The sequence below is a fragment of the Entelurus aequoreus genome, linkage group LG03, assembly GCF_033978785.1.
Source record: "Entelurus aequoreus isolate RoL-2023_Sb linkage group LG03, RoL_Eaeq_v1.1, whole genome shotgun sequence".
NCBI lineage: Eukaryota > Metazoa > Chordata > Actinopteri > Syngnathiformes > Syngnathidae > Entelurus > Entelurus aequoreus.
The window spans coordinates 76,649,205-76,793,383 of record NC_084733.1 but is presented as its reverse complement, the minus strand read 5'-3'; the positions used below and the strand labels follow the sequence as shown (position 1 = coordinate 76,793,383).

Here is a 144,179-nt window from a genome sequence, read left to right as displayed (position 1 = left end):
TTTATTTATGTTACCTTAAAAGGAAATTGCATTCTCTCCAAGCTATGGCCAAAAGTATGTTAACTCATGCATTGTTTCGTATATCTTATGATATTTCTTATGACTATGAGGGGCTACAATTTCAACACAGTCCTGCAACACAATTGTACATATTTTTTTACGTTATTCGTTTATTTCTTTAATATATATTTTTTGTTACATAACTGTAATGCAATTAGTGTCAACATGCACAGCAGAAATGGCATGTGGTTATGTTGCATGTTTTTGCTAATTCTATGCTAAAAACTCACTCCTGTTACTTTCAGTCCTGTTACTCAAATGAGTTGTATTCGGTTTAGGAACTGTTCAATGTGTATTGTCAGATTGAGAGTTGAAAAAAATAACAACAAAATGAAGAACAAATTGTACCGATTCAGTGGAATGGCCCTTATACAAAAGTTCATAACACTATATAGTATTTTGGGAAAGGGTAGATAGGATGAATGCACTATTTGAAACACTGCTAAACTTTTGGTTTGCTCTGATTTGCAAGCAATTATTTTCCATAAACAGTAAAGCAAATTGAAAATAATCCGTTCCAGGCCAAACCGTTGCCTTCATAAAAAAATGCTATTTATGCAAGCAATGTCTTAAGGAACATGTTCATATAAGTGTAAAAAAGAATAATTTATTTGTTAAGTCTTTAAAAATGAGAGAAATGCAGATTTTTTTTGTCCTACTTAAGGTCTTAAGCGAAATGCTGACAATTTGTGATATTAGACATGATAGAAACTTACATTTTTTGTGGCTACAAAGACATACTTGGCCTGTCAAATTCTGAAATGTATGACCTCAACTGCATTTGTTAATGTTGTTTTTTGTTTTTAACACAGCTGCAATTGCAGATGATCTCTTTTGGCTTCCACCTTCACCGAGCTGTTGTTATTCACGTAAAAACAGATTAAACGGATGCTGCTTTGATGTGCTAAAATACATTTTCTGTTATTTTGTTGTGTCTGTGTGAAGATGATTTGACGGGGTTAGCTTGCGCGTTATTGCGCCTATTGTGGGCGGCGGCGACGAGTCACGCTCTTTGGACAGGCACAGCTACACACGGCTTGTGGCGCCCTGACCTACAACTCCCCCCTCGCTTGTTTGTCAGCGGTTGTTTGGCCTACTTTCATAAAGGAAAAAAACACTGCCAATTGTTTTGTTGTGCATTTCCATGAAAATGGAATAAACAACTGGCAGCAAGTGGCGGGTCTCTAAGGGGGTGCAGGGGTGGGGGTGTCTTTCCAGGCACAGACATACTTGATTGGACACAAAGTCATAACATTTTCTGACAAATTAAAAGGAAAAATGGACAACAAATGTGACAAACTAATTAAAATTGTATCCTTTACTAAGTGCAACCTGACTTCTCTTAGCTGTGGATGCTACAATTCATTAATGAGTATGCTCCTAGCACGTTAAGAGTGTTTAATTAGTGGCCCACTGCTCTGTACAAGGGAGGGTACTGTCACGTACCCGAGGGGAGGGATGTCCAGTCCACTAGCCCACTATTGTGTGGGCCTTAGCTTTGTAATATACACATAAAAAGGTCAAAGAGAAAGGAAGTGATTCAGGAGAAGATGTGTTTTCTTTGAGTTGAGGAGTGCTGTCAAACACAATTGATTGTTTCTTTGATGCGTGAGGGAAGACATGGACAGCCCCTCAAGGCTGGACTGTATCAAATGTGATTGAAAAGCTTTAAACGGGTGTCAAACAAGCGTGGACATAATGTTTGACTTAAATTATCAGCAGTCCCACAGGAGGTGTCTGCAGCCGCCCATTCTCCCCACCCCCAGAGGAGAGGGTGTGTGCGGAATACAAACACAGGATTCACCAGTGACCACCACACAGGGACTCCTTGCTCCTGTGGGACTTCATTGCTACATTCCTACGGCAGCGTTTTTAATTTGCTGGACAGCCACTCCCACCTTGGAGCACCATAGTCGTTCCCCCACCCCGCCCTTTGGAGATACTAACGGGACAGACAGCACTTCTGACATGCAGTCAGGGAGGCTTTAAGTGTGTGTTTGTGTGTGTGGCAGGTGGCGGTGATGGGCGGGTGGGTGTATATTTGGTAAAAGGGAGGGGTTGTTGTCTGTTGTAGGGTCCCAGATGGGTTAATGGGGAGTTTAGCATCAGGATTACAATGCAACAGTGTGGCTTCAGATTTAGTGATGATTACCCCCAAGCCTCCTGCCACACACTCACCAGCTCCACCACTTGGCCAATAACACACAACCAAACACTACAGTACATCTTGTCACGATTACGTTAGGATCATCAGCTAAAGCAAAAAAAACAAAAAGCTTTTCAAAGCTATTTCTGTTGCGTTACTTGATGTATTTTGGAGAAAAATACTGCATGTAGTCAACCAAACTATACAATAAGACAAATAGCAGATGATATGTATTAATTTAACCTAAAGGGGTTGTTTGCAACTTCCTCACAGTTACATTTTTCAAAGCAAAAAATATAACAAGAACAACGGCTAGCTTATGTGACCTTTAGTTGTTTAACAAAACACATTTGTTTTAAAACTGTCTATATTTTTCAGAATTACTAACAATGTTTACCGGCACGTAAAAACATTATTTGTGTCACGGTTGGTAAAACTGGTGGACCCAAATGCAGAAAAGACAAGCAGAATTAAAGTTCAAGGGTTATAATTAATAAAACCAGAGGAAAATGAGGGAGCTCGTAGTCCTTGGCTTGGCAGCCCAGGAGAGCACACTGAGGCTAGCAGGCTGTGGCAAGCAGGCTGAGGCTAGCAGGCTGTGGCTAGCAGGCTGTGGCTAGCAGGCTGTGGCTAGCAGGCTGAGCAGGCACACACGGCAGGTAGGGAACTGAAGGCAGAGGGAAAAAACGGGTAGAATGAGGAGCCAAAAAACACAAAAATGGCAGATTCGCAAGATATCCAAAAGTGCTAGACTTCAAGAACAAACGGGCGAGAAGCGTTACCACATGTAGAAAGGTGAACGATCTGACGATCGCGCCGAGTGAAGTCCAAACATTTGAAGGCTGCAGGTGATGAGTTGATGGCAGGCAGGTGAGTGATTAGGTTGCTGGAATCAGCTGTGCCAGGCTGAGAGCTGGAGCCACGCCTACGCCCAAAACACGCCCACTCTCCCAAAGACAAACACAGAGACAAACAGACACAGACAGAGACTGCGACAGTGCCCCCCCCTCAAGGAACGCCTCCAGGCGATCCCCCAGGCTTGCCCGGGTGACTGCGGTGAAAGGCCAAGATGAGGGAAGGGTCCAGGATGAAGCTGCGCGGCACCCGGCAACGCTCCTCAGGTCCATACCCCTCCCAGTCCACCAGGTACTGCAGACCTGGGGGGGGTGGGGGGGGGGGGGCGTATCAGGGGGAGACAGTAGGCTGGTCGAAACAGGCTTCAGTTGGGAGACATGGAAGGTGGGATGGACCCTCCAGCGTGCAGGTACTTTGAGCTTAACTACTGTTGGATTGATGATGGAAATTATTTCATAAGGGCCAACATACAGTGGTGCAAGTTTCTTCGAGTCCACCTTCAAGGGAAGGTCTCTAGAGGAAAGCCACACCTGCTGACCTGGCTGGTATACAGGTGCCGGACTTCGGTGTTGGTCAGCATACCGACGATTTCGGTCCACAGAGCTGAGGAGGGCAGCACGAGCATCTTTCCACACCTTGCGGTAACGCCGCATCTGAGCCTGGACTGAAGGTACGGAGATGTCATCCTCCTCAGCAGGAAACAACGGAGGTAGGTAACCTAAAGATACCTCAAATGGTGACACTCCCGTGGCCGCACAGGGTAATGAGTTGTGGGCATACTCAACCCATACCAGGTGGGTGCTCCAGGAGGAGGGGTTCTTAGCAACGACACATCGGAGGGCCGCTTCTAGGTCTTGATTTGCCCGTTCCGTTTGCCCATTTGACTGAGGGTGATAACCCGAAGTCAGACTCACAGTGGCTCCAATGGCCCGACAGAAAGACTTCCAAACCTCCGAAATAAACTGAGGCCCTCTATCCGAGACCACATCTGAAGGAATTCCATGAAGACGGAACACATGCTGGACCATGAGGTTGGCTGTTTCCAGGGACGTGGGGAGTTTGGGTAGAGCCACGAAATGCACTGATTTGGAAAATCTGTCCACTATAGTGAGGATAACAGAATTTCCCTGAGAAGGCGGGAGACCAGTGACAAAGTCCAGTGAAATATGAAACCAGGGGCGGCTTGGGACTGGCAAGGGATGGAGTAGGCCAGCAGGTGGTCAATTGGAGGATTTTCCACGGGCACACACAGTACAGGCAGACACGAAGGCACGGGTATCAGCATTCATGGTAGGCCACCAAAAGTGTCGCTTGAGGAGAGTCATGGTGCGGCCAACTCCTGGGTGGCAGGCAAACAGGGAAGTGTGTGCCCACAGAAGAACTTGTGAACGTACAGCGTCAGGCACAAAGAGGTTGTTATCAGGACCATTACCCGGGTCTGGTTGGTCTTGCTGAGCCCTTCGGTCCACCGACTCAATCTCCCAAGTCACTGCGGCCACCACACAAGACCGGAAGGATAGGCTCAGGACTGGTGGGACCCTCCGAAGTGAACTGACGTGACAGGGCGTCCGGCTTGACGTTGTGGGATCCTGGACGGTAGGTCAGTGTGAAGCGGAATCGACCAAAAAACAAAGCCCACCGGGCCTCACGGGAATTGAGACGCTTGGCAGACTGAATGTAGGTCAGGTTTTTATGGTCTGTCCAGATGATGAATGGGTGTTCTGCTCCCTCAAGCCAGTGCCTCCATTCTTCCAGAGCGAGTTTGACAGCCACCAGCTCCCTGTTACCTACATCATAATTGCGCTCAGCAGATTCTAGCCGATATGAGAAGAATGCGCAAGGATGGAGCTTCTGGTCCTTGGCAGAACGCTGGGATAGTACAGCCCCCACTCCAGACTCTGAGGCATCAACTTCCAAGATGAACTGGCGTGAGGAGTCAGGATGAATCAGGACAGGGGCTGTGGTAAAACGTCTCTTAAGCTCCTTGAAAGCCACGTCAGCCTCTGCTGTCCAAGTGAATGGGACCGACGGAGATGTGAGTCTTGTGAGGGGTGCGACCACTTGACTGTAGTTCCGGATGAACCGGCGATAAAAGTTTGCAAAGCCAAGAAAGCACTGGAGACGTTTAACTGAGGTTGGTTGAGGCCAGTCTACCACAGCTCGCACCTTTTCGGGGTCTACCTTCCCTTGACCACTCTCAACGATGAACCAGAGGAACCTTGTGGACTGAACATGGAACTCACATTTTTCTGCTTTAATGTAGAGCTTGTTCTCAAGAAGGCGCTGGAGCACTTGTCTGACATGAACCACATGTTCCTCCGAGTTGCGGGAGAAAATCAGGATATCATCCAGGTACACAAAGACGGAGCGGTTAATCAGGTCTCGAAGGACATCGTTCACCAGAGCTTGAAAAACTGATGGGGCATTAGTCAAGCCAAAAGGCATAACCAAGTATTCGAAATGACCAAGGGGAGTCTTAAAGGCTGTTTTCCATTCATCACCAGCTCGGATTCGAATCAAATGGTAGGCATTGCGAAGGTCTAACTTGGAAAACACAGTCGCTCCTTGGAGGGGTTCAAAGGCAGATGCCAGCAAAGGCAGTGGGTATTTGTTTTTAATGGTGAGGTGGCGACTTGTCCAGGGTGTACCCCGCCTTCCGCCCGATTGTAGCTGAGATAGGCTCCAGCGCCCCCCGCGACCCCGAAGGGAATAAGCGGTAGAAAATGGATGGATGGATGGATGGATGGGTGATATTATTCAACCCTCTAAAATCTATACAGGGACGTAGAGTGCCATCTTTCTTTCCCACGAAGAAAAAACCTGCACCGAGTGGGGAAGATGAGGGTCGAATAATGCCTGCAGCCAATGAGTCATGGATGTACTTTTCCATCGCCTCTCTCTCAGGTTGTATAACCGACTGGAAGGCAGGGGAGCTCCTGAAAGCAGGTCAATGGCACAGTCATAAGGGCGGTGCTGAGGGAGGGACAGTGCGTGTCGCTTGCTGAAGGCCTCTTCTAAGTCATGGTAGACAGAGGGAATCTTGGACAAATCTGGGGGCTCTGCGACAACTGGAGAGACTGTGTCCTCAGCAGGGGAGCGGGCAGACCGCAGGCAGGTGGAGAAACAGTAGGAGCTCCAGCTCACCACTTTGGCTGCAGCCCAGTCAATGTGAGGATTGTGAAGCCTTAACCAGGGCTGACCAAGGACTACAGGAGCATGAGGAGAAGAGATTATGTGGAATTGGATTTGTTCAAGATGATTACCGGAGACAAGGAGGTGCACAGGTTCGGATCGGTGAGTGACACGAGCAAGGAGTCGACCAGTTAGGGAATTGGCTTGCAAGGGTGAGGGAAGTGGCTCGATGGTAATGCCCACTTGGGAAGCAACGTCGGCGTCCAAAAAGTTCTCATCCGCCCCCGAGTCCACCAGAGCAAGGAGAGACAAGGACTGGGATTGCCAACGGAGAGTAGCAGAAAACTGCATTCGGCATAGGGACTTAGGGGAGGAGACAGCTTGGCTCACCAGAACCCCCACTGTTAATGGTGAGCCTACTCTTTTGGGTCGCATAGAACAAGTGTCAAGGAAATGGCCAGGTTGACCACAATAGTGACACACTCCTGCCCTCCTTCTGCGGAGGCGCTCTTCAGGTGTAAGGTGAGCCCGGCCCACCTGCATGGGCTCCTCAACAGGGGAACTGGAGGTTGAGGCTGTGCACATTGGCAAGTTGGGCTCGGCCGGCCTGGGTCTAAAGCTGGGGGGTTCCGATGACCTGCAAGGAACGGGGTCAGCTTGCCACTGGGCCATCGGGTCAGAGATGTTGATAGCTGCAGTAATAGCTTTGTCTAGGGACAGCTGCTCATTCCTCAGAGCAATCTCCCTTCCAATGACCCGACTAAGCCCATTCTGGAAAGCAGTGAGAAGGGCCTTGTCATTCCAGCCAGACTCCACCGCTAGGGACCGGAATTCACAGGCAAATTCTCTTACTGAGCTTTTCCCTTGACGAAGTCGCAACAACTGCTGACCTGCTTGCTGCCCTCGTATGGGGTGGTCGTAGACCCGCTTCAGTTCTGCAGATAGAGCAGCAAAGGACTGGACTGCAGGGGATCCTTGCTCACGAAGGGCATTGAAATAGCTCAAAGGGGGCCCCTGTAGCAGGTTGGCCACGTAAGCGATTTTGGCTGCCTCACGGCCAAAGCGAGAGGGCTGAGCATCAAAAGCAAGCTGGATCTGAGTTAAAAATTCACGACAAGTGCTAGGATTGCCAGAGTACTTATCAGGCGGGGGGGATGTGTGGCTCTGCAGCAGGGACAGCAGGGGGTGCAGGTGGTGCAGGTGGTTCGGGTTGTGGTTGAGCTTGTTGATTGATGAGAGTGGTGATCTGGGTGGAATCGCGTGACATCTGGTCAATAAGTTTCTGCATTAGTTGGTCATGGTTTCCCAAACGCTGTCCTTGATTGGCAAGGGCCTCTCTCACACGGTTAAAATCTGCTGGGTCCATTGAAAAGGGCCAGATCGTTCTGTCACGGTTGGTAAAACTGGTGGACCCAAATGCAGAAAAGACAAGCAGAATTAAAGTTCAAGGGTTATAATTATTAAAACCAGAGGGAAAGGAGGGAGCTTGTAGTCCTTGGCTTGGCAGTCCAGGAGAGCACACTGAGGCTAGCAGGCTCTGGCAAGCAGGCTGAGGCTAGCAGGCTGTGGCTAGCAGGCTGTGGCTAGCAGGCTGAGGCTAGCAGGCTGTGGCTAGCAGGCTGAGGCTAGGAGGCTGAGCAGGCACACACGGCAGGTAGGGAACTGAAGGCAGAGGGAAAAAACAGGGGTAGAATGAGGAGCCAAAAAACACAAAAATGGCAGATTCGCAAGATATCCAAAAGTGCTAGACTTCAAGAACAAACGGGCGAGAAGCGTTACCACATGTAGAAAGGTGAACGATCTGGCGATCGCGCCGAGTGAAGTCCAAACATTTGAAGGCTGCAGGTGATGAGTTGATGGCAGGCAGGTGAGTGATTAGGTTGCTGGGATCAGCTGTGCCAGGCTGAGAGCTGGAGCCACGCCTGCGCCCAAAACACGCCCACTCTCCCAAAGACAAACACAGAGACAAACAGACACAGACAGAGACTGCGACATTTTGGTGTTTACAGGTGTCACTCCAGTCCAAGAGAAGCAACGAACAATTTGCAGTTATGTTGTTGTTATGATAGAATATACATTCACTGACAGCTAACGCTAACTATACAAATCGCTATCATTAGCTAACAACACCCATAGCCAGTGATGGGCAGTAACAAGCTACATGTGGCTAAGCTACGTAGCTTAACTACCTTTTCCAGTAGTTTGGCGGTAGCTTAGCTACTTTTTTAACGAGCAGCTTTTCCTGTAGCTTAGCTACTTTTAGAGCCGTGTAGCGAGGTAGCTTACATCAAAGCTACAAGCTTCAAAGAGAAAAAATGGACTGCGAATCCAGGCCCCAAAAAATATGGAGAAAACACAATGACCGGGATAAATGAGAACATCCATGATGTTGATTGGTGATCGTATGATGAGTCACAATTGGCTAAGGTTAGGGCGAAACAATTTTGACTGGGCAATTAAAAGCAAGATAAGGCGGGTCATCGAAACTAGGAAGCAAAAACATAACAGTCACGTACTCATGTCACATGACGACGAGGGAGTCAGAGACAGAGGGACGCTTCAAGCTGACCACTCAAAAAAACAAAAAAACTTACTTGAAAATAACAGAGGGATTCTCTCCTGCAGATTAGATTTTTCCTTTAGTGATGAAGATGACGTGCAGGAAACCCACAATAATGTGTGTCATTGGCCATATTTAGACAAATGTTTGTGTTTAGTGAAAACAATGCCTCAAACTTTAGTTTTAAGTTGTTTACTCTGTAAACCAAACTCATAACAGCTGTCTTCATCTAAGATGTGGAACACACATTAAGGAACACATTAAGGTGAGTTGAGTTCATGAAAAGTTTTACTGCACATAACCATTACCAACTGTTCCCAAACAACACACAAGTCATTGTTTTTTTGTGAAGATATAAATAGATACTTTTTTTGTACTGTAGGTAGAGAAAATGAATAACATTATAGGGGTGGGCCAAAGAACAGGCAAACTAAATAGATACATACAGTGGGATGTGGGGACCCCTACAGGTAGTTGTAGAGTGTCCCCAGCTGAATGACAGATAGTTAATAGTATTGGACCCAAGGGTCCATTTGTACACTCTCAGTTACATTAACATTGATATCATACATGTGGGCCCATAAGATATGAATGCTGTTAGATGTAGCTTTGATGTGGCAAGCTACTTTTGCCGTGTAGCTTGTAGTGTAGCTAGTTACAATTCTTTCCCCTTGCTTAGCTACATTTAATTGAGAGTAACTTGTAGCTTAGCTTACTACATTTTCCAAGTAACTTGCCCGTCGCTGCCCATAGCTAATGCGCGTGTATGAGTGACATACTTACGTAGTAACATAATTACAGGATATACTGTTTAAAATACATTGGAAAGTTAGCGCCCTCAAGACATCTGCGTAAGTGTTGCAAACAGCCCCTTTAAAGTTGATTTTTATATGATTATCTTTTTGTGTGTTCATGTACAGTCATCCCTCGCCACATCACACTTCAATATACAGTATATATATTGTATATATATACTATATATATATATATATATATATATATATATATATATATATATATATATATATATATATATATATATATATATATATATATATAATTATTATTATTATTATTATTTACATAAAAAGGTTGCGAACAGGTTTTTTTTAATGCACTAGTAATGAAAATATTTGATTTACAATATAATAATTTCTACGTCGCGGAGAAAATTTACCACAATCCGACTGGGAACCAAATATCAACGCTATGTAGCGGTTTACTGTATTTTGTTTTGTTGTTTGGAATATAATTCTGTAAAGCCCTAGTGGGTACTCAGAAAATACAATTATTATATTAGTATTTTATGATCGCCACTATAGCTATTAAAAATGTTGATGTTTAAATGAAATCACTGAGGATGATGTGTACTAAAGTTTTATAAAAATTAAACGTATACATTATTTTATTCAAATAAATGTAAACAAATACATATAGTGTATAAATTTATGTGCAAAATAAAGCACATTTAATTAGGGGTGAGATGCTCCAAAAATGTTGATTTCAAGTGGAGTTGTAATTTGTAAAAACTATAAAATAGATAGATATTAACGTAGCGATAAATATTTAATATTTTTTTCTTTTTTCTCTAAAAAGAATAGTGCTACGATACAGGAGAAAACATTCCACAATTGAACAGATGAGGCGATATATTTCCCATAAATACTTCCAATAAATACTTTACAGTGAATCTAAGCTACCGGTAACTATTTTGAACATGTTTCTTTTTTGGGATGAATAAGACTGAGCTTGTAACAGGGCGAAAAAGAATACACGTTTAGTTCGGCAATCACAACAATGCTTCCAGAGAACAAACGGCTAATACTGATTGTGCAACATTGAAACATTATTATTATTATCATCATTATAAACACCAAGGTGTGGTTTAAGTGTGGTCTGTCTCCCAACTCCTTGCCTCAAACTATAAAAGTTAATAACCCAAGATCTATTATAGTTGGACTAAAACTTGGCTGGTTATGAATAATAACATGTTAATACCATACAAACCATAAAACCTTAACTTAAGAACCATAATGGAACAGACACATTTTTTTGCAGCACAAACGATTGGGACTGGTTTGGGGATATTGGAAAAGAGCGGGGCGGCTTGTTATGAATCATAATTCATTAATAAATTAAAAACCATAATAGTTGGACCAAAACTTTTTGCAGCACAAATGAAGCACAAACAATTGTGACTACTTTGGGGTGATTTTGAGATGGTTGGAGTGCTGGTTATAAATCATAATTCATTATAAACTTCAAAACTATAATTGTTACAACAAAAAGTTTAGCAGTAAAACCTAGCACAAACAAATAAGTCAAGTTTGAGGTTATTTTTACATAGTTGGGGGCTGTAAAATGAATAATAGATAGATGGGTCTTTATTGTCATTGCACAAGTACAACGAAACATTGTAACATGTTAATAACATGTTAACTACATGTTAATAACATTACAAACCACAAAACGTTAATAGTTAGACCAAAAATGTTGCAGCACACGCATAGCCCAAAGGAATGAGAATATGTTGGCTTAATTTGGAGCAAGCAAGGGCTTGCTGACCCTTGATCGACCTATAAAATAATCTTTAATTACTCTGAAACAAAATCAGCACAAACAACTATTTCAACAGCACAAACGAGTGAGACTATTTCAGGTTTTTACGAGGCGTGATGGGCCAACTTCACGCAGGTCCACACCTCCACAGGGTGTCAGACTAATCTGTTTGTCAAAAGCGTGTCTTACCTCTGCACGCTTCCACCCTCTCGCCGCCCTCCGCAGCTGCTGGCCATCAAGGTCCTGTTCCAGCACGGGAGATTGAAATGTTATGGAAAAGGAGAACTAATTAAATTCCTCAGGTTAATCCCTGCCGATCTCCTCAATGCACTCTCCAAGCTCTCTGAGCGAAAGAGAGAGGAGGGGTTAGTGACTACAAACAAACATTCAGGACTAAAAACAATTCAAAAGGAGGCCCAATGCGAAAACGTCTGTGGATTAAACAATTTGTAGACAAACATCATCTTGGTTCAGAGGCGAGATGCACAAATATGGGAAAAGGAACGTGAACATGCAACAAAAGCGCGATAATTATACTCACACTTTAGCTTCCTTGCTTAAAGTTCTAATTATGTCCTCGTTTTTTCACATCATTGTATGTATTTATGAACATTTGTCAACACATGCACCACTACTTTGCTATTTGTTCAGTTTGTGTTAAAAACCCTCTGGGAACATTTAATTTGTAATTATCTTCAAAGCCAAACAGTACATAAAAGTCATTATGTTGTAAACTATTATTTTTTGTTTTACTTTTTTTTTTGCTTGAATCTCTCAGTAAACTTCAGTCCTAAACAAAAAATTCAAACATGTGTTTTTCCTTTCATTTCGACCCTTCTGAATAGAGGTGGGAATCTTTGGCCAACTCACGATTCGATTACGATTACGATTCAGGAGCTACGATTCGATTAAAAATCGATTATTGATGCATCTATAATTTATGTATATTGAGGCAGTTTTACATTTGTTTACATTTACTGCTAAATAAGCGTTTATCATTTGCAACTTTTAAAAACAGTGCATTTGTAATGAAATACAGTTACATTAATTCCTGTTACATTTATTACATTCATAGAAATGTGTGCATAACTGGAACATAAGTGCCCTAAAGTAAAGGAGCTGGTTGGATCTCTCGGTGAGGTGGCTCGCTGCAGTCAGACGCATGACTTTATTTACAGTAAATAAATCGATTATCGATTATTGACGTTAACTAATTGATATTATAATCGTCCATGTTTGAATTGCGAGGCATCTAAAAATCGATTATTGCCCCCACCTCTACTTCTGAAGGCTTTTTGATCAGATAATGTCAGATGTTTGAATAAGTAAAATAACTCATGTTAAGCAAATGTATACGAATTGAAAAGAATGACATCATTTGATCCAAAGACCTATAATAGGTTTAAATAAAAAAATAAAAACTTTACATGTTTGGAATTTATGCTATGTTGACTTGATCCGGTGGTACAGGGGTTAGTGCATGTGCCTCACAATACGAAGGTCTTGAGAAGTCCTGAGTTCAAACCCATGCTCGGGATCCTTCTGTGTGGAGTTTGCATGTTCTCCCCGTGACTGCGTGGGTTCCCTCCGGCTTCATCCCACCGCCAAAAAAATGCACCTGGGATTGATTGACAACACTAAATTGGCCCTAGTGTGTGAATGTGAGTGTGAATGTTGTCTGTCTATCTGTGTTGGCCCTGTTATGAGGTGGCGACTTGTCCAGGGTGTACCCCATCTTCCGCCCGAATGCAGCTGAGATGGGCACCAGCACCCCCCGTGACCCCAAAAAGGGACAAGCGGTAGACAATGGATGGATGGATGAGTTGATTAAGCAATTTGAGCAAAAAAGTAAACCAAAATAGTTTTATGCACTTTTGTGTCCTGTTTGACTTTGGAGTATTGCAAAATAACTGTCAGTGTATCGCACAACTGTAAAAGAATTGGGCATTTACATTTTTTTATTTAACATGAAAAAAAACATGTTAGGCAAAATCATGTATAATGGAGTAACACAACAAGAATGATGGCCAAAATACTAAAGGACGAAAAAGTCAGCCTTTGTCCCCTAAGGGTTAATAAACCAGAAATTGCATTCCATATAGAACCTTTATTTAACCAGATAAGAAAACCCATTGAGATCAAGATCTCTTTCACAAGGGTGACCTGGCCAAGAGGTCAACAGCACATGTCACAGAGCAGCTTGGATAGGCTTCAGCCCCCCGCGACACTGAAAGGGACAAAGGGACAAGCGGTAGAAAATGGATGGATGGATGTTAGATTGACTTGAAATTTCCGAAACAGCTCAATACGTTTCACGAAGTGTTTTGCGCCTGAAAGTTAAAATCAGCAAAGCATTTTGTACAAACGGACAACAACTTGCCCGTACAACTTCAGCAAGATTGTTTAAAAACATGGCCGCTATCAACCAAATCATCTTGGCAGGGACATTAGGCGGGACTTTGAACAGACCATACCTAAGTCATTGACCATCTAATGATTATAACATTTTAAGGATATTTGGATGACATGTATGCTAACATGTCTTGCGAAGCATTATGAGCAAAATGTTATTTACTGTAAAGATGTCACAACCAGAACAGGACTCTGAACACAGATGCAGGGTTTGAGAAACAGTTGTTTTTTCTCAAAGGGGAGGGGTCCAAAAACGGGAGAAACAAAACAGGCTATCAAAACAGATCTGACCTGACTACTAAACTAACAAAAATATAAACAACTCAAAACGCTCCGGCTATGGAGGGAAAAAGGGGCTAAGAACAAAAACTACCAAATACAACAAAATGCGCTCCAACGGAGGTGATGCTAGGAAACTAATCTTACCTGAGAAAACTTACAAACCAAAATACTCCCGTGGATCCAAAAGGTACACAAAACGTGGCTATGGCTGAAGACAAGACTGTGGCAAAGGAACGCTGGAGGTACGCACATGAAGATACGAAACACTCTGGCACAGGACAAGAGGAGGACGAGACATTTATACACATGAGGGAGGGTGACACAGGTGGACACAATCAGGCAATCAGGAGAGACATCAGACCAGTGAAACAGGAGGAAGGGCAAGTGACCTGAAATGAGAGGGAGAGTTAACCTTTCAAAATAAAACAGGAAATGACAAAACAACATGAAACCAGACGAAACCCAGACAAGACTTTACCCATGTGTGACAGAACCCCCCCTTCTAGGGCCATCTCCTGACGGCCCAGGGACCTCAGGGTGGAGTCTATAGAAGTCCCGTATCAGGGAGGGGTCATCAATGTTCCGTTGGGGGATCCACTGTCTCTCTTCAGGACTGTACCCCTCCCAATCCACCAAGAACTGTCTACCTCGACCTCTGTAGCGTACCGCTAAGAGTTTCTTGACCCGGTACAGAAGTCCTCCATCAGCCGCTTCCAGCGGCGCGGAGGGGCGGGGGGGGTTGGTGGCTGGGACCATGGGGCTTTCTTTGGCAGGCTTGACTTGGCTGACATGGAAAGTAGGGTGGACGCGGAGCGACCTGGGTAGGCATAGGCGTACAGCTGCAGGACCGATGACCTTGGCGATGTGGAAGGGACCCACAAATCTGGGCGCTAATTTCTTGGAGGGGACCTTGAGGTGCAGGTCTTTGGCGGATAGCCATACTCTCTGTCCCGGCCGGTAATCAGGTGCTGGGTGGCGCTTCCGGCCGGCTGCTTTCTTGACCCGATCTCCTTGGCGAGTGAGCACTTGTCGGGCCGCGAGCCAAATACGACGGCATCGACGCACCAGGGCGTGGGCGGAGGGCACGGAAACTTCTGGCTCTGAGTCTGGGAACACTGGCGGTTGGTAGCCGTAGACACACTTGAAGGGGGAGAAACCAGTGGCAGAGGTAGGCAAGGAGTTATGGGCATATTCCACCCAGACCAGGTGGGAACTCCACGTTGTTGGGTTCTGGGACACGAGGCATCGGAGGCCGGTTTCCAGTTGTTGGTTGAGGCGCTCGGTCTGGCCGTTTGCCTCCGGGTGGTATCCTGATGTCAGGCTGGCTGTAGCCCCGATGAGCTTGCAGAACTCCCTCCAGAACCGTGAGATGAATTGGGGCCCCCGGTCTGATACAATGTCTGTTGGAAATCCATGAATTCTAAAAACATGTTGCATCAATATCTGAGCAGTCTCCTTGGCTGAGGGTAACTTTGGCAAGGCAATAAAATGTGTCATCTTTGAAAATCGATCGACCACGGTGAGCACCGTGGTGTTACCTCTTGAGACCGGGAGGCCAGTGACGAAGTCCATAGAGATGTTAGACCACGGTCTGGAGGGGATAGGCAGAGGCTGTAGAAGTCCAACACGTGACCCGGAGGATATTTTGTTACGAGCGCAGACCGGACACGCCTCGATGTACTCCCGGACCCCCGCCTCCATAGATGGCCACCAGAACCGCTGTGAAATAGCAAACATACTTCTCCGGATGCCCGGATGGCAGGTAAGCAGCAAGGTGTGAGCCCAATGGATCACCTGTGGGCACAGACTGGGGGGTCCCCACATCTGCTGTTCCCTCCAAGGTTTCTCATTGTATCCCATTGGGTTGAGTTTTTTCTTGCCCTGATGTGGGATCTGAGCTGAGGATGTCGTTGTGGCTTGTGCAGCCCTTTGAGACACTTGTGATTAAAGGCTAAATAAATGAACTTTGATTGATTGAATGAAATACTATTCTTCAAAAATGTTGGTGTACAGCAGCCATCATCAAATGGTGGACCTCGGAGACCAATTAAAGTCAATGGAAAATATAATATTAAAGTATCATAATGTGATTGCAGCAACAAATTGTATACACAGTTACAACAGTTAGACTTAGACTTAGACAAACTTTAATGATCCACAAGGGAAATTGTTCCACACAGTAGCTCAATTACAAAGGATGGAAAGTGTAAGGATGGAAAGGACAATGCAGGTATAAAATAGACCAGTGGTTCTTAACCTGAGTTCGATCGAAACCTAGGGGGTCGGTGACCTATGCGGAGCTTGCGCCGCATAGGTCAAGACACACCCGACTCATCGTGTAAATAAAAACTTCTCCCTATCGGCGTATAATGGATACCCTCAAACAATGTTCCCTCTAATTTTTCATCTGATTTGCAGGTGTGTAATTTGTTGTGAGTTCATGCACTGTGTTGGTTTTGTTCTTTGAACAAGGTGATGTTAATGCATGGTTCATTTTGTGCACCAGTAAAAAAAAAACATATAACTTTGTCTTGAATTTGAAAAAAAAGAAAAGAAAAAGGGTTCGGGGAATGCGCGTAAGAAAGTGGTGGGGTTCGGTACCTCCAACAAGGTTAAGAACCACTGAAATAGACAAAAAATGTACCGCAGTAGCAATATAAAATATAACATATGTAATATTTACATAATATACGTACAGTATATGATATATACTGATATATTATATTATATTATATGTTTATATCATAAATACATTATATAACAATTACCATGTACAATATTACAGTATATGTAACAGCTGCAGCATAAAATAGAGAGTAGATCCAGCAGAAAATAGACATTATAAACAAAGAGAGGTAGCTAACATAGAAGGTGTCAGTTAATAGACAGATATAATCTATTACTGTATGGCGAGTGATTATACAGCTGGATGGAGTGCGGAATGAAGGAGTCCTTGAATCGAACACTGTGAGAACGTTATTACAGGTACATTGAGGTAAGCGCGGTGACGTCACTCAAAATGAGCCACTAAAATAGTTTGTTTACATACGGAGAATTAAATGGACAGTGAATAGGAGGACCGCTTCCTCGAAAGCAAGAAAAGTTGATGCAGCCAACAGAACATTTAAAAGTGAATGAACAAATCGAGTTTCCAAACCGCTGTCTCATATGATGGGATTCCTTGGAAAGAGTGACTCTCTTTCAAAAGACTCAAAACCACCCTCCAAAGCATGCACTAGTGCCTCATATCATATCGCAGTTATAAAACTTGACAGAAGATGATCAAAGTTATTGCTTTCCAACAGCACTGACTGTGCGGTCTGAAGAAAGACTCTTGGTTAAGGAGAGGATGATGGCGAGGAAGCGAGCAGGTGTTTTTGAGCCACTCGGGGGCGTCGTACCGGCAGACACCGACGTATTAAACTCTGTGGGCGTGCTGCGTCACGCACACCACGCGCCTGCGTTGTGGCTTCGCTCAGAGGTGTAATGCCTGATTAGGGGATTACAGGAAAGTGCTTCTTTGCACTTCTGTGAGAAACAATTATTAACATGCTGGTGTCTCTAATCCTGGATAAACACAGCTTTTCAAGAACAACAGCAAAGTCTTTCTTCCCTTCCTGAATAAAAAAAAAGGCCCGTAGTCACTTGAAGTCCAAAGTAATAGAGGAGGCCAGAGTGTGGATTGTGGAATGGGAATTAGTCTAAATAGGACACGTAGTCTTCTATTTGTTGGTGCACTTGTCTCTCTGAGAGCCAAAGTGCCTCCATTCAGGTGGGACTAACACATACTGTACAGTTACAACATGTTATGCTAGCTGGCAGAAATGCAGGTTTCAAAAAGTTCAGCTACATTTCCGTTATAAGCAGTTGCTAAATGAGTCTTATATCAGCAGGTGGCAAGAGTTTACAAACCGAAAGATAAGAACTGTATCACATTCAGAATCGGACCAGTTTTTATATCCTATTGCAGCTCAGTGTGCAAGTGCAAACCATTACACAAATATGTTTTTTTTGCAATTTTACAATGACAATGTAGAGAAAAATTTCATTTGGACATAATTTAATGAATTGCTTAAATCAGGGCCGGTGTTCTGTCAAAATGAGCTGCTTTGTCAAAAAAAGCTAGTTGCTATTCCTGTTTAAACTACAGTGATGAAAAGGAAAATGTCGGCTATACCATTATTTATGTAAATGTCAATCAATCATCAATCAATGTTTATTTATATAGCCCTAAATCACAAGTGTCTCAAAGGGCTGCACAAGCCACAACGACATCCTCGGTTCAGAGCCCACATCAGGGCAAGGAAAAACTCAACCCAGTGGGATGACAATGAGAAACCTTGGAGAGGACCGCAGATGTGGGTGACCCCCCTCCCCCCTCTAGGGGAGACCGGTGCAATGGACGTCGAGTGGGTCTAGCATAATATTGTGAGAGTCCAGTCCATAGTGGATCTAACATAATAGTGAGAGTCCAGTCCATAGTGGGGCCAGCAGGAGACCATCCCGAGCGGAGAGAGGTCAGCAACGAAGAGATGTCCCCAACCGCTGCACAGGCGAGCGGTCCACCCCGGGTCCCGACTCTGGACAGCCAGCACTTCATCCATGGCCAAATGTGAACGTCCTCATACTGTAATTGTCTACATGCTTTGCTTACTGTCCGTTAATTTAAAATGTCAACTTCCTCACGCTGTGTCTACTGTACATGCTCACTGCTCAGACGACACAATACCACAAATACAATTTAAAATTATTACTTACTTATAACAAAGTGTATATGAGGTAAGTCTGCACAAAGTAGTTTGTTTTGATTGTAATTTATTTCCAGGGAACTTTAGCGTAGGGTAACTTTTTTGACCAAGCAGCTGCCTGGGACACAGTCTGCCAGATGGGGCGCCAAATTGCTTGTATTCCGTCAAAGGACTTCTTCGCAGAAGTGAAAAACAGCGGTGGTCAACCAAGCCAAGATGGCTGTTGTGCAGTTAGCAGCACGCGAACACTCTGAGTACACAAGAGGACTAGATCTTCCTGCAAAAAGCAGACACGAGCAAAAAAAATCAAACTATGCAATGGAATAGATCCCTATACTACTGTATATACGAGTGATATCAATTATTATATGTCGGTGGAGTTCCTACACAAAACAGATGACAACTTGGAAAAGCATGGAGGTCTACATCTTCTTTGTATGGCTGGGTCAAAGAAATTGGTATCAAGACTCTCACTAAAAAATATGCATCGTTTTCATGATTCAACGTTGCGTACATATATTGCAAGGCCGCAGTGTATGTAAACAAACTACAGTACTAGCACCCGACAGCTGCCACCCGTGACTACATATCCATTCAACAAACTAACAACTACTGAATCATCGCCATATTTGTTTTTCATATGCGCTCTGACACACTTGTGTACAAAATAAACAAGAGGGGAGACATTGAACCTTTTCTGAGAAAGTATCCGTTTGTTAAAAATGTAAATACAAATAAAATCAAGATAATACTTCAATGGGAAATACTAAATGAGTAAAGTATATTAAAAGTATATCAAACAAACCTTTAACGAAGTAATCACTTGGACTGGAGTGCTTGCCACTTTTCTTGTCGTCTTTTATAAAATCTTTTACTCTTCCGCCCTTCTTGATTACCTCTCGAAGAACTCTGAAGAAACGTTCATCCTTTTTGCGATTTGAATGGTTCGCACAGCCGAAAACAACGCAAGCATGGGGCATTTTTCTTCGAAAAAGTCTAAATGGCGCCTAGTGCCCATTGAGAACAGACAAGACTAGCATGACAACCACGCATATTTATTGAGCCGTGATCGCATCTGAATCCAAGCAATTGCAGAATCTACAAAATAAAACAATTTGATAAAATGGAAAAAATACGTTAAAAAAAATAAATGTAAAAAGAAACACTCTGCACACTTATTAGGAACTTTTATTTTTAAATAATAACAACAAACCTTTAATATTGTAGTCTTTAAATCAGGTGAGTATAGTTCTTTGCAAAAGACTGTAGTCAGGGACAAACATTAGGCAAACACAGGCAGTTACTTTGGGCCCCCAAAGGTCTTCTAAATACCCATCCACTAAATACGATTAATAAATATGCATTATATTTTAAACACGTACTGTATTATTTTAAACACGTACTGTATTTATTTTTGTCTTATTTGTGGGCTTAAAATTATACCAAATCACAATTGTTTCGACAGCTCCCTCTCCCTTCTCACACTATGGACTATTTCATGTTACTCTACGCATGTGCAGGATTGATTGTGGAAGATGTTCCAAAAATGTATATGCGCAATTTTGAGAGTTTCATATAAAATAAAGCACAGTAGACAAAAAAAAGCAAATTAAACAGTTCTACTAAAACAAACCAAGGTGTCAACTGTCAAGCTTTTTCTAAGTGACAGCGATTTAGCCGTTGTTCATGCAGCTTGCGTGGTAGTTTCTTGCAACCAATAGTAAATTGCATGACATTTAGAAGTTTTAGTTATTATTTTCTTAGGACAGGTGTTTGAGCAGCTTATATTTTTTCTTCCGATTGTTTGGTTGCAAATGTATTGTCTTTACATTTTAAATTATATGGGGGCAGGGGAGCATTGGGAGGGTACAAAGTCCACTACTGCCTGGGGTGTCAAATGACCGCTAGGTTATGTGTTATTCTTAGGCCATATTTAATTCAATTAAAGAAAACAATCATACAGTACTATTATCCTATATGTACAGCAACTACATGCACACACATATAAATAGCCTTAGGTCCCTGTATACATATTTGTTATTACTATATTATTAAACCCAAAAATATGTTTTCTACTAATTACAGTACATTGATTTGTACAAGTGCAGTTAGTTACCAGCAGCAACATTAAGCCCACTTTCATATTACAACAAAAAGTCAGTCAAAAAGGGCTTTGATTATGAGCCTTATTATTGTTGCTGTGTCCCCCCGCCCCCTAATATTACAGTTACCAATTTGGCTCTGAGAGGGTCCAAATAGTAAAAACAGCTCTCTGTTGTACATTTAAGCAAATACCATAATAAACATATTGGTAAATTAATCCATTGGTGACAGTGTCAATCTGAAGTCACGACTGCATGTATTATCTTTGGAGGATGAGTTAATACAAGTATAATTGTACTTTCTCTCATTACAGTATTTCTCAAAGCACTTCAATTATTTGCGGCATGTGACATAATAGTCTAATTTACATAATTGGCCGTGGCTCTGTTAGTATCAACATTTCAGCTTTCTTCTCATTATATTATGACATTGCTACTTGCATGTAATGATTATATTCAAGTGTACTGTAATATTGTGGGTACTACTAGTAATGGATAAATGACAGTGAGTGAGCGGCACACTCGTAGCTGTATTTACACTGCACTGTTACTGTTTCATAATGGTGCCAACTGCTGGGTTAAAAAAAATCATTGCATATTACCTGCAAATAAAATGAATAGAGAGCAAATAACTCAAATGTTTAAAATGAAAAGCGCTGCAAAAGAAGATATTTTTTTAATCAGATTAATAACACTTTTAAAATGGATTAATCGTGATCAATCACAGGTTGTTACTTGCACAATCTAAATTAACTTAAAAAATACCCCAGTACTATTTTATTGTAAGAATGTAATTCAGCACATGTGTCAAACCTAAGGCACGGAGGCCAGATCTGGCCTGCCACGTCATGTTATGTGGCTTGCGAATGCCTGGAAATGATATGCCTCAATAAACTAATTGACATAAAAAAGTACATGTACTGCATACAATTGCATATATTTTCAACTTGAATATTACATAATAATGTCAATATTATATTATCATGCATTGAAAACTTTTCTGTTACAATAAAAATAAATACTCAAATATCTGCTAGCATTATGACTTTAAAGCAAGTTATCCATCCAATTGTACACTGTAAAAATAATAGATTTTACAGTAAAAAAAAAACTCACTCAAAATAATTTTACCTTAAAAAACTGATATGCGTTTCCATTTACAGTAAATGCTATAAAAAAAACATTGTAAAATTTACGATACAATTCCAGGGACTGAGCTGCCAGCAAAATCTACAGGTTTATTTTCACAGCACGGCCATCCACAATATGTGTAAAACAGTAATCAAACGCATAGGCCATTGTGTATTATTATCATGAAGGGAATCCATACATGTAAATTCATATATTATTCACTGTTACCAACGGCCCTTTAAAGACAGCCATAACTGCGACGTGGGCCCTCAAGGAAAAGGAGTTTGACACCTTTTGTCATACAGAAACATTTTGAAAATGTTTTACTTGAATGTACTTAATTTATTGGCTCAAAACTTGGTAACAGTTTTATCTAGAATCCAGTCATGGTGTATTTTGAAGTGGAAATGTGCCACCGAGTCTCCTCACTCATCTTTGTACTTATTTATGTATTGACCTGATCACAAACCATAGCAACCCGGGCCGCATTTCAGGTAACCATCCGTGGTTGTAGTAAAGGAGCATGTAGCGTCAAAATAAATTGTGTGATTAATCTACGTACATACATGATTAATGTGATAAGGTTTTGTGATTAATCACAAGGGCGAACTTGTTATTTTTGACAGCTCTAATAATAACACATGGTGTTGCCTTTAAATATATATCACATTTTTAAAACTTTTTTGTTTTTTGTATTTTTTTTTACAAAATTGAAGAAATATATAAAAATATGAAAGTGGACCCCTCACCAACCTTTGATTTTTTTAAGCGGCCGTCTGTTAAAAGGTTTGGACACCTCCAACATAGGTGGGACTTGACCCTATAAGGAATGTGAGTCCTGAATGCAAGTGTGTAAACACGTGTGCCCTCACAATGTCGCGATAAAGCACACAGAATGTGGTTTGTGTTGCCTGTGGCTCTAAAATATAGCACATCAAAACAAGCTGCACCTTTCCATTTCTGATGTGCTGCCTGTTTAATGAGACACATTTACTCACTTGACACTTAATAAAGAGTTCCTCATGTCGCTTTTCCAGTCAACTAGTGTGGGTTCTGTCAAGATACAAATGCGAATTGAAGTTTTATTTTTGAAAAACTCCTCATTTAGAATGACTTCAGAGTCAGAAACATTGGGATTATGATCACCTCAGAGGGGTGAGTGCGGTCCAAAGGGTGCTGGTGCTGATGTTGAGGATGCACTGTGCCCATCTGGCGGGTGAGGGTTTATCCTTAATCTCAGAGGCCCTCGGCAGGGAATCCCCAGTCTGTTGATGACAACCCCCCCGCTGGCTCCTAGAAAGATTTGACCTCAGCACATAAACCCACAAAAATGGCTGCCATGAGACAACAAGTCCACACACAGACCTCTGACATTGACAAAGAATGGCACATTGACGCACAGCGACCATACAATTTTACAGATTGCACCATTATCTTGATGGGTTCTGCATGTCCTACCTTTTATAGAAGTCATTCTCCTTTAATCCTGCTAACAAACAAATGAAAATGTAAACATAACCATCTTTGTGGCAGTAAAAATGCAAACACAGGGAAAAAAAAGCAGGGGGGAAAAAACACAATCATCATATAGGAATAACACATTACCGATCACACACGTGACCAAATAAATATACACATGTATAATTACAAAAATATAGACAGATCGGTAAACACACAGAAGCATCTACACAGCACACACCTAACCGGCGATAATCCCCCAGACGCACACACTCACACAGGGCATCATTGTTTATCACTGTGAAACAGCCCACTGACACCCATCACTCTAATTCCATTTGTCTGTTTAGATTCGTTTTGCTTTAATCCTCCCTTGTTTGTGCACATCTGCAAGCAGCGCCACGGCGAGGCCGGCAAAGAGAAAGAGAGAGAGAGAGAGAGAGAGAGAGAAAGAGAGTATCCGTCCCCCTCGTTCTGACACTGTGCTCCCCGGAGCTCCAGCAGCGGGGACGCACAGCCCTATCTTCTTGCCCAGGGAGAAGCGCCCCGTCCCAGCCATGGAGTCGCCGCCAGGCCCACGAGCCCCTGTAATCACAGCAAACAGTCAAACACGGGCTCTTACACCAACACGTTAAAGGCTTTTTACACAGTATTACAGCACATCTTATTATCCTATTCAAGTCCCTCTATTAGCTCAATTGGATGGTGGGATTTTCATTTGTAAATTGGGGGATTTTAGATTAGCTTGTCTGTCAGCAATGAAATGCCCCCTGAGACTGTGAATTATGTGACCAATCACATAAGAATCATTGCCACCGCATGCTGGAAAGCATGAATGGAGGCTGTGGCAAAAGGAAATGTAACCTACTGTAATTTTTCGTACTATAAAGCACACTTAGTCTTTTCATTTTCCCCAAAAATCGACAGTGCGCCTAATAACCCAAATGCGCCTTGTGTATGTATTAATTCTGGTTGTGCTTACTAACTAATTGTATGTGATACACTGTGTAATGATAAGTGTGACCAGTAAATGGGAGTAACACATTCAATAAATGACAATAGCAAGTACCGATAAGCAAGCAAAACCCAAACTTTGATGTTTCATTGAGAATACAGAACATTACACACAGCGTTTAAAAATCTGTCAAAATCTTTTAGTACGACTTTGGTAAGCTACGAATTTGCACCGCTTGAAGGATTGTTCGAACATCACGGCTACCGTAGTCAGACGTACTGTGCTTAGACATACGGGTATCATCATGCTGTGTGTATAAGGGCCCCAAAATGACACAGATTAGGAGACATATTATCTGTTTTGTTTCGACATATTATGAAAAAAACACTTTACTTACCTATTTGTACCTGCTGTTGTATATTTGGGATCTGCATGAGTCCCGAAAATTTGCACGCGTCCGGCATTCATCCTCCACAGTTGCCGTTTTTAATACAAAGTAGCATACAGTTCTAACTACGCCACGGCAATATATCGATTTTAACAATATATTGGAGTTTATTGTTGCAGATAATTTAAAACACAAAATATAATTTTTTTTCTTCTCCTCTTGCATACCTTTTGCCCCTCAGAAGCTTCCCCTTACATCCTTAGCGGCAAACCTAGCAAAACATGGCTAATGCTAATGCTAACGAGAGTTCTAAAGAAAAGTGTTGTCTGTACTTTGGTTTTGCGGTAAAAGGCGTGGAACAAATGACTGCGCACTGCAAAGTTTGTTTTAAATAAGGCAGAAGCACAACAAACTTATTCCAGCATCTGAAACCAAAGCCTCCAGTCGAGGGCAGGAACTGCAACTCTTTACGAGGAGAACAAGGCAGCAACAACAAAAACTAAGGGCTAAAAATCCGCCTACTGTGGTGGAATCATTTAAATAAGATATGTATGATGATGCCATGTATGATGAGAAAGAAGCACAGTGGAGAACGATCACTCAAGCAGTTGCTTTGCACACCAAGATGTGTGACGGAAAATCCTGCCTATATCCGCTTATTAAAACTATAGTCATTACAATGTTTTACTTGATTATTCATTCGCATACAATGTATAATACTACATTTTTATTTACAGAATTATTTTATTCGAGACAGAAGCTTTAAGTTTGCACTTTATTAATCTCAACGCTAGAGAATATTATATACAGTATTTGCACCCAATGTGCAATGCTACATTTTTGTTAACAGAAGTTTTTTTTTATTGAAGACTGAAGTATTGCTTCCCAGAGGAAACTCTTAATTTAGTCATATAAAAAAATGATTCCATAAAAAGTGACATGTTTATCTGGTCTAAAAAAACAACAGAATCCACATTTGAATTTTGCTAAGAGTAAGATGCAGTGTTATTTCAATCTACTAGTTTTTGTTCAAATAAACAAACAACTTGTTTTGAACTATCACTGTCATTTGTATTCAATGGTTTCTTTACATAGTAGGGAAAAAAATTGTAAATTAAATTTTTTGTGAAACAATCGGAGATTTTATTTTTAGGCCATATCGCTCAGGCATCTGTCAGTGGACTCGCTATACACCAGTGTTTTCCAACCACTGTGCCCCGACACACTAGTGTACCGTGAGATATTGTTTGGTGTGCCGTGGGAGATTATGTAATTTCACCTAATTGGGTTAAAAATATGTTTTGCAAACCAGTAATTATAATCCGCAAATGTGCCGTTGTTGAGTGTCTGTACTGTCTAGAGCTCGGCAGAGTAACCATGTTATACTCTTCCATATCAGTAGGTAGCAGCAGGTAGCTAATTGCTTTGTAGATGACAATGATGGTTTGCAGGTGAAAAGGTATCCAATGCTTAAACCAAAAATAAACAAAAGGAGAGTGCCGCTAAGAAAAGGCATTGAAGCTTAGGGATGGCTATGCAAAACTAAAACTGAACTGGCTGCAAAGTAAACAAAAACAGAATGCTGGACGACAGGAAAGACTTACAGCGCGTGGAGCAGACTGCGTCCACAAAGTACATCCGTAAATGACATGACAATCAACAACAAAATGGAAGCGCAAGACAAGAAGTAAAACACTACACACGGGAAAACAGCAAAAAACTCAAAATAAGTCACAGCGTGATGTCATGACAGTACACCTACTTTGAGACAAGAGCTATATAGTGATGCATGGTTGGTTATGGTTTGAATTCATATCAAACAATTGCGAGAACGACTTTTTATTGTCAATATCGGCTGCTGAGTTTCATTTTTTAATGTTTTCTGCTAGTGGTGTGCCTCAGAATTTTTTCAATGAAAAAAAATGTGCCTCGGCTCAGAAAAGGTTGAAAAACACTGCTATAAGCTACCGGTACAACAAAGATGACGGGGATTAGACGCTGTCGAAGTGGAGTCATGTAAATAAGACCGCCACATAACGGCACATTCTGAAAAGGCAGTAAGAAATCGGCTTGTAGATAGTCTGTAAAACAAGCTATGCAAATTGTTAACCGAAGAACAACCATTACATGGTATGTAGACCACAAGGAAGTGTTTTAAATGTAGACAAAAAATGTAATATGACCCATTTAATGTGTCTTATAATCGTGTGCCTGGTGTATAAAAACAGACCCGTTCATTGACGTTGAAATCAGGTGCGCCTTATAGTGCGAAAAATATGGCAGTTGGATCTCAGATCATAGCCGTTGAACAGGAGAGGATGAGATAATGCAAAATGCACGGGGTTTGTACATACCTGACATACACCCATGTCAGCTTCTATAAAGACTATCATAGTCGGGCCTAATAGAGCACCAATAAATAGATCAATATTAGCTGCACAGGAGGAATATTATGCAGAAAAGGAGCAGCTTGGTTGAAAGGAAGCGAATCATTTACCCCTTTTCCTCCTCGGGCCTTCCATTCAGACGCGAGAGCGAGAGAGGGGCTGTGTGTGTGTTTGAAGGCACCCACGGCTAGTCGGGAGACCCGGCAAATTATGAAAATGCTTTTCTGTCCTAAATGGAGGCCGAGCTCTTTAATGTGGCACAAAATTAGAACCGGGGGGAGGAAGTGTGGCCTGCTTGATTGGCGAAACCCCTCCTGGCCCACTACCATCCTCCATTCACACATGCACACTCCAAGCGTACAGAGATATTATCCTGTGCACAGTGGATTGGGGAAAGAGAAGTACCCCAGAGAGCGCCCACGGGCATCCATAAAGGTGCCTAATTTGTCAGTTTACTCCTCATTTATTTAAATAGATCTAAAACGGCAGTGGAGAGTTTTTTCCCCCTCTTCACAGTCAAGCACAGAGAGACCTTTCGCCACGGTAGCCACATTCAATTATGCTGCGCACCGCCCGTCTTTGATATACACAAGTGCTGCAGTGGAGAGGCGCCACATCAAATAAACAAATGTGTGTACACAAGATAACGACAACTTGGGGATAATATTCTCGGAAGAACCGAAAAGTTATCCCGCACGGGCAGATTAGAACTTTATGAAAATGCGCACAAAGCAGACTGACAAACATTGCGTGTGAAGTGCTATCACGCGTGCAAATAAACACATGCGCTGAGCATTACAGTGAGGTTTAGATATAGCAAGCAAGCATACTTTGTTGACACTAAAATCCCATCACTTTGTTAAGTGGACCAATGGAGGCGTGTTGGGCCTCAAGTCTGGCATTACCAGAGAATTTTTTTAGATTAACGCTTTAAATAGGAGACCTCTAATTGTTAAATGTGATGATGCTTTTGTTGTGTTTGTAATCCGTACCTTCCAGTAGGCAAGTCAAAGGTCCCTGCGGTGAACGACACTGGTGGCAGCAATAGCAACTGGGGCGGGTCCGTAAAAAAAAAAATATGTGCAAAAGTACAATGCTTGCCACCCAAATACAAACATGGCCGCAATGGAGGGCACAGCAAACACTTGTACAAATAAATCATTAAGCTTACAAACATAATGTACTTGCACTGAAGTCAGACAGTGGCTGCCACACACCGAGAAACGCGATGGTAAATAAACTCCTGAGAATCAATCAAGGCATGTCAACAAAGATGTTAATGGGCATAATTCTACTCAATACACATCGATGGGATCAATCTGCTCAAAACAGTTAATGTCAACCATATGTATGAAAGCTTAGCAAACAGTTATTTTGGACAACGATAATAAAGGAACTGTATGGGAGGACCATAAAGGGAATGCTCTGACCTCAACCCAATCAAACACTAGGAGAGAGAGTGTGAAGACTGATCAGGGACAATTGATCTTATAATTGTTCTCCTATTTTCTCGTTGGAGTGTCAGATGCAAAGAGCAGAGCCAACTGTATGTCACAAAGTCTCAGTCTTGTTTAGGGATGTGTATCGTTAGGATTTCATCAATACTGACACAAATATCGATATTCCTTATCGATACTGGTATTCATCGGTACTATATGTAACTGGTGTAAAAAAAGATGTGAAAAAAAGAATTTTTTATTACCATTTCTATTATTGGAGGTTGGAGGTTGTACACCACCAACATCGTGTAATATCTCACAGCACGGAGATCTTTTATCCTCACCTGCTTTTTTAGCTCTTAAAGGGTGAACTGCACTTTTTTTTGGAATTTTGCCTATCGTTCACAATCATTATGAAAAACATGACGACGGAGGGATTTTTTTGTTATGCATTCTAACTTGTAAATAAAAGTAAATAAAAGTAAATAAAAGTCCGCTTACAGCGCAGGCAATGGGAGCTCCTCTATTTCGCCCATAAAATCCAATAAATAACCATTCAAAAAGCGCCAACAATATTCCATTTAAATTTTGTGACTTTAATATTAACCAAGTATTAGTGATATTTTTACTATAAGTGCTAATGCAGACAAACTATTTATAGCGGCGCCGTGATAACTTCCGCTTGTCTCTGTTTACATCATCAAGTGGTCTGCTGCTTTCTCGCTCCCTGTAAGTTTATTCTACAAACCCCGTTTCCATATGAGTTGGGAAATTGTGTTAGATGTAAATATAAACGGAATACAATGATTTGCAAATCCTTTTCAACCCACATTCAGTTGAATATGCTACAAAGACAACATATTTGATGTTCAAACTGATAAACTTTTTTTTTTTTTTTTGCAAATAATCATTAACTTTAGAATTTGATGCCAGCAACACGTGACAAAGAAGTTGGGAAAGGTGGCAATAAATGATAATGTTAAGGAATGCTCATCAAACACTAATTTGGAACATCCCACAGGTGAACAGGCAAATTGGGAACAGGTGGGTGCCATGATTGGGTATAAAATTAGATTCCATGAAATGCTCAGTCATTCACAAACAAGGAGGGTCACCACTTTGTCAACAAATGCGTGAGCAAATTGTTGAACAGTTTAAGAAAGACCTTTCTCAACCAGCTATTGCAAGGAATTTAGGGATTTCACCATCTACGGTCTGTAATATCATCAAAGGGTTCAGAGAATCTGGAGAAATCACTGCTCGTAAGCAGCTAAGCCCGTGACCTTCGATCCCTCAGGCTGTACTGCATCAACAAGCGACATCAGTGTGTAAAGGATATCATCACATGGTCTCAGGAACACTTCAGAAACCCACTGTCAGTAACTACAGTTGGTTGCTACATCTGTAAGTGCAAGTTAAAACTCTCCTATGCAAGGCGAAAACCGTTTATCAACAACACCCAGAAACGCCGTCGGCTTCGCTGGGCCTGAGCTCATCTAAGATGGACTGATACAAAGTGGAAAAGTGTTCTGTGGTCTGATAAGTCCACATTTCAAATTCTTTTTGGAAACTGTGGACGTCGTGTCCTCCGGACCAAAGAGGAAAAGAACCATCCGGATTGTTATAGGCGCAAAGTTGAAAAGCCAGCATCTGTGATGGTATGGGGGTGTATTAGTGCCCAAGACATGGGTAACTTACACATCTGTGAAAGCGCCATTAATGCTGAAAGGTACATACAGGTTTTGGAGCAACATATGTTGCCATCCAAGCAACGTTACTATGGACGCCCCTGCTTATTTCAGCAAGACAATGCCAAGCCACGTGTTACATCAATGTGGCTTCATAGTAAAAGAGTGCGGGTACTAGACTGGCCTGCCTGTAGTCCAGACCTGTCTCCCATTGAAAATGTGTGGCGCATTATGAAGCCTAAAATACCACAACGGAGACCCTCGGACTGTTGAACAACTTAAGCTGTACATCAAGCAAGAATGGGAAAGAATTCCACTTGAGAAGCTTAAAAAATGTGTCTCCTCAGTTCCCAAATGTTTACTGAGTGTTGTTAAAAGGAAAGGCCATGTAACACAGTGGTGAACATGCCCTTTCCCAACTACTTTGGCACGTGTTGCAGCCATGAAATTCTAAGTTAATTATTATTTGCAAAAAAAAAAAAAGTTTATGAGTTTGAACATCAAATATCTTGTCTTTGTAGTGCATTCAATTGAATGTGGGTTGAAAAGGATTTGCAAATCATTGTATTCCGTTTATATTTACATCTAACACAATTTCCCAACTCATATGGAAACGGGGTTTGTAGATCATAAATCATGTCTCTCCCCTGGACAAAAGACGTCTGAGTAGGTATTCCGACAAGTTGGTACACTTTGACAGCCATTTAGGACCTACAACAGGCAAGAACGCCACAAAAAATGATCAAAATACGTAAATATTAAATGTTATTATAAATGTGCCCGTTACAACATTACATATATACTTACTTACATACATTATATATATAGCTTGTAAAGACCACACATAATGTATAGCATTCACATTTACATATCAAATATATCATATAAATCAATACAATCAATTAGCATGTTAGGTGGGTGCACAGTTTGTAAAAGTAGGAATTGTTGTTTGTGTTTATGTTGCACACAGACGTATTTGAAGCCAGAGGTCAAATTGAGTGTTGTCGGCTACCGATGTATATGTCTGTGTAGCAGAGGTGTGGACTCGAGTCACATGACTTGGACTCGAGTCAGACTCGAGTCATGAATTTGATGACTTTAGACTCGACTTGACAAAATGTAAAGGGACTTGCAACTCGACTTGGACTTTAACATCAATGACTTGTGACTTCACTTGGACTTGAGCCTTTTGACTTGACATGACTTGCTACTTTCCCCAAAACCCAATGATTAGGAGCGCTCCGTATCTTCCATTGTGTACGTGTGTCTGTCAGCGTGTGTGCTGCCTGTCAGTACAATCCATCCATCCATCCATTTTCTACCGCTTATCCCTTTTGGGGTCGCGGGGGGCGCTGGAGCCTATCTCAGCTACAATCGGGCGGAAGGCGGGGTACACCCTGGACAAGTCGCCACCTCAATAGCCAATCAAATTAGATCCACGTTGTTTTTGTCCCACAGCATTCATCCAATCAAACTGCAGAACAACCAACAAAGAATAGCTCTCAAACCATGCGCCAGTGAGGAAAAATGACGCCAAAGATAGTTTCATTTGGGTATTAAAACTACGACTTGGTCAACAAAAAACGAATTGCAACAACTTCCAACTTCGTTCGACATTTGAAGTTGCACACAGAACGGTAAGTTTTGAATGTAAGCTAACGTTTATTGGATAAGTAATGTAACTTTTATTTGCTGTGTAGTTAAATCAGTGAGGCTGTAAACTCACTGCTAACGTTATAACCATAGACATCTTATAAGTAGACGCAGCATCGAGCGCTACTGCCTACTAGCGCTGACGAGACGCGGGGCCGCCATATTGGAGTGGTGATCAGCTCCACTCAGTGCAATTCATTTGGCAGGAGCAATGAACTGTCAGCGCATTTAATTCATCTTACCTCACTCAATACCACTGATTTTCACATGTTTTTTTGTCATACGTGTAGCTATGATAAAGGACACACACCATTTCATTATTCATAGTTTGCTTAACAGTAATAGAATATTCTTATATGCTATAAGTGACCAGACGTCCGAGATCAAAACTGGGAATATAATCCCAGAGAAAGGGGAAAAAAGCAGTCAGCTATTTTTAAATTCAAGAAACAATATGATTAGGTTATATATACATGCGTATATTCTACATAAACAATGTATGAATACATTATATATCTATATATCTTAGGGACCTATAGACTATCTCTGTTGCTGCAGCAGCAGAGAGTTTATTCTGTCTTGACACTTTGTATTGATATTTTGTATTATATTCTTCCCTTAAATGATAATGTTTACAGTGATTGTTTTATATGTATTTTTTATGTATGTCGCTTTGGATAAAAGCGTCTGCCAAATACTTAAACATAAACATATATAAACACCTGAAAGTCTTTATATCAGCTAAAACCACCAATCTGTTTCACTGGATTCAGAATAAAACCTAATTCTGTTTTACCCAACAATGTTAGTATTTGAATAGTGTTACTTGAAGACTTATTCCTGGTTACAATTATACTGTTAAGAAAGTATTGTCTTATACTTTACCTAAAATGAGAACACATCATAATCAGTGGCGGCTGGTGAATTTTGTTTTAGGTGGGGCAGAAAGTTTGTAAACCAAACCCCTGTACGGGGGGGTCCTCCTCCCCCAGAAGATTTCTTTGTGATTTTCACATACAAATATTGAAGATCTTTGCTCCTTCTCAACTATGTGCTAATATTCTTTTCACAAAATACAACCAATAGTACGTTAATGTTAAATCTTACTTGTGAAAAGTAATCCCCATATTCCTATTTTCAACAGTCCGCTCATTTGAGCAGGAAAACGCTGAACACCAGCCCGGCATCTTTGTTTTCTACCTGTCAACTGTCAATTTACGCTGCTCGCTGGCTCCTCATCACCACTTCAAGATGGCGGCCAAATTGCTTGCGTCACAGCAGCCAATGCTGCGTCTACTTATAAGATGTCTATGACTACAACGTCATTGCAAACAAGGCAATGTGTTGCGTCCACTGAAGTTCGCTACCTTATTCATACTTTTTATCAAGTGATTTTTTTTTAAGCAGGGTTGCATGAGGTACCTACACATAACGTTACGTTAGTCAATGTATCACACACAGTAACGTAACGTTAGACGGCGGTCAGCAGCACCGCATATTTTAGCCACCTACAAAAAGACAAACATAGTCAAATAAAGGTCAGTTAAAATATATACTATGTGTACATATTGCATAGGGCCCTGACATCTAAAAAGTACAACTATGCTCTCCGTTATGTTCATGTATTTGTTATGTTTTTCATGTGTACACACACATAAACACACATACAGTATGAGATGAGATCAATGAGATAAGGTAAGAACAGGATAGAAACTACTGTGGAACTAGTTACAATGCAATATGCCATGGAAATACAATGTTAACACTTTTGTATAAATAAGTACAGTTGCACTTGTTTTTTCAAATGTGTTTATTCTGTAAAGGAATGAGTTAAATGTTTAAAATGACTGGATAATAGTGCTATTATGAAGTGCAATGTCAGCACTATTTTTTTTCCTGCAATTTCAAATGCTCTTGTTTTAATAATTAAATACAGCGTTTTAAAAGCATACACAATCTGTGTAAATATATTAGTCTGTGGTTAAAAGGACTTGAAAGGACTCAAAACTCAAAATGCAGGACTTGGGACTTGAGTTGAGACTTTCCAGTCTTGACTTTGGACTTGACTCGGGACTTGCCTGTCTTGACTCGGGACTTGACTCGAGACTTGAGGGCAAAGACTTGAGACTTACTTGTGACTTGCAAAACAATGACTTGGTCCCACCTCTGCTGTGTAGTATGTACTATGTAAAAAAAAAGACAGAGTAAGCAAAGGTATTGCTCGATCATCCAGTTTGTAGAGTCAAGAGACAGAACAAACATTGAAGCAAGGTGTTTTGTGGTGTTGCGCCCTTATTTGTGATTATTCTAAGATGAGAGAGTGTGTCATAATTGCGACAGTCAGCTGGATTAAAAAAAACTGTCCAGAATCTTAACGGTCTTCCTCGACCAACCCAATTAGGAACCGGTACCAAAAAATACCTGTACTCAGTATACATCCGTAGTCTTGGTTCTGTTAAACCTGAGCGCTGCCTTAAACACAGTTGGCCATACTATCTTATAGGGGTGTCAAAAACAAAATTAATTATCAAATGAATCACGATTCTTATTTGTAACAATTCTTAATAGATGTATTTATTTATTTAAATCTGTCCTGTAAGCCATGCTGGCAAATCATATTGTTGATGTAGATCCCCATATCTGCTGTACATATTTATTTTACAAAAGAGAAGTGTGGGATACTTCTCTCGTTGGTAAATGGTAAATGAGTTATACTTATATAGCGCTTTTCTACTTTTGCCTTATTTGTATTTGACTTTGTTAAATAATGGAGATAGGCTCCAGCACCCCCCGCAACCCCAAAGGGACAAGCGGTAAAAAATGGATGGATGAATGGAATAATTGGGTAGGATTTTATCAATCAAAACCAGTTTTCTTTCAAGTAATAAATTCATCACAGATGTTTATCTTTTATATTGATTTTTTTTGGTCCCACACTTGACAGTGCTCAAACCAAAAATGGAGTTGAAGGAATTTTCTATAAACTTCTGAGACAGTATTGTCTCAAGACACACATCTGGGGATGTGTACAGAAAAATATCTGCTGCCTTGAAGGTTCCAATGAGCACAGTGGTCTCCAACATCCATAAATGTAAGAAGTTGGAACCACCATGACTCTTCCTAAAGCTGTCCGGCCATCTAAACTGATGAAAAGGGGCGGTATAGCTCGGTTGGTAGAGCGGCCGTGCCAGCAACTTGAGGGTTGCAGGTTCGATCCCCGCTTCCGCCATCCTAGTCACTGCCGTTGTGTCCTTGGGCAAGACACTTTACCCACCTGCTCCCAGTGCCACCCACACTGGTTTGAATGTAACTTAGATATTGGGTTTCACTATGTAAAGCGCTTTGAGTCACTTGAGAAAAAGCGCTATATAAATGTAATTCACTTCACTTCACTTCACAATTGGGGGGAAGGGTCCTGGTCAGGAAGGTGATCCAAGAACCCGATGGTCACTCTGTCAGAGCAACAACATTCTTCTGTGGGGAGAGGAGAACCTTACAGAAGGACAACCATCTCTGCAGCAATCCACTAATGAGGCCTGTATGGTAGTGTGGCCAAACAAAAGCCATTTCTTCATAAAAGTTTGCCAAAATGCACCTGAAAGACTCTCAGACCATGAGAAACTAAATTCTCTGGTCGGATGAGACAAAGATTGAACTCTTTGGCATGAATGCCAGGCGTCATGTTTGGAGGAAAACAGGCACCAGGCCAATACTGTCACACCCCGCCTCGGGTGAAGGCAATGTAACCTTTGCAAACCAGACTTTCAAATCAAGGAGGGCAAGGCACGTAGTTGGTAACGGTTTACAAACATTTATTGAAATCCCAAAAGTGTCAAAAGGTGAACAACGACAGGAAAAACAAAGCACCCACAATCTCGGTAGATGTTTGATGCATGGAGACCGAAACTCCTGCTCAGGACAGAGAACCTCCTCTGGCAGTGACAGACAGCAGACTGTCTGAAAAATGGCATTTTCCAATTTAAATATCCCATAGCCCCTCCCACAAGCTGGGACCAATTTGACAGGGGGAATTAAGAAAACAGTTATTTTGTAAATTACACCATAAATAACCATCACATGTCTAAAAAGTATTCATAGTACTTTTGCATGTGTAGTGCAGTCATTTTTGTACACAGTAAATTCAGGCTTTAGACAACACAACTTTCAAATGTCCAGTGTCCTTCTGTAACACCCAGCTTTTGAAGCTCATGGTTTGACCCAAATTTGGCCTAATTAGTGAATGCAGGTGTGTTCACCTATATAAAGTCCTCAGCCCCACTCTGACTCTTTTAGTCAATTGTTCAGAGCCATGGTGAGTGACAGGTAACAATTTGTTTGTTGAGCACATGCTTTTCACTGGCTAACAAGATTGAATGTTTGTAGTCCATGTTGAGCTTCCTAACAAATGTGCACGGTTTGTGAGGAACTTTAAAGGTCAAACAGTGACAGTGTGGGGTCAAACTGTCACAAATACCATCCCTAAAGTGAAGCATGGTGGTGGCAGCATCATGCTGTGGGGATGTTTTTCAGTGGCAGGAACTGGAAGACTAGCCAGGATAAAGGAAAAGATGAATGCAGCAATGTACAGAGACATCATAGATGAAAACTTGCTCCATAGCGCTCTTGAACTCATGTTCATCTTTGAGCAGAACAACGACCCTAAGCACACAGCCAAGATATACAAGTAATGGCTTCAGGACAACTCTGTAAATGTCCTTGAGTGGCCCAGCCAGGTAAAGCCCAGACTTGAATCCGATTGAACATCTAAGGAGAGACCTGGAAATGGCTATGCACCGATGATACCCATTTAACCTGATGGATGTTGAGAGGTGCTGCAAAGAATAATGGGTGACACTGCCCAAAGATAGGTGTGTCAAGTTTGTGGCATCGTATTCAAAAAGACTTGAGGCTGCAATTGCTGCCAAAGGTGCATTAACAAAGTATTGAGCAAAGGCTGTGAATAGTTATGTATATGTGATTTCTTAGTTTTTTATTTTTAATACATTTGCAAAAAAAAAAAAAAAAATTCACGTTGTCTTTATGCAGTATGTTTTTTCTGTATAATTTTAAAAACGTATATTAATTTATTGCAATTTGGAAAAAGGCTGTTACATAACAAAATGTGGAAAAAGTGAAGCGCTGTGAATACTTTACGGATGCACTGTATGTCTCACTGACGACAGACAAATGTTGGCCTTTTGATTCACTTTGTCGAACAGATCAGTGTGTGGATGTGAAACCATTTTCTTCAGCTAAACTCAAGACACAACTGATAGAAGCAAAGAAAAAATGTTATCATTCACCTTGTTATCAGACTGTCTCTTTGAAACCTAATAATCAGTTTAGGAATCTAGGGGTCATGATGAACTCAGACTTGAACTTTAACTGTCACATTAAGTCAATAACATCAGCAGCTTTTTAGCACCTAAAAATGCAAGAATCAAAGGAATCATGGTCTAATGCAGACTTGGAAAGACTATGATCCATGTCTCCAGCAGGCAAGACTACTGCAATGGCCTTCTCAATGGGCTCTCTAAATGAGCTGTAAAACCAGAATGCTTTTGCTCAAGTCCTGACTAGAACCAGGAAACAAATGAGTCTAGTGCTTAGATTACTGCACTGCCTTCATGTTTAAAGAATATACTTGAAACAGCTCTGCTTGTGTACAAGTCTTGGTCTAGCTCCAAAGTACAACTCTGACATGAGTTAGAGCCATATGAACCATCTCGGGCTCTGAAAACCTCAGGCAGGGGTCTCCTGCTCATGCCCAGAATCAGGACTAAACATGGTGAGGCTGCATTTAAGTTTTATGCTCTTAAAATCTGGAGGTCTTCCAGAAGATGTGAGACAGGCCTCAATGTTGGCTATGTTTAAATGCAGGCAGAAAACACTTTTATTTAACTGGGCAGTATTTATACATACTCTTTGATTTTAATTGAATTAATTCACGATTACTTTTATAATGATTTTATTTCATTCATGATTATTGTTATGCTTTTTTTTTTATTCATAATTGTATTTGCCTTCTTGTAAATTGCATGCATTTGGAATGGCTTGCGTACACATTTTTCCTCTATAAATACACTTGCCTTGCCTATATTATATCCCAATAGTTTTGATCATGTGAAGTTAGTCCTCCTGAAGAGTTTCAGTCAAAGCAGCAACTTAGCTGCTCACACTTGAGCAACAACAAAGACTGTGTGTGGAGGTTTGGTGGCAGAAGTTGGCATCCAGCACAGAGATAGGTGGCGCCGTGCTAAGCACCGTTGAAACAGGTTTCTCATGCTTAAAAATGGGATCTGCGTGCAAAGTTTTTCCAGAGTGTGTGATCCCGCGAAAACTGCGGCCAGCTCAGTATATCATGCCTCTCACACCCTCTATTCTCTTCCCAAACACTAGCCGCCATGTCCCAAGCCGCCGCCTCCCTCCACTCCCAGCTTGCATGCAGCCGGAGAGAGGAGAGGAGATAGGCCCGCTTGCTAAAGCTGTCTTTTCAGCCCCTGCTCCCCGCTCAGTCTATCTGAGATACACAGCAAGCGGAGGTGTCGCTTTTCTGCTGGCATTTCGGACAGTATCTACTTATAGAGGGGAGGAAAAAAGGGAAAAGAAAAAACAGAGAGGGTATTATCAGGGAGGGATGAGAGAAGCAAAGACATTTTGTCTTTTTATTCCCCTCCTAAGCCCTGGGCTTTGCTCCCAATCCGATTGGTCGATACGGCCAGGGATGTAAATGAAATGCAAAGAGGAATAAGTCTGGCTTCCCATCTCCGGAGTGTGCACTCCCCCCCCCCCCCCCCCCCCCTAAGTACCCCACCCCACTGTCTCACACTGTCTTACTCTCTGGCTGTTTATGCTGTTGTCTTTCTGCCTCCTCATTCGTGGACCTGCTGCGCTTCCTGTTCCTGTCTCACTGCCTCCCGTTCCCCCCTCTCCATCCTTGCCCCATCCCTGCGCTCTCCCTGGCTGGGCTCACATAGCTCTTATCTCCTCAGACGCCCCACATTCCAGCGTTGTCGCGGCTCCCCGCCTGCATCCTCGGTCACAGAGATTCCACGGGTTCCCACAATCCTCAGCAGCTTGCTGATTTAGGGTGGGCAAGTGCCTCTCAGAGAAAGTGGGGACAGGAGAGCAGAAGAGGGGTTTGGGGAAGACAAGGCAACGGCGGACGGGAGACAAGTAAAGTGAAAACGAAAAAAGGGCGAAGACAACACACCTAACAAATTGTAACATTTAACTTGTGAGGTTGTGGATGTGGTAGGGCACAGGACTCAAGGCCCAGCCTGCGAAAAGCTATTCTTTTAATTTTGCCAGAAAAATGTATTGTTTAACACTTAAATGCAGTCTACCATGTAGAAAACGGCTCATACAGGTGGCAAGCAACGCAGCTAATGGAAGCAATCAATTCTACCACTAAATAACTTTAAAAATGCATTCAAAAACCGCCAACAATACTTAATTTACGTTCCGTAACCTGTATAATAACCAAACAGTAGCGACGTTGTTATTGTAAGAGCAAACACTGACAAACTATGTTTCCAGTGCAGAAACACATCGGCATTCATCGGTATTAGCCATGAGCTACCTACGGCAAGAGCTGCTCCGTCAACACCCGAATCGGGTTTGAGTTTGTAATGCACAACACCGTGCAATAGGACATCAATCTGTACTGACTGAAAAATATGAACAATCATATTACAGTATCTGTAAAGTATTATTACATTTTTTGTCTGCACATAGCAAGCTCGACAGCGTTTGTAGTTGTAATAACATGCATAATGTGCTGCTTGTGTCATGATAAATATTGTAGTGAATCACTTGATGGACAGTTGTGTGTTTGGTCCAGCTAGGTGGGTACGTTTTTTCCGGTTTATTTTGGGTAAGCGTGCCATTTATGTCGAAATAGCAAGGATCCAAGTTCCACATTTACAGCCTCAGAGTCACGTCAACCTCATTATCCCGTCTTCCGTCTGCTCCAATGTTTCACCCTTTCTTCGTGCTCGCTTCTAGAAGCATCAGTTCATCCCCTGTATATTCAGCTTCAAAATAATGAGGTTGTGAATCTTCATTTGTCCAAAAATAGTCATCTTTGTTGTCTGTTACCAAGACTGCCATGATTAAAAAACACTCCTGTTTACAGAATTAGGAACACACATTTGTTGCTAGAAGTCGGAAGTGCATTGCTATGGAAACAGAAATAAATACACTGATGAAATGCTTAAAATGACCAAGATATGGTAAATATTTTACATATTACATTTTGCTAAGAACGTGTCTATTACATTTTATATATATATATACAGTATATATATATATATATATATATATATATATATATATATATATATATATATATATATATATATATATATATATATATATATATATATATATATATACAGTATATATATATATATATATATATATATATATATATATATATACATATATATATATATATATATATATATATATATATATATATATATATATATATATATATATATATATATATATATGTACAAACACACTTGTAGCATGTATATAAAACATTGATGGGGGCTTTTTAAGTTGTTTTAGAGGGCTTTGAAGGCTACAATGGTGACTCCCATTTGCCGCATCTTCCAAGCGTTTCTTTATCATCTTTTAAATTCTAAAAAAATAATAACTGTGAACGATAGGCAAAATTCCAAAAAAGTGCAGTTCCCCTTTAAATATCTGCTTGTCACCTTGACTTACAATTTCAAAGCAAGTTATTCATCAATCTGTTATAAATCTAACAATAAAAAAGAGTTGCCTATGTACATTGCGTAACAAAGCTATTGTTACATTTATATTCATATTTGTTTAAGGTTCCAAGCGACCCTCTGAGGGCAGTCATAATTGCGATGTGGCCCTCAATAAAAACAAGTTTGAAACCCCGGTGGTAAAATGACAGGAACTCTTCTGTAGTCCCAATGTATTTATTAAACAAATAAAATAGAGTTGGGGACCACAAAGGTCCAAAGTGACTTGTCTCTCTCTCTGTCCAGTGTTCAGCTATCTTCCAGGTTAAGTGTACGTGTGGACTTTGCACAACTTCACAGATAATTAGAGATGGCCGATCCATTCACTGACAGGTTCTACACTACAAGTGTCTGGAACATGTGTGTATGATTCAAGAGAGAATAGACACATTTGTGCACGCATATACACACCTTTAAAAGGGTCTCTGGCATTGTGACATATTTCAGTTAAATCCATGGAGGATTACAGGAATCCTGGAAGAGAAAAAGGGACGGGGGACCTAATCGAATCCATTAGTTTAAAACATTTAAAAGACCATCTAAGATAGACTGATTGACGGACGGCGGATGGGTGGCAAGCGCTCGGCATGTAGAGAGTGGACTGGGTGGCACAGTGGAAGTCTGTCCTAGATTAAACAGCTGCTCTAATCCTCCATTTCTGCCCCCAAATTGGGTTTCCCTCAATCTTGTCGTCCTAATGTGAGAAAAAAAAGAGAAATGGTGCGGCGGCCAAGGCAAAAATAATCAGTACATTAAAAGCTGCATGGGAAAGGAGGGGGTGGAAAAGAAGATGTAACGATAAAGCAATCAAATGGGAGAGTCTAAATGGGTGCACAGGCAGCTTTGTTGGGGTCATCCGAGGCTTGCTTGAGTCCAGCACAAGTATGGGCCAACTCCTGTTTGCTAAGTCCAGCGTGGCAATGCAGCCTTCATCAACACCACTACATTACTGACATAACATAAGAGGCTTGTAACACTTTCTGCATGTCACGCCCCACATAGGTCTATGTAAAAACCTGTCACGTGGTTTGCTTGAGGCGCTGGCGGTGCCAGTCTCTCTCCTTCAGCAGGTGGGCAACGGCCGAGCGTATGGCGGGTGCCTGCGGATCTGTGGGATCCTTGTCCAAGTACAGGCTAAAGTGCTGGACGCTGCAGGTCAGCAGGCTGTCTGGACTGTGGCCCTGGTGACCTGAGCGAAGTAGCCTCTCACAGGCCAGTGCCAGGTTCTTGTCCCAGTTTGGAGGGTAGCTGGAGTGGGCCTCCACAAGCTCCTTATACAGCTGTGCGAAAGCATGTCAACAGACAATTAGAAAATGTGTATTTATTTTTAAATTGCACATATTTTACAATACTTAAATCTATCTGCTTTTATAATAAAAACAAATGTATAAGTTATGTTGACTCACAAAGTAAGACAGCTCAAAGAGGTCAGCTTTGCCCTCTCCCTGCAGCCTCTCCGCCAGGTCAAACAGAAAGAAAGGAGTCTTCATTCTGAAACAAAACGTACAGGCTCAGCGTTATATGTGTTGAATGAATGGATGAGCCACGCTCTCAGACACACCACTTCAGTGGAGTGATTTATGGAGATCCAGCCGCATAAAATAGAATGTACACATACTGTAAACCTTCTACCACACAGTACTGGTTTATGGGGATGGTGTGTACTGTAGCTTATGTTTCGTTAAGTGTATACAAGCAGTTCAAATTAGATTTTACCTGGCTTGCCACATCTCCTCGTTCGCCACACGCTCCCATGATGCGAGATGGAAACTGTTCACATATGGAAGAAAAAAAAGTGTATCTAAACAGATTCAGGCAGTAGCTTGTATTAACTCTAAAGCACTACAAATGTGAATATATTGTTCCACTGGACTCGTGCTGGGTTTGTTAAACATCAATGTTGTCTGCATAAACTTTAAATGACTGAGCAATAATACCAGCCTGCACATTAGACATGGAGTAAAACCACATTCGCCTTTTTTTCACTTGGGAGATTGTAACCACTTGACCTCGTCTTCAAAAGAATATTTTAGCAGGGGTCTCTGTGCTAATATTTGGCTGGTGGGCATCAGCGGACACGCTTGTCGTGAGAGTGCGGGAAATAATGTCACACTATTCAGCCGTGGATATCTGAGTGAATGAGGGGCTGCTGGCAACAGCAACAGAATATGTAGCTCTGACTAATTCCACTTTTGACACAGTTATTGACAAAACGCAATATGAAACTCATTATTTTCCATCTCCGCTCTCATTTCAAATGGCTGAGAGCCTAATGTCTTGCTCTGCTTGAATTCACAAAGAAAGCGGATCACAGCATGGAAAACACAGCACAGCCAAGCTCCATGAGGACGACCGAGGAGCACTGAGACAAGAGGAAGAGGGAGATCAGATTTTTTATTTTTAAATCAATTGTATATATAGCGTTTACTATTCTGTCTGAATATAAAGCAATAGCGATAAAATACACAATGGAGATTCAAATCTATGAGACGTGTCTGTCTCATATTTTTATTTTATTATTTCAGTATAGATTTTTTGTGGGAGCCTACAAAAAATAGCTAAACTCTGGTTTTAAAAGAGGCCATTTTGAACAATCTTAAACAAAATGATGTAAGATTATTGGGGTATATAAGTATAGTATATAATTGATATCTTACACCATGCACTTACTTATTTTAATGAAATACATGTGTGATAAACTCAAGTTACAGTGAACTGTTCTCATACATAAATTGAGTCGTATATTTCAAATGAGGTGTACTCAATTATGCTGAACACACTATTTGGAAAACAATCAAGTTTTGATTGAACTTGTTGGCATTAAATTGGCAAGTTGTTATTCTAGTTGTAGATTTTGGTGGAAGTGCATCTCACAGCTCTGTTTGGTGCAGTGCAGGTCCACACCATTAAACACACCAACATACTGTATTATAGTTCCGTTAATGCTCCAGAATTGTTATCTTTGTAACAGAAATATATTTGATATTGCTAAATATATATGAACTTCTTATATACTACAGGTGTATTTAATGTTGAAGTCAGATGGTCAGATATATTTGGTAGTGTACCTGTTGTGTGGCTCGCTCCAGTTGTAAAGGCTGCGTGTGTGACTGGCCCACTCTTTAGGGTGAAACTGCCTTAAAGCAGGCACCAAGAAGTCACACACTCCAAACGGCCAGGTGGAGAAGTTTTGCTCCCAGCTCTGGTCACCATCAGACAGCCCAATACAGGCAAACACGTCCCTACTGCAGAAAGCCAAAAAAGATGCACGGTCAGACATTTAACATTATCCCCTTTCCCTCTATCATCACAGGTCACATATGGAGGGTAATTTAAATCCAGTGGTTCCAAATATGCCCTAATGGGTCTTTAAAACAATTGGGTACTGAGATTAGTCCCATAGGTCGGTGTTGCCCCACTGACATCTTTTGCCTAGCAAACACTGCCCCCTGGTGGACTTGGTATTAACAGGATTCTTTCCAGTTCTAGAACAGAGGGGGAGTAAAGAGTCCACTTGAGGCTATTTAACAAAATCAAGCAGATTAGTCGACTTTAGTGAATCATTAAAGTCCCTTTAAGGACTTAATGTATCATTGGGCTTATCTTCACCCTGCACTTTCCGCCAGGTCAACTCTGCTTTATTAGATCACCCACTTGAATTTAACTCACTGGGAGTTGCTGGACAAAAACTGCCCCAGACTGAAGGTGTCTTTCTCCTTGGAGTGGACCGGGTCCCACTGGCGGCCAGGAAAGTGGACCCCAGGGTGGTGATGCCCCAGCTTTGCCACATACCAAGTGTATGTCATCATCTGAACAGAAGAAAGACCACAATGTAAAAAAGGTTTTCTATAAATGGTTTTGGCACTTGTTAAAAATCCTAAAAAAAACAAATCAACATTAAAAACATTGGTAACGCAACTAAAAAAGGGAGAAATTCTGTAAGTTTTATATAGTCAGAGTTGACAGTTGACGAATACAATTAAGTATTAATTCATATTTGACAAAAAAAGTAAGATAAAAATGATTTTTTTTTTATTACATAAATCACAATTTTTAATTTGGATTAATTAGGATTAATCACAGGTTATTAGTCGCTAGTATAATTTAAATTACTTTAAAAAAGACCCCAATATTTGGACACAAGTACATTTTACTGTCAGAATGCCATGCAGGAATTTTTTTAAATCCATCCATTTTCTACCGCTTTTCCCTCTTGGAGTTGCGGGGGGGCTGAAGCCTATCCCAGCTGCACTCGGGCGGAAGACAGGGTACACCCTGGACAAGTCGTGTGCATCATGTATTTGCTTAGAACTTGGCAACATTATTATATTATTAAGTCCAGTAAGGGTGTATTTTAAAGTACAATTTGCCAGCAAGTACACCAGTCGGAGTCTCCTCACTCATCTTGGCACTTATGTATGCAGAAACCTGATCACAACAACCCGTGCCACCTTTCAGGAGACCATTTGCTGTTAAGGGAAAGGAACATGTATTGAAAAAATAAATTCTGTGGATAATCTGTGTGTGTACATGATTAATGCAATTTGCATTGTTTTTGTGATTAATCACATGAGTTAACTTGTTATTTTGACAGCCCTAGTAAAACAAACAAAAAGGGGGGGGCATTTAGTGTCATTCTTTTACAGGAGACAACATAAGAAAGAGGAATGGCATGACCTTTGAATGTGCACATTGCATACTAGGAGAGGTTCTGACCTCTTGGTCCACAAGTCGCACATCAGGCCGTACGTCAAGACAGTAGTGCAGGTAGCGGAGGGAGTTCCCAGGCAGATCTCCCCTGGTCAGGATGATGGCGTCCGCAGAGAAGGAAGCTAAAAGCTCCATGCCGAAGCGTTCCACCACACTGTTTTTGCTGTGATCACATTCCCTAAGATCATCAACACAAGAAAAAAAGCAGATGTGTTTACTTGCATTTAAGAAAGGCTAAGAGTGCATCCTCACTTCACTTCCAAATGGTGTGCGAGAGAGTGTGTTTACTGGTGAGTGCGCTTACAAGGTGCTCTGAGGGTAAGTTGTCAGTGCCCCCGCCCCTCCGCCTGTGCAACGTGCTCCGGCTGCCTATCTAATCGTGAGCAGACAGGTGTGATGGGTGTGACAGCACGGGCCATGCTCTCCTCTTGATCAAAGCCGCTCAGTGATGGCTGTCTGGAACTCCCCTGCACCTCACTAGTGTAATCTGCCTTCTCGGACAGCTAACATCTCAGGCTGAGCTCAGCGAGTGGAATCTATGTGCTAACCGTGTCTCTCTCCAGCCTCTACCACGGGGTGAGCACAGAGAAAACCTGACATGTTCATACCGCCGGTCGGAAGCACAGAGAAGAAACAAATCAGGTTGACTCAGGAAAAACTTATGCACGAGGATTTGAGAAGGTATGAGAGCGGACTTTTTATTTCCCCTTTCTTTTATTCTAACTTTTCTCTGTTGGAGTAACTCGGGACACAAGAGTGGTAAAAAGTGGGAGTTCAAAACATTAAAAGTTGCCTAATTCCTACAGAATTTGGACCCACTGAGCATGAATGATGCCTTTTTCTGAGAAAGCAACTAAGATAGCAACAAAATAAGTTTTGTGAGATACTATTTCTACAGTATCTCAGAATATGTTGGCAGGGGAAAAAACGGTGTCGACAAAGCAAACTGTCCAACATAATTTTGTGACTTTTTCCAAGCGGGTTGAATACAGTGCTCACCTGTGGTTAGTGTGTGCCATGTTTGCCAGTAGAGCTGTGGTGAAGACCCATCCTGTTGTTTTCCACAACCTTGCGTGACCCAGCCTGTGCTCCAGCCCAGAGACAGTCAGGCTGCAGCCGAGGCCAGCTAGCACACACACTACAGCATCACCCTGGATCCAAAAACGCTCAACCTGAAGCAGTGACACAATGTAAGCAAAACATGCATTTATTATTATGTATTATTATTGATATTATTATTATCTTTCTTACCACACCCAGCAATAGAGGTCTACTAATGTCCAAGTTGGCTCGCCAAGCAAAAAACAGCGAGTAAACGAACAGCATGGAAGTTAACAGCCAGGAAAGAGAGCGGCACATTCTGGAAGGGGGGAAAACACTGCATTAAAATATAAAGTTGAACTTCATTACATGTAAATACACCAAATGATGTTCTAATACCACAGTGTGGACAAAGTCGTACATGCTGACATCACAATCAAATAATGAATCAAATAGGGTTAAAAGAATGAACAAATGAATCAATTAGTTTGACTGTCACCATGCACAAAGAAAGGTCCATAAAGAAGCCAAGGATCAATATGGTGTGAAATGATTTGAAAGCCTTGACCTCAACTCAGAAACATTGTAATTATGCATTGAAAACATTTAGGACTAGAACAGAGAATGCCAGCCTTTGGTGACCTCTGGCCTCATGCTCTTCAGGATGAATGGACAAAAATCCCACACAGATATTTCAATCTATTAGAAAGTTTTCCCAAAAGAGTAGAGCATTATATCTAAAAACAGAGGCTGCTCAACTGCATATTTTCTCTAATAATATTACATTTCAGGCCAACATGCATGCTTTTATTTGCTGTCGTCTAGACCAGGGGTCCCCAACTTTTTTGATTCTGGGACCGCATTGGGTTAAAACAATTTGGCCGGGCTGTATATGTGTGTGTGTGTGTGTTTGTGTATGTGTATATATATATATCTATATCTATATCTATATACTGTATATATATATATATATATATATATATATATATATATATATATATATATATATATATATATATATACAGTATAAAGATATAGATATATATACATATATATATATACATATATATATATATACAGTATAAAGATATAGATATATATACATATATATATATACATATATATATATATATATATATATACATATATATATATATATATATATATATATATATATATATATATATATATATATATATATATATATATATATATATATATATATATATATATATACACATACATACATATTAGGGGTGTGGGAAAAAATCGATTCGAATTCGAATCGCGATTCTCATGTTGTGCGATTCAGAATCGATTCTCTTTTTTTTTTTAATCGATTTTTTAAAAAAATTTTATTAATCAATTCAACAAAACAATACACAGCAATACCATAACAATGCAATACAATTCCAAAACCAAACCCGACCCAGCAACACTCAGAACTGCAATAAACAGAGCAATTGAGAGGAGACACAAACACGACACAGAACAAACCAAAAGTAGTGAAACAAAAATGAATATTATCAACAACAGTATCAATATTAGTTACAATTTCAACATAGCAGTGATTAAAAATCCCTCATTGACATTATCATTAGACATTTATTAAAATAAAAATAAAAAGAACAATAGTGTCAGAGTGGCTTACACTTGAATCGCATCTCATAAACTTGACAACACACTGTGTCCAATATTTTCACAAAGATAAAATAAGTCATATTTTTGGTTCATTTAATAGTTAAAACAAATGTACATTATTGCAATCAGTTAATAAAACATTGTCCTTTACAATTATAAAAGCTTTTTACAAAAATCTACTACTCTGCTTGCATGTCAGCAGACTGGGGTAGATCCTGCTGAAATCCTATGTATTGAATGAATAGAGAATCCTTTTGAATCTTGGCAAAAATCTTAGCCACACGATTATCAAATGTAATAGGAAAATTAATTCATACTGACCAAACTGGCTTCATGGAAGGTCGACAATCTTCAGACAATACAAGGAAATTGTTTAATGTTATTTACTATGCTAGAAGTCTCCCTTATCCCACAGCAGTATATACTGTTGATGCGGAGAAGGCATTCGACCGCATAAACTGGTCATATATGTTTTGCACATTACGTAAATTTGGATTTGGAGATAATTTTATACAAAGGATTAAGATGCTTTATACAAGGCCCATGGCATCAGTCAAAACCAATAATCATATTTCAGAAACTTTTTTGTTAAAAAGAGGAGTAAAACAGGGATGTCCTGCATCTGGATTATTATTTAATTTGGTTATTGAACCCTTAGCTGCAAAAATAAGAAGTGAAAATAATATTCATGGTATAAAAATTGGCTCTCAGTATAATAAGCTATCGATGTATTGTGACGACATAATTTTTTTACCTGTCACATGTTAACTCCTCTCTTCTTTATATCAATAATGTCATCACTGAATATGGCTGTTTATCAGGGTGTAAAGTTAATTGGGACAAATATGACATATTACCACTTAATAAACACTGCAAGAAATTACAAGTTCAGAACTCCAAAATTAAATAGAAAGAGGCAGAAATCATATATCTAGGACTACACATTACACCAAACCTTTATAGAAGCAGAGATCTAAATCTTAAACATTTAAAAAATAAGATAGAATCCAAAATGGAACGCTGGTCACATCTCCAAATATCACTTTGGGGTCGGGTGAACATAGTAAAAATGAGTATACTGCCAGCAGTTAATTATATACTGAAAATGATGCCTGTCCTAATTAATAAAAGTTGGTTTAAGAAAATACATACAATGATATCACATTTTATATGGTGTGGAAAGAAGGCCAGATGTTCATACTTAAGGTTGTCTTGTACACAAGATAAAGGAGGACTACAATTACCAAACTTCTTACATTATAATATCTCCTTCGGTTGTGAACAAGCAAGCCACTTATTTCATTCTTCTGCAGATAAGGACTGGATCAACATAGAAAAAAATATGTTAATGAATTTGGACATTGATGTGGGGAGTTTATATTATATTAAAAAAATACCTAATGAATTGAGGCAGAGCCCAATAGAAGCCACCTTTAACATTCTAAAACTGTGTCAGAAAATACTAGGAATCAAGTCAATGACATCTGTAAATCAACCGCTTTGGTACAATCCTAATATCATAATTAATAAAAAATGTGGTTAAATGGACAACTTGGAAAGACAGTGGTATTACTAAACCTCATCATATTATTAATAGAAACTCTTTTAAAGGCCTACTGAAAGCCACTACTACCGACCACGCAGTCTGATAGTTTATATATCAATGATGAAATCTTAACATTGCAACACATGCCAATACGGCCGGGTTAACTTATAAAGTGACATTTTAAAATTCCCGGGAAATATCCGGCTGAAACATCGCGGTATGATGACGTATGCGCGTGACGAAGTCCGAGTAACGGAAGTTATGGTACCCCGTAGAATCCTATACAAAAAGCTCTGTTTTCATTTCATAATTCCACAGTATTCTGGACATCTTTTGCAATTTTTTTAATGAACAATGAAGGCTGCAAAGAAGACAGTTGTAGGTGGGATCAGTGTATTAGCAGCGGACTACAGCAACACAACCAGGAGGACTTTGTTGGAGCGCTAGCCGCGCTAGCCGCCGACTTCACCTTGACTTCCTACGTCTCCGGGCCGCCAAACGCATCGGGTGAAGTCCTTCGTCCTTCTGCCGATCGCTGGAACGCAGGTGAGCATGGGTGTTGATGAGCAAATGAGGGCTGGCTTGGCTGGCGTAGGTGGAGAGCTAATGTTTTTAGCACAGCTCTGTGCAGTCCGGTTGCTAAGTTAGCTTCAATGGCGTCGTTAGCACAGCATTGTTAACCTTCGCCAGCCTGGAAAGCATTAACCGTGTATTTACATGTCCACGGTTTAATAGTATTGTTGATTTTCTTTCTATACTTCCAGTCAGGGGTTTATTTCTTTTGTTTCTATATGCAGTTAAAGCAAGATGCTATTACGTTAGCTCGTAGCTAAAGCATTTCGCCGATGTATTGTCGTGGAGATAAAAGGCACTGAATGTCCATTTCGCGTTCTCGACTCTCATTTTCAAGCGGATATAGTATCCGAGGTGGTTTAAAATACAAATCTGTGATCTACAATAGAAAAAGGAGAGTGTGGAATCCAATGAGCCAGCTTGTACCTAAGTTACGGTCAGAGCGAAAAAAGATACGTCCATCGCTGCCTCTCAAGTCATTCACTGTAACGTTCTTCATCTACGAATCTTTCATCCTCGCTCAAATTAATGGGGTAATCATCACTTTCTCGGTCCGAATCTCTCTCGCTCCATTGTAAACAACGGGGAATTGTGAGGAATCCTAGCTCCTGTGACGTCACGCTACTTCCGGTACAGGCAAGGCTTTTTTTTATCAGCGAGCAAAAGTTGCGAACTTTATCGTCGATTTTCTCTACTAAATCCTTTCAGCAAAAATATGGCAATATCGCGAAATGATCAAGTATGACACATAGAATGGATCTGCTATTCCCGTTTAAATAAATAAAAATCATTTCAGTAGGCCTTTAAACCGTTCAATGATTTAGTTGATCAATATAATGTACCCAGAAATAATTTTTTAAATTGTATCTCTTTAAAACACGCTGTAAATAAATGCATATCCTCTGAAAGTATGTCCTTAAATAGCCATGAACTGGAAGATGCACTTTTTAATCAAGATACATTTAAGAAATTAATTAAACTATTTTATGGAATAATAAGTGAACACCACACTAGAAAATATCAAATGATGCATGTGTTGGGAAATGGATGATGGACTTAAACATTTTAGATGAAAGAGACATATCATGGAATGATATTTGGAAAAATGCCAATAAGCCCTTTAGAAGCATTAAAGATAAACTGACTCAATTTAAGATATTGAATAGATTGTATTTTACATCTTTTCAGCTGTTTAAAATTGGTGTAGTAGATAGCAAGTTATGTATGAGGCAGCTGAGGCAACTCTTGGCATTTAAGTCCCATCTTAAAACTCATTTGTATACTCTAGCCTTTAAATAGACCCCTTTTTAGACCAGTTGATCTGCCGTTTCTTTTCTTTTCTCCTCTGCTCCCCTCTCCCTTGTGGAGGGGGAGGTGCACAGGTCCGGTGGCCATGGATGAAGTGCTTGCTGTCCAGAGTCGGGACCTGGGGTGGACCGCTAGCCTGTGCATCGGTTGGGGACATCTCTGCGCTGCTGACCCGTCTCCGCTCGGGATGGTTTCCTGCTGGCCCCACTATGGACTGGACTTTCGCTGATGTGTTGGATCCACTGTGGACTGGACTTTCACAATATTATGTCAGACCCACTCGACATCCATTGCTTTCGGTCTCCCCTAGAGTTTTGATTGATTGATTGAGACTTTTATTAGTAGGTTGCACAATGAAGTACATATTTTGTACAATTGACCACTAAATGGTAACACCCAAATAAGTTTTTCGACTTGTTTAAGTCGGGGTCCACTTAAACTGATTCATGATAGGGGGGGGGGGGGGGGGGGGGGGGGGGGGGGTTACCCACATATGCGGTCCTCTCCAAGGTTTCTCATAGTCATTCGCATCGACGTCCCACTGGGGTGAGTTTTTCCTTGCCCGTATGTGTGGGCTCTGTACCGAAGATGTTGTTGTGGCTTGTGCAGCCCTTTGAGACACTTGTGATTTAGGGCTATATAAATAAACATTGATTGATTGATTGATTGTTCATTTATTGTGGGAATGTCAGAGAATAAAAGACTTATGGTTGAAAACAACAAAATAAGCAATCACAGTCCTTAATATAAATATCCCAATGACACTGCAAACTTGTTTTCTTGGGGATCTCCATCAATTTAGTAACGTGCCATCAAAGAGTAAAAATGCATTTCTTTCAATATGCATACAACAAAAAGGGTAATATTAAAAAAAATGGATAGATGTTGATAGTCCAACTCATACTGACTGGTATACACACATAATACATACTGACTGGTACACACAAGCTATGGAGATGATATCAGTAGAAAAAACTGCATTTAGTTCAGATAATAATGAGTCATATATTGGAATATGGGATCCATTATTTAAATTTGTTTTAACTATTAAATGAACCAAAATATGACTTATTATATCATTGTGGAAAATATTGGACACAATGTGTTGTCAAGTTCATGAGATGCGATGCAAGTGTAAGCCACTGTGACACTATTGTTCATTTTTTTTAATTTTTTTTTTAATTAATGTTTGTAATGACAATATCAATGAGGGATTTTTAATCACTGCTATGTTGAAATTGTTACTAATATTGATACTGTTGTTGATAATATTCATTTTTGTCTCACTACTTTTAGATTGTTCCGTGTCGTGTTTGTGTCTCCTCAATTGCTCTGTTTATTGCTATTCTGAATGTTGCTGGGTCGGGTTTGGTTTTGAAATTGTATTGCATTATTATGGTATTGTTGTGTATTGTTTTCATTAAAAAAATAAATAAATAAAAAAAAATAAAAAATTGTTTTTGAATCAAGAATTGTGTTGAATTGAAAAAAAATCGATTTTGAATTGAATCGTGACCCCTAGAATCGATTTTGAATCGAATCGTGGGACACCCAAAGATTCACAGCCCTAATACATACATACATATTATATTTACCGTATTTTCCGCACTATAAGGCGCACCGGATTATAAGGCGCACCTTCAATGAATGGCCTATTTTAAAACTTTGTTCATATATAAGGCGCATAGAATAGACGCTACAGTAGAGGCTGGGGTTACATTATGCATCCATTAGATGGAGCTGCGCTAAAGGGAATGTCAACAAAACAAGTAGTGATTGTACTGACACTTCTACTTGCTGCTCTCTGTTCAACAACCCACTGTTTGAGTTTGTCCTCCAACTGTAGCCATCTCGCTTTGTTCCCTCGGAAACTCTGTTTAGTCTTCTTTACTTAGCGCAGGTCATCAAGTTGCTTCCTCCACTTCCGCACCATTGATTTGTTAATGTAAATTCTCTCGCTGCGGCTCTATTCCCGTGTTCTACTGCGTGACTGATCGCCTTGAGTTTAAAGGCCTACTGAAACCCACTACTACCGACCACGCAGTCTGATAGTTTATATATTAATGATGAAATCTTAACATTGCAACACATGCCAATACGGCCGGGTTAACTTATAAAGTGCAATTTTAAATTTCCCGCGAAACTTCCGCTTGAAAACGTCGCGGTATGATGACGTATGCACGTGACGTCACGAGGTCAAGGGAAGTGTTTGGACCCATACAAATACCTCTGTTTTCTTCGACAAAATTCCACAGTATTCTGGACATCTGTGTTGGTGAATCTTTTGCAATTTGATTAATGGACAATGGAGACTGCAAATAAAAAAGTTGTAGGTGCGATCGGTGTATTAGCGGCTGGCTGTAGCAACACCAACACCAGGAGGTTGTGTTGTGTTTTGAGCAGGATAGCAGACGCACTACGGTGAGTACAGCTTTGGCTTCCAAACATTTGATCGCTTGCCCATACGTGCGTGTCGATATGTGCATGTCACGTACGTAACTTTGGGGAAATATATGTTTCTTGCCGACTCTGATGGCGGCCGGGGTGTCGTCAAAAGCGTACAACGCCCGCCGCCGCATCTAAGTTAGCTTCTATTTTTTAGCTTCGCCAAGCTGAAAATTATTAACCGTGTATTTACATGTTCATGGTTTAATAGTATTGTTGATCTTCTGTCTATCCTTCCAGTCAGGGTTTTTTTAAATTTAGTTTCTATCTGCATTTGAGACTGATGCTATCATGTTAGCCCCGTAGCTAAGTTAGCTTCTATTTTTTTAGCTTCGCCAAGCTGAAAATTATTAACCGTGTATTTACATGTTCATGGTTTAATAGTATTGTTGATCTTCTGTCTATCCTTCCAGTCAAGGTTTTTTTTTAATTTAGTTTCTATCTGCATTTGAGACTGATGCTATCACGTTAGCCCCGTAGCTAAGTTAGCTTCTATTTTTTTTAGCTTCGCCAAGCTGAAAATTATTAACCGTGTATTTACATGTTCATGGTTTAATAGTATTGTTGATCTTCTGTCTATCCTTCCAGTCAGGGTTTTTTTTAATTTAGTTTCTATCTGCATTTGAGACTGATGCTATCACGTTAGCCCCGTAGCTAAGTTAGCTTCTATTTTTTTAGCTTCGCCAAGCTGAAAATTATTAACCGTGTATTTACATGTTCAGTCACTGTGAATGTCCATTTCGCGTTCTCGACTCTCATTTTCAAGAGGATATAGTATCTGAGGTGGTTTAAAATACAAATCCGTGATCCACAATAGAAAAAGGAGAGAGTGTGGAATCCAATGAGCCAGCTTGTACCTAAGTTACGGTCAGAGCGAAAAAAGATACACCCCGCACTACACTGTAGTCCTTCACTCTAAAGTTCTTCATCCACGAATCTTTCATCTTTTCGCTCAAATTAATGGGGTAATCGTCGCTTTCTCGGTCCGAATGTCTCTCGCTCCATTGTAAACAAAGCGGAATTGTGAGGAATCCTTTGTCTTGTGACGTCACGCTACTTCTACTAGGGGCAAGGGTTGTTTTTATCAGATACCAAAAGTTGCGATCTTTATCGTCGTTGTTCTATACTAAATCCTTTCAGCAAAAATATGGCAATATCGCGAAATGATCAAGTATGACACATAGAATGGATCTGCTATTCCCGTTTAAATAAAAAAAATTCATTTCAGTAGGCCTTTAAACTCTGCGTCGTAAGCGTGTCTCTTAATAGGAGCCCTTTTTGGGTCTTTACATAAAGTTTAGGTCTCGCAACTACGGGACTTAATGTTCCCCCACTGGGGCGGTATAGCTCGGTTGGTAGAGCGGCCGTGCCAGCAACTTGAGGGTTGCAGGTTCGATCCCCGCTTCCGCCATCCTAGTCACTGCCGTTGTGTCCTTGGGCAAGACACTTTACCCACCTGCTCCCAGTGCCACCCACACTGGTTTGAATGTAACTTAGATATTGGGTTTCACTATGTAAAGCGCTTTGAGTCACTTGAGAAAAAGCGCTATATAAATGTAATTCACTTCAATTCACTTCACTTCTTCTACGGCAGTGGTTCTCAACCTTTTTTCAGTGATGTACCCCACCCTGTGAAAATGTTTTTAATTCAAGTACCCCCTAATCAGAGCAAAGCATTTTTGGTTGAAAAAAAGAGATACAAAAGTAAAATACAGCACTATGTCATCAGTTTCTGATTTATTAAATTGTATAACAGTGCAAAATATTGCTCATTTATTGTGGTCTTTCTTTAACTATGTGGAAAAAAAGATATAAAAATAACTAAAAACTTGTTGACAAATAAACAAGTGATTCAATTATAAATAAAGATTTCTACACATAGAAGTAATCATCAACTTAAAGTGCCCTCTTTGGGGATTGTAATAGAGATCCATCTGGATTCATGAACTTAATTCTAAACATTTATTTACAAAAAAAGAAATCTTTAACATCAATATTTATGGAACATGTCCACAAAAAATCTAGCTGTCAACACTGAATATTGCAATGTTGCATTTCTTTTCACAGTTCTTTTTGACAGACATTTAAAAAAAATCTCACGTACGCCTTGGCATACCTTCAAGTATCCCCAGGGGTACGCGTACCCCCATTTGAGTTCTACGGAAAGCAGCCGCCGACTTCATTTTCCCCCGTAGAAGAAGAAGCGCTTCTTCTTCTACGGTAAGCAGCCGTAGAAGGGGGAAAATTAAGTCGGCGTAGATACCGTAGTTGCGAGACCTGTTGAGGCTCATAATTGGTCCATATATAAAGCGCACCGGATTATAAGGCACACTGTCAGCTTTTGAGGAAATTGGAGGTTTTTAGGTGTGCCTTATAGTGCGGAAAATACGGGCTCAGGAACACTTCAGAAACCCACTGGCAATAACTACAGTTGGTCGCTACATCTGTAAGTGCAAGTTAAAACTCTCCTATGCAAGGCGTAAACCGTTGATCAACAACACCCAGAAACGCCGTCGGCTTCGCTAGGCCTGAGCTCATCTAAGATGGACTGATACAAAGTGGAAAAGTGTTCTGTGGTCTGACGAGTCCACATTTCAAATTGTTTTTGGAAACTGTGGACGTCGTGTCCTCCGGACCAAAGAAAAAAATAACCATCCGGATTGTTATAGGCGCAAAGTTGAAAACCCAGCATCTGTGATGTTATGGAGGTGTATTAGTGCCCAAGACATGGGTAACTTACACATCTGTGAAGGCGCCATTAATGCTGAAAGGTACATACAGGTTTTGGAGCAACATATGTTGCCATCCAAGCAACGTTACCATGGACGCCCCTGCTTATTTCAGCAAGACAATGCCAAGCCACGTGTTACATCAACGTGGCTTCATAGTAAAAGAGTGCGGGTACTAGACTGGCCTGCCTGTAGTCCAGACCTGTCTTCCATTGAAAATGTGTGGCGCATTATGAAGCCTAAAATACCACAACGGAGACCCCCGGCTATTGAACAACTTAAGCTGTACATCAAGCAAGAATGGGAAAGAATTGCACCTGAGAAGCTTAAAAAATGTGTCTCCTCAGTTCCCAAACGTTTACTGAGTGTTGTTAAAAGGAAAGGCCATGTAACACAGTGGTGAACATGCCCTTTCCCAACTACTTTGGCGTGTGATGCAGCCATGAAATTGTAAGTTAATTATTATTTGCAAAAAAAAAAAAAAAGTTTATGAGTTTGAACATCAAATATCTTGTCTTTGTAGTGCATTCAATTGAATATGGGTTGAAAAGGATTTGCAAATCATTGTATTCCGTTTATATTTACATCTAACACAATTTCCCAACTCATATGGAAACGGGGTTTGTACATATATACATATATATATATATATATATATATATATATATATATATATATATATATATATATATATATATATATATATATATATATATATATATATATATATACATATATACACACATATATATATACATATATATATATGCATAAATACGTATATATACATATATATATACACATACGTATATATACATATATATACATATATACATATACATACATATACATATACATACATATACATATATATATATATATATATATACATATATATATATATATATATATATATATATATATATATATATATATATATATATATATATATATATATATATATATATATATGATTTGCCTGAGCAGCTAGGAAACACAGAGAGTAACAAGCGGTAGAAAATGGAATAGACGGGACAGATTTTTTTTTTTAAATAATTAAAAAAATTGGGTCTTCCCGCGGGCCGGATTTTGGACGCTGGCGGGCTGTATTAAGCCCGCGGGCCGTAGTTTGGGGACCCCTGGTTTAGACTATTGTAATGCCCTGTTTTCTGGTCTTCAAGAAGAATATTAGAACTCTACAATTATTACAAAACTCAGCTGCACGCGTGATGACAAGGACCAAAGGGCAGGAGCACATTACACCAGTTTTAAAGTCGCTGAGTGGGCTCCCCGTCCATTTCAGGGTCGATTTTAAAGTTCTATTATTAGTTTTTAAATGTCTTAATGGTTTTGCTCCTTCTTACCTAACTGACCTGCTTTTACCGTATCCACCCTCGCGGATTCTAATATCCTCTGGGACTGCCACTGGCCTTTTAGCTTTACTAAATACCAGAACAAAGACCCACGATGAGGCAGTATATAGCCACTATGGCCCCCACCTGTGGAACAGCTTGCCATAGAGCCTCAGGACTGCAGAGATCGTTGAAATAAAAATGTAAAAAAGGCTAAAGACACACCTTTTTAATCAGGCTTTTGTACATATATACATATATATATATATATATATACATATATATACACATATATACACACATATATATATATACATATAACTCCTACGTATATACATATAACTCCTACGTTTTTTATATTTTATTGTGCTGTTTTCAATCTTAATTATGGGTTATACTTGTATAGCGCTTTTCTACCTTCAAGGTACTCAAAGCGCTTTGACAGTATTTCCACATTCACCCATTCACACACACATTCACACACTGATGGCGGGAGCTGCCATGCAAGGCGCTACCAGCAGCCATCAGGAGCAAGGGTGAAGTGTCTTGCCCAAGGACACAACGGACGTGACTAGGATGGTAGAAGGTGGGGATTGAACCCCAGTAACCAGCAACCCTCCGATTGCTGGCACGGCCACTCTACCCACTACTATTATTCTCTCAATGTTATGTTTTTATTAACTTATTAACGTAATATTTATATTATGTATATATATATTTTATTTTTTTTACATATATATTTTCATATGTTTTATACTAGTTTTTATATATCGTTAATTTGATTTATTCTCCAGTGTGGACGCCTCAAAGGATGTGTTTTTCTTCAAATCCTCATTGCCATGCCATGTATTGTTTTTGCTTTGTTACTGTCAATAGTATACCAGCTCAGTGGCCTTGTGGTTAGAGTGTCCACCCTGAGACTGGATGGTCGTGACTTCAAACCCCGCCCGAGTCATACCAAAGACTATAAAAATGGGACCCATTTCCTCCCTGCCTCAGCATCAAGGGTTGGAATTGGGGGTTAAATCACCAAATGATTCCCGAGCGCGGCTCACGCTGCTGCTCCCCTCACCTCCCAGGAGGTGAACATGTGGATGGGTCAAATGCAGAGGACAAATTTCACCACATCCAGTGTGTGTGTGACGATCGTTGGGACTTTTACTTCAATAGTGCTGTGTGTGTGTGTGCGTGTGCGTGTGTGTGTGTGTGTGTGTGTGTGTGTGTGTGTGTGTGTGTGTGTGTGTGTGTGTGTGTGTGTGTGTGTGTGTGTGTGCATGCGTGCATGCATGCTTTCTTCTCTTCTTTTTGTATTTTTTATTTTTTGTACAGCACTTTCTGTTTGCCACTTGCCTGTGTATGAAAAGTGTTATACAAATAAAGTTTGATTTTATTACATATGATTTATAGTGTATCTCGCTCAATCAGCTGTGCTGTAAAAAAAAAAAAAAAAAAAAAAAAGATGCAATCCTTAGTGCAATAACTAAAGGCCCAAACAAACTTGGGGGAAAAAGTAAGCGGAACAGAGTATGCAAAGGTCCGTGCAAACTTAAAGCGGATATTGGCTTGGCACACAAAGCTCAAACTTTACGACCAAACAGACTCTGCTCTGCGCACTGGTGTCACACCAAACACTGCTCAGCTTGTATTTTTATTCACATCAACCCACATTAAATGTGACGCCGACCCCTGTCTTTTGTGCAACGTTGACAAGTGAGTGCTCAAATTATTCTGATGATATTCTGAAGTATTGAAAATGCTTATGATGCATGTCCTTCACAAAGCACGACATACTCCCTTCCCTTGTCTCTTGTACCATTTAATGGTAGAGGCAGAGCAGTTCCTCTTCTCCCTCGTCAGTGTAGGACACCATGACGAAATAGGTAAACAACACACCAGAATTGTGGAAATGTAGGGTTTCACTTAAATTTTCCAAGAATCGACGACGCGTTAGTGCACTTTACCATGGAATCCCTGATGGGGAGTCAAACTCCGCTCACAATACGCTCTGTGAGCACCCTCCATCCATCCATTTTCTACCGCTTGTCCCGTTTGGGGTCGCGGGGTGCTGGAGCCTATCTCATCGCAGGGCCAACACAGATAGACAGACAACATTCACACACTAGGGCCAATTTAGTGTTGCCAATCAACCTATCCCCAGGTGCATGTCTTTGGAGGTGGGAGGAAGCCAGAGTACCCGGAGGGAACCCACAAGAAGAACATGCAAACTCCACACAGAAAGATCCCGAGCCCAGGATCGAGCACCTTTAGTCTCTAATGCAAAGAGCCGCTGGACTGCTATAGACACACATAAAAGGCATAAAAGGATCTAATGTTCACATACATGCTTAAAAATTGTTTTATGTCAGTGATTATGTTCCCTGTTAATTTTTAGGTTGAAGTGTCTGCTGACATGTGACTTGCTCTTTCATCCTACCTATCCCATGACGAGAGAAGTAGGCCTAGTCCGGCCAGAATCACAACAGGAAGTGAAAGATCTGCCAGGTAGTGGTCCAACTGGGCCCTGCAATCACGGAAGCAAACATTAAAAACACACAGTGTGACGCACACTTAAGAAAAACTCAGATATACTCGGCCAGTGACAGAACTCAAGGACAGCAATTATGAAATGCCTCCCCGTCCCCTATCAAAACAAACTCCTTGGACTGTGCTCTCCTCTTTTCAAACAGATTGACAGATTCCAATGACAGTGTCACACACCCCCCCGCAGTCCCATCCTCTCCACTCAGCGCTTGTCAGTCACAGAGCGCTTGCTCAGAGCGCCCAGATAGTTTCCTGCCTCTTGCTTAATACCCATCTCTATTTGACAGCTTATTGAGTCCCTATATCTTGCAATGTACACTATGTATGTGTGAGTGTGCTCATGAGCGTGCGCTTGCGAGCGGTTGTGTCAGCTTCTGCAGCGGGTTTATGTCTCCAGTGCGACATGCCTGTCATGTTTCCCTCTCTTTCCCATCTTGAAGGTGCGCTTGTCCGTCAAGCGGCGGGGGTGATGAGTAGCGGTGGGTGCTTGGCAAAGGGATGGGGCGGCAGTGGGGGGTCTTAAGATGCACGGGCACCCCCATTCCATCAGCTGGAGAAAGATATGAGGAGTGGAAAGACTGAGGCGGTGGCAGCGAGGAGCAGGGGGATGGAATCTGGTGGATGTGTGTGTGTTGGGGGGGTTGAAGTGGAGAAAATACAATTTTTCCAGCACTATTGCAGCGTCTGTCATCACAGCTCGTCACGCTTTAAACACTAGCCGCTGAGTGATCATTTCAAACTGCTGGAAAAATAAAACAGTGATTTGGCCCTCTGAGAAGGTTCACTTGAGCTTTGATGGGGGAAAAGTAGAAGAACAAAAGCTCCTGGAAAAGACAGGGATTAGCTGCCGAAATGTCAGCACTTTGTTAGGCCTGGGCGATGTATCGATTTTATTGATATAGTCAAGTTTTTTATTGCAGACGATTTAAAAAATAAAAATAAAATTGTTTCCCTTTTGCTCTGACATACTTTTTGCCCCCAGAAGGTTCCGTAGCTTCCGCCCTCCCTTATATTTTCTTAGGGGAAGACCTAGCAAAACATGGCTAATGCTAACGCTAACGAGAGCAAGAATTTTGTTCCAAAAAAAAAGAAAAGTGTGGAGAATAGTGTAGATTTGCGGCAACAGATGTGCAACAAACGACTCCACTCTGCAAAGTTTGTTTAAAGAAGGCAGAAGCACAACAAACTTATTCCAGCATCTGAGACCGAAGCCTCCAGTCGAGTGCAGGAAATGCAACTCTTTACAAGGAGAACAATACCATAACATTAATCAATCACCGGCTAAAAAGCAGCTTACTGTGGTGGAATCATACAAATAAGGTACGTATGATGATGCCATGTATGATGAGAAAGAAGCACAGTGGAGAATGATCACTAAAGCAGTCGCTTTGCAAACCACCAAGATGTGTGATAGAAAAAGCCTGCCTTTATCCGCTTATTAAAACTGTAGCCATCTAAATGTTTTACTTGATTATTCGAATAATATTACATTGTTGTTGATATTTACAGAAGGACTTTATTCAAGACAGAAGTTTTAAGTTTGCACTTTATTCATCTCAATCCTGGAGAATATTATTTATATGCATGCAATGTGCAATGCTACATTTTTGTTAACAGAAGTATTTTATTCAAGACAGAAATATTGCTTCCCAGAGGAAGCTCTTAATCTAATGAATTGAAATCATTCCATAAAAAGTACAATTTATATCTGGTCTAAAAAGGACAACACAAATTAGAATTTGCTAAGAGTAAGATGCAGTGCATGCAGTATCATTTCGAATGTCTACTTTTTGATCAAATAAAAGAAAAACTTGCTTTGAATTATCTCTCTAATTTTTTTTGGTTTCTTTAAAAAGTAGGGGGAAAAGATCAGAGATTTTATTTTTACGCCATATCGTCCAGGCTGACACACTACGAACATATTGGTGTGCATTTGGTTGAAAAATATGTACATCATCAAATCCAGTTCAAAAGGAAGCTGGAATATACACAGAGTTTTTATGTAATATGTAAGGACAAAAAACTCACGAAAGCATTGTGGTTAGGTTCACAGAGCTCTTTGTCTTTGCCTGCAAACACAAGAAGAGTGAAACTAAGTGAAGCTTAGACAAGAAGACAAAAAGGGGAAAGTAGAGCAGGGGTCTTCAACGTTTTCCAGGCCAAAGACCCTCATTCTGATGGAGCGATGTAGCGGGGACACCCCTCCTTGTATATTTTGTATAAAATTGGGTTTTAAAGTGGAACTGCCCTCTTAGGGGGGAATTTTGCCTATCCGTTTGTAAGACAAGAACACACGTTTTTTAATTTTTTTTTCAATGCATTCCTTTTTGTAATCTACGGTAAGTACAAGGTGGCTAAAAATAAAGTTCAAGGGAGTCATCTATTGCGCTTATAAAGCCCTCTAAAGAAACATCAAAAAACAGTCAACAATACTCTATTTAAATGTTCTGGCCTAAATATAAACCAAGTCTTAGCAATATTGCTATTATAAGTGCTAACGCAGAGGAAATGTTATAATGAATGTGCCTGTAACTACATTATATTTGACTTATGCAGTTTCCAAATACACAAAAACAAGTACCAATAGGTAAGAAAAGTTGGCTTTGCATAATAGGTCAATTTTAAATTAAACTGTACCAAAAAATCTCTTGTTAATCTGCGGTTGAGGGTAGATGTATCTCTCTTTTGCGTGTGTTTTTTTTAGTCATGTTACTAAACGATCAAAACATCTCAAACATAACTGCGAGCTAAAAGGGTATGTCCTCTTCATAGGAAGGACAGGTGAATACATCCTGCTTGAAAGAAACTCCTGTGTGTCGCTAAATGTGTGCGTTGCTTACTTCTTTTACCTTTATTTATCTGTTGATGTTGTTGATATGTATTTAAACACTTGTGATCGCCATTGCCGATTAATGCAGATCAAAAATGCCAATCCACCCTGGCTGACACTGCATTTATTTTTTGTCCTCCGGCTTACAAGTGGCTAGCAGGTAGTTATGTGCTCTCCTAAGTTAATAATAATCACTTTCATTATAGCAAATAAACAGCATTCCTTAGTATTGTAAGTATCATTATCAAGTATCCCTGAAGGACGGAGCTAATCATGTTAAACACAGAAAGCAAACCAGGGACAAGAATATTAATAGCAAAGCTAACCGCTAAGTTAACCACTAAGCTAGCTTTAAACAACACAAGAAATATGTGCTTGGTAAACTTTAAAAAGTGTAGATGGAACTGTGTTACAGCAGAAATCAAGCATCTGTTAACAGGAAAGGAGTCTAAAGAGAGGATAATATAACAACTGTTGGTGTGTCAGCATTGTTGCAGTCTGTACAGGACAGGTAAGAGAGCAAGTTGATCCACAATTTGTATATGTTTATGATCGATACAGAATGATTAAATTGATATTTTTATTTTCTCAAAATTATTGTTTTAATAGTTTTTGTTAATGTTTACGAATTCAGAGAATAAGTACCTAGATACGGGAGGACTTTGAGGGCATAAATGACTTCAATGAGTAATAGATAATAGTTTTTGCTTTTGTTTAAGTTATTGTGTACTGTTGAATTTGTATTGCTCACACAATTGTATGCAATATAAGACATGAAGGAACAAGTTTAAATATTTTGCTGACATTGTTAAACTGTCAATAGCATTTACCATGAACAAATTGATACATGTAGAGTTAATATATTTGATCGGTATCGGCCGATGTCACTCATGGATGATCGGAATCGGCAGCATAAATCCGTGATCGGAACATCGCTACGGCCAAATGATTTAAAAAAATAATAATAATAATCAAGATTAATGCCACTTTTGAATTTGTATTAAACACGATCAATCACAGTTGCTACAAAAGTGTTGCTTAACTTATCTGTGGTACTTTTGTTGACAACACTGAGCATTGTTTGTCGTCCATTGCTTGTTGAGTAGTGTTTGGCTAAGTGCTGCCTCAAAAAAATGTTTTGCTTTTAGATGGTATTTCAAACTTCTTGTTCTGCGATAAAAAAATGAATCACTGCAATACATTTTTAAAAAGTCGCGTCAGGGCGTATTTTGAAGCAAAAGTCTCCTCACTCATCTTTGCATATAGCATACCACTCTGGGTGTGGGGTATATAAAAAAAACAAAAAAACTTACCAAACAAATTTTTCACGACCACACTGCAGTACCACAGCACAACCACTAGAGGGCGCCGAAACTTGTTGAAGATCACTGAACTAGAGTAAGAAATAGCAAGCAGCTCATACCAGACTGAAGGTGCCATATTCAGCCCTGAGCAGGTGGGTTAGCAGGCCTGACATGGTGGTCTGGTCTCCCCAGCTCCAACGGGCTGAGTTCATGTAGGAAGACAATGGTAAATAGATGTACGGCAGGAATCCCAGCAGGAAGCACATTCCCATGGACACAAGGGTACGCAAAGAGAGCTCCTGTCAAAATAGGATATATTCTGTAAATTTTCAAGCAGATTTGCCATCAAGGTTTTTAGTTTCAAAACAAATTTGTAAGAACCTTAAACCTACCCTGTGGGAGTAGAGTCCCAGGAAGACCCATGGGATGACAACAAGTACATACAGTACCAAAGTATGCTGGTTGCAGAGCCCCAAACCGCAGCAGAGTGCACCCCACTGTGAGGCCTAAAAAGAGCAAAATATCTTAACGTGTAATATGAAAAGAGACCAGAGGAGAAGGAAAGTCCAAAATTACCTTCCTCCTCTCCAATGCATTCTTAGCCAAGTGAAAACTAGCAGTCGAAAGGAAAAGCAGCCCAGTGAAAAGGTTGTTAAGGGTGAAGACCTCAGCGACCATGGACCACTGCCAGCTCAGCCTGGACAGTGCCAAGACTCCTCCAGCCAGCGCTGCTCCAGAACCAGGACCTGCCAGCCTGACATCAAAGGACAGAACATCATGCATACATTTTTTATGATCAATGCCTTGCAAAAATGAATTAAGTTTAGCAAAGACTTTTGGGTAGTCACTGAATTGTTTAGAAGACATTTTGGACAAGTCTTTAACAGTACACAAAGCAAATAAAATGGCATTGGAATGGACTGTGAAGACCCATAACCTCAAAACCAGCTAACACCTCTGGAATGTGAGCTCAGCCCTCTTGTCCAACATCAGGGACTTCTCATCTCACACATACTCTTCTGGATGAATACTCTTCTGAATGAATGGAGACAAATTCCCGCTTTTAGACCTTCAAAGGAAGTAGACGTTGAAAATGCACTCAACTAAACGAACGATAAATGAAAATGAACTCCATAATTTTGTCGGCGTTGATAAATTGCTACTTATGAGTGTATTTGTATTCTTCGTCTCCGGCTTCCAAACAGGGTACAAGGGTTTCACTCTGTGCATCGCTCTTAGAACTTGAGCGTGTTTCTTCAATACCAAAATTAAATGAACAAAATTAATCTTTCATCTCTGAGAGTGGAAGCTGGACTGCTAGCTTATGCACACATGGAGCAGCAGTAGAGCCCCGCTATTCCCAGTTGAAAAGCATCGCAAGGTAAAAAAAATTAGGAGGCAAACCTAAATGTCCCGTTGTGTTCAAACCGAATGAACAAAATGATCCTATCGACATGGACGACTGAGCCGATTTGCTGAATTTGGTGGAAAGTGATGGCAACAAAAAAAGGCAACAAAACAAAACACCCAACCCACTTTTTTTGCATTTTACGATGTTTAATATTTACTGAAATGCAATTCTTGCTAACAGAGATAGAGATTCTATGTTATTGTTTTTGTTTGTTTACTTCTTTAGGATAATTACAATTTCTTGACCATCCAAATACAATGGTAGAAAATACTATTAATAAATAAGTTTATTGCATTTAAAAAGGATTACTTTAATTAATAATACAGTGTTATAAGCGGTAGAAAATAGATGGATGGATGAATAATTAGACTAGTGCTTAATTGGGTCTCAAAATAAAGCTGACAATAATATAATTTATCGGCATTGGTGAGTTTCTCACACGTTTTTTTAACTGAACTCAGCAGTTGAATAGCCCAAATAATAAAAAAGAGAAAACCTAAAACGGAACCTTGAACAGAGCTACATAAATTACGTTATGAAAAAAAATACATTTGTAACTAAACTAACTTAGGGGAGGAACTTGAGGAACACCTCGGTTATGTAAATCACTAGTTTGGACCCAAGTCTTCTATGTTTGATAACAAGGTTAAAATGTCAATGCAAGGATCTCCCAATGTGTTTACAGTGGCCCAATTTCCTCTCTACAACAACAGGAGCACTCTAGTGTTCTTATGGAATTTGCTGCAAAGTTTTGAACTGAACTCAGGGGCCGGTATGGCTTACTCCCAGGCCGGATTTGGCCCGAGGCAGTCAGTTGAATAGGTCATCAGGTGCTCCCATACTATTGTCCATGTGGTTAGCATGTAAAAGTAATATATGGTAAACACTATAATCCTTAATATACACGAAAACATGTTGTCAGTTCACATATTTTTTCAGTTTTGTGCACACCATTAAGTATTTCCCTTACTCTGCAGTGGCACCAAAAAGAAAAAAGATGAGTGGTTTTAAACAAAACGGAAGTTATGCAGTCAGACATGCCACCACTTTTACAGACTAATTTGGGAACCCATTATAATCACCTTGCAACCAAAGTTTGCTTTGCAGACAAGACTGTGAAAAAACACTCTTGGGAAATTGGACCATATATTAAGAAATATACCCCCCACTCCTCAAAGAAGCTGGTTGATCTTGAACAGACCGGCAAAGAAAGCGCTGTGGTCGCGATAGCACTTTATCCCCAGCTTCTTAAATATATTGTGTGCACAAAAGTTTCTCCCCTTCCTCTTCTCCTGTAATGTCGCCATCCCCTTTGCAGTAATTGAAGCAAACTTGGCCTAATCTGTCACACGCTAAGACCCACCACTTACTAAAATGAGAGACATAGCAAGGAGAGAGAGAGGTGACAAATGACGGGAGGAGGGCAGGGGAAAGGAAAATAATGCAGTCAAATGTGTGTTAAAAGGGATGAGACAGTGTGTTGGATGAAGGAGGGACTAAAGCAGAAAAAAGTTCAAACAGAGAAAGAGGGGGCAAAAGAGAAATGGAAAAAAGGAAGCAGCCCAGTCCCCTGCATGCTGGCTCGGAAATATGAGCAGGCTCGACAATTAGGGAAGTCAGGCAGTATGGCCCTTTCCGCCATTGTGTGGAGTGGCTTAGAGTCCTCATCAGCCTATCAGCTAACTGACAGGCAGAGAGCTGCTCTATTCAGCGCGGCAGATACAAGCTGCAGGCCAAACGGCTGCCAGGTCCCTTATGACCCCACAATCCCTTGCCGGTGACAGCTTCAAGCTCCATAGCAAATTAGGCGCTCTCACATTACAATCGCAGAAGACAGATTCCATTAACGGTATCTGAAATTGAGTAGAGAGCAGGCCCGTTATCAGACCTGACTCATAAGCACCGCCATTAATCAGAAGGCATGATACCATTTATACATTTCCAGCTCTCTGCTTGCCGCTGTGATAGTCAGTCACAAAAGGCCTGATGAGACTTAGGCAAGGGGAACAATGGAGCTTTCTGAGGAAAGCGCGGTAAATCAGCGGGAAAAAAGAGAGTGAGAGTAGGAGAAAAAACTCTTGCTTGCTGACTACTTCCCCCCTTTCTCTCTGCGTCACTATTTTCCCCTCTGTGTTCACTGTAAGGCGAGCTTGGTGAGCATGTGTGCGAAAGGACTGTGGGGGGGCAGAGCGTGTTGATGAGGCGTCGAGTCTTAATAAGAGATAGCGGCGTCATCCCTCGTCGCACCGCTCCAGGAATTAGTTGTAACTTGAAGCAGGGATAAAGGTGGTGGGGGGAAATGGGGACCCCTGCACACACAAGTTTTACCTCCCCACTTGACAATTAACCCACAGCTCACACACTTAGCAGGGGGGTGGGTTTTTTGGATGCAGAGAAGTCAAGGGGGAGGTTCCACGGACACAGTTATTACAACGAGTCGGTTCTGGCTTCTTAAGCCCCACCTGATAGATATGCAGAACTTGTCACATATTCAGACACACTCATTTTTTTCTTCTTCTACTACTTTATTCTCACTGGGTGGCTGACAAATCTCTCTTGTTAGCACTTGACAGTCCGTTGGAGCCCAGTGATGTGTGTATATTACAGCGGTAAATGACCCGTCCGTCTGCATGGGACCACCTGGGCCCGTGTCTGCCTTTCAGCCTCTCTTCAGCTTATTCTCCAGCCCGGCTGCTCCCAGGGCGCACAGATAAAACAGGACACTCTCAGACACCAGAGAGGATGTTGCCCGTTATCGCCGCTCTGCGGTGCAGGCTGCTACTGTGTAGAAATGCAATGGCTCAGCGACAAAGGCCTGGTTTGGACGTGGCAGAAGAACAATCCAGCTGACAACAAGACTATTCTACCCTGAAATTAATCCCGCCGCCAGATTGTCTGTGTGCTCACCCAGGCAATTAACCTCGGTGACAAGACATGACGCTAAAATGAGACATCAAACTAGAGAAATAACGACAATTAACAACGTTCTAGTTACATAGTCCTATAGGCAAAACAACGTGCAATAGAAAATATTCTGAACATAGATTCAAAGAAAAAGATGAAAGGTAAATACACAAATAAGAAATGACAATGGTACAACAAGCTCCGTTAAGCGCTGTCCCCTTCAAGGACTCAACAAAAGCTCAGTAAAACCACTTTGAAGTGTCAAAATGGGACCTGCCTCATTTACCACTTGAGCTCTCTCTACAGTGCGTGCTCGAGACATGCCAGCAGCAGCAGTCGTCTGTGCTAAATAACTGCACACAAAAGCCTACACCAACCCTGTGCACTGAATGGCACTTTACAATGGAGCTGGCCGGGGCATCCGGCGACAGACACCACCTCAGGGACCAGACAATAAATACCACGCCGGTGCCATCGTGGATCAGCGCTGCACTGTTCTCGAACCAGGCAACAATTTGGGGGGGGAGGGGGGGGGGGGGGCGCTGCTGAAAAAGAATCACACATTCCTGAGGAAGGGGGGGGGGAATCCGTAGAGAAGGTGGCCTACTTGAGCTAAGGCATACGCTTCCAGCTGGCCCTCAATGACAACCTCGGGCTGTCCTCTGGCCAGGACGCTAGACTGGGTACTTAGTAGCTGTTATATTACAGTGGCATGCATTGCTTTCAACTTGGAAAGCCAGACAGCAATTGATGTGTAAATTCACTATGATCTGCTACAGAAATTTAGACATTTAGTAGGTGTGTTCTTATTTCAAAACAATCTCAAGAGAAAACATTATAAAACAATTGCATTTATTCCTGGTTTAAAACAGGTATTAACTGCATAGACTATGTTTTGAGTGTTTTAAGAAGGTTAAACTTAGAACTTTAACGCGTGCAATTATACACAAAAAATATTTCATTGTCGGTAAACGCAGATTAATCGCAAAATGTATTTTGACTGCACATGCTCATTTACTTTAACCATGGATGGCTACCTGAGAGGCGATGCGTTCAGTGTTCAGGTCAATGTATACATACACCAGTGTAAAAATGGGTGAAAATAGACTGCTCGGTGGAAAATGTTGCTTCAAAACATACCCCGGCAGGATTTCAGATAAAACTTTTTTAACAAACAAATTACATGCATTCAGGTAAAACATTTTTTTAAAAGTACTGTATGACATTTTGAGAATAAAATTGCATTTCTGTCAAAAATATTGGGGTCTTCTTTAAAGGTAATTTAAATTACGTAAGCAACTAATTTACTGTGATTAATCTAAATTAAAAAGTGTGAATAATCTGATTGAAAAATTATTTAACAGTACAAACTTTCTGTAAGTTTTTTACAATCCTGTCATACAAGTGTAATGCAAAGTTAATCACTGATGTTTAAGTAATTGATTGCTCATACTGTACGAGAAGAATAACTTTCATTTACATTTTTGTGGTTGTCCTTATACTTTTCCTTTTTGCCATCACTCGTAACCTTCTGTGGCAGCGTCACAAAAAACACAAAAGGTCATTTTTAGCTGCTGACAGTTTGAAGTCTCAAACATTTGTCTCACATGATTCGTTTGCAAGGCACACTTTCCCAAAAATACTGGTGGAACAATAAACAATACCACGTTTGGAGCATGCGTCTGTACTATATAAAGCTTCATGTTTGTTGTGCTGATAAGCCAGAAATATATTTTAATTGTTAGCTCCTTAACAAACAACATGTTGAAAAATAATTGAATTGAAGAATACCAAAAATGTTCAAAAAATAATTGAAAATATTAAAATATTCCTTGTATTGTAGATGTTTTTTTAGAATCCAGCATTTTGGGTCTAATGTACTGTCTAAAACTTGCCAACTGTAAGGAAACATCGCCGTCATCGTCGTAATCGCTGATATGCACCTTAGGAGGCAGAAGATGTTTAATAATGAAGTGGGCATACAAAAACGGTCATATACTAAACTAAAGGAAAAACAATTACAAGTATCTAATTTTCTGCCTAATTAGGAAATTGTTATTGAGATAACGTGTTAACATGTTAGTTTCTATTTTGTAAACTACTTGAAAAAAAGCGCTCATTATAGTCAGATCCATTAATAGGTTGAAGACAACAATAGGATATTTTTATTACTTCCTCAGTATAATCTTTTCCAATTAATGATTTAAAAATAAAAACACGCTTGAATCTGGGATGCCACAACCCAATTTTAGGCTAATTACCGAAACGGACTCCCTTGCCTCATCCTTAGAGTGCGACAAGCAAGGATGCAGGCTGCTCTACAAGCGAGAAGGATATGTGAGGCACCCCGGCTTTGCGACTCAGACACCCCTCCTCCAGGAAGCGTTCAGTGCTGCTCCACGTGCGTACAAAATTAATCACCACAATTCTGCTCAAACAATGCAGCCACTGACATGACAATTTCTCCCGCAATGCCGTCATAATCTCAGTCCAACACACAAAAATTACAGCAGGAAGGGGGGGAAGCAATTTACAAAAAAAATCATGTGTTTATGCATTTCACTGACAGCCATTTTTCTTGCTGCTTTTTCCAACAAAGTCATTAGGCACACGGCGGTGATACATAAATGTCGCTGTATAGATTCCATTAACTAATTCTGGCTGAACTGTAATTGCCGAGTCTGATCCGACTCCGTGCCGGGTGCCTTATTAAGACTGCCTGTGGTGGGTGAGGAATGTAATATTGACGTCCGAGACAGACACAATCTCAGGCCCACGGGCGAAAAGCAATATTAAACCGCTACTGTATTCTGCGGTCTATCCGGCCCTCCTCCTCCGTGTCCCCATCCCATAGCCAGTAATGAGGAAATAACATCTTCATTAGACATCTGTTTAACTGTATTAAGAGAATGAGTCCTGGGGGAACCATTGGTCATGCTGAGGATGGGGGGAATTGAGTGTGTTGGACTACAATCTGACACATGAGATACAGTAGAAATAAAACTTCGCCTAATTGGGAATTTTTGCTCTCTCAAAGCAGCAAAGGCTGTTCACTTGAAACCATAGACTTACACTTAGAGGCAATGTTTTAACCTTTTTTGGCAATGATCAGGTGAGTTGCATCCTTAAAGGGAACCTACTGTATGATATTTGTTGTTTTGTCTGACTTAACAATGTTGTTACAATGCTGGCTACATTATGACGTGACAGCGAGGTGGATGTACCCCTTTGGACATTAACTTAAGCTCTCAGCTAAAGGGGGAGGAGCTCCTTGGCATGAGCATAATAACTCCAACGTGTAACGTGCAGTGACATAAATTCTGGTGAAAGCAGCATTTTTTATGCAGGTCTGTATATCTGAAAGTGTGTAGGTGTACTTAATGATGTGACCGGGTAAATATAAATCAATCAATCAATCAAAGTTTATTTATATAGCCTTAAATCACGAGTGTCTCAAAGGGCTGCACAAGCCACAACGACATCCTCGGCTCAGATCCCACATCAGAGCAAGGAAAAACTAAACCCAATGGGCTACAATGAAAAACCTTGGCGGCGACCGCAGATGTGGTCCCCCCCCCCCCCGGGTGACTGATGCAATGGATCAGAAGGAATACAGAGTAAATTACAAAACACAAAACCAGTGAAGTTGGCACGTTTTGTAAATTAATGCATAAATACTGTTTATGAAGTTTATTTTCAACCGTGTCTGGAAGAAAAAACAGCAAAGTCAACTTCAAGATATATATATATAAACAGTGTACATTTTCAAAAGATAAATTATGATACCTGATACTTTTGAAAAGGGTCTGACCACTGGGGCGTGGTTTCATTTGCAATCTGTAAGCGCCTCCAGAAGCCAACTTCTTGCAGATATACCAAAAAATAAGTTATAAATGTGACTATTGAGCAAAATGTACACCAACGCATAATATCCCATACATATTATCGAAGCCACAAAGAAGTATTTTAAATGTAGATTAAAATCATCTACACACAATGTAAGAATAAGTTAACCAATGTAAACAATGTAACACTCAACCCTAATTCTACAAACCCCAAAACCAGTGAAGTTGGCACATTGTGTAAATCGTAAATAAAACCAGAATACAATGATTTGCAAATCCTTTTCAACCTATATTCAATCGAATACACTGCAAAGACAAAATACTTAACGTTCGAACTGGAAAACTTTATTTTTTGCAAATATTAGCTCATTTGGAATTTGATGCCTGCAACATGTTTAAAAAAAGCTGGCACAAGTGGCAAAAAAGACTGAGAAAATTGAGGAATGCTCATCAAACACTTATTTGGAAAATCCCACAGGTGAACAAGCTAATTTGCATATAACGAGATTAAGGACTCCAATTTAAGGTGCGGTAGTGGAAACAAATATGGAATAAAAATAAATCACACAAGAAGTAATAAAGATAAAAAATAAGAATTGAAATAAACAGACTACTACCATATTTTTCGGATTATAAATCGCTCCGGAGTATAAATCGCACCGGCCGAAAATGCATAATAAAGCAGGAAAAAAACATATATATGTCGCACTCGAGTATAAGTCGCATTTTTAGGGGAAATGTATTTGATAAAATCCAACACCAAGAATAGACATTTGAAAGGCAATTTAAAATAAATAAAGAATAGTGAACAACAGGCTGAATAAGTGTACGTTATATGACACATAATTAACCAACTGAGAACGTGCCTGGTATGTTAACGTAACATATTATGGTAAGAGTCATTTAAATAACTATAACATATAGAACATGCTATACGTTTACCAAACAATCTGTCACTCCTGATCGCTAAATCCGATGAAATCTTCTTCCCCGGTGTCGCTCCTGGTATGCGCCGCTTCCTTTCTTTCTGCTTCTCGATCGCCGTTTTCTGCTGCATATTTCACTACGTCCGGCTTGTAATCTGCAGTATATGATTTCCTTTTCGGAGCCATTTTTGTTCAGCCCTTCTCAGTTTTTATAAGTTACCACCAATGTTGAAATGGTCCATTTTAATAGCTACGGACATAGCAGCAGTTAGCATCCCATGACCCACAATGCACTTCTGCCATGACGCACAATGCACTTCTGCCATGACCCGCCCCCGCCGAATTCTTATTGGTTGACGTGTGTGTGACGATTGCTGACATTTGCTTCGTCTCTTACGCGAATGAGATAAATAATATTATTTGATATTTTACAGTAATGTGTTAATAATTTCACACATAAATCGCTCTGGAGTATATATATAACGCACCCCCGGCCAAACTATGAAAAAAACAGCGACTTATAATCCGAAAAATACGGTATCCAATAAAAACAATAAGCAATCCTGTACAATATACAAAACAATATACAAAATACTGTACAAGTATGCAGGCGGTACTGCATCGAAAACCGACATTGGTGTGTAAAGGATATCACCACGTGGGCTCAGGAACACTTCAGAAAACCACTGTCAGTAACTACAGTTTGTCGCTACATCTGTAAGTGCAAGTTAAAGCTCTAGTATGCAAAGCAAAAGCCATTCATCAACAACACCCAGAAACGCAGCTGGCTTCGCTGGGCCCGAGTTCATCTAAGAGGGATTTATGCAAAGCGGAAAAGTGTTCTGTGGTCTGACGTGTCCACATTTAAAATTGTTTGTGGAAACTGGACGTTGTGTCCTCCAGAACAAAGAGGAAAAGAACCATCCGGATTGTTATAGGCGCAAAGTTCAAAAGCCAGCATCTGTGATGGCATGGGGATGTATTAGTGCCCAAGGCATGGGTAACTTACACATCTGTGAATGCACCATAAATGCTGAAAGGTACATACAAGTTTTGGAGCAACATATGTTGCCATCCAAGCAATGTTATGATGGACGCCCCTGCTTATTTCAGCAAGACAATGCCAAGCCACGTGTTACAACAGCGTAGCTTCATCGTTAAAGAGTGCAGGTACAAGACTGGCCTGCCTGTAGTCAAGAACCTGTCTCCCATTGAAAATGTGTGGCGCAATATGAAGCCTAAAATACCACAACGGAGACCCCGGACTGTTGAACAACTTAGGCTGTACATCAAGCAAGAATGGGAAATAATTCCACCTGAAAAGCTTCAAAAATTGGTCTCCTCAGTTCCCAAACGTTAACTGAGTGTTGTTAAAAGGAAAGGCCATGTAACACAGTGGTAAATATGCCCCTGTGCCAACTTTTTTGTAATGTGTGACAGCCATTAAATTCTAAGTTAATGATTTTTTTTTTTTTTTTAAATACGTTTCTAAGTTTGAACATTAAATATCTTGTTTTTGCAGTCTATTCAATGGAATATAAGTTGAAAAGATTTTGCAAATCATTGTATTCTGTTTTTATTTACGATTTATACAAGGTGCCAACTTCACTGGTTTTGGGTTTTGTAATTTACTCTGTATTCCTCCTGATCACGCCAAAAGGTATTCCTAAAACAGCCTTTGTCAATGCATGTCCTTGTTTTGGAATGGGTGGAGCAAAACAAGCAAAAGAAAAGAAAATAATTTCTTTAAACGCCAAACTCATAGGGTTTGTGCAACTTGAAAAAAAATGTAATTACGAATCGTCTAAAATAGCGATTCTTTAACTTTTTTCACCATATACCACCTCAGAAAACACTTGGACCTAATGACCAACATTAAATACAGTAACATAGTAGGCCTAAGTATTAATTAAAAACAAGGCAGAGGTTTTATTTAACATCTAAAACTGTAACATGACACACACAGTTTGAACAGGAACACTGTGTTTGAATATAGAAAACTAAAACACTGTACTTAAATAAAGTTTTTATTTGGTGTACCATTAGATGGAGCCTACAGTTTAAGAATCACAAACCTAATTCATAGAGCAGGGATATTTAAAAAGAAATACTGGCAACTCAGTCGCCACAATTCTACTGTAAAAAAAAAAAGTGGTACCGTTTTTCCAATTGTTGTAATGGCTGTAAAAACAACATAATTTCAAAGCCAAAAAAAAACAATGGTAGAATATTTTTTCTCGATTTACAGTAATCCAGTGTAAAATTTTTAAGTTTTATTGCAGTGGCCCTAGTGTGTGAATGTGAGTGTGAATGTTGTCTGTTTATCTGTGTTGGCCCTGCGATGAGGTAGCGACTTGTCCAGTGTGTACCCCGCCTTCCGCCCAAATGCAGCTGAGATAGGCTCCAGCCCCCCAAAAGGGACAAGCGGTAGAAAATGAATGGATGGATGGATTGATGGCAGTGGCCATAGAAGTTCTGGCAACTGACCTGTCAGTTTTTACCATAAAATATACAGATATTTTTTATAGTGTTTTATTTGTTTTATTCATATTTTGTAAATTCCTGAGAAGCAGCGTCCTCTACAGTGGACAATTGATTATGACCGAGGGGGGGGGGGGGGGGGTTACCCACATATGCGGTCCTCTCCAAGGTTTCTCATAGTCATTCAGATTGACGTCCCACTGGGGTGAGTTTTCCTTGCCCGTATGTGGGCTCTGTACCGAGGATGTCGTTGTGGCTTGTACAGCCCTTTGAGACACTTGTGATTTAGGGCTATATAAATAAACATTGATTGATTGATTGATATTTCTTTTGTCAGAGTTACAGAAGCACTCTGTTTTTAAGGCCCTACTGCAAAAAAAGATATTCACCTTTATGAGAGTGACCTGGTGTTTTTTGGAATCTGCTGCAAAAATGTTAGTTTCTCCCAAGTTATATTCCTGTCATAGATCATGAGGGTGCTGCTTCTCGCATGAAGTCGAAAAGATGCACGATACCCGAGACAGAGGGGAAATCGCACTATCACGGGGAGGACGGTACCATAGCCACTCTCCAGTTACCTGAGGTAACAACTGGTTCAGCTGGTAGCAAGGGGGCTACAGAGGACAGAAATGTTTGGTGTGCCTCATCAATCTTATTATGTAATCGTGATGAAACTAAAAATGCTGATGTCTGAGTGATCCTGGGTTGTTTTTCCCCACTCTGAAGGCTGAATGCTCCTGGTTTCTCAGGATAAGCTCGGGAACGGAGAGAGTTCCCTCTAAGGTAGCGGAGATATAGAGTAGCTTTAGCAGATAAACTGTGAAACGAGAGCGAGCACAGAATTCAGAGCTGTCTGGATTATACCGTTATGAAGGGTGCATTCCTGCGGAGTCTCATGGCTGAGGCCCGTAGCATATTCCACCAGCCAAATGTTTTCTTCTTTGGTGAACCCTAAATGCGCGATCTGTGGTAATTATACTATTACGTGCGCCATCCTCAAAGGCTTGTCAGGCCACGGTGCGAAAACATAACAAGACATGCAATTTGGCCATCAAACCATATGATCAAGGCAAGAGAGGGAAGTGGAATTGACAAATCAAAGGGAAGTGCTGCATTTCTACATTTGCCCAAGCGAGGTGCTTTCCAAGCACATTCCCACACATTAAACGCCACAATTGAGCAGACTAATTTAAATTGATACTTCAAAGGTTTGCCACTTTGGGTGTATTCCAGATACATTTAACGGGTTTACAATTTTCTATCTGAGACAAAATGCCTTCATATAAACTTAGATACAATTTCCATTTTAAGGCATAAAGAGATTATTTGTTAGTGAAGGAATAAATTGAGCATTTCAGATGATGCAAACCTGAAACAAGTGGGCCTCAAATGCAAATCACAAACAAAAGACAGAGAAATTATTTAAGACTGCAAAAGAGCGTTTGGATCAACTGATCAGTTCTGGAACCAAAAAGGGGAAACTTGATCATCTGGAAACACACTTATGCGGGTGCTGTGCTTATCCACAGCAACAAGCTCAGCCCGTACTAGGCCCTGAACAGATAACAAAAACATTTTATGCTTATTTTTTTAAATATAACCCACAGATTTGATGTTCACACTTAACAGCTTACATGATTCAACTGTTTGCTTTGGCTGAGGTCCTTGCTATCCATTAACTTCTAGTTGGGGAGGGAGAGGGTCGTGGGATGTTTTCATAATGACTTTTTACTTCACCATAATCCAAAATTGGATCTAAATCCCCAGAGATTACAAACAGAGTCTACAGTTAACATGCAGACTGGGAGCCAAAATTCACCCAGACAGCACGAGCATTTCTGGCCTGAAAATAAACCGCCTCTCAATGTCTAGCCAAGAGCTGTCCTCCAATTGAACAGTAAATCATCAATGACATTAAAGCCACATTGTCATTAGAAAAATAAAGAGAGCAGTTCATCTGAGGATCAGCAAGGTAGTTTGATTTGTGATGCAGCCTGATCCACCTTCTCATGACCTACAAATGTGAAGGAACAACAAAGTCTCAAATCTAAACTTTTTTTTTTTAATCTGTCATACCTAGCTTCTCTACCTGATCATAAAAACAATAACGGTGGTATTCTAACACGTGATACCAACAGTTACGTGTAACTACCTCCCGTGCCATGCCGTCCCGCATGCTCTGATGTCTTTACAAAAAAAATATATTTCTGTGTTTATTTGTCGAAGACATTTTACACAGGACTGTTTTGTCAGCTTTTTCTGATGCGTCTCTTGTATTGGTCCAAGAGTGCGCAGGTGTACCTATTGTGGTGAATGGTGAATCTATACACTCGTTATGATTTATTGATGGGTTAATTTGTATCGAAACTTTAAGATTCTTAAGGGAACGCCTGTCACTGCCCAAATTACTGAGCTTCCGGATCCGTCAGCTGCATTTGCAACACACATGCGCATATATAGCAAATAGCTGCCGTGCTACTATTGTTTTACAACGTTGAGTTTTACAAAAATAACATATGTGCATTCAAAGCGCTTCAATAACAAAAATATTTTTTGGAAAAATGGAGTACATCAATTATGAGCGTGAAAAAAAAGCTTATTGAGTTACAGCAAATGTAATCACCAAGTATGTCACCCGGATTCAAAGTTAAGATAAAAAGTATACCTTCAAATTTGACAAAAAAAACATTCGAAAAATGCCTATATTTGGAAAAAAAGTAGGGAACGCAAGTGGCTAACTTTTGTCGCACGGCCTGATGGATCAGACAGCGACAACACCTCTACAAAAGGAACCGATTTGCAGGCATACTCAGAAAAGGGTTGGAAAATGTAACCGTGGAGCAAAATTTACACCACAGCATATCCAATACGTACAGTATTATCTAGACCAGTGATTCTCAAACTTCACTCCCTAAGTACCACCATAATGACCAACAGTAAAATACATTAGTGCAGTAGGTCTAAGTATTCATTAAAAACAAGACAGAGGTTTTATTTAACACGTATATTTAATATTTTTGGCCAAGTCCTTCTCCAATAGTGGGGAGGGCCCGCCTGGGGGGCGTGGTGCGATGCCAGGGAGGGTGCATGTGACCTTGAGAAACATGCTTTTTTCAGTACTAGAACATGACAAAGCGTATGTAGCACTTGGCTTCACTGTAACTACGGTGCATACTTGCCAACCTTGAGACCTCCAATATCGGGAGGTGGGGGGTGGGGAGTGGGGGGTTGTCTTGTTCGAGGTTGGGGGGTGGGGGTGTGTGTGTTGTGGGCGGGGGGCGTGGTTGGGGGCGTGGTTATTTACAGCTAGAATTCACCAACTCGAGTATTTCATATATATTTCATATATATATATATATATATATATATGTATGAAATACTTGACTTTCAGTGAATTCTAGCTATATATATATATATATATATATATATATATATATATATATATATATATATATATATATATATATATATATATATATATATATATTTATTTTATTTACATAGAAAAAAAATAAAAATACTTGAATTTCAGTGTTCCGGTGGCTGTCCACCGGAACACAGTATTGTCCTGTTTAACTTCTCCGTTCATGATGAGTATATCATTTCGGCCACCGTGTTCAATGGAGAAGTCTGTTCCACAAAATTTACAGGCAACATACATACCCCTTCCCCTTTCGAACTGTCCTGGATGAACTGAAATTCTTGTTTCCATTCGTTTTGGAACTTGCAAGCATATTTATTCATCTTGCTCGTCGACGGCGTCGCCATGTCTGTAATTTCCTCGTTCTTCTGCTTCGTCTCCTTGTTGTGTGCGCAGTTGTGCACTCTACTCTCTAAAAGCCCTAGATGTTATGACGTCATTGGGCAGGCAAGCTGTTTATATTGTGGGAAAGCGGACGTGAGAACAGGCTGTCCCCACTCAGTCTCAGGTCCGCATTGAGCTGGAGGGGGCGTGGCCTCCAGCTCCGGCTGAATACCGGGAGTTTGTCGGGAGAAAATCTCTGCCGGGAGGTTGTCGGGAGAGGCGCTGAATACCGGGATTCTCCCGCTAAAAACGGGAGGGTTGGCAAGTATGCTACGGTGGGAAACGCGGAAAGGCCTGTGTGTTGTTTCCTTTAATGTTAACAAACTTACAATATTATGCAGAGGTATAATTATAACAATTTTATAGACAAGTTATACTATTTATTGTCATGGTGGAGAGTGGGAGGGCGCAAAATATTTTCTTCTACCTCAGGGGGGCGTAACAGCAAATAATTGAGAAGCACTGCATTACACACAGTTTGAACAGTAACACTGTGTTTGAATATAGGAACATTAAGTATTGTACTTTAATCTAGGGCTGCAACAACTAATCGATTAAATCGATTAACATCGATTATAAAAATAGTTGGCGATTAATTTAGTCATTGATTCGTTGGATCTATGCTATGCGCATGCGCAGAGGCTACTTTTTTCTTTTTTTTCCTTTTTTTTTATAAACCTTTATTTATAAACTGCAACATTTACAAACATTCATTCATTCATGAATACATACAAACAGCTGAGAAACAATAATCAAAATAAGTATGGTGCCAGTATGCTGTTTTTTTTCAATAAAATACTGGAAAGGATAGAAATGTAGTTTGTCTCTTTTATCCGATTATTAATCGATTAATCAAAGTAATAATCGACAGATTAATCGATTATCAAATTAGTTGTTAGTTGCAGCCCTACTTTAATCAAGTGATTCTTCTGCGTAGGGCTGGGAGATATGGCCTTTTTTTAATATCTCAATATTTTTAGGCCATGTCACGATACACGATATATATAGCGATATTTAGCCTTAGACTTGAATTAACACTTGATGCATATAATCACGCCAGTATGATGATTCTATGTGTCTACATTAAAACATTCTTGTTCATACTGTATTAATATATGCTCATTTTAAACTTTCATGCAGAGAGGGAAATCACAACTAAGTCAATTGACCAAAACTGTATTTATTAAAGTTATTAAGCAGTGGCACAAACATTCATGTCATTTCATAACAGAAAGTGTAAGATTGTCAGAGACATTTTAAAACAAGCTATGAGTGCACTTTTGTGCATGATGTCACTAAGATGACATATCAAAACAACACTAAATTAAAGTGCACTTTTTGTACAGAACGCCACTACAATAGTTTAAAACAAATAAAAGTGCACTTTTGTGCATGATGTCACACAAGATATTTGAATAACTGTCAAATAAAAATGAGCTGCATAATAGGAAATCAAATCGCTATGTGGTAGGTTACTGCGGACGTAATCTCAACGGAGATGTTGACATGCGGAGTTTCAAGCACTCTTCATTCTCTAGCGGGTGACTTTTCAAATGATGGTACATATTAGCAGTAATGCTACTTTTTGTAGCAACACTTTTGCCCTACACTTGACAAATTACGGTTGTCTGTTCGACATATTCCCACTTGAAGCCAAACCACCGCCAGACGATGGACCCCGTGCTGATTTTCTTAGGAATTAATTCTTCCTTCATTTGTTACCAGATTCGCACCTTCTTTCTCTCGTATTACCACTCGCACCACAGCTAACGTTACCCATGCTGCTACCTCTCTGCTCCGAGAGGGCGTATACGTATGTGATGTATGTAAGAAGGTGCGCTTGCTGTCTGTGAGAAGGAGAGACAAGAAAGAGTGAAAAAAGCCTTTAGTGCAATGCCTGCAGCTAAAAGCAACCGCGTGAGAACGTATACTCGAATATCATGATATAGTCATTTTCTATATCGCACAGAGACAAACCCGCGATATATAGAGTATATCGATATATCGCCCAGCCCTACTTCGGCGTGTCACTTGATGGAGCTTGTGTACTGTGCCACAGTTTGAGAACCCCTGATCTAGACCTGGGTTTCTTAACCCATTGTTGGGGCGCGAGCATACAGAGCATAATGACGTGTATATTATCTTTATGATGAGCGCATAAGAGTTATCTCAAAAGATGAACACCTACTGTGAGTCTCGACAAAACAGACCCTTACCACAAACATCAATAAAGTTGTTGCAAAGTATCAAGCTTAGACAAAAGTGCATGGAAGGAGATGTACTTGATTGCAAACACTAAATGTTGGCAACTTTGTATCTATAAATGACATAATTAATTAAATAAAAATAGTAATAGTGGATTATTGTAATACATGGTATCCTTGGGTGTTAAAAACAACAACAATGTACACCTAACCGAAAACTGTGGCCACAAACCGGGATAAAAGCTGAACCGTTTCACCCCTAATTCCTAGAGTAATCAATTACTAAAATATTTCATAACGCCCTAACCTGTTCGCTAATCTATTCTGGATCACGTGCCAACGGGTTACAAACCAGCTAACCAAATAAAACAGCATACAAGATGGGGTCAGCAACAGAGACCAAAAACTGTCGTCATGTACAAGTGAGGAGAAAGGCAGTTTGTGAGAGAAGGAGGAGGACTGCGTTTGTGATCGTGCTCCTTTTTAGACCTCGGAGGCAAGAACCGGCAGATTAGAAATCGTGCCATGTCAGGATTGGGAGCATGCTGGGCAACGCAGGGGGGCGCGGGAATACAGAGACGTGGGGCTGGGGGTTGGAGGGCATGATAATTGTGCTATATACATACACACACACACGCTCACTCACACTGGGTGGCTGATGGGTAAACAGGCTGGGCAGGGTGCTGGCAGGGGGAGGGCAGCCTGAGCCTGCTCTTGAATGCTGAACAGAGGATCAGGGACGCCACCGCTAGACTGTCAGGACCCCAAAATGCCACTGCTGTGACTCACTCAGCAATCAGATGCAAAAAGTCAGTGGAAGAATGTTGATTCACGTTGGTGGAAAAATTGTCCTTTTGTAATCGATTTTCTGTCTGGATGTTTGTCTTGGGAGGTGCAACCCCCAGATCATCACTACACAAGATTGTCATAGTGCTCTGTCCAACAAGGAAGGTCTCGCTCGACTCTTCTGCAGGCCATGTCTGCAAAATCATGAGTATTTTTAAAAAACACATGATTTTTTTTCTAGAAGTTACAGTTCACTGCCTACATGTAAACAGTTTATTGCAACTGAAAAAATGTTTGTGGACGATGCATTTGTAAACTAACACCCTCCCCGGATTGTTAATAATAAAATGTAAACAATTAAATGCAGATATTTTTTTCTTATGCCTTCTGATCTCTCTCTCTCTCTCTCTCTCTCTCTCTCTCTCTCTCTCTCTCTCTCTCTCTCTCTCTCTCTCTCTCTCTCTCTCTCTCTCTCTCTCTCTTACTTGCTGTCCATATCCTACTAAGTCAGACCTACACTGTTCCAATATCCATTTCTCTGTTCTCAATTGTTGATGACTGATGGTAACAACCAAACCTACCCCCCCCCCCCCCCCCCACACCCCGGATAATTCAATGTGATTATCTTGTGTGATGACTATATTATGATGATAGTATATATCTGATAGTATATATCTGTATCATGAATAAATTTAAGTGGACCCCGACTTAAACAAGTTGAAAAACTTATTCGGGTGTTACCATTTAGTGGTCAATTGTACGGAATATGTACTTCACTGTGACACCTACTAATAAAAGTCTCAATCAATCAATCAAAATGTGCCGAACGATTAGCCACGGATCGGTATCGGCCGATTTCTATGAAAAAGTATTTGACCGCCGTTCCTGATGAATTCTTTTCAATGCCAATCACAATCCCCGATCCCCTCTGGCTAATACAAGAGTATACACCAGACCTGGGCATTCTGCGGCCCGCGGGCCGCATCCGGCCCTTTGTGCGTCCCTGTCCGGCCCGTGTGAGGCCAATTATAAATTACAAAATAAATTTTAAAAAGTATCTATGTCGAGTGTGCAATACAACGGTGCTGCTTTTGTTTTGAAAATCGTTATTTGTATTACTTCCGTGTGGACGTATGCGTGTGCGTGATTGTGAGTGAATGTGAACAGCTGCAATCACAAATTACAAAATAAAGTTGAAAAAACATCTATGCCGTGCGCGCAATACAACTGTGCTGCTTTTATTTTGGAAAGTATTATTTATGGGCGTATGTCCGTGTGTAACCTGCGAGTGAAGGTGCACATGCAGCGACAAGTGATGCACGGTTTACACCCGAGACGCTAAAAAGAGAAAAGTTGATGACGAATGGCATGTTTTCAACAAGACATGGACTGCCAAGCAACGTTCCCTCTAAGGTGCGCGCCTGCGCAATTGCGCACTGCTCAAGCGTCCGCTGCGCACAGCAAATATATGCCGCGCACCAAATCAAATCCCATCTGAATTCTAAAAAAAATAAACATATTTATTCTATGTAATTTTGCAATGCAACTTTGAGTGACAGTGACAACAAGCGGCCCTAACGGTGTTCGTCAACACCGTTCAATTGAACACCGTTCAATTATTGTAACGTCTATCGAGATGCTTCGAGGACAGGAATTATATCGATCACTTTATTGAGCAAAACTGTTTATATTCCGACATAACCACACCAAAAACATGAGTAAAACACTTCTATCTCGAAAAACTAGTCATTTTCTGCCGTACAAACCAGGCCAAAACCAACTTGTCATCTGTCACCAACACGCATACCACTAAACCACTGGTGCGTTTATGGCCACACAAAAAGTTGGACAACTCAAACACCACACAAAGTTACACTATGACTCCTCAGTCATACGTGTGCTTATTTTACTGTCATTTATTAGTAATTTTAATTTATTTATATTAGTCATGGAATGCTGTTACACACACTATGTTGAAGTAATACTATTATTATTAATTATTATTATTATTATTATTATTATTATTATTATTATTATTATTTATCTTACGGTATATATCAAAAATAATATTGAGCAAAATTTAATTGAAATATTGTCGATGTGGCCCTCCAGCAGTGCCCGGGTTGCTAATGCGGCCCCCGGTAAAAATTAATTGCCCACCCCTGGTATACACCAAGCTTAAGTGTAAATGGTACCGTTTTGCATCACAAAGTAAGCAGCTATTAACATGCAATTAACAAATAGATTAAGTAGAGTATAAAGAGAAGATAATATAACAACAACTGTTTGTGTGTCTGCATTGTAACAGTCTGTACAGGACATCTAAGAAGACGCCGGATCAATCCATATATTTGTGGTGTGGATACCAGAGGCAGCATCAGTATATAATGGGAAAAAGAATAATCCGTTAGTTGTAATATTTTTAATAATTTTGTTGTCGTTTTTGGTAATGTTTCAAACTCAGGGAATAATTCATTGGACACAGGAGGGCTTTAAGGGTATATAAACCAAAGGATTTAAATGTAAAGTAATTTTTGTTTAGTTATTGTGTACTATTTACTTTGTTTTGCTCACAGAATTATATGTAATAAAATAAAATAAGGAATTAGTTTAAATAGTGTGTTGATATTGTTGAACTGTCTGTCAATAGCACTCACTACAAATAAATTTAAAAATTTACAGTAAATATATGTAATTAGTATCAGTATTGGTAACGGCGGATCTCACTCATGAATGATCGGTATTGAAATCGGCAGCATAGATCCCTGATTGGAACATCTCTAGTTATGTTATGCTGTGATATGTTATAAGGTGCTTACCTGCACACAGTCATGCACAGGGTGCCACATGCAAAAGCCCCCAGCACACTGCTCATTAGGCTTACACTGTGGGCAGGTGAGATTGTGGGAAGAATATGCATTGTCAGGCGAGCTAGTAGAGTGAAGATCGGGTATCCAGGAGGATGGGCCACCTAAACATACAGACATGAGAGTGGGTAAGAGTTTAAAGGTCAGGTCAAAAATTAAGTATTGTCAACTAAAACTTTGTGTCAATTAATATGGGTATAGTCTTTGTTGAGTTCAAAGACCTTCAAGGCAGCTATTGCAATACTCTCTACATTCCCTCTGGCCCTACGATATGATACCAAAGGAGGTAGTGTAGTATTTAATGTAGCTAAGCCTGGAGCTGGTATATAATTGATCCAGTACAGATTTTTGTCTGTCTTTTGCCTAATGTCAAACAGGGAAGACTTCAGCACCTGGGGTAACGTGGTCCAGATGAAAAAGCGGCTGGCCAGAAATTTGAAGGTTACTGGTTCGAATTCAGCTTACACCATCCTAGTCATTGTCGTTGTGTCCTTGGGAAAGAAACTTCACCCACCTTACCCCCAGTGTCACCTACACTGGTAAATGTAGCTTTAGGGCCAACCCCAATCAACCCGCTTGACTTACTTTTATCCCTATCCCTAAATGTTGCACGTTCCCCTGAGGGTAGTGGTGTCCCAATTACTCTTTGCTTATAGGGGTAGTGGGCATAACGAGGGGTATCACAAACATATGTATAATTTTGCATGGATTTCCTTTTTATAGGGTTGTAATAATAACAGTGACTGTATGTTTGAACAGTTAACATAAGATCATGTCAGTTTAATGTCTTTAAAGTATTTAAAGTAAAGTGGTGAATGATAAAAAAATGTTTTAATAATCTCAACCGTTAACTCCATTGCTGCCGGATTCTGTCGAATTTGGCTGCTTCCTCGAAAAAAACTACCAGTAGCTTTCTGACACTGTAATAGTCTACATGCTTACTAGTCAGAAGATTCAATGAAAGAAACACAATTTAGAATTACTACACTTACTTGTATAAGAAGCAGCTGCTTTTCGTTTGAGGCAAATCTTAGGAAATATTTGAATTTGCGCGCATGCTCAGTAGCATTGGGGAGCAGATATTGGTAGGGAGCAGACATCGACAGAACACTGGGTTTATTTTTATGGTGAGAAGCATGTGCAAACATAACTACGTAGTCACTTATGTGCCTGAACCTAAACTATGCAGTGACATAGCAAGTACTGTCCCAATTCCATGGGAAGATTAAAAAGCTCTACCCCTTGTTGCTTTATTTCCAGGGTGCAGTAGTAGGGAGTGAACATTGGGTTTGGGTCTAAGTAGATCATGGGTTTCTCAACGTAAAGCACTTTGATTTTAAAAAATAGCACTATATAAATATAATTCACTTCACCCTGACACAGAAATGGTTGGATGGATCACATCGCAGACTTCTCCTCCTTACACTTTTTTACTTGTCTTTCTCTGGCCTCTTCCCAAGGACAGTGCAGCTCCAGAGAGCACACGGTACAACGTGATCTTCGCCCGCTCTAGCCCCAGCCCCCGAAACCACCACTGAGCTGCAAGTCATTCGCGTCTGGGGGATCTCGGCAATTAGCCGCTAAGTCTCCTTTGCCCTGATAAGGACTCAGTCATTAAAGATTCATTTCCTGGAGTTGATAACGTGAGTCGTGCTGGCAGAAAGAAGGGACATCACTTCAAATGAAGACCGAGCTGAAAGATGCATTAGGCACAGGTCAAGGTTTAAATATACTTCAAAACTGCATCACCAGGTTGAGGTGGGCTTGGGGATACGATGTTCAGCAATAATCGACAATGAGGAAGTCAGCTACGACATGAGGATGCAGGATAGCGGAGGTACAAAAGTCTGAGTGAAGAAAGGCAAAAAGAACTCTTGGGATTGAACTATAAAGGAAGGACAGCAGTCTTGGGCCCGGGGTGGCCTGCAAGGCCTTTGGGGAGGACTACGAGGCAGAGGGGCAGGCCACACGGACTGCAGCACTAACGCCAGGATTACTGGCATAGTGACACCGACACAGCCTCCCTAAAAGGATCACAGCGGCATAATAAACTTTATTAAATAATAAAACTTATTATAACTGTTAACCCGATTTAGTTCATTCTTTGCGGCTTACACACACACAAAAAAGAGGGGTGGATATAATAAGCCTCATACCGTACATAAGGCAAAGCCTACAAAAGCCATCGCCCTACTATTGACTTTAATTGGATTTGAAAAAGGGGTTGCAAATTATGGCATTCTCTACTTGCAACTTAGTAAAATAAATGTAAAGAAAAGAAGGGCGAAACCTGTGGACTGAAAGTGAATTAATCTGCTTTCTGCCCATGCTTAATTAAACTTCCTTAATGCTTCTAAGAGTTAATGAATGAAATGATTAAACAATAGAGCTAATACTTACCCCCAGCTCACAGGCAGTGGTGATCAACTCTCCTGTAAAAAAGAATGGGGGAGGAAATTAATGTAAACCCAATAATTATTATTAAGACACAAGTCTGCTCCCAAAGTTTTCCCAAATCAAATACTTGCACTGGGGTTTTGCATTAATTTACCAGGATCAAAACCTGCAAATCTTCCCAGTGTGACATTTCCTAAGCGGCACGCTCATTCTCTTCAGCGCTTGCCTCTCCCTTGATGCCTCCCCTCCCGTTACCCAGCACGTACAAACACACACACACCATTAGACACCCTCTCCAATGCACTGTCACACTAAAACACACATATGCTGATCTGAGAATAATGCTTCCAGTCCCATCCTCCCTGTGCATGGGGGTCTTTCTTCTGCCACTCTCTGCCAGTGTCTCAGTGTCGCCTTCAGTCCGTCGGGCACAAACAGAAAAAGGCGACGCTGCTGACAGTTACAGAATGAGGTAAGCTGCAAAAATAAGAGGCGGCTGCACAATTTCTTGACAAGCTCTGTGTGAGGCACAACACAGAATGAAAAGAGTCCACCCCCCCTCCTTACCTCCACAAAGTTATTTGAGCAAGCTTTAATGTAGCTGGGCACAAATGAGTTTGTGCCAGGATATACCCAGAGCATTTCAAATTATGCTGATTTCTCACCCAATGTTTATATCTCCCACTCATGAAAATTGAAATTTTGTTCAGATTACCAGACACTGATAAATGTTTGAGTTTAACACAGCACCCTCTGCTGGCACCAAAGAGAAACTCCTGTATCTGCTCTACAGTGAGGTAAAAAAAAAAAAAGGAATTGAAAAATATCAGCAAGGTTTCAAGGGGGCCCTTTTGCGAGTTCAGGTGGCATTGCAAAATAGATTTGACCAACTTTAAGATGTAGGTTTTTTTACTACATAGAAATTCTGTAAAAATGCAAGAAAACTTACAAATGGTATTATTAGATGTTATAAAACTGAAAACCTCACTTTTTCATGACTGTACCACATCATCAAGAATTCATTGTTTTTGTTGAAGAAAATATATTTACCTTATCAATATTAGCCATTCTAAAATGTACAACATTCATAGTTTATTTTATTAGTTGAATGTTTTGTTTGGTTTGAGAAAATCTCTTCACTACATCACTGTAAGGCATTTCATGAGTACATGAGATATGATGGCTGTAATTGTAATAATTGTAATTGTAAAAACTCAAATATTGTGTTGAACTAGTGAGTCATTTAGTAAAGTAATGGATGTAAGATTGCATTCCTGGTATCTGCTACAAGTTTGTTCAATGAAGCGTTGTATTACATGTAATCTTAATAAACTCATACTGTAATAGCGGTTGCCGATATGAAGGAGGCAGAATGATTGTGTGCAAGTCAGCCTTTTATTGGTTTTCACAAAACTGTCACTGTATAGCTAAGAGGCAGGAGCGTGACGCACACTCACGAGAACAGCTATTTGAACACTTCCTCGTTTCTTCTTCGCTCCCAGACCAGGTCGAACACTGCGGCAAGCCCACCGCTTTCCTCTGCAGCCCACCCCTAATTACAGTTCACTACACAATATTCACATGGCTACAATACTTAACAGTGCTTTTTAGGCAACTTGGCCATGCAGCACTAGATCTAGTACAAGTTAGTGGGTTTAGTATTTGAAATCATGATTAAAATCATGGGACATAATATTTACTGGTCATGAGGAATATAATCATGAAACAGGACTTGTGTTTCAGCACCTGTGTTGCCACAAGACTCCCTATCTACTGATTACGTTCACCCTCTTTACCGCCTCACTAGTTAACCTATAGCAGCGTTTCCCTTTAATGTAACTAAATGTGGCGTACCGCCACGGTAAAATCAGAGGCGCCACAGCTTGAATTTTTTTATTTATTTTTTTATTTACATGAATCCAAATTTAAGTAACATAATGTATTGTAGCCTCCAGAAGAAGTTACACAGAGTCCGATATGCTTTTTTTTTTTTTAACTTTTATTGCCAATCTCATGCTAGGCCCAATTCTCACAGGTTCGTCTCCGTGCTTCCCCGGACACACAACAACACTTCCTCATTCTCCGCCAATTTGCTTCTAGGCACAAACGGTGTATTTGGGTTAATGGGGAAAATAAACATCAAATAAAAACCACACAAACATAAAACATCACCACCAGCAGGTCTCTACAGTATGAAAGTTAAAGTACCACTGATAGTCACACACACTAGGTGTGGTGAAATTACTCTCTGCGTTTGACCCATTCCCTTGTTCCACCCCTTTGGAGGTGAGGGGAGCAGTGAGCAGCAGCGTTGGCCACGCTCGGGAATCATTTTGGTGATTTAACCCCCAATTCCAACCTTTAATACTGAATGGATATATATAGCCTGTTATTTGCACACTATTGACTAGTGATGCACCGAAAATTGACCACAGAAAACAACGCTGCCGAAACTGGATGTTGTGATACAGTAAACAATACACGGGATTGTCTGGAGCATAGTCAGCATGTCTGCGATGTGGATGTAACTTTAATATATGCCAGACATAAACGCAGTCAGCGATCTGCAAAATGTGCAAATAGTGGCGGCTTTCAAGGAGAGAAAGTCCAACTGGAGCAGCGCGAAGCAAGTGTGACGTCATGCTCGCTGCAGCTCGCTTTTCGTTGGGGAAATCGAAGGACAGAAATAGAGTCTCTAAACACAAGTACATGCTATAATAATATCGGAAAAATATGCTACATTTGTTGCTAGTCATTTTCAATAAAGAAACAAATCACAAAGGGTCTCTAGACCAGTGCTTCTGAACCTTGTTGGAGGTACCGAACCCCAACAGTTTCATATGCGCATTCATGCGCATTCACCGAACCCTTCTTTAGTGAAAAATTTTTTAAAAAAAATTTCAAATTCAAGACAAAAGTTATGTTTTTTTACTGGTGCACAAAATGAACCGTGCATGAACATCACCTTGTTCAAACCAACACAGTGCATGAACTCACAACAAATTACACACCTGCAAATCAGATGGAAAATTAGAGGGAACATTGTTTGGGGGTATCCATAATACGGCGATAGGGAGAAGTTTTTATTTACACGAAGAGTCGGGTGCGTCTTGACCTCCGCGGCGGAGGCTCCGCCGAACCCCTGAGGCCGACTCACCGAACCCCTAGGGTTCGATCGAACCCAGGTTAAGAACCACTGCTCTAGACACTTCTCAACAAAGTACATTGTACAAAAATCAGCAACAATAGAAAATAGAGCAAAACATTATAATATAAACATATATGTAAATACTAATTAATAATAACAGATTTGTTTTTAAATGTAGGTAAAATGTTTTGCCTTTTTAAAGAAAATCTTATAACAAATTATGCAAATTATATGATGGTGTCATGGTGACCACACCCCCATCGCGCCCCTAACCACGCCCCCACTGCCACAGGTATCTTGGCAATCTAGGGGAAACCCTGTATACTATAATGCGGTCCAAAATCGACACTTTTTGAATCATTCCAAAGCATTCTCTCTTTGATTTTTCAACGCTTCACACGCAGGCTAGCTTAGCCTAGCTTTGTTAGCTCCGAAAACATAGCCACTCCGGCGCCAGCATAAACGCAAATATGGCTTCATGTAACAATTGCACACTTCTCTTAGAGAGGTTGTCCTTGCTTGAGGGACGTGTCCACATGTTAAAGCAGAATAATAAGATACAGTTAGACAGCTTGGACATGCCAAATAGCGCAGGCTGCACTAGGCCTACAGCGTGGCCAGCGTACCAAGCAGCCGGCTGGCCACGGTGACAAGTCAGTTAGTGTACTGCACTCTCAGACTGTACTTGACTATAAGCAGCCAGCTAACTACGGTGCATCGGAGAACGGCCGAGTTAGCGGTTTTATACAGAAATTTTTAAAAAAGTACCACTTTGCCTAGAAAAATAGCGGAATTTCGCTATATAGCGGACATCTGGGTAGGGTTGTACTGGTATACCGGAACTAATAAAGTACAAGGTATTAATTAATTAGAAAAGGTACTATACTGCATTTGAAAAATACCGTGACTTTTTTTTATGCGCCCGATGGCAGGCCGAGGCCAATGTCGCAAGTCAACATCAACACACGCACAGACCACTTGCAAGCAGAAACAGTTTGGAGACAGAAGAGGGAGATTGGACATATTTTGGCTTTAAAACTAACTGGCACTATAAATCTGGCGCTACAAACAATGAACCCCCACTCTTCAAACGGTGCTTTAAAGCATAGCTTCCTTATTTTAGAAAAAGCATCGAAGTTTGCGGGAAGCGTTGCAGTGTTTGTCTGTTGTTTTCTTCTTCTACTTCTTAAAGGCCTACTGAAACCCACTACTACCGACCACGCAGTCTGATAGTTTATATATCAATGATGAAATCTTAACATTGCAACACATGCCAATACGGCCGGGTTAACTTATAAAGTGCAATTTTAAATTTCCCGGGGAACTTCCGGTTCAAAACGCCTTTGAGGATGACGTATGCGCGTGACGTAGCCAGTAGAACACAGGTATGGCTTCCCCATTGAAGCCAATACGAAATAGCTGTTTTCATCTCATTATTCCACAGTATTCTGGACATCTGTGTTGGTGAATCTGTTGCAATTTGTTCATTGCATTATGGAGAAAGAAGCTGAGCAAGCAAAGAAGAAAGTTGGTGTGAAGCGGAGTATTTTGCGAGGGAAGTCAGCAACACAACACAGTCGGTGTTTCATTGTTTACATTCCCGAAAGATGCAGTCAAGATCGAAGAACTCGGACAACAGAGACTCTTACCAGGAGGACTTTGACTTCGTTAACAGACGCAGACGCGATACCGTGAGTACGCTTCCAAACATTTGATCGCTTGCTATAACTAGCTCGAGCTAGTAGCTAGTAGCTAGGAGCTAGCATAACAAACACCTAGGTGTTTGTTATGCGGGATTAATTTGTGGCATATTAAATATAAGCCTGGTTGTGTTGTGGCTAATAGAGTATATATATGTCTTGTGTTTATTTACTGTTGTAGTCATTCCCAGCTGAATATCAGGTCCCACCCGCGCGCTTCCAAACATTTGATTGCTTGCTCGTACGTGCGTGTCATGTACGTAACTTTGGTTAAATATATAAGCTTTATGAACCTTGGGTTAGGTGAACGGTTCTTTAGGCTGAGTGAGTGTGTGTGTTGTGCAGGTGTTTGAATTGTATTGGCGGGTTATATATACGGGATCCCGTCCATATTACCCGCTCGAGCTGTAACTAGCTCGAGCTAGTAGCTAGTAGCTAGGAGCTAGCATAACAAACACCTAGGTGTTTTTATGTGGGATTAATTTGTGGCATATTAAATATAAGCCTGGTTGTGTTGTGGCTAATAGAGTATATACTGTATATGTCTTGTGTTTATTTACTGTTTTAGTCATTTCCAGCTGAATATCAGGTCACCCCCGGCTCTCACAGCATCTTCCCTATCTGAATCGCTTCCACTACCCACTAGTCCTTCACTTGCACTTTACTCATCCACAAATCTTTGTTCATCCTCGCTCAAATTAATGGGAAAATCGTCGCTTTCTCTGTCCGAATCTCTCTCACTTCATGCGGCCATCATTGTAAACAATAGGGAACTTTGCGTATATGTTCAATTGACTACGTCACGCTACTTCCGGTAGGGGCAAGCCTTTTTTTATCAGATACCAAAAGTTGCGATCTTTATCGTCGTTGTTCTATACTAAATTCTTCCTAAAAAATATGGCAATATCGCGAAATGATCAAGTATGACACATAGAATAGATCTGCTATCCCCGTTTAAATAAAAAAAATTAATTTCAGTAGGCCTTTAAGGGTTAACCAGTGTTGGCAGTTCATGAACTTTTGATATATCGCCCCCTACTTTGAGGCAGAGGTACTTGCTGCCTCATGGCCTGCCTTTTCCCCGTGGCAACAAGCACACGCCCCCTCGCACGCACACGCTCAATACACTTTGTGTGTAGCCGTGGAGGCACCACCTGTGTCTGCCTCACTTCTCGTCTGCCGCATTATTTTAATCAGGAACCACGGAATTTCCGCGATTTTGACCATGAAAATTATCAAAAGATACAAGAACCACACCAAAATCACATAGAAAGCATAGACCAAAAGAAAAATATTAAAACGTATTTTATTGTATTACTTCGTTTTTAAACATCTCATTGTTAAGCCTTTTACCTCCCTGGTGGCAAGGTGAGGCACTGCCTCACTTGCCTCCCCTGACAGCACGTCACTGGTGCCTATTACATTTTAATATAAGTGTAGATAGAACATGTTAAAACAGAAAGTAAGCATATATTAACAGTACATTAACAAATAGATTAATAATCCATCCATCTGCTACCTCTTGTCCCTCATAATTTCCATAAAATAATAGAATGGGAAATGACACAATATGTTACTGCATACGTCAGCAGCCAAATAAGTAGCTTTGTAACACGTTTGCTTGCTTACAACTAAAAGAGAAGTGGTCTCGTATGTTCACTTTCTTATTTATTGACAACATTGTTCTTTGATTGCAATAAGAAACGTACACTACCGTTCAAAAGTTTGGGGTCACCCAAACAATTTTGTGGAATAGCCTTCATTTCTAAGAACAAGAATAGACTGTCGCATTTCAGATGAAAGTTCTCTTTTTCTGGCCATTTTGAGCGTTTAATTGACCCCACAAATGTGATGCTCCAGAAACTCAATCTGCTCGAAGGAAGGTCAGTTTTGTAGCTTCTGTGACGAGCTAAACTGTTTTCAGATGTGTGAACATGATTGCACAAGGGTTTTCTAATCATCAATTAGCCTTCTGAGCCAATGAGCAAACACATTGTACCATTAGAACACTGGAGTGATAGTTGCTGGAAATGGGCCTCTACACACCTATGTAGATATTGCACCAAAAACCAGACATTTGCAGCTAGAATAGTCATTTACCACATTAGCAATGTATAGAGTGTACTTCTTTAAAGTTAAGACTAGTTTAAAGTTATCTTAATTGAAAAATAAGGACATTTTAATGCATACTTGCCAACCCTCCCGTTTTTAGCGGGAGAATCCCGGTATTCAGCGCCTCTCCCGACAACCTCCCTTCTCCCGACAAACTCCCGGTATTCAGCCGGAGCTGGAGGCCACGCCCCCTCCAGCTCAATGCGGACATGAGTGGGGACAGCCGTTCTCACGTCCGCTTTCCCAGCAGCTTGCCTGCCCAATGACGTCATAACATCTACGGCTTTTAGAGAGTAGAGTGCACAACAAGCAGAGAGAGTTCTTGGTTTCTTATGTGGGTTTATTGTTAGGCAGTTTCATTAACGTCCTCCCAGCGCGGTAACAACACACAACAACAGCAGTCACGTTTAGTCTACTGTAAAGCAGTTCGTCTGCCGTAAACAGCAATGTTGTGACACTCTTAAACAGGACAATACTGCCACCTACCGGATAGCCTGCAGAACACTGAAATTCAAGTATGTCTTTTATTTATATGTAGGGATGATGTTTGATAAGAAATTATCGAGTTTGAGCCTATTATCGAATCCTCTTATCGAACCGATTCCTTATCGATTCTCTTATCGAGTCCAGATAGGTTGTTGGGGACGGCGTGGCGAAGTTGGTAGAGTGGCTGTGCCAGCAATCGGTAGGTTGCTGGTTACTGGGGTTCAATCCCCACCTTCTACCATCCTAGTCACGTCCGTTGTGTCCTTGGGCAAGACACTTCACCCTTGCTCCTGATGGCTGCTGGTTAGCGCCTTGCATGGCAGCTCCCTCCATCAGTGTGTGAATGTGTGTGTGAATGGGTGAATGTGGAAATATTGTCAAAGCGCTTTGAGTACCTTGAAGGTAGAAAAGCGCTATACAAGTATAACCCATTTGTTGTATATGGAAAAAAACACACAATATTTGGTTTACCAAAAGCTCACTTTTATTATATATAAAAAAAAAAATCTAATAAATAAATAAATATTGACTGTTACCCCGCTAAAAAAATAAAATTAAAAAAATAAATATTGACTGTTGTTACCCAAAGTATATTAAGTGGGATTTTTCAGAAAAACAAATATATACAGTAACACAAAAACAAACTGTCTCTGTGATCACTATATGTGTATAAATAATAATATAGTGTTAAATAAAATCAGTCCCTTGGGCAGAAAACTGAAAATAATACAGCTCTCCAAAAAGTGCACTTCTGCTGCTATTTGACATAACTGTTTGTTATGATGCTTTGACATTTTTGCACTTTATTTCTTTATTGAAAGAAAATTCTATGAAGAGAAAAGTTGTTTGCAAATGTGGTTACAATGGTAAAAAATGAAAAGTTAAAGCTAAAAAAAGAAATACACTTTATTGAGTTAAAATCTTTCTTTTTAGGGGGAAAGATGTGATGTTATGAGCTAGGGAATATAACAACTACACTACCCAGCATGCAACGGGAGTGACGAGCATGCGCGGTAGCCCCGAAAAGTGTTGTTGGATGTCGTCACCTGTGAAAGTAAACGTCAAGAACTCAGCCAACACGCCTCGTCTGCATTATTTATAATTAGACAGACAACACATATACAGTGTGATTTTGTTTTGTTCACAAGGAAAGAAAAACAAAAGTTAAAAAAGGGAGATGTCATATATGTTGTATATATATGTATGTGCTGCGGTTGCTTTAAGAACGTTGTGACAGCTGCCGTAAAGGAGGTGCGTTGCTAGCCTGGTTGCTGTTTCCGGTTGGTCGTAAAAGTGTTCGTCATGTGTTTGTACCCTGTTTAAATCTCTCAGTAAAGTTATTCATTGGATTATACCTTTTGTTTTGAACTTTGTTATTCCATTGTTTTTCCTGCTTTCCCTATCTGCGCCTAATGACTGAGCTACGTGACGTAAATTCTTGTGATGTCTCAAGGGGCATTTCTGGTCGTGATGGGATTCGTTCCGAGGGATTCGAATAAAGAATCAACTCTTTTTCTTTACTATAGTGGTCTCGATAACGGGTACCGGTTCTCAAAAAGGGATTCGAGTCCGAGGACTCGGTTCTTTTCTTATCGAACAACCGGGAAAACCGGTTTCGAGTATCATCCCTATTTATATGTATAATAAAATAAAAAATAAAAATAAAATATATATATAGCTAGAATTCACTGAAAGTCAAGTATTTCATACATATACATATATATATATATATATATATATATATATATATATATATATATATATATATATATATATATATATATATATATGTGTGTGAAATACTTGATTTGGTGAATTCTAGCTGTAAATATACTCTCCTCTTAACCACGCCCTTGGCCACGCCCCAACCACGCCCCCCGCCCCAAACACGCCCCCCCGCCCCCCGACCACGCCGCCCCCCCGCCCCCCCACCTCCCGATATTGGAGGTATCAAGGTTGGCAAGTATGTTTTAATGTGACCCCAAACTTTTGAACGGTAGTGTATGTCTAATATACCATAAGTTTTTCTGTTAAACTAAAGCCAATAATGACATTTTTTGTGGTCCCCTTTATTTTGAAAAGTTTTGAAAAGTATCAAAAAGTATCAAAATACATTTTGGTACATTACCAAAATATTGGTCTCAGGACAACCCTACATGTAGGATGCCTGACTATCCGAACGTCAACACAACTGTAGCCTCATTTACTGCATTAACAAAAAAGCATGAAACTATTTGATTGAACAGAAATTATTTCTGACTTTGAATTAGCGATTTTCCGAGCAGGGGTTTATGCTGCCGATTCTGAGTAAAATCAGCCAATACCAATACCATCCGATATGCTGTAAATTTTAAAATGTATTTATGGTGAGTGCTATTGACATTTTAAAAATACCAACAACATTTAAACTAGTTCCTTATCCTCTTTCATCACAAACAATTGTTTGAACAAAGCCAAATTAATAGTACATAATAACTAAACACATTCAAAAACTACTATTGCTTATTGAAATAATTTTTGCTCTCAAAGTCCTCCTGTGTTCAGGGACATATTCCCTCAGTTTGTAAACATTAACAAAATCAAAAAGAGAAACTAATATCGATCTAATCACTGTAGTATTGATCATATAGTAATAAATGTTTTCTTTCATTCTTTCTTTTTCTTAGTTTATTTCGAACATGAACACACTTACAGTATAATACTGTATATCACACTCAATTTCATATAATTTATTTTTACATCATGTCCAAAAAGGAGTAGGAAGAAGCAAAGCTTATTTAATCCTTCCCCTTTCCCACTTGAGAGCGTTTACAAATACATATGTTAATATACTGTCTTCTTTTTGTAACACAATTACATCAGTGAATGATTAACACAGCAGTTCTTGCAATATATAATTAAGTCACTCATGATAAACATACTGAGATGAAGAATATCCCGTTTTAATTAAGGTTGAAAGTATTTCTCATAATTTTTCTTCTTTGTACTTTGTAAGCACTATTAATTTGAACAAGCTCTTACACTGGATCATATCAGTACATTGTTTAACTTATTTACTTAATCAATTCCATAGTTTAATTCCACATACTGATATGCTAAAGGTTTTTAGTGTTGTACGAGCATACTACCCTTGGTGTGGACACCAATTTATGGATGATCCACGCTTATACGTGTCGTGTACATGCAGACTGTGACAATGCTGACACACCAACAGTTATATTATTCTCTCTCCAGACTCTTATTCATCTACTTGTTTATTTACTGTAAATAACTGCTTACTTTCTGCTATAACGTGATGCCAGCTACACTTTTTAAACTTTACTAAGCACTTATTTCTATGTGTTGTTTAAATCTAACTTAGCGATTAGCTTAGATAATAGCATGCCTGCTCCTGCTTGCTCTCGGTGCAAAACGTGTTGTCTTAAAGCTTGATAATGATACTTGATATGGCTGGGCGATATGGACGAAAAAGTATATCTCGATATATTTTTACTTAAACTCAATATTCGATATACTGTATATCTCGATATATTTTCCGGTGAAAGTATACATAACAAGATATACATTTTTGAGCGAGATTCACTGAAATTGAACTGAATGACAACTGTACTGTAAACAGTCTGTGGCACTTTTATTAACCCACTTAGTCAAGATGTGTATTAACAGCATAGAAAATAAACTGTTTAAGTAGCACAGAATTAAATAACACAAATAAAATACAAAAATATTATTTCTACGTAAAATAAATAACATAGCTGTGCAAATAATACAAAAAGTATCAAACTCAGATAAAAAATACATTTGTAGGCAGGCACTTTTTAATTCCCAGTCGACGATGTAATGGACTGTCACACACGTACGGTTCTGGTCAGCGCCAAGTAAGTGGCTTGACTTAATTTTGCGGCTATGATCTTCCTCACTTCGTCATACATTTTTGGCAGCATTCCTCGTGCGAAATATGCCCGGCTTGGCAACTGGAGAACAGTTCTGATTTGGGCTTACATGGTAAACAACTGAAATTAATGTTTTATCCGGACGCAAACATTTGTCCAAATGTGGCCAATTAGACGCATTGTGGATTTCCTGGACGTCGTCTACATCGCTAAAAGAAAAATCTAAGGAAGAGAATCCCTCTGCCATCTTCCACTAGTTTTTTTAAATATATAAATCGCCCGCTTGAAAATTCCCTCTTCTCTTCTTTGACTCTCTCGTCGTCATTTGGGATGTCTGTTGTGATTTCCCTTCCTGGTTCGATGACCCGCCCTATCTTGCCTCTGATTGGCCTTTCCTTAATGTTTTGCTCTAATCCTAACCAATCGTGACTCATCATAGTAAACAACCAACCAATCATGGATGTTCTTATACATCCAAACACGTCTTGGAAGGAGGAAGGGGAGGGGTTTAGTAGCCCATGGAGTTTTGAGAGGGAGTGGGAAAAGAGGGAGAACAAGAAACACAACAAATAAGCGGTGTTTGGTCATTTTACCGTGAAATAAATTATATCGATATTACATAATAATGTGTTAATTCCACGACTGTATATATCGGTATCGGTTGATATCGGTAATTAAGAGTTGGACAATATCGGAATATCGGATATCTGCAAAAAAGCCATTATCGGACATCTCTACTTAAGATACTAAGAAGTGCAGTGTATTTGCCACAATGGAGGTGATCATTATTAACTTAGGTGAGTGGCTCCACAGTTTGTGGAAATACACAATTAGCTGCTAGCCCGTCAGCCGGGGGACTAAAAATTATAATATAATATTAGCCAGAGGTGATCAGCAATAATAGGCATTAATCGACAATGGCAATCAAAGTTTTTTAAGAACATCGTCCGATACTGATGGGTGGCCCATCAATTTGCACATCCTTACTTTTAATTTAGCAAGCTATATAGTGAGTGTCTGCTTTCTCAAATTCACACAAAAAGAGACATTTTACAGGACCGCTGCGACACTGAACGCCTTACGTATTTTGCAACCTTGCCTCTACAGTGATTTAGTGCCTACATTTCCCCAAACTCTTATCAGTTTAATGGACCATGAAGTCAAAACTCCTCCACCTGCACGGCTTAAACATTTTCACAGCTCCATTTCACCTGGCACCAGCCGCCAGCAACTTGCCACCGCTTCCCTCATCACTCTTTCCCGTCCTTCGCTGGCTTCTCGTTTCCCCTTCCAGTGGTGGCACACTTTTACACCATTCAATACAAAAAATCTAACTAAGTGAACTAAAGCATCTCGCAGTGAGTCAGTTCTGCAGCCCTACTCGACTAAAAAGGGAAGATATGGACTCGACGGGAGAGCGGCAAAGGGAGCCAAGAGTCTTTGTGATAGTGGAGCATGGGCACCCACACCGGTCTTCCCATAATCCGCATCATTTCCACACTCCACATTCCGAGACAACAGTGTGCCCGCGGGCCTGTGCTCAAACTTCTCCAGGGCACATCACACCTAAAGAGATTAGGACACGGAGACGGAGACCTGGGGAATTCAGCTGGCACTATCAGAGCAGGCATCCTTCACCATCCCTAAACACTGTGGAGAAGGGGCTGGCCATTTTTTCAAAGCACCCAACCCCCCTTCCATTTTACCATCCTCATTCACAAGAGCGAGCAGACTACTCAGTGCTCACTCCTCATCGTTCCACATTCATATCTGGCTCTGCTTTTCATACGCTTGCAATGTGCAAATGTGCGTTTCTTACTGCAAATTGTACACCCGAATGTTGCAGAGCAAACAAACAGAGTTTTCATTTGCTCAAGTGCATATTTAGAAGTCTGTAACCTGGCTATCTCAACAAAACACTCCCTGTAAATGTGCAAGGCAGTCTTTCACAAATGGCATTACAGAGAATGCTTGGACACACGTGGGCCAACAACATGTGAAAGATAAAAGTTCTACATAAAGAACTGCAAATGCTACGTTTATATAAGTACACATTTTTATTTAATAAAAAAAATATTGTAATTCACAGTAGGGGGTCAATAATATTCTCACTTACAAAACAGATTAACCAGGTTTTGGTCATTTATTTTATTGGTGGCATACTGGCATTAAAGGCCTACTGAATTGAATTTTTTTAAATTTAAACGGGGATAGCAGATCCATTCTATGTGTCATACTTGATCATTTCACGATATTGCCATATTTTTGCTGAAAGGATTTAGTAGAGAACAACGACGATAAAGATCGCAACTTTTGGTATCTGATAAAAAAAAGCCTTGCCCCTACCGGAAGTAGCGTGACGTAGTCAGTTGATAGCCTCCTCATATTTTCCTATTGTTTTCAATGCAGCTAAAGCGATTCGGACCGAGAAAGCAACGATTACCCCATTAATTTGAGCGAGGATGAAAGATTCGTGGATGAGGAACGTTAGAGTTAAGGACTAGAATGCCGTGCAAGACATATCTTTTTTCGCTCTAACCGTAACTTAGGTACAAGCTGGCTCATTGAATTCCACACTCTCTCCTTTTTCTATTGTGGATCACAGATTTGTATTTTAAACCACCTCGGATACTATATCCTCTTGAAAATGAGTCGAGAACGCGAAATGGACATTCACAGTGACTTTTATCTCCACGACAATACATTGACGAAACACTTTAGCTACTGAGCTAATGTGATAGCATTGTGTTTAACTGCATATAGAAACAAAATAAATAAATCCCTGACTGGAAGGATAGACAGAAGATCAACAATACTATTAAACCAGGGACATGTAAATACACGGTTAATGCTTTCCAGCTTGGCGAAGCTTAAAAATGCTGTTGCTAACGACGCCATTGAAGCTAACTTAGTATAACGGGACCTCAAAGAGCTATGATAAAAACATTAGCGCTCCACCTACACCAGCCAGCCCTCATCTGCTCATCAACACCCGTGCTCACCTGCGTTCCAGCGATCGACGGAAGGACGAAGGACTTCACCACGATCATCCGTGCAGTCGGTGGCTAGCGTCGGCTAGCGCGTCTGCTATCCGAGTCAAAGTCTTCCTGGTTGTGTTGCTGTAGTCCGCCGCTAATACACCGATCCCACCTACAACTTTCTTCTTTGCAGTTTTCATTGTTCATTAAACAAATTGCAAAAGATTCACCAACACAGATGTCCAGAATACTGTGGAATTATGAGATGAAAACAGAGCTATTTTGCATTGTATTCAATGGGGTACCGATACTTCTGTTTCACTGGTTACGTCACGCGCATACGTCATCATCCAAAGACGTTTTCAACCGTAAGTTTAGCGGGAAACTTAAAATTGCACTTTATAAGTTAACCCGGCCGTATTGGCATGTGTTGCAATGTTAAGATTTCATCATTGATGTATAAACTATCAGACTGCGTGGTCGGTAGTAGTGGGTTTCAGTAGGCCTTTAAAGTAATTTTTTCCCAGGCTAGCTTATGTTACTATGAGTTGTCTATAAGAACATATAGTATTGTTTTTTGTGTCAGTGTTTTTCACAATTACTCATTATATTCTGCAATTGGCTGGAGACCAGTCCAGGGTGTAACCCCACTCTCGCCCGAAGTCAGCTGGGATAGGCCCCAGCTTTTTCGCGACCTATAAGTGGTAGAGAAACTGGATTACTACTAAGTTCTAAGGCTGTCTTCGAATAGGCAATGATTCGATGATTTAATTCGGAAGAATCTGATTCAATTATTAACAACGCAGTCGAATTGTCTGATATTAAACCCCTCTCACCCTCTCCAAGGTAGGAAGTTGAGTTCATAATTGTAAAGCAGGTGTGTGAGACAAATTAATTGATTTGATTTATATTTTATTTATTCTTTCAATACAGTATTAGTAAAAGACTATTTAACTAATAGTGTTGCCAGGATGTTTTTACATGAGGGACGTGATGTGATGTTGGCTCATCGGGACATGCTGCTGTCAGACACGAAGCTCTAGATGCCATCGTGCGCCTCTTGCCGGCCGAAATCCACGACCAGCCCGCTAGAAATTGGACACCGTGCCTCGCCCTGGAAGTGTAGCACTTCTTTTGCAAAGTTAATGACCTTTTCACTGGTTTGCATGCAGAAATTTTGTTATGAATTTTACTTACTCTGTTTAATCAGGTGCCATGCAGAGCCAAGAACCTCACTGATTGTGGTTTCCAGTACACCACAGTTTAGCCTTTTTTTGAGGTGGAAAAGTGTTCACTTAAATGAAGGACTGAATGAATTTGTATGAATTAACTTTATTGAATTCACTGTACAAGAAATGTTAGAGCATACAGCACATTACTGAATATTTGACTATGAAAATCCTCAGTCGAAGACAGCCCAACTAATTATATTGAATAGAAGTTGCTCGTTACACCAAGGAAAAAGTCTCGTACACACGTACATGCAGGGAGCATGTGCACACATACAAAAGCAATCCGAGAGAAGCAACTAACAATTTGCAGTCATGTTGTTTTACAGTATGTTATACGTTCAACGATTGACAATATTGGTACCTAAACTTGACCAAATCGCTATCCTTAGCTGACAACCAAGATGACTAATTTATGTGGGGCGTAGTTTATGTGCTCAAAGACGAAAGAGCAGGGGAACTGCACATATTTTTTTAATTTTGCCTATGGCTCACAATCTTTATGAAAGACAAGAACACACATGTATATTTTTTTGGGGGGTGGAGGGTGGGGGTGGGTTAAGATGATAAAAAAAATGCTTGGAAGATGCGGCTAACGGGAGTCACCAATGTAGCCTTAAAAGCCCTGTGAAACCACTTCAAAACCCTCCATCAACGTTTTATATACACACTGCAAGTAAATACAGTGCAAGTAAATACAGTATATAGTGTAACAGACACGTTCATAACAATATGTAATATGTACAATATTTACCGTATTGTGGTCATTTTAAGCATTACAGCATTGATTTCCCTTTCCACAGCAGCATACTTTCGACTTCCGGAAACAAAGGCGAGTGTGTTCCAATCATGCAAACTTGATGAAAAATGAGGATTTACAACCTTATCTTCAATATACGGAGGACGAACTACTGCTTATAGAAGCCAGCACGAAGTGAGGGTAAAACGTTGGAGCAGGCAAAAGCCGAGAGAGTGAGGTCGGTGTAAATATGTAAATGTTGAACTTGAAGCCAAGCTATGCTGACAGAAATAGAATTCTTACCTAAAACAAACTAAAAACTTCCCCGGCAAGCTGGACCAAATGGATAACTGTCCATTAAGTAAGTCATATTTATCATGATACATGCAGTACATACACTGTCGAGCTAGCTGTGCACAAACAAAACATAAAATGTAGGATAATACTTTACAGGTACTGTAATATGATATGTTCATGGTTTTCAGTCAATACAGATTGGTGCCATATCGCATTATGTTGTGAATTACAAACTCAAAAGCCATTTATCTGTTGACGTAGTAGCAAGCTTATCTCTTTCCGTAGCTAGGTTACGGGTAATGCCTTAGCATGCCGTTGTAAGACGACTGTATTACTATGCTAGAAAAATAGTTCCTTAGTGTTTGCGCTTTAATAACAATGTTGTTACAGCTTGGTTATTATACAAGTTACGGAACGTAAATTAAGTATTGTTGGCGGTTTTTAGATGCATATTTAAAGTAATTTAGAGGCAGAATGGATTGCTCCCATTAGCTGCATTGCTAGCTCCCTAGAACGAGCCGGTTTTTACAGGTTACAATGAAAAAAAAAAAAATGAAAAAAAAAGCTTGTGTCTTCTTGTCTCTCATAAGGATTGTGAATTAGAGATGTCCGATATTATCGGCCGATAAATGCTTGAAAATGTAATATCGGAAATTATTGGTATCGTTTTTTTTTATTATCGGTATCGGGTTTTTTATTTTTATTTTTTATTTTTATTTAAATCAACATAAAAAACACAAGATACACTTACAATTAGTACACCAATCCAAAAAACCTCCCTCCCCCATTCACAATCATTCACACAGAAGGGTTGTTTCTTTCTGTTATTAATATTCTGGTTCCTACATTATATATCAATATACAACAATACAGTCTGCAAGGGATACAGTCCGTAAGCACACATGATTGTCCGTGCTGCTGGTCCACTAATAGTACTAACCTTTAACAGTTAATTTTACTCATTTTCTATAATTACTAGTTTCTATGTAACTGTTTTTATATTGTTTTACTTTCTTTTTTATTCAAGAAAATGTTTTTAACTTATTTATCTTATTTTATTTTATTAATTAAAAAAAAAAAGGACCTTATCTTCACCATACCTGGTTGTCCAAATTAGGCATAATAATGTGTTAATTCCACGACTGTATATATACCGGTATCGGTTGATATCGGAATCGGTAATTAAGAGTTGGACAATATCGGAATATCGGATATCGGCAAAAAGCCATTATCGGACATCCCTATTGTGAATGATAGGCAAAATTACGAAAAAAAAGTGCAGTCCCCCTTAATGGGGACCTATGCTCGTTCCAGCAACCTGAGGGTTCCTGGTTCGATCCCACGCCCGTTGTGTCCTTGAACAAGACACTTCACCCTTGCTCCTGATGCGTCATGGTTAGGGCCTTGCATGGCAGTTCCCGCCATCATTGTGTGAATGGGTGAGTGAATGGGTGAATGTGGTAATAGTGTCAAAGCGCTTTGAGTACCTTGAAGGTAGAAAAGCGCTATACAAGTATAACCCATTTACAATGTTGGATACTCATGTTACTCATGATACTCATACAATGCCAATGACATAAATGCTGGCTTTTTGTATGCTGCTCTGTATCGATCCGAGAGTGTGCAGTTTTACTTCTGTCCAATCTGCATATTGTTTATGAAGTTTTTTCTAAAGTTTTTTTTTGGACCATAATTGGGAAAAAAAAATGTGTTGTGTTTGTCTTGAAGATACAATGTCAATTTTCAAAAGTAAAATTCTGATATTTTTGGAAAGAGCTGGGCGAGGAGGGTTTCATTTGCAATCTGGGAACGCCTCCACCCACAAACCAATTGCAGACGGACTCAGAAAATGTGTTATAAATGTGAAATGTGAAATGTGAAAAGCATATCCAATACATGTTATCTAAACAAGTGGTTCTCCAACTTTTTTCACCAAGTGCCACTTCAGAAAACACTTGGTTCTCCAAGTACCACCATAATGACCAACATTAAAATACAGTAGCATTGTAGGCCAAAACATTCATTAAAAACAAGGCCGATTATATTTCATATTTTTGGCCACTGTAACATTACACACAGTTTGAACAGTAACACTGTTTGAATATTTAATTAAGTGATTCTTTGGCGTACCACGCGATGGAGCCTGCGTACCACTTACACCGTTTGAGAATCACTGATCAAGACCACAAGGCAGTTAAATGTTGAATCATTATTGGTGAGCCCCTTTAAACTACTAAAAAAGAGAAAAAATACACAGTTCAAGTAGAAACTTAAAAAAGTGTGGTATGTCTCATATACACAGTTGCACTAAAAGTGAACAACCCCAAATATAAATTACATTTATTTTAATAATAATAATAATAATACCTGGGATTTATATAGCGCTTTTCTAAGTACCCAAAGTCGCTTTACATGTTTTTCTGAACCCATCAATCAATCACACCTGGTGGAGGTAAGCTACTTTCGTAGCCACAGCTGCCCTGGGGTAGACTGACGGAAGCGTGGCTGCAAATTGCGCCTACGGCCCCTCCGACCACCACCTATCATTCAGCATTCATTTCACCGGTGTGAGCGGCACCGGGGGCAAAGGGTGAAGTGTCCTGCCCAAGGACACAACGGCAGCGATTTTTGGATGGTAAGAGGCGGGGAGCAAACCTGCAACCCTCAGGTTTCTGGCACGGTTGCTCTACCCCAGGGGTGGGCAATTAATTTTTACCGGGGGCCGCATGAGCAACCCGAGCACTGCTGGAGGGCCACACCGACAATATTTCAATTAAATTTTGCTTAAATTATTTTTGATATACCGTAAGATAGATAATAATAATAATAATATTTTCATTTAACCTAACTTATCTTTATACAAAAGCAGATGACTTTTGATGGTTTTATTTTCAACACTTTCTTACACAACACTTCCTGATGTATATTACAATACAAAAATTTCAATTTCTGTCACTTTATCCTGCATCCTCTTTGTTGTGAACGTAGCACACCTGTAAGGTGATTGGCGAAGAAGGAGGAAGCGTTGCTGTTGCAGAAATGAGGAGTGAGGATTGGTTTTCCTTTTGGAAAGAACGAGATAAGTTGAGCTGTGTTAGTATAGCATGCTCAATAAAAGTTTAAAAAGAGCATCAGACTTGGTGTGCACTTCTTCTGGACGCTACAATTGATGTCAGAAGTGGGATGAAATGCCTCCCAGTTCGCCTTGCCATCAAACCTGCAAACCTGGGAGTCTGCATTGAGGGCGGAATTCCCCCCGTGGCAAGCAGCGTGGCTGCACCTGTAAACGCTGTCTCTCTCTCTCTGTCTCTCTCTGTCTCTCTCTTTGCTGCGAGCTCCTCACGTGGCACGTACCTCCCGATGACGTAGCACACAAACAGTGCAGTATGCGCAAAGTTTTACTTCTGACACCAATTGTAGCGTCCAGAAGAAGTGCACACCAAGTCTGACGCTCTTTTTAAACTTTTATTGAGCAAGCTATACTAACACAGCTCAACATATCTCGTTCCTTCCACACGCACGTCTCCTCACTCCTCATTTACGCAACTCAAGAAGACAACATCTACTTCAGCAGGTCGTTACACTATATTCTTTAAACACAGCAACGTGTGTACCACAAATAAGCACACGGCTTTACCTTTACTTGTCTTGTTGAAAACACGCCATTCGTCATCAACTTTTCTCTTTTTAGCGTCTCGGGGATAACCGGGCATCACTTGTCGCTGTGCGCCTTCCCTCACAGGACATACGCACATATAACACTTTTCAAAATAAAAGCAGCACAGTTGTATTGCACGCACGACAAAGATGTTTTTTTAAATTTATTTTGTAATTTGTGATTGCCGCTGCGCGCACGAGCATACGTCCACACGGAAGTAATACAAATAACGCTTTTCAAAACAAAAGCAGCACCGTTGTATTGCACACTCGAAATAGATACTTTTTAAAATGTATTTTGTAATTTATAATTGGCCTCACGCGGGCCGGACAGGGACGTACAAAGGGCCGGATGCGGCCCGCGGGCCGCAGAATGCCCAGGTCTGCTCTACCCACTACGCCACGCCGCCCCAAAAATATACAAACTTTTAATTGAATACAAAAAAAAGTGTCCATCTCCAGGGAATTATTTTCACATAGTTTGAGCTTTTTAATTATTTGTGTTTACTTCTTTAATTGGTCCAGCAACCCCCGCAACCCCATAAGGGACAAGCGGTAGAAAAATGGATGGATGGATGGATGTTCAATGCACACTACACAATTCGAAAATGTATTTAAAACTACTAATTATTATTTGAATTATTATGTTGTAAAAAAATTAATTACGTTGGTTTATTACATGTTGTTTAAAATACCTCTCAATAAAAACATATTGTTTAAAATACCTCTCTGTAATAACATGTTGTTTAAAATACCTCTCGGTAAAAATATATTGTTTAAAATACCTCTCTGTAATAACATGTTGTTTAAAATACCTCTCTGTAATAACATGTTGTTTAAAATATCTCTCTGTAATAACATGTTGTTTAAAATACCTCTCTGTAATAACATGTTTAAAATACTTCTCTGTAATAACATGTTGTTTAAAATACATCTCTGTAATAACATGTTGTTTAAAATATCTCTCTGTAACAACATGTTGTTTAAAATATCTCTCTGTAATAACATGTTGTTTAAAATACCTCTCTGTAATAACATGTTGTTTAAAATACCTCTCTGTAATAACATGTTGTTTAAAATACATCTCTGTAATAACATGTTGTTTCCCTGACAGCTAATCATTGCAGCTGAGAACAAGCACGGTGAACAAGACTCAACATGATTGGCTGCTCCACAACACAACAAACCCACGTGACTTAAAAAGAGGAAGTTAGCTCCCTGGCTAGCACTAGCATGTACTGTACTATGAGCACCAGCACCAACCTGAATCTCCACCGGGGACTGTCCTCTGCACACAGGGAACATAGAGAGCAAGGACGCAGGCGACGGTAGCACCAGTCAATATCCAGCTCGTCTTCTGCTCCGAAGCCATTGTGAGTATGGAGAAAACGGAGGCTAACGCGAGACAACCAGCGCCATCATACCGCTTGCTCCGTAGAAGCTATGTTTGGTGATTTCCATGCCGGAATACATTAAAGATCAGTGACTTGACCGAGTTACTTGAAATTAGTGTCGCGTTGTTTCTGAAGTGGGACAATTTTCGGGCAAAATCCATACACAATATAAAAAGGTTTAACGCGTTCATAAATTAAATCCTATCTTTTCCGTGGAAGCGTCCGCGCCAGTTGGCAAATCTCGCGAGACTATCTCGCGTTTTTTTATTTTCTTTATTTAAAAAGTCAATTATATACAAATAAGAGCGTTAGAATGTAGTCAAATACATTATACTCAGCATGAATTAAATGCTGGAATTCTGCAAAATAAAGTGAATAGGTTTTTGTTGTTCATTACAAAAGGTGCTTTTTATCATTAAATCATTTTAGAGAAAAACAGTGAAGCACATTTTAGATTTAAAAATTACATTTAAAATTAAATTAAATATGACGAAAACAATTATACATGTATATACATACATATATAAATATATACACATATATATGTATATATACTATGTGTGTGTGTGTGTGTGTATATATATATATATATATATATATATATATATATATATATATATATATATATATATATATATATATATATATATATATATATATATATCCATTTTCTACCGCTTATTCCCTTCGGGGTGGCGGGGGGCGCTGGAGCCTATCTCAGCTACAATCGGGCGGAAGGCGGGGTACACCCTGGACAAGTCGCCATCTCATCGCAGGGCATATATATATATATATATATATATATATATATATATATATATATATATATATATATATATATATATATATATATATATATATATATATATATATATATATATATATATATATGTAACTGCTGTGTACCCGTCCCGCCAAGAACCCACACACAGGCTGGATTGGATGATGTGGTTCTTTACTGGTAGCTGCAATGAGTGATCAGAACGCACATACACACAATATGTGGTAAGCACCTCTGCTGTTTTCGATGTCATTAGCAGAGAACAGGAAGTCTACCAAAGTACATAAAATTTTCATATTTTTACAATTACATGAAGTGCAATTACAGATGTAACTTAATACAATGGTTTGTAACAGTATACTTTTTCGTGTGTGATCGTATAGTGGTTTTAACTTGCTTTTATCTTTAATGGTATTACAATTAATTCAATACAACATATTTTTAACTTGGTTTTTAACCAACATCATCCTTTTTTATATATTTATGAAATAGAAAATAGAAAAATACAATACAAGACATGACACAAATAATTAAATGGACTTTTAGCACCCTCTGGTGGTGACTAGCGAATATGACAGACCACGTTGTTCCCATGTTAAAATGGCGAACAATACAAATTTAAATATGAACGTCTTGACACGTAAAACGCACATAGTGCAACAATTATTACCTGCAATGAGTGATCAGAACGCACATACACACAATATGTGGTTAGCACCTCTGCTGTTTTCGATGTCTACAGGGGGAAAATAATATCGACTTCAGTGCAAAATAGTAGGACATCTAACGTGAGCAACAACCAATTCAAAACGAAAATTCCACAACATAGCATTCCAACTGCCATTAAATAACTGTGTATCTTACAATAACTCTCACGTTAGCTTTAGTGTAATTTATAATATTTTGCAATATCAAAACGTGTCTTACCATTAGCAGAGAACAGGAAGTCTACTAATAGCTTCCGGTTTGCGGTCATATCTACAGACTTTTCAGGTACCAGCAGATGGCGCAATTGGACCTCTCATTGCATAACAAAACAATATACATATTTTAGCAGGAATTTCACTCAAATAATCAAAGTATTTCTTATACCCGTTACATACACCCCCCTGAAATTCTGCTAAATTTAGGAGTGCAACACTTGAGACAAAAACAAAAAAAATAAGTGCATTACTAGGAACAAAACTGTTGTGCATGTCAGTTCTAAAACTCTCTCAAAAAGGAGTGTGGAAAGAAAGAAGGTGATCAATCTCCTAACTAAACACAGACTCAGAGATGCCTGTTACACCTCTGAAATGCAAAATGTTGTTCCTATAGCTTCAAGTACTACTTAGACTCTTCTTTGGTCATATACTTTCATAACTCAAACTGAAATTGCATCTCTAAAGAACTTAAACAAGGTACTAACTGATACTGTGGACACAGAATCTTCATCTACTACTTGCTTATTCACCTGACAAATCAGGCATTGTGGAGGGTTCATGAAACTACGATCCCTGAGACCATAACGGCCAGGCTGTGTGCAAATTGCTTGAGCTAAAGGGCCTGGAACGTCACTGTTCAGAAAGTCAGTGTCAAGAATGGCTGTCTCAGGAGCATCAGTGTCCGGGGGGTCAATGTCTTGTTGAAGGTCTTTGTCAGGAGGAGCAACGTCTGTGGGGATATTGTCAGGAGGGGACATGTCAGTAGAGTCAGTGTCCAAAGGGGTCACATCTGGATGGATAGTTACAGGAGGGGCAACGTCTGTGTCAGTGACTATATCTTCAGAGCACTGTGGTGAGCCTTCCGCACCATTAACAGCAGCATAGTCAACATCTTCAGGGACTAGCTGACTGGACGCGGTGACTGAGAGAGAGTCGGATTGAGCAGCATCAGACCTCCGGTCAAACGAGTCATCCTCCTCTTCAGAATGGACTTCCTCTTCACCTGTCCGCATCAGCCAGTTGACTGTACGTACATCACTCTCTTCCACCATATCAGGCACGTCAGGACATACATCACTTCCATGCGCAGCAGCGTCACAATCAGAGTGCCCAGAGACATTGTCCAGGTCTCTGTCACATGGCAGGAAGCTAACAGAGAGTAGTAGATTCCAGTGAACGACTCTCTCTCTGCCTGTCTCTCTCTGCCTGTCAGGCAATCCTTGACTCTGTAGACATTGAGTTCAGGTCTGACAGAGATGACTTCATAAGGGGTCGACTCCCACTTGTCTGCAACCTTGCGTTTTCCTGGCACACCTCTGTTGGCAATCAGCACTCTGTCTCCAACAACGAGGGGTGAGCCCTTGACTTTGCGGTTGTACAGCTTGGCATGGCGAGTCTGTTCCCTGAGACTGTTCCTCTGCACAATCTGAGCAGCTTCATGCAGATCCTTTTTCAGTTGGGACACAAAGTCTGAGTGACTGACAACAGCGTCATTGGTGAGAGCATGTTGAAACATGACGTCGACAGGGAGATGAGGGATTCTTCCAAACATTAAGTAGAAGGGTGCAAACCCTGTTGTCTCATGCTCTGCGCAGTTGTAGCAGAAGGTAAGTTGCTGCAGCATTTGTGGCCACTTTGCTTTGGACTGAAGGGGAAGAGACCTGATCATATCTCCCAGGGTCCTGTTAAAACGCTCTGTGACACTATTTCCCATGGGGTGATACGGAGTCGTATGGGACTTCTGTACCCAAGCCATCTCTAGAAGCTCCTTAATCAACTTGCTCTCAAAATTGGCTCCCTGGTCCGAATGGATGCGCTGCGGAAAGCCATAAATTAGAAAGAAGTCATTCCAGAGACGACGAGCAACTTGCCTTGCAGTCTGATTCTTGCATGGGAAGGCGTGTGCCATCTTGGAGAAGTGATCGGTCACAACTAGAACATCCACAGACTTGTTCCCTTGCTCAGCAGTCCAAAAGTCTATGCAGACCAACTCCATAGGCTCAGAGGTGACAATGTTCTTGAGAGGAGCACGGCTGTGTGGCTCGGGTGTCTTCCCTACTATGCAGCGCTGACAAGACTGAACATAGTTCACAACATCCCGTTCCATGCCACTCCAGAAGAGTCGTTGCCTCACCAGAGACAAGGTACGATGCTGGCCTTGGTGACCTGCTGAGTCATGGAGACCTTGGAGGACTTTCTGCTTTAAAGAGTCTGGTACTATGTACTGGAGGATCTTCTTGTTAATCTTGGGATCTTTTCGTATCTTGTACAGCGTGCCATTCTGTATGGTCAGTCTACTCCAATGCTTTAGAAGTTTGATCACGCTATGCGACTCAACAGCTCGCTCACGCCTGGTAGGTCTCTTGTGTCTCTGTACAAAGTACATGGCCCTGCCTACTGTCTTGTCTTGCTCCTGTTGACCAACAAGCTGACTCTGAGGGAGTGCAGTGGACTGGTCTGCCTTCTGTAGAAGACTGAAGGCAGCGTCCGCCCCAATCATGCGACGTACACCTCCAGTGGACTGAGCACTGAAGATGGCAGCGACTTCCTCTGACGCAACTGAGCCTCTTGTGTTCGGTGAAATTGCCTCTTGCACTGGCCCGTCTGATGTTTCACCACCTTCGTCCACAACAGCCTGACAGTTGTTGGACACTCTGAACACCTCTTGCACGGTTCTGTCATTCACACCGTTGACTTGTTCCAACAGTGAGGCATAAGGTTCGGTGACAAGGCGATGACCCACACACGACTGGACAAATGGCTCACGGCTCAATGCGTCGGCTACAATGTTCTTTGGGCCAGGAATGTACTACAAGTCGAAGTCATAAGCAGCGAGCTTTGCCACCCACCGCTGTTCACACGCGTCAAGTCTGGGTTTGGTCAGAATATATGTGAAGGGGTTATTGTCAGTCCATGTGGTGAAATGTCTGCCTTTCAACCAGTGGCTGAATTTGTCACATACTGCCCATTTCAAGGCAAGAAATTCAAGTCGGTGCGCAGGGTAGTTTAGCTGGGAGCGAGAGAGCGTTCTACTCGCAAAGGCGACAGGTCTAGCTACCTTTCCACCAGGCGGAAGTTGTGACAGGACAGCTCCAATCCCATCAAAGGATGCGTCGACAGCCAGAATGAACGGGGCATTGAAATCTGGGTGGGCTAGAGTGACACTTGTCATGAGGTCGTGTTTCAGTGTCTCAAACGCGGTCTGGCATGCGTCGGACCAATCAGCAGAAGTCAACTTCACAGGACCTCCTTTCTTCACAGGTTTGCGACCTTTCTTGCGCTTGCAGTGAGCGCTAGGTTCAGCTGTGAGCCTGAACAGCGGTTTAGCCTTCGCAGAACATGCCTCAATGAAACTTTGGTAGTACATCACCATGCCCAAAAACGATCTGATTTTACTAGGACAAGGTGTTCTACCATCAGATTCCATGATGTCTGCGACCTTTAGGTCATTTATGGCTCTGACTTTCTCAGGGTCTGTTCGGACTCCATCTTCACTGATGACGTGCCCGAGAAATTTCACAGCCCTCCTGAGGAAGAAGCACTTCTTGGGTGCGAGCTTAAGGTTGTGCTCCTTGAGGCGGGCAAACACCATCTGCAGGCGTTTGAGTGCAACTTCTTCTGTAGGTGCAAATACCATCAGATCGTCGAGGTAACACAACAGGCTTGTGAAATTCTCGTCACCGAATATTGACATCATCATCCTCATGAAGGTAGCTGGACTGTTGCATAGGCCCTGAGGGAGATGGTTATATTCATGAAGTCCAAAGGGTGATGAGAATGCTGTATACTTCTTGTTATCAGGGTGCAAGGGGACATTATAGAAGCCTGATGTCAGGTCCATCGTGGAGAACAGAGCATTTCCACCAAGTGCGGCTAGAGCATCTGCTTGGTGCGGCAGTGGGTAGACATCCTTCACAGTTCTTGCGTTGAGCCATCTGAAGTCAGTGCATACTCTGAGGTCTCCATTCCGCTTCCATACGAGAACGAGTGCAGATGCATATTCACTGCTCGACTTTTGAATAATGCCTTTTTCCTCCATCTCATTCAGAGTCGTTCTCAGTTTCTCATATTGGCTTGGTGGTATGCGCCTGTATGGTAGACGGAACGGCTTGTCATCAACAAGGTGGATGCGATGCACAAACTCTTTGGCCTCTCCACAGTCCATCTTGTGTCTGGAGAAGATTGACTCATATTCTTCAATAATGTGAACAAGCTTGTCTTTCCACTGCAGTGACACTTCGCATGACTTCAGATCAATGTCTTGCAGGCCCAGAGTCTCCAGTGCACGCACCATGTCCTCTTCTGACCTCGGATGCACATCTTCGCTCTCCACACACTGCATGTTGCACTTGACCTCCTCTGCTTTGGGTAGGTCCTCCACTGCGATACAGGGGGACACATCTGCGATCTTGGTGTTCCTTCTCAACACCACAGTTCTGTCTGTAGGGTTAATTACTTTAACGGGCACCCATCGATCTCCCCAAAGTGGAATAATAACCCTTCCAACAAGGATTTGTTTGGGTCTAGCTTTAGACTGGGTCGGCTCAACGACCACAGTACTGCCTACTGACATCAGAGCTGACTCAGGTAACTTGCCCCAGACAAGGTGCTCACTCTGTGGTTTCAGTGTTACACAACTTTTGACTTTCACTGTTCCCACCTTATCTGGAATGCATTCACCTCTCCGTCTCTCTGTGTTGGACAGTAGTGACAAGAATTGGCAGTGGTCATCAGTCTGACCATTGTCGGGCGAGGAAACAAGCCTCCAGTAGCTGTCAGTGCTCTTCAGTTGAGTTAGGATATGCTTGATAGCATTGCTGCCAAGGATCATTGCTTCTGTCTGGCCAGGTACAACCATTACTGGAACGATCATCCTGCATCCGTAAACGTTAACATCAAGGTTATACATGTCTTTGGGGGAAACGCGGTGTCCACCGCAGCCTACAATGACATAGTCATCAGCTGTGTCCTTTGTCATGTTAGGGCATTGCTGCAGCAGGGACTCAACAGCAGACTCACTTATTGTACTGGCCATTGACCCGCTGTCTAACAGTGCTTTGAAAGTGGGGCCATTCTTCACAAATACAGGCGTGTAGAACAGGCTATCAGTCTCTGCTATTCTCTGGGATCCCTGAAATATCAGTTTATTGGGTGAAACTACTGTACTGCCACTATAACTGCGGTGCGACTCATAGAGGGATTCAATATCAAGCATGTCGGGCTTCTCATAACTGGTTGGAGGTTCAATTAGCTGATCTGCGCGGTCCTCCCCTGTGTGCAGATCGGTCAGTTTTCCTGAGGCTGTGGAGTGGTCCTCCTCGCCGGACAGTCACGACGTGAATGACCTGGGGCATAGCACTTGAAGCAAAGCCTCTTCTCCCGGCAATGAGAGAAAGCACTGTGACCTTCATCTTTGCAAATAATGCATGGCATGTCAGTGAACCCGTCAACTCTGTTCTCAAGACACCTGGGTGGAGCTCGCTTCCTCACTTGTGACTGGTTAGAGGTCCCACGTAGCAGAACCTTTTCCAACATAGCCATCACCTCCGCTAGGGGGACATACTGAGGGCTCTGGGTTTGAGGTGCCTCGTGACCACTGTGGTCAAGGGCTGGACTACGGCTCACCTCAGCTGCGTGTACTGCAATGTCCATCCTCTTCACAGTGTGTATTGGGGGAGTTGCTTTGCAGCTCATCTCAGCATGGTACTCGTCAGCACCTCCAGTACTTCACACGCTGACCATTTGTCGATTGTTTTGGATCTGAAAGTGAGGGCCAGGTCTTTGCAGGGACAGTTCCGAATAAACATGCGAGTCACCTCTGTTTCAGGGTTGTCCAGCGTCTTGCCCTGCTCTCTCAGACAGTCAATGGCGAAGTCAGCTGCTCTGTTCAGTCTCAGCCAGTAGTCATAGGGGTCTTCCTGGTCTTTAGGCAAAGTCGAGTAAAAGTCAGCTAAGGGGACAGAAGAGTACCTATTACAGCTAAAGTGTTTCCTAAGTAGACCATAAATCAGGTCGGGCTGAGCATGCATGTCAATATTACTGTTCCTAATGCCAAACTTTACTACATCCTTAGCCTTTCCCCTCAAATGCATAAGGATCTCCTCAGCCTGCTCTTCAACTCTCACATTACTCCTCTTAATGAATGTTCTCATCAGATCTTCCCATTCATGCACCTTAATTGAATCCGACCCATCTCCTACAAATGATGGCGGTTCCTTAACCTTCCTATGTGTGACAACCTGAACCTGAGATACATCAGACACATGGCTAGGCTGACTCAGTGTGTTTGTTACATCCTGTGTGAAAGTTGAAGCAGAAGTTATTGTGTTATTTGGCTGCATACGCGACATGATACTATCAGCTAACTGTTGACCTATCTCCTGAATGACAGTCCTCATCTGGTCAGCTACACACTCAGAGACGCTACCAATAGGATTTGGTGTAGACGTGACTTGAGGCAAATAAGAGCTAGTGCGCTGGTTAGCTGCATTATGTACGCTAGCATTGGAAACTGCCTCTAATGAGGACAAACTAACACCTGGGGCAGGACTATCAACAGAAAAGGGGATGGGAGTAGGCATACACCTGCCTCTGCCAACTTGAATGGGTGTGCCAAACTTTGGGAAACGTGGATTACTCTGAAAAGACATGTTTCAAAAATGTCTGCCACAATACAGTACAGTCCACCCCACTTTCTGAAATCATCAATAAGAAAATGGCAAATAGAATCAAAATGATAAAACAAATCCGCAGTCTGTGTGACACGCTACTGCTATGCCACATACAATTATCTGTGCCGCTGTGACACACTATAATGAGCTTCACTGCAATATATGCTACCCTTGTAAACCGTGAACACACAAATACTGTGAACCGATGGCTTCATGGAGCGATGTGGTAGGCAGGACGGTCACCAGTTCGACGAACTTGATAGAAGTCTCAGGTCACAGCACCAATGTAACTGCTGTGTACCCGTCCCGCCAAGAACCCACACACAGGCTGGATTGGATGATGTGGTTCTTTACTGGTAGCTGCAATGAGTGATCAGAACGCACATACACACAATATGTGGTTAGCACGTCTGCTGCTTTCGATGTCATTAGCAGAGAACAGGAAGTCTACTAATAGCTTCCGGTTTGCGGTCATATCTACAGACTTTTCAGGTACCAGCAGATGGCGCAATTGGACCTCTCATTGCATAACAAAACAATATACATATTTTAGCAGGAATTTCACTCAAATAATCAAAGTATTTCTTATACCCGTTACATATATATATATATGTATATATATATATATATATATATATATATATATATATATATATATATATATATATATATATATATATATATATATATCGATTAATCTGTCGATTATGACTGTAGCTGTTGACAGAAGCACATTGTATATATGTTATATCATTTCATAGTTGGTTAGAATAAATAAATACAATATATAAATATAAGTTCATATTTACATAAAATGTGATTAAAAATGTATTTCCTTTGGTAATTTCATGCAAGTATATGTTAACTTTATTTTTGTTACAAAACCCATGTAAATTGGAGAGGAACATATTTTTTGTTCCGGTTTGGTCACATTGTTGGGGGGACAATTAATATGTGATGGAATAAGAGAAGCAGCATGAGACAGCAAGCATTTGATGAAAGACATTAATGGAGTCTCGGCTTGAAAAGAAACTTTATTCCCTCAGAGTTTGTGAGGCCAATGAGGTATGTTTCTTTCTGATATGTATGTGAAATCAATGTGTTTTATGTTATTGGATGTCAGACTAATTGTAAGTTCTGTTTTTCTTATTTATTAGTTCTGTCGGCATTATTTCGGCATTATTTTGGCATTGTGTTGGCATCGTTGTTACGAGAAGAAGGCGTGGCTGACAATAAATGTCTGTTTGAGAAAAATGAACAACTTGAGCCTTGATTAAGACCTCGGAGGGAGTATCAGTCAGAACTCAGCCTACGTCGCGCTGAAGAGAAGGAGAGAAGGAGAGGGAGCCTGTCGCAGCAGCGGAGCCGTTAACGAGCAGCTCTTTGATGAGTGACGTCATCGCTCTCAATCTTCAAAGGAAAGAAGCCGCATGCGCGGACATTCCAGAAGCAATCAGTGTCCAAGGTGCAGCGTGGTTAACTCAACACCAAGTATCACGTTTAAAACAAGTTAAATGTGAATGTTGGTTTAACCTGCTAACTTGAAAGGGACTTTCTAAATGCTAAAAAGGGATATCCTGCTGTGGTGTGAAGTAATTATTTAAGTTAAGAAAGGGCTTGTATGATACAAGGTGATTATCATTGCAAAGCTTATCTTAAATTAATTGCTTGTTTTCTTTTGACAATTTAAAAAAGCATATCAAGGTATTTAAAAGGCACATTTATAATACATTTTTGACATTGAAATGTATGTGGGTTTTATAACAAGTGGAATAAGATAAACTTTAATTAATAATAGTGTCATAATACACAAACTTTATTTTTGAAAGAAAAAGCAAACCTAAACATATCTAAGTTGACAGTTAGCCTACATTTAAATTTGCATTCAACTACAGTTAATACATTTTCATCCAAACTTTTAAGTTGGCTAATATTCAAACCAAACTAAGCTAAAACACAAAATCAATAGGCTAGCAACATGTCTGACCAAGAACACGCTGACACTCGACACGCTGTGGTGGTGCAAGAAGATCCTGAAGAAGTTCCGACCCCAAATCCCCATGAGCCGAGCACAAGTCAAGCAGTGAAAGAAGAGGGCTTAAGAAAAAGTACAAGACCCAGAAAACTCACTGAGAAAGGCCAAGCGTTTCATGAGGAAATGGTGAGCAAGCTTCAAGCTCGCTTCAACGCCAGTTATGAAAAATGGAAATCTACTGCCAAACAAGCAAAAAGAGCACTTGACGCATCTGATATAGCAAGCTTGCACGGTCACATTGCTCGGATACAAGAAACTTCTAGTGAAGTCATGCAAGCGTATGAAGAACTACGTAGTCATGAAACTCCTGATGGAAACACTCGCCGCAGAGTTGACACATGTGATGCAGTTTCTCAGAAGGTTTTCCAACAAGCACAAGAGAATCTTGCAGCAGAAGAAGATGAGCGAGATCAAGACAAGAAGTCATTTCACTGGAGTGAAACTCGCTCAGCGTTTATTTTAGCATCCTCGCAAAGATCCAAAAACTCTAGTAGTCGACGTTCAAGTCAGCTGTCTGCAAAAAGGCAAGACGCAGCAGCAGAAGTAGCTGCAGCTGAAGCCACTCTGTTGGTCTTAGAAGAAATGGAACGTGGAAGTGTATGAACAAGAAGGCAACTCGGATGAGGAATTGTCAGATCTTCTGCATGGAAGGAGCACACCAAGGAAGCTACCATCCAAGCCAGTAAGACAGTGTGAAGTGAAAAATGAATATTCAGGTTGCAATCCACATGCACAACCATTCATACCAAAAGACACCACAAGAGGGCAACCTAATAGCAATGAAATACCAGAAGATGGCATAACAGCACTGGCTAAAGCATTGACAGAGTCCATCAACATTAGCCGTCTACCGGTTCCAGAGCCCGCAGTTTTCAATGGAGATCCCATTAAGTACAAGGACTGGATAATGTCTTTTCAATTGCTGATTGAAAGAAAGAACATCCCAGTGGCTGAAAAGATCTACTACCTCCGAAAGTATGTTGGCGGTCCTGCGAGAAAGGCAGTCGAAAGCTACTTTCTGCTCGGAACAGAAATGGCATACCGTACAGCTTGGAACACTCTGGAAGAAAGATATGGTAGTCCATTTGTAATCGCCAAAGCTTTCAGAGACAAGCTCTCAGCCTGGCCAAGAATTGGAACCAAGGATAATGTGGAACTAAGCGAGTTCTCAGACTTTCTCAAAGGTTGCGAAGTGGCAATGCTACAGATAAAGAGTCTTCAAATTCTAAATGACTGCTATGAGAACCAGAGAATGCTCAGCAAGCTTCCTGATTGGCTTACGGCAAGATGGAATCGTAAAGTAGTTGAAATTGAAGATCAGTGTGGTTCATTTCCTACATTCAGCCATTTTGTCAACTTTGTAGAAAAGGAAGCCAGGATCGCGTGCAACCCAGTGACATTTCTAAGTGCTCTCAAGGCAAATGATTCAGAGAAAGAGAAAGCGAAAACTCCAATGACTCGGAATGTTGGAGCAAGGACATTTACAAGCAGTACGGAAGAGAAAACCGATACACTGAAGTGTGAATTCTGTGAAAGGTCAAATCAGAACATTCTGACATGTCGAAAGTTCATGGAGAAGGAGAACGCTGCAAAAGTGCAATTTGTAAAAGACAAGGGATTGTGTTTTGGTTGTCTTAACTCTGGACACATCTCAAAGAAATGTGAAAATAGAAGTATCTGCAACACATGCAAGGGGAAACACCCAACATGTTTACATGAAGAACGAGACAAAGAGTCAAGAAAGAATAAGGACATCCAAAGGGAAACAAAAGGGACAAGTGAGTCAAAGGAAACCAAACGAACCAAGGAACCAAGTCAAGAAACACCAACTGAGGCTATCTCAAACCGTGTTATCCGAAGCGACCATGGTAACCTCACATCCACAATTGTTCCAGTGTGGTTGTCCACAACAAGTAATCCAGAACAAGAAATACTGATTTACGGTCTTTTAGACAGTCAGAGTGACACATTTGTTCTGCAAGAAAAGGCAGATGTTCTGGACACAGACAAGAAAGATGTGCAGTTAAAGCTCTCCACACTGTCATCCAAAGACACAGTCATTCCTAGTCAAAAGCTGACAGGTCTACAAGTCAGAGGCTTCTACTCGTCAAAGAGAATCCCTCTTCCCATGACGTATACAAGAGAGTTTATCCCTGCCAATCTAAGTCACATTCCCACTCCGAACGCAGCAAGCGCATGGCCTCACTTAGAGCACCTCGCTGATGAGATCGCCCCTCTAATTAAATGTGATGTTGGTCTGCTAATAGGTTACAACTGTTCACAAGCTCTGGTACCCAAAGAAGTCGTGTCAGGAAGAGACAATGAGCCCTTTGCTCCGAAAACAGATCTTGGCTGGACCATAGTTGGAGGACTTGATCCATGTGTTGACTATGGAGATGCAATTGGATGCAGCCACAGGGTTGTTGTCAAAGAAGTGACACCCAATTCACCATCTGATCAGTTGTTGAAGGAAGTACACCACATTTGTCGCACCCAAGTCAAAGAAGTAATCACACCGTTGAATGTGATTAAAGTGCTTGAGTCTGATTTCAACGAAAAGAGAGTGGAAGACTCTAATTTCTCCCAAGAAGACTTGCGGTTCATTTCAATAATGGAAAGGGGAGTGAAAATGCAAGAAGATGGTCATTGTGAACTACCTTTGCCGTTCAAACAAGACGGACCAAACTTACCGAACAACAAGAAATGTGCAGAACATCGACTCACAGCCCTTTGAGACACTTGTGATTTAGGGCTATATAAATAAACATTGATTGATTGATTGATTGACTCAAGTGTCTGAAGAAAAGATTTGAAAGAGACAAACAGTATCACAACGACTACACAAAGTTCATGAATGAAACAATAGAGCGCGGAGAGGCAGAAAAGGTGCCTCCTGAAGAATTGGACAGGGGTCCTGCCTGGTACATTCCACATCATGGGGTGTACCACCCCCAAAAGCCCGGAAAAATAAGAGTGGTCTTCGATTGTTCGGTGAAGTATGAAGGAGTCTTGTTGAATGATTACGTTTTGACCGGACCAGAGTTGACCAACACGCTGGTGGGAGTCTTGTGCAAATTTCGGAATGGGCCCAGGAGCAATCCATTGCTCTATTGTAATCGCGAAGTCCAGAGTAGCACCAACCAAAGCCACTACAGTACCAAGGTTGGAGCTGTCTGCAGCAGCGGTTGCAGTGCGTACAAGTGACATGCTCAATGCAGAGTTGGAGCTGAATGTCGAAGAATTCTTCGGGACAGATTCACAAGTTGTCTTGGGATATGTCAACAATGAAGCGAGACACTTTCATGTGTTTGTAGCGAACCGCATCCAACATATCAGAGAGAGTACCAACCCCACACAGTGGAAGTATGTTGCATCAGAGGACAATCCTGCAGACCATGCGTCGCGTGGAGTCAAGGCCAAAGATCTCATCACCTCAAACTGGTTCAGTGGGCCAAGTCTTCTATGGCAAGAAGAGCTACCCAGTGGAGAGTGCAAGGTGGGAGAGCTTGACGCAGGAGACTCAGAAGTATGCAAAGCTGTTGTACACCGCAAACTCAAGGTGGTTTCTCTGGAAGAACGTTTTGAGAAGTTCTTCAGCTGGTCGAGATTAGTCAAAGCTATTGTAAGGCTCACCAGATTTGTGAGGGAAGACCTATACCTTCCACAAGAGATGGCGTAGAGTGCAAGATCTCGCCAATGAATTCTGGCGCAGATGGAGAAAGGAATACATGTTGAACCTACAGCAAAGACAGAAATGGCAGAAGACAAGAAGGAATGCCAAAGTCAATGATGTAGTGCTCATACACGATGACACAGCACCCAGGAACGATTGGAAACTCGCTAAGGTCACTGCAATGTATCCAAGCGAAGATGGATGTGTGCGTAAGGTGCAGCTTCTAATCAGTGACTCTACATTAGATGACCATGGCACACGACTCAACAAGCAGACACACTTGGACAGACCTATCCACAAGACAGTTACACTGTTAGAAGCAGAATAGACCCACACTAGTCTGAAAAGAGAAAACACATTAGATTTGGTGGGAGTGTAGCTGCTGACAGAAGCACATTGTATATATGTTATATCATTTCATAGTTGGTTAGAATAAATAAATACAATGTATAAATATAAGTTCATATTTACATAAAATGTGATTAAAAATGTATTTCCTTTGGTAATTTCATGCAAGTATATGTTAACTTTATTTTTGTTACAAAACCCATGTAAATTGGAGAGGAACATATTTTTTGTTCCGGTTTGGTCACATTGTTGGGGGGACAATTAATATGTGACGGAATAAGAGAAGCAGCATGAGACAGCAAGCATTTGATGAAAGACGTTAATGGAGTCTCGGCTTGAAAATAAACTTTATTCCCTCAGAGTTTGTGAGGCCAATGAGGTATGTTTCTTTCTGATATGTATGTGAAATCAATGTTTTATGTTATTGGATGTCAGACTAATTGTAAGTTCTGTTTTTCTTATTTATTAGTTCTGTCTGCATTATTTCAGCATTATTTTGGCATTGTGTTGGCATCGTTGTTACGAGAAGAAGGCGTGGCTGAAAATAAATGTCTGTTTGAGAAAAATGAACAACTTGAGCCTTGATTAAGACCTCGGAGGGAGTAACAATGACTTCGATTAATCGATTCATAATCGGATAATACTGGCGCCATGTTCTTTCAACTTGCCAAATAAAACAAGGAAAATTTTACAAAAATGCACACTTTTGACACCCCTGCTATAGGTAATAAAAAATTAAATCTGATAAATGTATCGATAAAAAGCAGAGCCTGACGACGCATGCGCGTTTATCATAACTCTCTCTGTCTCTGCCCCTCCCTCACGAATGCTGCTGCTGCACGCACAATTTGTTGTGTTTTTAACCTTCTTAACCCTGAACGTACATTGTTAATACACGCAACCCTAACTCAAAATGCCGGACATTTGAGGCATTTAAGAAACTCCGCCCTGACAGCCCCGTAAAAGAGGACATGTCCGATGAAAAGAGGACGTATGGTCAGGACCTAGCATGCTAGCAGCGATCGTTTTCACGTCCGGTGAAACCGATCCCCGCTAGTCCTCTTTTGCTAGCATGCTAGCAGCTAACCGGACATATCTTCTTTTGCGGAGTTTCATAAATGCCTCAAATGTCCGGCATTTTGAGTATTGTTTACACAATGTGCAGTACGCTACTTAATATGTCCGAGTGGAAACTCGTTCGGTACACTTCCGCACCGAAACGAAACCCCTGTACCGAAACGGTTCGATACAAATACACGTACCGTTACACACCTATTATTTTGATTATTGTTTCACAGCTGTTTGTAAATGTTCCAGTTTATAAATAAACGTTAAAAAAAAAAAAAAAACGTAGCCTCTGCGCATGCGCATAGCATAGAGCCAACGACTCGATGACTAGATTAATCGCCAACTATTTTTATAATCGATTTTAATCGATTTAATCGATTAGTTGTTTCAGCCCTAATATATATTAGGGGTGTAACTACGTGTATTTGTATTGAACTGTTTCGGTACGTGGGCTTCGGTTCGGTCCGGAGGTGTACCGAACGAGTTTCCACACGGACATATTAAGTAGCGTACTGCACATTGTGCAAACGATGCACACTGAGGCACAGCACACGGCATGCTAGCAACAACAACATGCAAAAGCTAGAGCTGGAAAACCCTCCTGCCTCTTTAAGATCTCCCGTTTGGGAACACTTTTTGCGGTGCGATATAGCAATGGAGGACGAGAGGTGGACAAATCGAAAGCAGTTTGCCAACATTGTTCAGCAGCGGTAGGGTAAGCTTCTGGTAACTCATCAAACATGCTAACACATTTAAAGCGGCACCACCCCCAAGTGAACATCGCTTCAGCTAAGAGAAAGACGAACATGGTGCAAACCCAGCTACCCACCGCATTCAAGCAGCCTCTCCTCGGCGAGTCAGAAAGGGCTAAAGCTATAACAAATACCGTTGGTGTTTTTATAGCAGCAGATTTAAGACCATATTCAGTGGTGGAAAACACTGGCTTTAAACACATGATAAAGGTAATTAAGCCACGATATCAAGTACCTTCTCGCCCACATAAAATCATACCGGGCCTTTTATGAGAAAACTAAATCTGCTGTTATCTAGGATCTGTCATCTGCATCAGGCTTTGCACTCACAACAGATGGATGGACATCCAGAGCTACAGAGAGCTACATAACTGTGACTGCCCATCACAGGGCCCCTGACTGGACTTTTGCAAGCCATGTTCTGCAAACTCAGGTCATTTATGAACAACACATCAGCGCAACTCTAGCAGAGGGACTTAAGGAGACTGTGTTGGAGTGGAAGCTAGAGAGGCCAGGAACAACAATTACTGTCACAACAGACAATGCCAGAAATATTGTAAATGCAGTGAAAGAAGCTGGTCTGGGCCCCCAAATTGGATGTTTCGCTCACACAATAAATTTAGCTGCACAGAAAGCAACAGGTCTCAACCAAGTGTGCAGACTGCTAGGGAGAGTGAGAAGGATCGTGTCTTTCTTTCACTGTAGCTCAACAGCCGCACACATACTCAAACCCAAACAGGAGATGCTTGGTGTACCACAGCACACACTTATTCAGGATGTCGTCACCCGATGGAATTCCAGTCACGACATGCTGGCAAGGTACCTAGAACAGCAAGCACCAGTGTATTCAGCACTGACAGAAAAGGCCCTCAAGAAAAACAAAGATATAACCACACTGTCTGACCGGGATGTAAGTATGGCAGAGGAGATAGTTGAGGTCCTTAAACCACGTAAGAAAATCATCACACTGATTGGTACTGAAACCGCACCTTCAGCATCCATGATCCTGCCCCTCAAAACCACAGTACTGAACACTATGGAACCCAGTGAAGAAGACAGTCCAACTGTTCGTCAAATCAAGGCTGCCATCAGAGACAACCTCGAGGGCCGATACTCTGACTGTGAAGACTTCCTCCACAAATGCACAGTCCTTGACCCCAGGTTCAAGACCCTACCTCATGTGGATGATGCCTATCGTGACAAAATCTACACCTGCCTCATCACAGAGCTAGTGACAATGGAAGAAAAGGTATTATGTTTTTTATTTGTAGAAAAGGACTTTTTTAATTTAAATAAATAAACTTGCATTAATAATAGTACTCATTAAACATTCATACATTTTTTTCATTTTATTTGCAGAGTGAGGAGGCCACAGGGACATCAGCAGCCAGTTCATCCTCAGGACCAGAACTCTCAGGGGAATCTGAATCATCTCCACCTGTCAAGAAGTCTGCATTGACTGAACTGTTTGGTGAGCTCTTCACGACTCAGGTGGGAGACAAGCCTACTTTGCAGCTGGTGAAAGAAGACGTTGCCTCATACAAGGCAGTCTCAGGCATTAAACTAGATTCTGACCCACTTCTATGGTGAAAGAACAATGAGACCATACTGACTCTTACTGTCAAGTTAGCCAGGCACTACCTCGCCATACCTGCTACCTCCGGTATTTTCCACAGCTGGAGACATTTCTGCAGAAAATGTGGATAAACTGATTTTTCTGGCAAAAAATATGAAGATTGAGTGAAAGTCACCAGGGTTAAAGGCTGGGGGGGGAAGAAAAATTAATCTGAGGCTGAGTTGACTGAAACTGTTTAATGTTGCACTTTTTATATGTAGAAGAACATTTTTTAAATCTGAGTCATTTTTGTTAAGAAACCAATTCTGAGCCTTATCTTATTAAGTTTTATTTTGTTTTAATTTTATATATGTTGACCACATTAACCCTGACAATGGTTAGCATTCATGACTGCCTGCTGTTGCACTGATCAGCCTACAGAGCTATTTCTATTTTTGGGCATAATTGTTATAGTGTTCCCAATGTTAAAAGGCCTTTGTTTACAAATTTGGTAAATAAATAACCAGAAAATTTATATTTTGTTTTTTTCTTACTGTACCGAAAATGAACCGAACCGTGACCTCTAAACCGAGGTACGTGCCGAACTGAATTTTTTGTGTACCGTTACACCTCTAATATATATATATATATATATATATATATATATATATATATATATATATATATATATATATATATATATATATATATATATATATATATATATATATATACACACACACAGTACACCGCTTGTCCCTTTATTCATATATATATATATATATATATATATATGACTTGTAAATATACATTAATGATCACACAAAACTTTTATTTTTGCAAACATATTAGGCTCCAGCCGCCGCAACCCCCCGGATGGATGGATATTTGGTTTACATTTTTTTGTAGCTGTTCATACTAAGGCTGAAACGACGCGTCGACGTAGTCGACGTCATCGGTTATGTAAATACGTCGACGCCGTTTTTGTGCGTCGACGCGTCGCATAATTACGTCACACTACCGTCATGGCGGAGCGCAAAGCAGACTGTGCGAGCGAGGGGAAAAACGCACGCCAAAAGTCGTCAAAAGTGTGGGAGTATTTCAATACACAGCCTAATAATGTTGTTGTATGCACAGTGTCGAGCGTAAATGGCCTATCATAGCAGCACAACGGCTATGAACGAACATTTGAAAAGAAAACCATCAACTAGTCAATCGTCCGCGTTAGCATACGTTGTCATCATTACACAAAAACATGAATGTGTCATTTGTATCTGCTAGGGGTGTAACGTTATGTGTTTTGTATTGAACCGTTTCGGTACGGGGCTTTCGGTTCGGTACGGGGTTGTACCGAACGAGTTTCTAAGCTAAAGCTAACTTTAGCTGCTAAAGTCTTAACAAGTTGCTTTGCTCCTTCTGCGGCTGCCTCTGTCTCAGCACGCAGCATTGTCCCACCCATACAACCATCTGATTGGTACACACGCAGCATTGTCCCACCCACACAACCATCTGATTGGTACACACGAAGCATTATCAGCCAATCAGCAGTGCGTATTCAGAGCGCATGTAGTCAGCGCTTCAGCGTGGGGCAGATAGGTGTTTAGCAGGTGAGCATCAGGCAGCGGACTCTCCCCAAATGATAATAAATACCTCCCAGTCAACTACTAGTAACATCACTATGAGCCCGTTGACCTACTAGAAACTTAACTGCAGCTCAGCTCACTCGCAGTCCTGGCTTGAGGTGAAGGCTAATTAGCTCTCAGTTCCAGCCACATCGACCCCTTCTGAGCGCCTATTTTCAGCTGCTGGGAATATTGTAAACAAGAAAAGAAGCAAAGCAAGTAGACATGCTAACCTTTCTTCATTACAACTGTTAGTCACTCACAGGAATGAGTAGAATTGGTTATTGTGTACTGTGTTGGACTGGATGTTTATTTTGCACATTTTAAAAGCAATACTTAATGTTTACAGTGCTCCAGAATATTCAGATTGGCACTTTTTTGTATTGATGTTTATCTTTATTTTTGCACATTTTAGCAAATAAGCAATACTTTCACTTTTGTTGAAATGTTTACACTTTTGTTACAGAATATTTCGTTTTGCACTTTTTTGTATTGGATGTTTATCTTTATTTTTGCACATTTTAAAGCAAAATAAGCAATACTTTTACTTTTGAAATGCTTATACTATTGCAAAATATTAAGATTTGCACTGGATGTTTACTTTTATATTTGCACATTAAAAAGCAAATAAGCTACTTTTAATTTTGTTAAATGTTAAAAGTTTTAAATGTTTACATTGTTACAGAATATTTTGTCATGTTGTTGTCAATGTTGACTGAGTGGCCATACTTTTTTTTTTGTAAATAAAAGCCATGCCTTTTGAAAAAACTGGCCTACTTTTATTTTTTCATCTTCATTTTAAATAAAATAAAATAAAAAAATAATCGGTAAAAGGAAAAATAATCTATAGATGAATCGAAAAAATAATCTATAGATTAACCGATTAATCGAAAAAATAATCTATAGATTAATCGATAGAAAAATAATCGTTAGCTGCAGCCTTAGTTCATACTGGACCTTATTCAGAGTCAATAATAAGAGGAAATATGACCAACTGGTTACAATGCATTTAAATAATAACAATGTCCCCTTCAACTTTCCTGGGAATGAACCAGGAGCCACAGATTAAGAGACGAGAGTGCTAGCCACCGAGCTAAAAGCCCAAACTGATGGCGCAATGTCCAGCGTGGCTCCTAAGCCATCAAGGAGGGACACATACTTTTGCACAGCTGCACCAGTTCCACTACTTCTATTATTTTGCACAAGCTGCACTGTTCACTGTAGTTTAATTGCAAGGTGAACTGTACAGCATTAGGTGATTCACGCATTCAGACGACCAAATGGTTTTAACACTGTATGCCTTCTTAACCTAGAGCCGTTTTAAACTCTTGGAAGCCCAATGATGAGGATAATTCATTTATGTCAAATTCTATTAGGTGTGACCACTGTTCCATGAAGACAAACAAAGCAGTGCTATGCTGTTATTATTTATGCATTTAAAAAGAACTAGATTACGGCTACGCTCACAAGCGAGCACATTTCACAGGTTGAAGGGTTCCTTTAATAAAGAAACGGCCCCAGTGAACTGATAATAATCCCCACCCACCATAAATGAGTCTGATCCCTCAGTAAATTGAGCCCTTGGTGAGGTGGAGTGGTGTCAGCACCTACAGCCAACTCTCCAATGGCTCCCTAATCCTCGCTTCCCTCTCGCTGCCACCCTCACCGTCTAATCAGCCTCCAACACACACACACACTGGCACCCATCTGACACACACCCGAGTGCTTGCCCTTCCTTGCTCTCCGCCATCTCTTCAGTGTGATGTCACAGCTAATCCATGCGTGGTTATCCGCTGGGCTGCAGTGCTGGCTGGCAGAGGAATTTGGGCGAGAGAGGGGGGTGTAATCAGGCACGTCATGAAGTCTACTCTCTAAGCACATTTCCAATACAGCACACATTCAAGCGCCACCCGTCTGCAGAAATGCTCCATTGACTTATTAATATAAGCTCTGATTGGAAGGATAAAACTATAAAAGCACGGTATAGTCATATAGGAATTATTCCAGTGTCTGGAGGATTAAACTTCCCCTCCCACTAATGTGGCCTTTTATTGGCAGCTTGTCCAAAAAAGAGGAATTAACTACATTCTAAAGTGCCCGCTTCCATATGGCACTGAGTTATTAACGCACATTAGTTGACTGAGCAGTGCTATGGAATTCATTATGGCTTCAGATTAAATGTCATGAAACAGAATGTCATCACACACTTTCCATGTGCAACACAATACGGTCTGGGAACATGATCAACCTCAAATTTAGTTTTTCCTATTAGAGAAATGAACAGTGATGAGGTCTATTACACCTGCCTAAACCCTGTTTACCTGTGTACTATATACAATACTTACTGTTAACTGTACTGGCAATGTTTAAGTTTTTCACTGACATGTAAGTGTAAAAATAAGTTAGTAAGCAAAAACAGAACAAAATGAAACTTCACGAGCGTAGTGACTTCATGTATTACACTTTGTAACAACATAAGTTAACTGCTTATGTAAATGAAACACACTACTCAACATTGTAGTGCAAAATAAGGCTTGCTGAAGGAAAGAGGAAAACACAAAGTACAACAAAAAGCAAAGCCTAAGGCTTGTTAAAAGATACAAAGTACAACAGAAGCAAAAATTAAGAACAAACAGTAGTAAACAGTCCACCAACAAAAAGCAAAGCAATACTGCTTGGGAAAAAAGGCTAACTACAAAAAATGTGGCGTGAAGCCAGAAAAAGTAGTAAAAAAAAACTATTTACCAAAACAAAGGTGAGGAAGCAAAAAGCCAGGAGTCAAAAACAACTGAAAATTCTTGCAAACACTGGCGTCTCAAGGACACAAAGACAGAACATCGACATAACGAATCTTGCAGTCCCGTGCTTAAGAAGGCCTAATGGCCTAATCAGTCTCAGGTGTGACTCCTGGCTCCGCCCCCTCCTCAGGCCCAGCAATGTCTACAAACGGGGGAAAAAGGTGAAAAACAGAACAATGGCCAAGAAGGCAATAACAAATACAAAAACTACAAAACCCAAAAGATATAAAAATATATTAAAAATAAGTGTAGCTGAGATAGGCTCCAGCGCCACCCGCGACCCCGAAGGGAATAAGCGGTAGAAAATGGATGGATGGATGGATGGATGGAAGTTATAAACATAACGACTTATTTTATTTTTTAAACCCTATTATTGAGGACGGTTCTAGATATGTTAATCCCATTTTTAAAAAGTAAAAACTCGATTTTAAGGTTTTTACATATGTTAAAAAGGCTGGTTTCAACCAAAAGTGCATGTAAACATACCGAGACTTTGTTTTGTTCACTTGTTAGTAGGATAGGAATTTGGTGCTACGCCTACATCACATCTTTGGAGTTTTTCAGAAAGCCCACAGGGAGGCTTGCTGAAGATGAGTTGAGTTCATGTGTTATTAATCTTTTAACATTTTTGACAGTCATACAAGTGTAAAAAAAAAAAGATTAATCCTTGTCTTAAATATATATTGTTATAGAACTAGAGATGTCCGATAATGGCTTTTTGCTGATATCCGATATTCCGATACTGATTCCAATATCAACCGATACCGATATATACAGTCGTGGAATTAACACATTATTATGCCTAATTTTGTTGTGATGCCCCGCTGGATGCATTAAACAATGTAACAAGGTTTTCCAAAACAAATCAACTCAAGTTATGGAAAAAAATGCCAACATGGCACTGCCATATTTATTATTGAAGTCACAAAGTGCATTTTTTTTTTAAACATGCCTCAAAACAGCAGCTTGGAATTTGGGACACGCTCTCCCTGAGAGAGCATGACGAGGTTGAGGTGGGCGGGTGTATATTGTAGCGTCCTGGAAGAGTTAGTGCTGCAAGGGGCTCTGGGTATGCTGTTGTGTTTATGTTGTGTTACGGTGCGGATGTTTTCCCAAAATGTGTTTGTCATTCTTGTTTGGTGTGGGTTCACAGTGTGGCGCATATTTGTAACAGTGTCAAAGTTGTTTATACGGTCACCCTCAGTGTGACCTGTATGGCTGTTGACCAAGTATGCGTTGCATTCACTTGTGTGTGTGAAAAGCCGTAGATATTATGTGACTGGGCCGGCACGCAAAGGCAGTGCCTTTAAGGTTTATTAGCGCTCTGGACTTCTCCCTACGTCCGTGTACCACTCCGTACAGCGGTGGCTTAAAAAGTCATAAATTGTACTTTTTTGAAACAGATACCGATAATTTCCGATATTACATTTTAAAGCGTTTATCTGCCGATAATATCGGCAGCCCGATATTATCGGACATCTCTATATAGAACTATTTACATCTATTGACCTGTGTAGCGTTTAAGGAAGTGCAGACAGATGCTTATTGACGTTGACTTGGCTCAACACATTGTGCTTTTTAACAGTTTTAACTGTCCTATGTAAGCAGTGACGGTTCTAGTTTCAATGGCGTCCTGGGCATCTTGAGATCCCTTTCGTCATCTCGACCGCTCACATTAAACAGTATTGTGCAAATTTCGTATAAGATTGTTACATTTCCTAATTGTAAGACTTTTAAGTTCTCCTATGATATATGGGACCATGTGAAAAAACATTATGCATTTTTATTTCACACAAAAAAGCAACACCTCAATGAGGGTGTCTGATGATGTTTACGCCCCCAAATGCGTGCATGAGCAAGTAGCTTATGGGGGGATGAAAAAGGGATGAGTGAAATTCAATCTATCAGATTTAACATTTTCCTCAGTTACCTCATATCTGTTTTAATCTTACCATAAGCATCCTTGAAATGAGGTGTAATCCACTTAAGCCCTTTTTTTGAATGTGCTTCACAGCTGCATTGCAGCCATTCATGTTCTCGCAAACATCGTTCATTCACCCTGCTAGACACAACATTCAATAAATAAATGTGATGTTTACAGTGTAAAGTTACATTTTAAAGGGGAACTGCACTTTTTGGGGAACTTTGCCTATTGTTCGCAATCATTATGAAAGACATGACGACGGATGGATTTCTCTTTTAACGCATTCTAACTCGTAAATAAATGTCGGCTTACAGTGGAGCCAATGGGAGGTCCTCTATACCGTCCATGAAACCCAATAAAAAAGACATCCAAAAAGCGCCAAAAATACTACATTTACATTTCGTGACTTGAATATTAACCAAGTATTAGTGATATTGTTATTATAAGCGCTAACGCAGACAACCTATTTGTGTGCCGATGTTTACATCATCGAGTGGTAAACCGCTTCTCTCGCCTAGGTGCCCGTGTAAGTTAATTGTAAATCATAAATCATGCCTCTTACCTGGATAGTAGAAGGATGAGGACATACTGTATTTCGACAAGTTGGCATACTTTGACAGCCAATTTAGACCACGAAATGGCGAGAACGACACGGAAACGCTCGGTTCTACCCTCCCTTCGTCATCTAAATATATACATATATATAATAATATAACAAGATTCCAGCTGTCGGCATCCTAATGACAGCAGACATTGTATAGTAAGTGTTATTACGTTTGTTGGCTCTCATGAAGTCTGCAGTGAGTAATAATCAGTGATGTTGTCGAAGGAAAAAGCGAAATGTTGTGATGCGTGTGCATAAAATTATCAAAATATGTAAATATTAAATGTTATTATAAATGTTCCCGTTGCTACATTACATATATACTTACATCATGTACGGTATATAAAACATTAATGGAAGTGTTTGGATGTTTTTTAAGAACTTTATAGGCACAATAAAGCAGCTCCCATAGGCTCCATTGTAAGCAGACTTTTGATCGCATTTATTTAATATTTAGAATGCATAAAAAAAAGAAAAACATGTGTGTTCTTGTCTTACATAAGGATTGTGAATGATAGGCAACTTTCAAAAAAAAGTGTAGTTTCCCTTTAAAATGTGAACAAAGCGCCATTATGCTGCTTAACTTAGATCTGTTTTAACCTTAAATCTGATAATACACTGAAACTACTTCCAATGTGGACCCTTCTTATGAAACTTTATTTCATTTTTGTACAAGGTTTCTCAGCCAAAAAGGACTAATTTAACAGGAATGAACAGGAGTGAGTTTGTAGCATACAATTATATAGCCACGTGGCATGTATATTAATATATAGCATGTTGACATTAAGCACCTTACAGTAATTCAATCAAAAATGATTTAAAATAACATGAAAATAATAATTTAAGTAACAGAACTGTGCTGAGATTTTTATCCCCAGTCATAATTGAACTATCGAATATACAAAAAATAACGTGTCCGCCCTGAGATCGGTAGGTTGTGAGTTCAAACCCCGGCCGAGTCATACCAAAGACTATAAAAATGGGACCCGTTACCTCCCTGCTTGGCACTCAGCATCAAGGGTTGGAATTGGGGGTTAAATCACCAAAAATGATTCCCGGGCGCGGCCACCACTGCTGCTCACTGCTCACTGCTCCCCTCACCTCACAGGGGGTGATCAAGGGTGATGGGTCAAATGCAGAGAATAATTTCGCCACACCTAGTGTGTGTGTGACAATCATTGGTACTTTAACTTTAACTGTTGGCCTTTCATGGCCTGCAGAGGATGTGAATGATGTAACGTCCTGTGGACCATGTGACATTTTTCAGAGGGGCGTAATGTGTTTTAGGGTAACAGGACTGAGTGAAAACACTACTAAAGTGTACATTTGATTGTAATTTAAAAAAATAAAAAAATACTTCAAGTTTAGTTAAGATAAGAAGTAACACAAATATGGAAATAAATATTAACATTTGTGAAGGATGTAAAGGGCAACTATTATGTAAATCCAACTTTTCTTACCTATTGGTACCTTTTTTTAAGATTTGGAATCTGCTTGGAAATCAAACCATGGAGGCATGGCAAATATATTTATAAAACAATGTTGCCTTCCTTTGTACTTCCTCCAAACAAGTCGTTTGGAATTTGTCCTGTTTGTGTCATTTTTCCAATTGGTGACGTCAGCGGGTATCTCCATATATGGTATAGATTTACCTGAAGAGCTTTGAGCGAGTCCGCCATTGTAGTCCGATGCTGTAGTCAGTAAGTTCCTTCTTATCCCCTATCCGCTTGTTGTGGGGCAGACTGGCTCGTACAAGCACATGCATCCTCCCCTGTTGCAATTTCTGATACAAAGTAGCGTATAGTTCAAACTTACATCTGTCAGTAGACTCCATATGAAAGCGATAAACACAACAACATGGCTGACAGGAGAAGACTCAGTCGAAGTGGAGGCAAGAAATAAGACTGCCCACAAAACGGCGCATCCCGAAGAGACGGTCAGAAAGCAGCTTAAAGATGGTCTGTAAAATATATATATATATATATATATATATATATATATATATATATATATATATATATATATATATATATATATATATATATATATATATATATATATATATATAATATACAAAATGTTGACCAAAGAACCATCATTACATGTTATAAATATAGAAAATAAAAACATAATATGACCCCTTTAAATGATAATATTTTATGATGAAGTCTAATTTCAGGAACCTTGGAGTTACATTCTGAGTTAGGTGTTGTTGGTCTGGACCCCAGGATGCAGAGACTGCAGACAAAGTGCAAGTAGAAAACATTTTATCAGAGAAAACACAAAAGTAGTGCAGCAGAAAAGTGCACGCAAAAAGCCACCAGACACAGGAAGCAAAAGGAAAGCTGTGCAGCACATTGAGGTACGATGCAAAACTAGAAAAGTGGTGCAGGCAAACAGGAAGTGGAAACAAAAATAAGAGCGCTGGATAGGAAATAATATAAAAAAGTAAACCAACTAATAATGAAGTCTAAACTGTCATGTGAGATGACACTTGGACAGGCAAAAAAAGTTTTTTTCTGGTTTTCAAGGTAGTTATTTTTTCAAATGTATTTATTACACATGCATTTAGATCAAATGTGCACAAAATTTTGCTTGACTAAAAATATATAATCATTTATTCATTTTATTTATTGGGGATAAAAATGGCACCAATTGGGTGGAAACTCCACAATAAATTATGTACTTTTTTTTTTCAACAAACACATTAATGATATATTTTGTTTTTGATCAAGTGGTCTTGAATGAGTCCACACGTCTTCAGAGGGATTACTTCTCCTCTGTCATCTGCTTCTCATCACAACAAGCAGGGGACTCAAACACATCTAATAACAGGACGGACTGCTGTTCCTTTGTAAGCACCTAAACGATGGCGTGTGAGATGGATGACGAGGATAAAGCCAGCTTTGATCGGCATGGTGCACAATGGAACATAATAGTCCACAACATGGCCCCAAGCAGCACACCTACTAGAGAGCAATTAAAACCAGAGGATTCCATTTGATCCAAACAACAGGAAGCAGAGATGAATGGTCTATCTCATCAACCATGGACTTATTTTTTATATTCTCAGCTGGCTCGCTATAAACAACCTGCTTGCCCAATTATGATTAGCTCAGTCGTTCCGGTGGAAGAGCAACAGGAGGGGGAAACATTCGCCATGCGGGAGCAATATATTTACTTTTGAACTGATCTAGATTTAATTAGCACGCATGCCATAATTAAAGTCACTTGTTTGGATGAGAAGGAACGGTGAGAGCAAATAAGTCATTCAATATTTCAAAATGTTTCAAGCATAAAAAGGCAAGAGGTGTTTTGTTTCTCTGTTTTAGTTATGGATGAATTCCCCAAAACTTGGTGTAATTACTATCATCATAGGCGCCGATCCCATGGGTGCTCTGGCCCCGAAGCACCCACGTGGGATTGATGGCAATTTACAATCTTTAAAATCATTTTTGAAAAATCAATCTTGTTGTTGTTGATTTAGTAGGGACTTTGGTTTGTTTTACATAATAAAAAAGTCACCAATCATATAGTCTATAATCAACAAAGCCTAACCAAGATTTCATTGTGCCCGATAATGAACTAATGACAAAATCATCTTGACTTTAAACACACTGCACACGAGCGAATTAACCCTAAAGAGTATCTTATTCACCATTTCATTGGCAGCAGCTAACGGGTTATGTTTAAAAGCTCATACCAGCATTCTTCCCTGCTTGGCACTCAGCATCAAGGGTTGGAATTAAATCACCAAAAATTATTCCCGGGCGCGGCGCCGCTGCTGCCCACTGCTCCCCTCACCTCCCAGGGGGTGATCAAGGGATGGGTCAAATGCAGAGGACAAATTTCACCACACCTAGTGTGTGTGTGACAATCATTGGTACTTTAACTTAACTTTAACTTTACACATACAAACTGAGGCACACAAAAAAAGCACATTTAATAAAAAAAAACGTTATGTTCTTACCTATATGTAATATATTGGGTTGGAGGCAATAACCAGGCGAGGTGATGAAGTACGTCTCTTTACTGTAGACTTCAGAACAGACTCAACACACTTGACATCAGGTGTGCAACACCATGTAAATCGTTGGCCAACCAAAAAGTAACCCCGGTACGCTATAGCCAACATTAACCAGGAGATGGCAACAGACAAACATAGATCACTCTATTACATTCCTCCCCTTTTAGAAATGTAGAAGTTACTCAAAAGAAATAAACAACCCAACCAAAAAAATGCAGCAGCTCAATAAGAAGCCAAAAAGCACTTTTTGGCTTCTTATTAAATAACTTTTTTAAATAGATTCAATCTTGCACGTGGAAAGTTTAAGTGTGGGCTTTAGTTGATATAACACTCCCGTCAGGGGGTGCATTCTACGGCGGGGGTGCATTATCCACCACCAGGAGGCGGGATTACTGCGAGCCTCACACAGTGCGTCTTCGCAGCAGTTTTATGATTGCTCAGCACAAGAAATACGTTACACACATACAGTTGTTGACAAAATCCACTGTACATTATATAGCTCAGCTAACTAAACTATGGAAATGTATAATATAATTCATATAGCAATACGGTCTCACTGCACAGCAGGCCAGCAGTTAGCAGAGTCTGCAATCCATGTTGAGGCACAACTGAGTGACGTGCCTCAACTGGTTGCTGATCACCGCACCGTCTCTTCTCAGTATTTGAACAGCAAATGTGAAAATTCAGCGGTTTTGAATAAAAATATGTAAAACTGGTGAAGTTAAATGGAAAATAACTTTATAGTATAATCACTGGATACATATAACAATTTAATTTTTTTTTTTTCTTTTTACATTTTTTTTCTTTCCATGATGGCAGGTGAGGCCCCGCCTCACCTGCCTCTAGTGACTGCACGTCACTGCAAACGCCATTGGAGGATCTACACCTAACATCCACTGTAATGATACCACGTACACTAGCGTATCTAGTCGATACTACTATGATTACATCGATATTTTTTAACATCATAAAATCTTCTTTCGTTTTTTTTAAATGTATATTATGTTTATAAACTCAGGAAATATGTCCCTGGACACATGAGGACTTTGAATATGACCAATGTATGATCCTGTAACTACTTGGTATCGGATTGATACCCAAATTTGTGGTATCCCCCAAAACTAATGTAAAGTATCAAACAACAGAATAATAAGTGATTACATTTTAACAGAAGTGTAGATAGAACATGTTAAAAGAAAAAGTAAGCAGATATTAACAGTAAATGAACAAGTAGATTAATAATTCATTTTCTACCACTTGTCCTTAATAATGTTGACAAAATAATAGAATGATAAATGACACTATGTTAATAGGAGCCTTTCTTTGTTTACTTACTAATAAAAGATGTGTTGTCTAGTATGTTCACTATTTTATTTAAGGACGAAATTGCAATGAGAAACATATATTTAATGTACCGTAATATTTTTTGGTCAAAATAAAGCCAATAATGACATTTTTTGTGGTCCCCTTTATCTAGAAAAGTACCGAAATACTTTGTATTGGTATCGGGACAACACTAATACACACACACCGAGCACCCACTGGCAGAAATGTAGATCGGCGCCTATGACTGTCATGATCAGTCATGATCTATGACTGTCATGATCTGTTGCCCAGGTCATGGCTTGGTTTGTTTTGTGTTATTCCTCCTATGTTTTAGTATAGTTGTGTTCCTCATGTTCTTGTTAGTATTATTGGTTGCACCTGTGTCTAGCCCTGGCCCTCCAAACCACCCTCTCCTTCCTCTTGTGTTTAGTCCAGGTGTGTTCAGTTATCCAATTAGTCAGTGTATTTAGTTCTCTGTTTGCTGTCTTGTGTTGGTCCCATCGTTGTATGCCTTTTCCTACTTGTTGGATTAAACCTGGTGAACAACACAACCTTCACCTTGCTTCCCTGCAATTGGGTCGTCCTCACTCAGCCTCCACATCCACACCCGGGACATTTAGTGTATATGTGATGTGACATTCTCTGATCATAACAAATAATGCTAACATAATCTGTTCATATTATGAGATCTGAAATGTGTGTTGATTCGTGTTACCATAACAACACAGCACAGAAACACTCGATATTCTCTGTGCAAAAGTCTGAAGCTATCATAAGATAGCAGTATTTTGATGACTAGTGCATCACTTTTTCCACATTTTGTTATGTTGCAGCCTTATTACAAAATAGAACAAATTCATTTTTGTCCTCAAAATTCTACAGACAATAACCTATTTTTAGGCAGTTTCACCCATTCCTCTTTGCAGCACCTCTAAAGCTCCATCAGTTTGGATAGGAAGTGTTGGTTTTCATCCAGGATGTCTCTGCACATAGCTGCATTCATCCTAGTCTAAATGGTCTCTATTTATATAGCACTTTACTATACCTGAAATGATCCCCGGAGCGCTTTACATTATACATCACATTCACTCATTCACACACTGGTGGCGGAAGAAGCCATGCGAGGCCATAACCCCGACTCTAGTCAGGAAGGTGACCAAGAATCAATCAATGTTTATTTATATAGCCCTAAATCACCTGATGGTCACTCTGTCAGAGCTACAGCATTCCTCTGTGGAGAGAGGAGAACCTTCCAGAAAGACAACCATCTCTGCAGCAATCCACCAATCAGGCCTGTATGGTAGAGTGGCCAGAAGGAAGCCATTTTATAGTAAACATTTTGGCTAAAATTAAAGTCCCAATGATAGTCACACACACACTGGGTGTGGGGAAATTTGTCTTCTGCATTTGACCCATACCCATATTCACTCCCTGGGAGGTGAGGGGAGCAGTGAGCAGCAGCGTGTGCCACGCTCGGGAATCATTTGGTGATTTAACCCCCAATTCCAACCCTTGATGGGTCCCATTTGTTGTAGTCTTTGGTATGACTCGGCCAGGGTTTGAACTCACGACCTCCCAGTCTCAGGGCAGACACTTTAACCAAAAGGCCACTGAGCTGGTTCAAAATGCACCTGAAAGACTCTCAGACCACGAGAAACAAAATTCTCTGGTCTGATGAGACAAAGATTGAACTCATTGGTGTGAATGCCAGGCATCAAGGCCAATACCATCCCTAAAGTGAAGCATGGTGGTGGCAGCATCATGCTGTGGGGATGGTTTTTTTAGCATAGGAACTAGACGACTAGTCGGGATAGAGGAATGAAAATCAATGCCTCCCATCTGTAGGTTGAGAGGTGCCGCAAAGAGGAATGGGCAAGACTACCCGAAGATAGGTGTGCCAAGCTTGTGGCATATTAAAAATAATTGAGACTGTAATTGCTGCCAAAGGTGCATCAACAAAGTATTGAGCAAAGACTGTGAATACTTATGTACATGTGATTTCCTAGTGTTTTATTTTAAATACCAAAAGCCAAAAGCTAAAAGAAAAAAACAACCTTAGCATTGTTATTATAGGGTATAGTGTGTAGAAGTTTAAGGACAAAAATCATTGGAAATAAGGCTGTAACATAACAAAATGTGGAAAAAGTGAAGCGCTGTGAATACTTTCCAGATGCACTGTAACTAAAACATAGTGTTTGTCTGTCTGTCTGTTAACAGAATACTTCCGGTTCATGGAGAATGATGGAAGCATCTCTTTTATGCCATAGTAACCCAACAGTTAATAATACATTACAAGCTTAATTGGTTCTGTGAGGGCGCTCTTAACTCAAAACACTTGTACGTCAAATCAACATCTCCCATTGAAATTAATGGACATTTTCAGGCTGGCGCAAGCTAAACTTGAAGCATGAACCCAGGATACAGAGACAGCAGGTGTAGGGCAGGTAAAATGTATTTAATGACAGCAAGTGCAGCTACAAAAACGTAGGCAGCTAGGAAGTGCGCAAAAAAAAGGTCTGCACTTGTCCTTGTAGCGACAAACAATGATCCAGCACTGTCCAAAGGAACAGCCTCCTGATTGGCAACAAGAGACTGGTAAGGGAGGCTATGCTCAGGTCAGAGATGAAGCGGCAGGAAATGACAACACAGGAAGTGGACTCATGAAAAGAAAACGCGCTGGAACGGTAATTAAACCAGCAGAGGAAGATAAACACGAGTCTACGAAACATAGTTTATTTGCCGCAATGGAGGCAAGGATTGCGCAACTAAGAAATTGGTTTTACACTGTGGAGGGACATTAGCCGCCAGTGAGAATTCTACAGTACGTTGAGGATGTCTTCGTCCGCTTGTTGTTGTCAAATTTGTGGGACACAACTAGTATGTGTCGTCAACATGCATTATCATATGACGACATTATTAAAAGCTCTATCGTCACCAAATTGATGTCATTAAATAATATATTGTCTATATCGTGCAACCCTACAAGTAAATGCAACTTCATCATTTCCACCTCAGCATGTAATATCACCTTATGGTTCGTGTATGTGGACTTATGTTTAGTTTTAATCAGCACATTAACTGCCTGTGTGCAACTGCCCAAGTCAGAAACACATGCTGCCTCGTTGTAATCACAGCATACGCTACTGATTGCAGAAACTGCACGACGGATGACATCCTAAGTGCAGATCCAGGACCAGATGCACTGCATTTAACCCAAATGTGTAGAAAGGACTGTTCAGTGTGACACAGAAAGATGCGGCATGCTGCAGTCGCCCATTCGGCCTGCGGCTGGAAGACGAGGGCCAAGTTTACTGTATTAATATCGCAGATATAAACGTGCAGCGAGCTGGCTTGGTTTGTGTGTGCAGGGGGAAGAGGACTATCTCCTCTTTTCAGATCTGCATATAATTTGTCTCAGTTGCATGCTGGGTAATGAAGGTAAATATCGCAGCCATCAAACTGCCAGTGAAAGGTGTCCTGCTGATAGGTTGGTGCGTGGCTCCACAGCGACCTGTGGCTTTTTGCACACGCAGCATAGTGAACTCCATCCAAGCTGCTAAGTGCTTGTTGAACGTCCAAGGTTGACTTTTACAAGGTTTTTAGGAGGTGCCATGCTTAATTGTGACTTATAAAACGAGTTCATTGAATCAATGAATGATGTTGGATCTATTGCGCCGGTCCAAAATATATTTTCAAAGTTTAAAAAGAATGTGGAACATATTACATACAGCAGTATAATAATAGATTCACTAAGTACAGTACATGTATGATGTGGACATTAAATATCACAATGAATGCCAGCATGCACTTCTTAAACATGACAAAAAAGAATGTGGATGCACATTAAGCTAATATGTAATCAGTTCTATAAAATTATAGCATAGTCAATTATAATGTACCCACATATCCACATATAAAAAGGTTAAAATAATGTCGACAAAGCTTTCTGTTATTATTAGTATCAACACTTCAGCTTTACATTGTAGTGTTTTGCTTTATTTCGCAAAGCTTTTTTTTTTTGTTCTGAAATGTGCTATCCCTTACTCATAGGCGGG

At 40.5% G+C, this 144,179-nt stretch overlaps 2 protein-coding genes across 4 annotated transcripts; one reads left to right on the top strand and one right to left on the bottom strand.

Moving 5' to 3' along the window:
* Positions 1-40,610: 40,610 nt before the first annotated feature.
* LOC133646882 (protein O-mannosyl-transferase TMEM260-like) lies at positions 40,611-110,259 on the bottom strand. Of its 2 annotated transcripts, XM_062042764.1 has the most exons (16): positions 109,887-110,259; positions 88,388-88,419; positions 85,940-86,091; positions 65,335-65,512; positions 65,151-65,264; positions 64,878-65,057; positions 62,653-62,693; positions 60,518-60,604; positions 46,700-46,808; positions 46,448-46,620; positions 45,455-45,626; positions 44,408-44,547; positions 43,807-43,983; positions 42,455-42,508; positions 42,145-42,229; positions 40,611-42,018 (listed from the first exon to the last, which is right to left on the bottom strand). In XM_062042764.1, the coding sequence occupies exons 1-16, from the start codon at positions 109,993-109,995 to the stop codon at positions 41,758-41,760; spliced, it is 2,064 nt and encodes a 687-aa protein (XP_061898748.1). In that variant the 5' UTR covers positions 109,996-110,259; the 3' UTR covers positions 40,611-41,757. The 2 variants fall into 2 exon arrangements, with proteins under 2 accessions (XP_061898748.1, XP_061898749.1); XM_062042765.1 differs by lacking the exon at positions 109,887-110,259 and having other exon boundaries at positions 86,005-86,091; positions 88,388-88,402.
* Positions 109,750-128,196, top strand: LOC133646883 (zinc finger BED domain-containing protein 4-like). Of its 2 annotated transcripts, none has more exons than XR_009825375.1 (2): positions 109,750-109,996; positions 127,628-128,196. XR_009825375.1 is itself a non-coding variant. In XM_062042766.1 (2 exons), the coding sequence occupies exons 1-2, from the start codon at positions 127,011-127,013 to the stop codon at positions 127,856-127,858; spliced, it is 738 nt and encodes a 245-aa protein (XP_061898750.1). In that variant the 5' UTR covers positions 126,035-127,010; the 3' UTR covers positions 127,859-128,196. The 2 variants fall into 2 exon arrangements, 1 of the variants encoding a protein (XP_061898750.1); XM_062042766.1 differs by lacking the exon at positions 109,750-109,996 and adding an exon at positions 126,035-127,517.
* Positions 128,197-144,179: the final 15,983 nt, after the last annotated feature.

Coding starts and splice junctions, on each gene's coding strand:
- LOC133646882 (XM_062042764.1), bottom strand. CDS start 109,995: ATGGCTTCGGAGCAGAAGACGAGCTGGATATTGACTGGTGCTACCGTC. Junction 65,265..65,334: donor ATGCATTGGAGAGGAGGAAG/GTAATTTTGGAC, acceptor TGCTCTTTTTAG/GCCTCACAGTGGGGTGCACT. Junction 44,548..45,454: donor TGCGACTTGTGGACCAAGAG/GTCAGAACCTCT, acceptor TCTTCTGTTCAG/ATGATGACATACACTTGGTA.
- LOC133646883 (XM_062042766.1), top strand. CDS start 127,011: ATGCTTGGTGTACCACAGCACACACTTATTCAGGATGTCGTCACCCGA. Junction 127,518..127,627: donor TAGTGACAATGGAAGAAAAG/GTATTATGTTTT, acceptor TTTTATTTGCAG/AGTGAGGAGGCCACAGGGAC.